We start from the raw sequence: 144,179 nt of genomic DNA on the forward strand, positions 1-144,179 counted from the left end.
CTTTCTACAAGTATGTATATTTCAATTAAAAAGTTATTTTTATCAATCAAGATTCAAAGAAAATGTTAATCAACTGCAATGTATACACATTTGGGTCTTGATTCAAACAATAAAGAGACAGCTGGAGAAATAGGAAAACTCGCTGCATATCTGCTAATATTTAATGATTATTTTCAGTTTTACAAATGTGATAATATAAAGTTGTGGTCATATGAAAATAGTCTACATTTTTTGAGGGGAAACAAACTGATACATGTATGAGAAAATGATGATATCTAGAATTTGCTCCAAAATAGCCATGAGGGGGTGATGGAGATAGGGTGAGGGTATAGATGATAAGGACGGCTGTTTGTAATCACTGGCATAGTGGAGTTCATTATAAATTCACTCTGCATTGTATAGTCTTAATTTTTCCCTTATCTTTTTTATTGTATGGGGGACTGAACCAAGGAGACTTCTGTTTCTGAACTACCTCCCCCACCCCATTTATTTATTTATTTATTTATTTATTTATTTATTTTGTGCATCGGTGGATGGAACCCAGGGGCATTGAACCTCCGACCTCCAAGCTACACGTCGTGCCCTAATTTTTATTCTTTAATTTGAAACAGGGTCTCACTAAGTGGCAGAGGGCCTAAGTAGCTAAGGCTATCCACAAACCGAAATCCTCCGGTCTCAGCCTCCCAAACGCTGGGATTACAAGCATGTGCCACCACACCTGGCTCTTATTTATTTTGAAACAGGGTCTTCCTAAATTGCTAAGGCTGATGTCGAACTATGATCTTCCTGTCTCAGCCTCCCAAGTACTGGGATTACAGGCATGTGTCACCACACCTGTCTCCTTAACTAATTTTTTTAAAAATAAAGAAATAAGCACACCATTGTATCTGATACTTAATGCGCTATTTTAAAAAAGAAATGTTTAACAATAAATATGTAGGGTTTGTAACTGTGACAGGAAGATGTGCTTTTAATTAAATTTAATGATGGGATTTATAAAACCATTTCTCTACAGTAGAAGTGGTATTCATTCCCATCCTCAGAGTCACTCAGGGCAGAGATAACTCGGGGCAAAATCTTGTAGTGATATCCCATAAGGCTCCAGTTCCTTCACTGTTAATCTGTCTATTGTTGGACTTCACTCCACTTCCCTATTAGCATATTGACAGAAGTATATCAACACAGCACAGATAAAGTTTGTAGACACATATGTGACTCATCCTTACCATTAGTTTTGCTTTCAACCCAAGCATTAATTGTCTTCCTGGTTTGTTCTGTAGAATGTTCAAAGTCAACTGTTTGCAGCCTGGCTCGGTACAGTTTCTCAGAACAGCTTAAGTATTGCTGTGAAAGAAAGTGCGGTTGAACAACAATGCAAAGACAGTGTAAAGAAAACAGGCACTTACTGCTCAAGGTAGTCTAAACTCCTCATACACAGACAAAGCAGCTCGTGTACGCAAGTTTGGAAGGAAGCAAATTTAGTCTGTATTTGATTTTTGTTTTGTTTTGTTCTTACGGTCCTGGGGATTGAACTCAGGGGCGTTCTACTTCTGAGCTATACCCCCAGCCCTATTTTTTATTCTTATATTTTGAATCAAAGTCTCACTAGGTTATGGAGGGCCTCAATAAGTAGCCGAGGCTGACCGAGTGTCGGAATCCCCCCACCCCCACCCTGGCTCAGCTTCCCAAGTACTGGGATTATTAGCGTGTGCCACCATGCCTGGCTTGTCTGTATTTGTTTTTGATAAAACAAATAAATGTAAGAAAATCTAAAATCACTTTCCGAAAAAAATATTCAGAAATGTTTAGTTGTTAACTGTTATATTGTTGCTTTTCTTAGTTCTAAAATAAAAATGCAATCCAGGGGGAACCTTCCACTCTAGCAGTCCTCTTTTCTCTTCAAAGCAAAGAAATTGTAACTAATGCTCTCATGTTATCCACAAGAAAATTTGTTAACTAGAATGGTTAGATGACATACTTATCTAATGACTAACAGAAAGCCTCCCCATGGTATATATGTGTGTGAATGTACGCAATATAGATATATCTCAATTTCTTCACAAGCCACCATATGTAGTAATAGTAATAATAATCAATAATAATGATATCTGGTGTAGGTATTTGACATTTTTAAATTTATGTAAAGTATCAACAAAAATACATTAAGGTTTTCATTATGTTATTTACCTATACAATAGTACACAAGTAAAACTGGTTTACAAACTCAGTATAAAAATCCTAAAGTTGGGCAAGGTGGCTCACACCTCTCTGAGACAGAAGAACTTCAAATTGGAGGCTGGCCTGAGCAACTTAGAAAGATCTTGTCTTAAAATTAAAATTAATTAAGCCGGGCAGGGTAGCACACACTTGTAATCCCAACATTCGGGAGGCTGAGACCGGAGGATCGCGGTTCACAGACAGGCTCAGCTACTTAGTGAGGCCCTCTGCAACTTCGTGAGATCCTGTTTCAAAAATAAAGAATAAAAATAGGGATGGGGGTATAGCTTGGAGGTCGAATGTCCCTGGGTTCCATCCCCAGAACCACACACACACAAAAAAAAATAAAATTAATTAATTAATTTAAAAAGCTGGATGTGTATGTCAATGGTAGAAAATCCTTGGTTTTAATTCCCAGTTTTACACACACACACACACACACACACACACACACACACACACACACACATCAAAGAACCTTTCTTTCTTTAACTTCCCACTCCAGAACCCCTCCTCTGAGACATTCTGGAGCCACCACTGATTCTGACCCCTGCACTTGATTCCTAGACTGGACACTTTCCACTGCCTCACTGCCAGGACAGCAGCCAAGTCTTCATGGACCCAAGTGAAATTGCTCATGATTTTGTTCTCAAGGCTCTGGGGTCATCGCCCATCACCCAGAAGGACCCCGTGCCCCATGTGAACTCAACAGGATGGTTCAAGACTTAGAACTGTGGTAGTTGTGAAAGTTGCTATATGGGGTTTGGTTTTTCATTTGCCTGAATGGGTTATTTTGTGCCTAAGTTCAGTGTTGAAGAAAAGCAAAGATATACTAGGAGCAAAAATTGGGCCTCACGATGATTCCTGTCCTGAGCTGGGTGTAACTGTAGCTGGAATATCCGTAGGTGATGCCCATGAGATGGGAGTGTTTTCCAGGCAGGGATCTGATACGGGGAGGTCTGCCTTGTGACACATTCACAGTACCTTCGTGATACTAATGAGAAGTGTGTTATGGTTTGGATCTGGAATGGTCCCCAAGGTCTTGCAGCAATATAGAGAGCTGTGGCTTTTAGGAAGTTATTAAATCAAGAATACACTGACCTTATCCACACATCCATCACTGACGGGTTCATGATTTGAATAATTTTTTTGAGAAGTAGTAGAAACTGTAAGAGGGGGTCTGAGTTGCCCATTCCTTTCCTTCCCCTCGCTCTTTCTCACTCTCATTCCCAGGTGCCATAAAGTGGGCAGCTTCCCTCTGCCACCCGCTTCCACGACGAAACCTCACCTCAGACCCAGAAACAGTGGAGCCAGCCGACCACGAACTGAAACCTCTGAACCAAAGTAAACCTCCCTCTGTTGTTTTCCTCGTGTGTTTTTATCACAGTGATGAAAAGCTAACTAACACAAGGAGCTTCTCCTTTTAGGAAGAGACACAATCATTGTCATCCCAAGTCAACTTTTACCTACTATAATTCCTGGGTCACTGTTGGAAGAGGCAGAGAGGTGGGACAGAGCATCCCAACTCAAAGGGCCATGGTTGTTAGTCCTCAACACATTCAGTACTCTCCTTAAAACATTCATATATACTTCTAGGGAAATAGAAGGCAATGCACCCAGAAATGTTTCTAGTACCAAAGTTTTCCACCCACCCCAACATGGAGACTAGTCACATCTGAAACACAGCCTAGGCTAACAGGCTAGGGAAGAACAAGAGAAATCCAGAGCTTTGTTCCTCTTTACCTCGCTGGTATTTAAGTAATACTGGTCAAACAAAACCTACTTCACTAATGCATTGCATCCCAATCACAGCAAGATTGTGTAGCAATTAAAAATAGATTGATTTGAGCTGGGCATCATGGTGCACACTTGTAATCCCAGCCTTCAGGAGGCTGAGACAGAAAAATGGTGGTTTGTGGCCAGTCTCACCTCTTAGTAAGGTCCTTTGCAATTCAGTGAGACCTCGTTTCAAAATAAAAAATAAAAGTAGGGCTGAGGGTGTAGCTTGGAGGTAGAATGCCCCTGGGTTCCATCCCCAATATGGCAAAATATACATAATATTGATTTGGGTAGGGGTCAAATCCAGGTCTTGCCATTTACTTCATCATTTGTCAGAACTGCTTCATAGCCTGTAGACTAGTGCCATTTTTGTACCTCTATTAGATGGTAAAGATTGTATGAAATAATATCTACAATATATTAAGTAGACTGATCATCATATAGCAAAACACTCAATAATGCTATGTATTTCACTGCTATCGGCAAAGAGCACACATGGCACTCTACTTTTAGCACTAGAAAAAAGTTAGTCTAATCTTCTCATTTTAGTGATAAGGGAAGTGATTTGTCCAAAGTCATATGTATGACTTTGAACTCTTGTCTTTTGGCTCCTAGCTCAATGTACTTTCAACTACCTCTTTCTCCTCTAAGGGCCTTTGGAGATGCAATGAGAAATGTATTTAGTTTTGCTTCTGTTCCATAAAACATAATTCTTACCTACTTTGTTTGTGCTTCATCTCTCACCTTGATTCTTGGATGACTTTCAAGATTTTGCAGTAGTAAAAAAATTTTATGTGATATTTCACAACTGTAAATGGAAGTTTCTCATAAAATCTAAGTCATCCTCAATTCAGTCTCTTAAAGATGAATGCTATGTGACTTTTCTCGCCCTTTATCGATTTTATAGTGTGAATTCAGAGGGCGCCAAGTGTGCTCACCTGGTGGAATTCCATTTTCTTTGTCCCGTAGAGTCTGTTGGCGATGCTCAGGGTATAGTTGGAGCCTGATTGGTTGATTTGGGAGAGCAGGGTTGCAAACTCTGAATGCATCCTTCCAGCTTGGCTGCACTGTCACCAGTAAACAGAGACTGACAGGTTAAATTGATTGACTTCTTATCACTGGAGAGTCATAAATAAGGCATTAACCATCTGGAGAGCAAGATGTGCACACAAGGTCATGCAAACCAGAAGTAAAAGAGTGCAAAGTGTCTTTCCACTCTGGAATTTCTTTAGTACAGTAATCTCACCACCCTGTGACTTCGGCTACAGATGTCCATGCACAATTATATGCACTTTCCAGCCCTCACAGCTGAATTCCAAAGATGATGTTGTGAATAAGGAGATCCTAGCGGGGTATCCAGGGCAATGATCCAAGCTTTATGGTTTTTTTTGAGGCTCATAGATCATTTTTCCTCTCTGTCACACTCTTATCAACATCTTGGGTTTCCACGTGTTATATAATTAAACTCTTCTCTGACCAGGTCTCATGCAGTCACTTGTCCCTTGGTGGTGGCAATTCTGCTAAGCTTGCAGCTTTGATGGTCTGAAAGCTGGCTAAGAATGCCCTGACACTAGAGGAGCTATGCTTATATTCCCTGAAGCAATGGTTCTCAAATTGTGAGTTTTGGTCGCCTAGTAAAAAGTTGGGTTCTCTGAAGCAAGGTTTTGGTGAATCTACACACATTTATGTATATTTACAAGAAGTATCAAGCAACCATTTTCATATGATAGTTCTGTGTAACTGATATCAAAATGAGTTCCCTCACTGGAAAGAGCCAGGGAACATTGTCCCAAAGCATGTGGGTGGGGACCTCAAGCCCAGCATGTAGTCACATGGGGAAGTGTCAACGTCCTTTCTTGGACCCCTCAGTCAACCACAAAAATCTAACACTACCTGTATAAAGGCTGGCAGACTCAACAAGAGGTGCAGAGTGGAAATGTTTGAGAAAAGATGACATTAAATAAGTTAATAAAGTCTGGGAAAATTTATTATTGTTATTATTATAATTAAGGCAAACACTAAATACTAGTGATTATCAGGAAGAGAGAGACACTGGGGGAGACAGAGGTAGCTTCTTTATGGGTTAAAGAGGGCTTTCCTACCTCTATCCCTAGACTATTCTTTCCAGATTATCTTACATTAAAAGAGCATTTGAAATCTTAGCAATATTATTACCATACCTCAGATGAACCCTGAAATTCTGGCCTTAAGAATTTTGCAATTTGATTATAGTGGAGCACCTAGAAAAGAAAAAGGAGACAAATTAGTATCAAATGTAATAAATATATATCATATCTATTACCTACTTATATATTTATAGACTATATATATAGTCTATAAACTTGAGAGTAATAAGTATTCTTTTATTTCAGATCAAGATTTCTAGTGACAGTTAATGTTTAATAATATTTTCAAGTTCTGAATTAAGTTTATACACATCTTTATTTAACCTTCCCAACAACATTATTAGTGGATATCCTCATACCCATTTTTTGTTAGAGAAATTGAAGTCAAAAGATCAAAGAGCTTGCACCAGACCACTATACGCCTGGCTCCTTGGATTGAGCTCTTAGCCCCTCAGCTCTTCTGCCCCCCTCCTGCTCTCCTTGGACCACTACCTAGGACAGTGCCCATCTAGGGCCGGGTAAAATACTACACAGTTTTCCAGAATAATCAATAGTAAGACAAGCAAGTATCTCAGAAGGCCATCAGTATTATCCTATGTAACCTGAAAAGTCAACATTTTTCTTCAAGTCTCAGGTTTTCTGTCTGTAAATGGGGATAGCACTCCATACCTTCTACACAGAGTTCTTAAGAGGCAGTGTAATCATGAATATTTTTTAAACTCAATTAACTTTCAAAAGTTTCATTCAAAGTTTAAGCTTCTAGGGGAAGTTTAAACTTTTTTTGTGGTGGTACTGGGGTTCCTGGAAGCCCTTCTACCTCTGAGCTACACTCCCAGACCTATTTTATATTTTTTTTAAATTTGGAAACAGGGTCTCTTAAGCCAGCATGGCTGGCTTCAAACCTGCACGATCCTCCTGTCTCTGCCTCCCAAGCGCGGGGATTACAAGCGTGCGCCACCATGCCCAGTGGAAGTTTAAACTTTTACTAGGAATAGTACCATACATGTGTTCTCTACCCACGTTTTTTTTTTTTTTGGTGGTGGTGGTACTGGGGTTCCTGGAAGCCCTTCTACCTCCGGGATACACTCCCAGACCTATTTTTACATTTTTATTTGGAAACAGGGTCTCCTAAACCAGCTGCAGGATCCTCCTGTCTCTGCCTACCAAGCGCGGGGATAACAAGCGTGTGCCACCACGCGCGGCTCTCTCTACCACATTTGAATCCCTGGATGTTGGACCTCTGTAAGTAAACTACAGAGATTCACTTGTGGCACAGCTGATGGTAAAGAAGAGACTATATAGTACACATATTACCTCATTTGAATTACAATGTATTTCTTTTTTTTTTGAGAACATCAAGGTTATTTTTTATTTTAGGGCATTTCATTATTTAAACCATTTTTCCTTTCTGAGAAATATGATTTGCTCAAATGTGTCTTCTTTAACACCACATCAGTTTTCTTTCTAGAGGATAGAAGTAAGATGGCAGACCAGAGGGGACATGGAAGGGGACCCGCGGAAGACTCCGGGTTCTGGGAAGTCGCTGCTGCATTGCTTACCCTTTCCATCTGCTCGGCAGTGTTCCCTCTGGCACCAAGAAGGATCATACTTAGAGCATAAAGCAGACTCAGGGGAGAAAAGAAGATGTTCTCTCCTACATTGTTGCTGTTCAGCTCTTTGAACACATCCAGACAAAATTCTACGTTTGCTGTGCTGAGGGAGTCCATTTTTATGCCAAGCACTGCCTGAGAACAGAAAGGAGGACACATTTTCAGAATAGCACTTCTCTCTGCCGGATTCTCATCGTCAGCAAACACTTCCCCTCTCTGAACTCCAGGCGACCTTTCTCTCTTGGGTCACAGCCACCTCCTTGGCGGCTCCTTCTCGGTTTCTTGTGCCAGATCATTCTCCATTTTGAAGCTCTGAACATCCCAATAGATCAGGACTCAGATCCTGAGCCCCTCCTGCAAGTCTGCTCACACCCTAGCTGATCTCAATCACTTTCTTGCCATAAATGTCAGCTCAACTCAGCTTCTCCACATGGATGTCTAATAGATGTCTCACATTAACATGTGGAGAGCGAACTCCTCTCTCTGCCCTGCCCCCCTCCAGCCATCTTTGCTATAAATAGTCACTTAAATTTCTCCACTTCTCAGGCTAAGAACCTCGGGCTCATCCTGAAATGCTTTCCCGTCTTCATTCATATGCAATCTTTGAAAATGTTTTTTTTTTTTCTGGTTTCAAAAATATTCATCATCATAATTCGCAATAGCTAAAATATGGAACCAACCAAGGTGTTCATCAACAGATGAATGGTTTGCAAAATTATGGGAAATACACACAATGGAATTCTGCTCAGTTATAAAGAAAAAGAAAATCATGCCATTCGCAAGATGGAAAGACCTGGAGAACATTCTGTCGAGTGAGATCAGCCAAGCACAGAAAGAGAAGGGACAAATGTTTTCTCTGATATGCTCAAGCTAGAGAGTATTAGAGATACCAAAGGGACTCCAGATAATGGAGAGGAAACCTCAGCAAAGCCAGAAAGGAGGGGTAAGGGAGGAAGAAGGCTGAGGTTGATTAATGGAAAAGCTACATTCAAATGTGTGCGTACACATGAGTATAACATTGTTAATCTGGACACTCTGTTTTGGGAGGGAGGAAAAGAAGAAGCGAGGGGCGCGGGGAGAGCAACAAGATTGTGTAAATATACACCATTGTCAGCATGGTCCACTTATGATATGAGGCTATAATGCACCAATAAAATAAAAATAAATAAATAAATAAATCTTGAACATAAGGAAAAATATTCATCATCTGCCCACTTCCCACCTTCTCCAGTTTTACCGCTCTGGTCAGAGAGACCATCCTACCGCTCCAAAATATTGAAATTGTCTACTCACTTGGCTGCCTGCTTCAGCCTTTACCCTTCTCCATGATATTTTCTATTTGCATTTTTTTTTTTGCATTACTGGAGATTGAACCCGGGGACATTTTACCTCCAAGCTACACTCCCAGCCCTATTTTAATCTTTATTTTGAAACAGGGTCTCACTAAGTTGCAGAAAACCTTACTAAGTAGCTAAGGCTGGCCTGCAATCCTCCTGTCTCAACCTCCCAAGTACTGGGATTACAAGTGTTACCACTATGCCTGGCTTCCTCCATGATATTTTCTAAAGAAGTTATAGTGATATATTTTTTAAAGAATAGTTAGATGTATGCTCCCCTACTCAGAAACTCCAATGCCTTCCCCACCTCTTGGAGAAGAAACCAAGATCTTTCCATGACAGATGTGGCCCAAGTTCTCTCTCAGGCCTCCTCTCCTCACACTGTCCCACAAGCTCACTCTGCTAGACCCATCGCCTCCTTCCACTCCATCCACATGACAGCTATGTTGACCTCAGGGCCTGTGTACTTTCTCCTGTAGGATACCTTTCCCAAAGATACTCAAATGGCTCACTCCAGCAGCTTCTGTTCAGGCAGCATCTCATTAATAAGACTCTCTTGACCCTTCCACTTAAAAATAAAATCAGTCTAAACTGAGTGTGGTGGCCCATGCTTAAAATCCCAGTATTTGGGAGTTGGAGAAAAGAGGATCACATGTGTTCAAGGATAGCCTCAAGAAGATAGCAAGACTCTCAGTAACCTAGGGAAACACTGTTTCAAGAAAAAAAAATTTTTTTTAAGAACTCAGGGTGTAGCTTGGATGTATAATAACCCTGGGTTCAATCTCAAGTAGAAGGAAGGAAGGAAGGAAGGAAGGAAGGAAGGAAGGAAGGAAGGAAGGAAAAAGAAAGGAAGGAAGGAAGGAAATCAGCCCTCATTCCTCCATCACATTACCTTAATTTATTTTTTTTCTAGAACAAATCTCCACCTGACCGAATGACTACACGTGCATTTAGAGTCTGATCTCCCTTCAGGGTACCAACTCCACTACAGAAAGGACTGCATTTTATTTAAGCGCTTTATTCCAGCACCTAGGCCACCCCTGGCCACAGCGCAGCCACTCAATAGACATCCATGGAATAAATGAAGAGAGGATTTTCAATCCAGTAAGTGGGATGATATACAGGAGTGCGCAGAATACCGTGGAGCATGGATGAGGAGCCAGAACCAGCCTGAGGGACAGATAGGCCTCCTCGAGGAGGAGAAGTCCCTGCCACTCCCTGAAGAACGAGACAAGAGGCATCCACCCATATACTTGTAGAAGAGTACCCCCAACAGAAAGAATAGCGTGAGACCCAAACACCTGAAAAATATTGTGTATTACAGAAATCTGAAATAGGAAGCCAAAAGTAGGCAGGGACAGGCAGGTCAGTGTCCTTGGAAGCCTCACATGCCCCATTGTGGAGAAGCCAGACCACCCCAGATAGCTCAGGACAGGCATGGGCCTCCATGCCACCTGGTCAGGATCCACCAGCTCCATGGTGTTCGTAGTCTCCCTCCTCCTCCTCCTCCTCCTCCTCCTTCTTCTTCTTTCTCTCTCTCTCTCTCTCTCTCTCTCTCTCTCTCTCTCTCTCTCTCTCTCTCTCTCTCTCTCTCTCTCTCTCTCTCTCCCTCCTAGACTATATTTTTCTGATTCATTTCTCAGTGGCCACCTCCCTCCTACTCTCAGATTGCTCTACAGGCCACTACTGGAATTCTCCCATGCTTTTTCCACTAAACCTATCTTTCCTCTTCCTAGATGCCTTCAGATTCTCCCAGACAGCATTTTTGAGGTTTTGGCTATGTTTTTCATAATGGAGTTTGGATGCAGAGGCATTCTATCTCTGGGCAACACCCTCAACGCCTTTTATTTTATTTTACTTTTGAAACAGGGTACCCCCAAGTTGCTGAACATCTCCCTAAGTTTCTGAGGCTGGCCACAAACCTGCAGTCCTCCTGTCTTGCCTCCCAAGAACTGGGATTACAGGCATGCACCACCATGCCTGGCTCAGGCAGCATATTTTTAAAAAATATTGGTTGCCCACTATTCAGCCCTTCTTCTCCATTCTCGTCTTCTATGCTTAGAGAACCTTGTTTGAATATATATATATATTGGTGGTGGTACTGGGGTTCCTGAAACCCCTTCTACCTCCAGGCTACACTCCCAGACCTACTTTTTATATATATTTTTAAATTTGGAAACAGTGTCTCCTAACTCCTAAGCCAGCAAGGCTGGCTTCGAACCTTCGCGACCCTCCTGTCTCTGCCTCCCAAGCGCAGGGATGACAAGAGTGCCCACCACGCCCAGCCTTGTTTGATGCAGATATCACGCAGTTCTGTGCTTCAAAGATAGAGCCTCCCTCTCCAGTTCCCTGGAACAAGCCTGGATTCGCACAAACCAGTTGAGATAATTCTTTATCTCAGGTCAGTGACCAGTTTAGGACTCAAAAGGTACTTAATTCTTCCCAGCTAAACAGGAAGAATGGGTGTGGTGGCACACTTCTATAATCCCAGTATTTGGGAGGCTAAGACAGGAAGATTGAAGGTTAGAAGCCGGCCTCAGCAATTTAGGGAGACCGTCAGCAACTCAGTAAGACCCGGTTTCAGAATAAAAAATGATATAGGGCTGGGGTTTGGTTGTGAGGTCAAATGCCCCTGTGTTCAATGGCCAACCCCCCCCAAACACACACACACACACAACACACATACACACACACACACACACAACACACATACACACACACACACACACACACACACACACACACACACACACATACACACACACAGCAGAAGGAAAGAATTCTAGAGGGCTTCTGGGAAACCCTTCCCTCTGACAGGAAGCCTCCCACAGGAGGAAACCGGCCTTTGTCTTCCTGGTACAGTTGTGTCATCTGCATGACACTCCTCTTACAGCAGCTGTTTTGTGACCATGAGGTAGCCAGCCAAAGAGGGTAACAGCATGCCAGAGAGCAAAGCCGGAGGGAGAGACACCTTGAGTCCGGGTGACCCAGCAGCGAGTGGGTGGACTCACAGCCCTGTCTGCCCTGCCCTGGATTTTTTGTCCTGTCAGGAGAAAGCTTTTCCTCTTATTTAAATAAGCCATTTGGGTTGAGTAATCAGTCACTTCCTACAAGCCAAAAGCATCCCAACTTGCTTTAGACATTTCTTTATATACCCGTGTCCACCAAGGCCAACCAGCCCACTGACGCTACGTGCAGACTGTCCTATTCTTTTCTCTTTTTAGTCCCCCAGGAATCTGAATAGTTTCTCCTATGACCTCCGACATTCTAGGCTACAGCCCTGCCCTATTCTAGAAACTTAGTCTAGGCCTATATTCCCTAGGACATTTTAACAAATGACCAGTATTGGTCTCCACCGCGTCCATTGCTTTTCATCATGAATTTTCTTGTTTTCAGCCCATGTATATTTGAGCTAAGCCCAGTTTTGTATTCTGCCGTGTGGCCTCATTTATCACTGATCCAAGCAGGGTATACTTCTCACCAAAACACAGTACTCTGAGCCCTGATGGTCAAACAGAACTAAGAAAGTGAGGTTCTCAGACCTGGGGAAGGAAAGAGATCCTGGGACTCATCCCCTGTCAGATAGAAAAGGACCCAAAGAAAATGTGTTTGTTTTGTACTTTCAAAATAATGAACTGAGTGTGGTGGCACATGCTTGTTATCCCAGCATTCGAGAGGCTGAGACAGGAGGATCACAGTTCAAGACTGCCTCAGCTACTTAGTGAGGCCCTTTGCAACCCACTGAGATTCTGCTTCAAAATAGAGAATAAAAAATAGGGCTGGAGGTGGAGCTCGGAGGTAGAACACCCCTGGGTTCACTCCTTGGTACTGCAAAAAATAATAATAAAAATAATCACTTTGTCCTTGATTTTGTTTGGTGACTTTAATAATGAAAGTTTATCCTATAAGAAAGCGTGTTTCAGCCAGACCCTTCCCTTATTATATTCTGTACCCTAGTGGATGGAGTTGGCTAGTGGAGCCAGATTCTGTAATATATCTCAGATTTACAAGCAAATGTAAATTTGTTTTTCTTGCTAGGTGTGGTGGGGCATGCCTGTAATTCCAATACTAGGGAGGCTGAGACAAGAAGATCACAGGTTCTTGGCCAGCCTCAGCAACTTAGGCTCTGTCTCAAAGTAAAAATTAAAATAGAGCTAGGGGTGTGACTCAGAAGTAGAACATCCTTGGACTCAATCCCCAGTACCTATATATACATATATATAGTAAATATATATATATATATATATATATGTATATATATATATATATATATATATAATTTCTTAAATGTATGACCATTTCATTACTATAAAACAGTCTGCCCACATATGATTATTAGCATAGGTGGTATGAGCCCTATAGTTACTGAGGCCCCTAAGGAAAGACTTTGAAATAAGCTAATAGAAGACTCATTATGCTCTCAGCATTTATGTAAATCTATTTGTTTGATTTTTTCTAACCACAAGTATGGAAGGCTGAAATGATCACACTCCTCTGTCTTTGGCCTAAGCCATCACTGAATAACAAAGACCTTTCTCTTCTTCCCTTATTGCCTTGGGCCTATTTCCTTGTTTTTCCTCTCCATTCCCATAGACAACACTTTGCATTGGTTTAAAAAATATTCTCTTATAGGCATATATTTTTGTCTAATATTGATTCTTTATATTCATGCAGTTTTTTTGGCGGTACTGGAGATGGAACCCAGGGGCATTCTACCTCTGAGCGACACCCCCAGCCCTATTTTTTATTCTTTTATTTTGAAACAGGGTCTCGCTGAGTTGCAAAGGGCCTCACTTAAGTAGCTGAGGCTGGCTTTGAACCTGCGCAATCCTCCTATCTCAGCCTCCCAAATTCTGGGATTACACGCATGTGCCACCACGCCCGGCTTATTCATGCACTTTTTACATATTATTAACGAGCTTCTATTAAGTGGTCTTTTGCTCACCACTCTATTTTTAAGATTCATCCATGTTACTCTGGAAACGTCACCTTTTCCTCCTCATTGATCTTTTCTCATGCCTCCACCATATTTCTGTCTCTCTGTTCCCCAGGGAAGGACACCACAGCTTCACAGCAGTGATGAGCATCCTCGTACACGCCCACTTACGCGCCTGTCAAGAATTTCTTTTTAAAGGCAATGACTGGATTAAAGGGCTTGTGCATGTGCCAGCCACTGCCCTCAGAATCTTAAGTCCTGCAAGGCCAGCCGTGTTTCTGCAGTTCTGCAGAGGAGGCTGCAAAGAATGGGTGGTCCACACGCTGTCATGAAGCACAGAAGATCTGAACATCTTCTGAAACCATCTTGTCTGAAACCTAAGTTCCTCCTACTCACTGCTGTAGTTATTCAGAGAAGCGATTATTTGAGATAAAATGATTTAGTTTGACTGTCCCCAGCTTATTAAGGGCATTGTCTTCTTAGAAAAATTAAGAGATTTTTTTGAAGACACAAAGCATTAAGAGACATAATTAACAAATATGGTATTATTGGCCTTACTTCACAGTTAGATCTTACAGCTCTTTAATAATTCATCTCACAGTACAAAAATGGGATATTATAGGTTCAACTATTATAAAATAAATTATTGAAAAGCTCTCCTTAATATGTGGAAGCTAGGAAGAAGAAGAGTCATAGGAGGAACTCCAGATGAAAAAAGGAGAAACTATAGATGAGGAAACAAGGCAACCTAACAGAGGGGGATGGGAGGGGAAGAGGGAAATTCCCTAATGTACATGATGTACATTCACAAACATGTCAAAGTCAGTCACTAAGCCAAACACGAGAAGGAGGGAAGGGGAGGGAATAGGGTGGGAATTAGGGAAGGGCTAATTGAGTAATGTATGCACCTTTACCCCATTAAGATGTAGGACTACAATGCACCAATTAAAAAAAGAAAAAAAGAAACTCATGAACTTTGGTGTTTGGCAGATTAATTGGTAAGACAGAGATTTTATTGTCATTAATATGGCAATAAAGATGTCTGCTATTTCTATTTATTTTCCACAATTCTAACTTTCTAGCTGTTAGCAGAATTCTTTCACAACAAAGTCCGAATATTAATCATCTATTCTATTAATTATTTTACCAGGGCTTAAACCCAAGAGTGTTCTACCTCTAAGCTATATCTCCAGCACTTTTTTTTACATTTTGAAGCAGAGTCTTGCTAAGTTGCTGAGGCTGGCCTCAAACCTTCAGTTCTCATGCCTCAGCCTTCCAAGTACTGGAATTATAGGTGTACACCACCAACACCCCAATATTCTGATTTTATGCAGTAGCTTTTGTTGACCATATCCTCAGCATCTAAGCAGCTATATTTATGGGTATAAAGGAATGTGTGGGTGAAGGCACAAATTTGGGTTCATTGAATATACTGGCTTTTCTCACTAGATTGAACATTTCTTGAGGGCAGGGAAAATGTGCCAGTATATTATCAGGGTCTCCATCTTCCCTCAGTAATCCACAGAAAATAGAGAAATCAACATTCTGGATATTTCACAACTTCTATACTATGTCATATTTCCCAGTCAGTTTCAGGGAAAAAGAACTCACACAAGACAGAGGTCCCAATGCACATGGAATTATCAATCTTATCAAAGATGAACAGACCCCAATAAGGTCCCAGTCTAGTGATGAGGGGAAGTTGGAAGTGCCCTGGAAGCAGAAGAGATTCAAACTGAGTCCCAATAGAGGGAATGAATTGTAGGAAACCTCTTTGGGGGTACCTTTCTGTCTGCTCTTTAGGGTAAAAAAATCTCTACCAAGAAAATGGGATGTGTTCCCTGAAGGTGTGAGGCAGGGTGGAAAAAAAAAGATGTCTCCACTGTAGTCCTTCTGGGCTACAAGGGAGATTTATGAGAGAAACAACACTCTGTGAGGAGGGGAACAGGTCTCAGCAGAAGATACTGACCCTGAACTATAGGACTATAGGGCAGGTGCATCTCCAGCAAAGACCTCAGCTTCCCACAACCTGGGATGCAGTCTTCCCAGGCAGGCTCCTGCCCATCCACAGGACCCTTCTCCCATGAAAGCTTGTCTAGTGTCTGCCTTACCTCCCCAAAATTAGAACTATTCTTTTACTTCCATCCTTTGTAAATTTTACACTTGCTCCCTTCCAGAAATGCTAGAAATTTCAGAATGCGCATCTCATCACATAAATATAAACCAGGACACATTATGGCCATGTATAAGAATACACATACTATCTAAGGAACTACTTTTACAGCCATAAGAAAATAAAGCTGAGCGCCAGTAAGATAAATTCTTTTGAACATGTAGCAATTATTAAAGCCAGTTCAGTGCAGTTAAGATCATCTAGGAAGCTAAGAAGAGCTTCATTCAACAAGAGGACACAGCCATGTATGACTAGCTCTTTTTCAAACACAGATCATCATTAAGTAGAAGACACCAAAAGCATTCCATTCCATTAAGCACAGCAGAGATTTGAAATCAAGTGAGCCTGTTGCGAAGATTTTTAAATGCCCTGTTATTAATGACATTCAAAGACGTTAATGGATTCATCAAGCGGGCAGCAAAAGCCACGTTTATTAAAATTACACACACACATACAAAAGCCACACTTTACTCCCATCTGTTCCCCTTTGACAAGCTGGGCTGAGATAAGGTACAGAAATATTCCTCTTTACCTTTGCTGCTTTCCGCTGGAGGTGAATTGGACAGCTTGGCAGGTTGGGCTGCCACTGTGTCCTTCAAAAGGAAGTGCACGCCTTCACTTTTTTCCGCCCCTCCCTTTCATTTGTGTCCTTAGTGAATCATCTGGCACCTACCAGGCAGGAAGCCCGGCTCTGAGAAGGAAATCCTAAAGGCCAGCAGAGCAGCTTTGAGGCTCTCGGGATGGCCAGTGCTCTCTGAAGAAGCACTTAGTTCTTAACCTCCCTCTGTGTCACCAATAGGGAAACATTAACAGTCCTAGTCTTTATTTAAGAAAAGCAAACTGGTTTTGTTATTGTTGTTGTGGTGGTGGTAGTGGTGGTTTTGCTTTGTTTTGGGTTTTGTTTTAGTGCTAGGAATTGAACCCAGACATTCTGCTTCCAAGCTACATCCCAGCCCCAATTTATTTATGTACTTATTCATTTTATTTGGAAACAGGGTCTTGCTAAGTGGCTGAGAGTCTGACTAAGTTGCTGAGGCTGGCTTGGAACCCACAATCCTCCTCTCGCAGCCTCCCAAGTACTGGGATTACAGGCATGCGCCATCACACCTTGCCAAACTGTCTTTCTGAAAAGAATAACATCAACGCATCCAGTTGGCGGCGCCGTATTCAAAATTCCAAGAACTGCCAGTGTTAGGGCACGTGACAGGAAACTACTCAACAGGAAAGATTCCGGTGGCGAAGGATGTTCTCTGGTTTGTGGCACCTTCAGCCAAATCTTCTGTCCACTTGTACACAGAGTGTGTGTTTTTATGTAGAACTTCAGCAAACTGCTGGCAGGTAAATCCTGTCCCATAAAACACACACACACACACACACACACACACACACACACACACACACCCCATACTCAGCCCAGTGCTATTCTGTGGTTTTTGTTTAAAGGCTTGGTAGGAGCAACGAGCCATCATTACCTATTGTAAATTCTAGGCTGAGACATAATTCAGAAATAAATGGGGAAGAAAAACTACAGAGGAGAGGTAGGAATGAGAGCTGTCGACACAAAATGCCTGAGCCAAGAAATCGCCAAAATTAGTGTTATAAAAAGCCCCATTCCCAGGGGTCAGTCTTGTCCCTGTAACACACAGCCCAACTTCTCCCAAATGGCAGCATTGCCACCTCGAGCTGTGAAGGTGGACTGCACTGTTTGTGATAGGAGAAAATCGGTGTGGCACTGATTTTGCCCATCACTTTCAGCATGCAATGTGTCAAAAATTTCCTGTCAAAAATCAAACCGTTCTACAAAATACAAGGACCAGAGGAGCCGGGCATGGTGGCACATGCCTGTACTCCCAGCACGTGGGTAGCTGAGAAGATCGCAGGTTCAAGGCCAGGCTCAGCAATGTAGCAAAACTCTCAGCAACCTAGCGAGACCCTGTTTAGAAATTTAAAAAAAATAAAGAAAGGGCTGGGGTGTAGCTTGGTGATTGAATACCCCTGGATTCAAGCTCCAGTACCAGAAAATAAATAAATAAATAAATAAATAAATAAATAAATAAATAAAATCAGAAGGCTTGGTTCTAAAATTATGGTTTCATTATCCATTGGTTCACAAGGTCCTCACAAAAATAACTGTACACAGCCAGGCATGGTGGTGCACACTTGTAATTCCAGTATTCGGCAGGAAGAGACTGGAGGATCTGGGTTCGTAGACAGCTTCAGCTACTTAGTGAGGCCCTCTGAAACTTAGTGAGAGCTTGTTTCCAAATAGAGAATAAAAAATAAGGCTTGGGTGTAGTTAGGAAGTAGACTGCCCCTGGCTTCATCCCCAGCACTACAATAATACTAATACTAATACTGATAATAATAATAATAATTGTACACAAGCAGCCACACAGAATCGATTGGATCTACAACTCTTCTATTCTGTTTTTTTTCTTTTTTTCTTTTGAAAAATGTTCATGCTGAACTTACAGTCCTCATTCAGATTCCCAAGTATTAGGATTATAGGCATGTGTCATCATGCCCACTTGTTGTTGTTGTTGTTGTTGTTGTTGTTGTTTGGTGATGGTGGTGAAATTTAATTCAGGGATATTCTACATCTGAGCTATGCCCTGAACTCTATTTTATTTTTATTTTGAAATAGGACCTCTCCAAGAGGCAAAGGCTGGCCTTGAACCTCCAATCCTTCTCTTAACCTCCTAAGTACTGGCTTACAGGTGTGAATCACACCTGGCTGGTCCTCTACTTTTTTATTATATTTTCACCTCTCTTGAAAGTCCACAAGTTGTGCTGTCTAAGTATTAGTCTCATCAAAGAAATTCTTTTTAGATCTTTAATCTAGACTGTATGTATGTTATTTTCCCTATTAGAGAGGAAATACTTTTTTTGACTGCAAAAAGATGCCTCTTAGCACAACACTCTTTGACCCTCTTTACTTTCTTATTCCTTCCTCTTCCCACCAGGTCTTAACCGGGATTCTTTGGGAGTAGAGCAGTAGACAGCCTCACCCGCATGAGGTCTGTTTGTGAACCGATCCAGGAAACAGAAATAGGGGCAAAAGAGAAGTCGAACAGGGAAGGAGGAAAAGCTATTATGAATATTGTTTTATCAGATTGGCCCCTGGTACCTGATTGTATCTCAGAGCGGCCCACCCAGAGCGAACCATAGGGGAAGCACTGAGCTATTGGCTTTCTCCCCATAGTCAAGGAGGCTCCGTGCGTGCTAGATTGGACTGGAACCACACTTTCTTAGTACGAAGTGGAAATGACATGCTAACAAATGTATTGTGCTGTGATTTGCAAAGTTCCACCTCTTAGGTCTCCCAGATCCTTGGGATGTGTTCCCCATAATGAACTTTCACTCTTCACAAAAGTTCCACCATTTTCTGACAGGACATTTTCAATAAATCAGGATTTTTTTTTCTATAAGACACTGCCATTCTTACTTTTCTAAGAAAAAAGAAATTCTTTAAAAAGAAGTTATGTCATGATTTCTTTTTAATTAATCCAGAATTTTTAAAACACCTAGATCACTTTCGATTTCTTCCCATTATCCCCTGACAAAGACATGGATATTAAAAAGGAAGATAGATGCACAAGGCACAGACCCAAGGAAAATAACAAAGCTTTATTTTATTTTCCAGGGGATAGAGAAAGAGCCCTTCAACTCTAATGAGTCCTTCTAAGGCCCTAAAGGGAAGATACTTCAAGCCCTCATGAGCCTCATTACTTTAGTCTACACACTTGGAAAATGTTTCTCAGGTAAGCCAAGAGGAATCTACCACAAGAAACACAAACCAAGAGAGAATTGGTCTTGTAAAACTACCCTGTAAAACTCACCAGTAGACAGTGTTAGAAAAGGAAATGAGCCCAAAGGGGGCAGAAGATACTCACGATGCAGACGTGAGGTGGTGTGTACACAAAGAGCAAAACTCAAAACATCAATGACGAAGAGGCAAAGACCTGCCCTTCACTGAGAAATATGTGAGTGTCCAAAGAGCACAAAGCTCTCAGCACCATGAGTCATGAAAGTAATGTGAATAACAAACACAGATACCACATCACACCCACCAGAACGAGTAAGTAAGAAAGATTGACAACAGGCACATAGAACAATCCACTCTCCCACCATGCCCACTCACTTTGGGAAAATGCTATGTTTGGGGTTTTTTTTGGGGGGGTTGTTTGGTTCTTTCTTTCTTTCTTTCTTTCTTTCTTTCTTTCTTTCTTTCTTTCTTTCTCTTGATACTAAAGGTGAACCCAGAAGTATTCTACCTCTGAAATATACTATTTTCTAGTTTTTTATTTTAAACAGGTTCTCATTAAGTTGCTGAAGGTCTCACTAAGTTACCAAGGCTGGCATCAAACCTACAATCTTCCTGTCTCAGCCTGCCAAGTACCAAGATTACAGTTTTGTGCCAACACAGCTGATAGTAAAGTGCCAAGTTCTTAAAGAGTCAAATATACATTTACCCCGTGGTCTAGAAATTCCTCAAAGAATCTACTAATGACAAGTGAAAACATGGCCACTCTCCGCTTTGTATAGAGTATTGAAAATAACTAAACCTAAGAGCCACACACTGATGTCCAGTAAGAGGAAAAACCGTGAACAAACTATTTATAGTCATGCAGTAGAACATGAACCAACATTAAAATAAGGAAAACAGTGGTCCACACAACAATGCTGATGAATCGCAGAAGCATTGTACTGAGGGGGAAAAATCAGTTACAAAAAGGTGCAAGCTTTTCACCCAAACTGACATGAAAACAAAACTCACAAGTACTTGCATTGGGTAAGGACTAAGAAACGGTAAAAGAAACTTTCTGGAATAATAGAAATGTCTCATTTCTTGATAGGAGTATGGGTTACATGTGTCCACGCTTTTCTCAAATTTGACTGAACCTACTGATTTCACTGGTCATAAATTACACATCAATAATAGTGATTTGTTCTAAATGCAACTTCCTGTTTTGAGATTGCTGTGGACTCGGTCATATGTCCTTGTGAAAAGTTATACAAAGATTTAATGTAACTTTTAGCCAGTTTCTCTCAAGGGTGAAGTATAGTGCAAGGTGTCAACCAGGATACTGGCACTAGCACAGTCAAGGTACAAGATATTGCATCACCACAAGGGTTCCTCTAGCCACCCTTTCATGCTCACACCCACTCTACCCTATTCCTATTCTCAAAGCCTGGTATCCACTAATCTGGTCCCTATTTTTTTATATTTGCCATTTTGGTAATGTCATATAAATGGAATTGTACTACAGTTTGCAACTTTTGGGGTTTGACATGCTTTGTTCACTTTTGCTCACTTTATGTTCACTTTTGTTCCATAAAGTCTCTGAGATCCACTAGGTATTTTCATGAGTCTCTTCTTTTTTATTTCTGAGTAGTCGGATATGGTATGGATAGAGACAGTATGTTTAACCATTTCCTGGATGAAGGATACCTGAGTTGTTTACCTTTGTGGATATTGCAAATAAAACTGCATCCTATAGTCATCATGTTTTTTAAAAGAAATTATCATTTTTTAAGAATAGCTCTACCACTGAGTGCGGTGGTGCACACCTGAAATTCCCGTGTTTGGGAGGCTGAGACAGGATGATTGCAGGTTCAAGATCAGTCTTAGCAACTTAAAGAGCCTCTCAGCAACCTAGCAGAAACCTTTTCAAAAAAAAAAAAAATGGGGCTGGAATGGGAGTGTAGGTTGGAGGCAGAATGTCTCTGTGTTCAATCCCCAGTAATCTCCCCCCCACAAACACATACACAAGTAGCAGCACCATTTTGTATCCCACCTGCCACTGAGTGAATAACCTAGTTTTCCACATTCTCTCTAGCTTTCAGCATCACCACAACTTTTAAGCGATGGCCATTCTGACCTGTGTGTTTTAGTTGTCGCTGTTATTGTTTATTTTTGCGTTGAGTTTTGGGCAGGATTATTTGTCTATTTATGGATTCTGCAGCCCCATTGATTGAAAAGGCTAAACTCCCCCTCAATTAGTTACTTTTGCACCTCTGTCAAAATCCACTGGGCATATATATGTGTGGGTCAATTTCTGTATTTTCCATTCTGCTTCATTGATCTTTGTGACTGCCTCAATTAATCAATACCACACAGTCTTGTCGACTACATGTATATAAAAAGTCTTGAAACTTGAATTGACTGAACTTTGCTACTTTATTCTTACTTTTCAAAAATAAATATTTAAAAATCGCTTCCCAGTGGTATCAGGCATAGTGCTAATTTTAAAATACTACCTCTTATCTTGGCCTCTTACACTGGTGGTCCTCAATGAACCTTAGTTTTCATACTTTTTGTACTCTCCCCCACTCCATGACTGGTTTAAATATTAGAATAGGTCAAAAATGATATTTTGTTAATACATCCATTTCTTGCTTTCCTATATACTAGAAATAAATAATTGTAATTTAAAAACACAGCACTGCTTTCATTAACACAAAAAAGAAACATTGACGTATAAATCTAACAAGATAATGAAAGGCTAGATAAAAAAAACTGAAAATTTTTGATGAAAGAATTCAAAGAAGATCTCAATAAATGGAGAGATAGATCTTGTTTATAGATAAGAACACTTAATTGCATTAAAGTATCCGTTATTTCCAAATTGATCTATAGATTCAACCAATTCCAAATCAAAATTCCAAAAATTACTTTGCATGTATCTGCAACATGATTATAAAACTTGTAAGGAAAGTCAAAAGACCTCGACTAACCAACACAAATTAAAGAAAAAGGGTGATCTTTTCTTGGTAAAGAATTAACACTAACCAAGTTTATAAATTACAATAAAGCTACAGTACTCAGGGAAATATTTTATTGGTGAAATAATGGGTGAGCAAATCAATAAAATATAAAAGCACCCAGTAATAGACCTACTGATCTCACTCTGAGAAATGAGCACGTTTTGGGTAAACTAAACTATACACAATAAAGGCAAAGTGATTTCTGGTGGTTCCCAGAATTCTTTCCTAATTCTCCTTTAAAGCCTTGTTTGGATGTTTTTCTAATATTTACTGAGCCCCTACTGCATGTCAGGTCCTGTTCCTCGCATGGTGCGTACAGCAGAGAATGCAACCACTACATTGACTGCAGTGGTTTCCTGGGAATTGGTGAGCTGGACTGCACCAGACTGATTTAACCATCAGCAGGCTTTGAAAATCCTCCTTTGGCATCCTTGCACATGGATCCTGATGTTATTGTTACAAAAATGAATAAATGATAAAGATAGTAATAGAAAAACCTTTATTATTCATTATTGACAGAAAATTCTCAGTCTCCATCTCTAGTGCAGATTTTTAATATAGCACCTGCTACAAGTATATTGAAGCTGAGTTTTTGCTTCCACAGCTGCTTAATGTTTCTGCTTTAGCAAAACTGTTTGACCTAAAAAAAAAAAAAAAAACACTTCTCTTGCCATCTATGAACCCTGAAGTTTCTTTTTGGGAAGTAAGATGCTTCTTTCTCATTCATCTGCCTTTTTGCCCATATCTTGCCTGGAGCAGTGAGAGACAGGGTGTACAGTGCAAGGAACACCCACGGTGCCCAAACTAGGCATCTGTGTTCTTCTATGAGCCCCTTAAGGCCCTCGGATGCCCACAGACCTGGGGTTTTAGAGCATTCTTGTTGGTTCGATTTACTAGGATGGCTCTGCCTCCTGAGTTTCTCAACCTCTCAAAAACTCACCATCCTCCAGCCTATCTTGGTGCCGCCCTCTGTTTTTGTGCTTCTTAATGACTGCATTCCACAGTGTTTGTGTTAGTGGGTTGGGAGGCAGAATTTGGCTTGTCAAATAAAGGCTTACCAGAGAAGAGCATTTGTCTTGTTTTATAGCTTGCCATCCTGTGTACTGAGTAACGCTGAGATCAGGAAATAAGGAGCACTGTGTGTTGCTGTGAGATCAGGAAATAAGGAACACTGTGTGCTGCTGTGACCTGAGATTTGTGTGTACAATAGAGTCAGGTGGAGAGGAGGAAAAGGAAGAATGGGAGGAAGGAAGGAAGGAAGGAAGGAAGGAAGGAAGGAAGGAAGGAAGGAAAAAAGATAGCTTGGGGAGGGGAAGAAAGGGAAGGAAGGATGGATAGTTTGGGAAGGAGGGAGTGAGAGAAGGGAAAGAGTAAAGGAAGGAAGGGAGTGAGGGGGAGGAAAGAAAAGGAAGGAAGGCAGGGAGGGGCAAGAAATACAGAGAAGGAAGGAAGAAGGAGAGGAGTCTGGAGTAGAAGGAAAATGGGTTTCTTCTTAAGGCGATATTCAGATCACAGTGTAAATGATACAGAGATATTCAGCAATTTAATAAATTTACTCTTTTCAGAGAGATAAATATATGTATCATATCTACCTGGAAGCTGCTAATCTTGCTTCCAAGATCCTGTTGGTTCCAAAAGCCTCTGGTTGTGGAACCAAGGGCTCTCTGATTACCTACATCTCACAGCTCGTCGTATCAGCCCAGAGCATCTGCGAAACGAGATACTATAAAATTAAAAAGATTCAAAAAAGAGTAACTTATTTAATAAGGGTAGATCACTAAAAATAGGATGAAAGGAAGAGGAGAAGGTGCTAGATTCAATGTGGAAGGGTCTTAGTGGGAAGATAAAGAGGGGTATGTGTCCTGGGGGCAAGCACAGAGGGAGAGACGGTTGGAGAGCTAAGGAGAAAGAGAAAAGGAGCCGACAACAGGCCCCAGCAGGGACACGGGGGTTGAGACCACGTCCCTTAGTTTGCTGATGGAAGTCAGCCTACTAGACTGGGCAATCTTGGGTAAACCCTCCCAGTCTCATTTTCCTCAGTGGCAAATCATGGTAGGTAGATGCAATCATTTTCTGTAGTCCCTTCTCTGTCCAGGTTTCTTCCTGCAGCTGGCCCCTCGTGAGGCCACAACTGGGCAGACCTACTAAAAAACTTAATGCTGCTTGCTAGTATTTTGTTGAATTATTAATTAGATTGTAGGTTTTTGCCCTTTCTGTATATGATGTCACTAAATTTATGCTTGCCGCTAATCTTGCTTCCAAGATCCTGTTGGTTCCAAAAGCCTCTGGTTGTGGAACCAAGGGCTCTCTGATTACCTCCATCTCACAGCTCGTCGTATCAGCCCAGAGCATCTGCGAAATGAGATACTATCCTATCAAGAGTTTACAAAGTGTTGAATCCCCGGATGCTGTAATTGTCCCAGTCACAGATGTCAGAAGACTGGCCTGTTGCCTAAGTGGTTGCTTCGCAGGGAAAAGACAAAGTAGGATTTCTTCTTCCAATTACCTGGCACAATGAATAGAGACAAGATGTCAGCACTTGTGGCTCATGTTTACACAGTTTATTAAAGAACAAAAGCTTTCAGAATAACTGGAGCATGATCACCTAGAGGCTAAATACTGCAAAGAGTATTTAGGCTTTGGGACTCATTGTGTTTCAACAATGGTCCCCAGATCTCCTGGGCCACTTCACAGAGAATCAAAACCAATATCTTGCACATTGAGCCTAAAGACATTCAATGCCCTGGGCTCTCAAGTTACTTGGTCACATTATTTAATGTGTATGTGTTGGCAAATATTACCTAACTTGTGGTGGCTGAGAAGCATGAGGGAGGAATCTGTGTTATTTTCCTTTTCTTCTTTTATGGAACACAATATTGGCTCCGAATAAGTATACAAACCATAACTGATTAATTAGTGATAATGAATAGACAAATTATTACTGAACAAGTGATCAAGTCGTAGTTCTATGCAAGCAGATATAACAGAACTGCTCACTCTGTCCTGTCTAGCCCAATCCTAGTTGCTTCAACCACTGGGAAAAAAAAATGTTTCTCACTTTGCTAAATGTAAAATATAAAAGAGTGGGTTGCATCCTTACTGAAGGAACCCAAAGGGAACCAGAGCTCATTTAGGCCAAACATCTCATAGAAAGAAGAAATGAGAGCTTGGAGTTGACTGAGCCAGCATGTTGTTTAGGGGTTGCACAAGGACAGAAACCAGTTAGCACTCAGTTCCCCATGCTAACCTGATCTCTTTACCTTGATATCTGAATTCTTCTTTCTTTCAACAGCTGACTATATCCAAGCAAACAAGCCTTGTATAAAATTCTAGGGGTATCCTTTCTCATCTGAAAAAAAAGAATGCCTTGTATGTTGTTGTATATTTAATATTTAAATAAGAGAGAGACTTCCAGTCCAGACAAGATGGGATGGACTCATTTGTCCCTGGTCCTGACACTAAGTACAAATAGATGCCCCAGAAATCACATAAGAGACAGCCAAGGGCATCCTCTGAAGGGTGCTGAGCACACATGTAAGCTGAATTGTGACCCCAGACCCCAAGAAGCAACATGGCAGCTCAGCATATCATATCTGCTCACCCAACAGAAGGTGAGAACCATGTGCTACCTTTCCTGTATTAGAGAGCAGTCAGGTATGCTCTTTTCCCTTCCTCCTCTCCTGATGGAGCAGGAGTCTCTTTGTCAACACCAGGAAACCTGTGGATATCTGGAGCAAATGAGTGCTCTGCAAATAAAAATATATCAGAGGATGTGTTCTTCTTCTCCTGAGACTCACCTCTCTCTTGGAGAGGTACTAGATGGCCAGATAATTTGAGGGAAACAAGAAGGCTTATAGAAACTTTGAGGTCAATGAACAAGGGAATTGACTCAAGATAATAAAGAGATTTGGAAGCATGATTGGGAGAAGAGCTGAGCATGACTTCAATAGTTATAGATTAAGACCATATGCTTCTCCACAATCCGATGAGCTGGCATGATCCATCCCTATTCAGTCCATTGTTGATGTGGCTCTCTCTCCTGGGATCCTCCCCTCATAAGATTCCCATGGTGTTTCTCCACTAGGGGTGTGGAGGAAAATGGTCATCCTAGCTCTTACTGTGAAGAGGAAAAGCCATAAAGTTATTTTGTCCCAGGAAGTCTGTTCTATTGGGTTTCCATCACAGCCCGAGCCACCTCACAGTACCAGTCACGTGGCCAGATGGGCTTCCATGGAAAGCTCACAACACTGTAACCAAATTTTTTCTCCACTGGATCTTTTCCTCTTTGGTCCCAGCTGGGTCACCAAAATGATATGGGCTGTCCTCTTATTGGGTTCTTGTCCAGTGGATATTAATGAATAAAGCCCAAGGACTAACAAAAAAGAATAGAAATATGAAGGTTTATTTTAAGCCAAGGAAATACTGAAGACAAAAACAGCTTCCCACACACACAGGGGGAAGGAGTTCCCTAAAGAGAATAACCGCTGACGTTGCTGGGAGGTGAATTTTTAAACGTTATTGAGGTTTCTCAACTGAGCATTTATGATTAGTCAGAGTTGGATCTTGGGGGATCAATGTCTTTTGATCCTTACTTTAAATTGGTATCCTGCGCGCTGATGGGTTCTAATCTCCTGGCACCATTTTTCTGCTCACCTTCCCACTCACCTCTTCTCATCGATTTTTATACAGGTTGTCCCCAGAATGCAGCTCACAGAGGCGACACAGATGGCCTCTTTTAACGTTTCCTGCTCCCAGTTCCTTTGCCCTGCCTCAGCACCGTCAAGACAGGGATCTGCCCCCTGGGGCACTTCTGTCCCCAGCCTTCTGTAACTACCACTCTACTCTCAACTTCTATGAAATCAACATTTTTTAGATTCCACCTATGAGTGAGATTTGGAAGTACTTCTTTTTCTGCACCTGACCTATTTCACTTAACATAAGGCTTTCCAATTCCATTCATGCTGTGGCAAATGATAAGATTTTATTATTTTTAATGCTGTATAGCATTTTACTGGAGATATATATATATATATATATATATATATATGCATATACATTTTCTTTCTCCAAACATGTGTTGATGGACAGCAAGGTTGATTCCATATCCTGGCTATTGGTTATGGTGCTGCAATAAACATATCAGTGTGGATATCTCTTCATCATACTGATTTCACTTCCTTCTGATAATATATTCAGTAAGATTTCTGGATCAGATAGTAGTTCTATATTTAATTTTTGTTTATTTTTTGTAGTTTAGTTTTCAACCCACAGTTTATTTTTCAACTGGACATTGGGCATAGAGGCATTCTACCTCCAAGGTACACCTCCAGCCCTATTTTTTTAATCCTTTATTTTGAAACAGGGTCTCACTAAATTGCAGAGGACCTCACTAAATAGCTGAGTGTGCCCACAAATCATGATCCTCCTGTCTCAGCCTCCCAAATGTTGAGATTACAAGGGTGTGCCACCCCACCCAGCATTATACTTAATTTTTGAAGGTACCAACATACTGTTTTCCATAATGGCTATACTAATTTACATTCCCACCAACAGAACATGAGAGTTTCTCTTCCTAATCATCCTTGCCAGAATTTGCTTTTGTTTTTTGTAATTTTGATAATACTCATTCTAACTGTGGTGAGATGATGTCTCATGGTTCTGATTTGCATATCCCTGATAATCAACAATTAAAGAAGAGGGCGACCTTTATAGAAAAAAGGAGAGTCTATATTGATACTCATTGGCAATAAAATAAGAATGCCAAAGGAAATCAGACAGGGAGCTTTGAGATCAGTAAGGGGATATGGTTAGATTTGATTGAAAACAGAGTAAGATGTTAAGTCTTGTGTTGTATTGGATGGGAAGGTGGTGATATAATGTCTGCATGGAGATAGTGTCATTTTGTCTGTATCCCATGATTCACTCACATATGAGACTAATTTTCCAACTTCTTTTTAACTTTTTGTTTTTCCTCTGTGAAAACTAAAAAGGAAATCTAATTGATAGTTTTTTGAAGTTATTTGATACATACATATCTATATATCTGTAGAGAGATTCTAAGAGAATACAGTAATGATACATATACTATTATTTGATGCTTCAAGATTTTTCTCTACTACTCATTTCTCTATAGATAGGCCCAAGCAAAATCTTGGCAAAAATAAAGTAATAAAAATATTGTCTCTGCAAGAGAAGGAGAGAAGAAGAGAGGAAAGGGGAGGGAATTGGGGAAGGGAAAATTGCATGATGTGTGCATGTATGTCTCTACCATCTTAGACACACCTTACTTTAAGAAGTAAAGCTTGGGAAAATGTAGATGTTTCTTGACCAATTTATAAAGGCATTATTAATAGTAGGATATACCTAAAATTGCAATTTCCTATGGGATTTTATTTTTATTCCTAGAGTTCTTGAACCAATTAAATTGGTGTGGTTTCCTAAGTATTGACAGATATAAGTTGAAATGTATTTACATGCAAAATTTTCTAAGGACAGTCGAGTCTTTGGGGGTAGTATACATCAGAATGTCACATCCTGACCATTATGTGCCAGGAGCACTTTGCAGGAACTAAAATATTTCAGTTGTTTTGCAACTTGTCTTTTGTAGTTTTTGTTTGTTTGTTTGTTTGTTTGTTTGTTTGTAGTACTAGAGGCTTATTCAGAGGTATTCTACCTCCAAGCAACTCTACCCCCAGCCCTTTTTATTTTTTGGTTGAAACAGGGTCTCACTCTGTTGCTGAGAATCTTGCTAAGTTGCTGAGACTGGCCTCGAGCCTGTGATCCGCCTGTCTCATACTCCCAAGTACTGCAATTACAGGCATGTGCTACCATGCCCAGAATCTTCTGGTTTTGAAAATATAACTACTTTTCTGCTTACCATGCCCTGCATCCAACCTGTGTGAGGATAACAAATATGCCTACTTCACTGAATTGCAAGATGTAAGCAAGAATATATTGTGCTTCATTATTAGTCTACCTACAAGAACTCCATGCATATTAACAGAATAAGTCTCCAGAGAAAAGAATGTCATTTCAAGAATGCCTCTACCTCCTCTCATTACTTTTACAGGCTTCTGACCCTGACATCCAACTCCTAAGTCCAACATTGATTTATTAAGTGCAGTGACAGAGAAGTCTGTGATAGACAGTTGCAACAACTTTGTTTCTGTTTCATCTTACATGCAATTTACAAGGCTGCCAGGCAAAATGACTCGTGTGTTTCAATTGCTCTTGAGCAAGGCAGAGTGCCGGGGGTGGGGGGAAAGGAACAAGAGTCCCTTTTCCAGAGTTTGCTGGGACACCTCCTCAGTGTGTCCTTGGACTAGAAAAATTGTTTTCCTGGCTGTGCAGAGTATTTACTAGAGAATTTGGTAGGACGAACAAAACCTTTCAGAACTGAAAATAAGAAAATACAAATAAGCTTTTTAGTTGTTCGGTGCCCAAAGTGTGTCTTGAAAACTGTTCAACATTAAAAAAAAAACAAAAAACAAAAAAAGGCAAAACAAAAGATAGGGTGTTTGGGGATATCAGGAACAACAAACACTTAATTTTTCATCCCACCCTGTTATAAATAAAATGAAAGTTAATAAGGAAAAATTACAGTGGAGATTGAAATTAAGTTTTCTGTTGACAAAATGCTACATAAGCAAGATTTTGCATAGACATGGGGTACAAGAGTCGGTGAATTTGTGAATCATTACAAACTGAAATGAATTCCTGGAGATTAGTGCTGTTTTGTAAATAAATTTGTCACCGTATAGTTTTGGGACCTCTTTTTCACAACTACACAAATCAGATGAGAAATTTAAACACTCATTTTTATGAACATCTTGATTCATATCAACGCTTGCTATTTACCAATAAAGATTGATGTTCAAATAATATGACACTTCTTTATTGCACAACTTCCTACTAAAGAGGATAGACAGCTTTCTTAAAGTTGGAGGAGTGCACAGATAGATGGATCTGAGGGGAATGAGGAAGCTGGAATTTTAAATTTATTGACACTGGTATTGGAAAAGCACCTTCAGTTGCATTCAAAGTGAGTCAGCCATTTCGAATGATTAAAGATTTATCATTTTCTCTATATGAAAAGGAAATACAGAGGTAGAAGAGTAAGTCTGTCTCTTATAATTGTCATGCTAATAACAGCAAAAGCTGGCCTGATTGAGAAATCTAAAGCTGATTTACTTGAAATACAACTGAAATGACGAGGCAGAGCTTGCAAGAGGAGTGGTATATAGCCAAGAACTCGCCATACAGAGCATAGAAGCTTACAGGCTCTAGCCGCTTCTGCTTCTTCCAGGAACACAGGTAAGCACTCCCATACACTAGCCGAACAACACAGACTGCTTTTAAGAATCATCACAACAATGCAACCTATATTATGCATATGTTTCATTTTGTCTGATTGTATTTTTTGTGTGGATCATATTGAAAATGGCATACATTCAGACTCCCCTACCTTTCTTCCCCTCCTCCCAACAATGAGTGCCCAGGTTGACCATGCTATATTCATACTTTTACACATATTCGGATGTAGCTTCTCCATCAATCAGCCTCAGCCTTCTTCCTCTCCTATCCTTCCATTTCAGCTTTCTGAGGTTTCCCCTTCATTATCTGGAGTTCCTCTGGTATTCCTAATACTCTCTAGTTTGGAAATATTAGAGAAAACATATGTCCCTTCTCTTTCTGTGCTTGGCTGCTCTCAACATAATGTTATCTAGGTCTTTCTATCTTCTTGTGAATGGCATGATTTTGTTTTTCTTTATAGCTGAATAGAATTCCATTGTGTGTATTTCCCATGGTTTTGCAATCCATTCATCTGTTGATGGAGACCTAGGCTGGTTCCATATTTTGGCTATTACAAATTGTGCTGCTATGAACATGGGTTTGCATATACTACTGTAGATCTCTGATTTCAATCCCTTTGGAAAAAATACCCAGCAGTGGTATAGCCAGATCATTTTTTGGATCCATTCCAAGTTTTCTAAGGAATCTCCACACTGATCTTCAAAACAGCTGAACTAGTTTGCACTCACACCAACAGTGTAAAAGAGTTCCTCTTTCCCCACATCCTTGCCAGCATTTGTTGTTATTTGATTTCTTTATGCTTGCCACTCTGATTGGGGTTAGATGGAATCTCAGCATAGTTTTGATTTGCATCTCCCTAATGGCCAGTGATGAAGAGCATCTTTTCATGTATCTATTGGCCATTTGTATCTCTTCTTTTGTGAAGTATCTATTCAGTTCAGTTGCCCATTTCTTGATTGTGTTATTTGTTTTGCTAGTATAGAGTCTTTTGAGCTCTTTGTATATTCTGGATATTAGCCCCCTATCAGAGTGGTGGCTGGTAAAGATCTTATCCCATTCTGTACACTTTTTTCTTTAGGTTCTTGATGGTTTCCTTTGATGAGAAGAAACTTTTTAGTTTGATGCCATCCCACTTGTTAATTCTTGCTTTAATTTCCTGTGCTTTGGAGGTCTTGTTGAGAAAGTTACTGCCTGTGCCTATATGTTGGAGTGTTGAGCCTATGCCCTCCTCTAATAACTTCACTGTCTCTGGTCTACTTTCTAAGTCTTTGATCCATCTCAAGTTGATTCCTATGTATGGTGAGAGGTAAGGATTTAGTTCCATCTTTCTACAAATGGATAGCCAGTTCTCCCAGCACCATGTGTTGCAAAGGCTGTGTTTTACTTATTCTGCTAGGGAATGATTAAAATACCTTCTTCGTCTAATTTGACTTCTATCTAGACAATTCTCCCAAGTAAACAGTGCACCTTTAAAAACATATAGGGAGAATGCTTGGTAGTCACAGAGCCTTGGAGGAAAATTGGAAGAGGTGTCTCTTGACAGTTGGATGGATGTATCCACAGAAAACTAAGTCTTGGAATTCATTATAAAGCCTTTGTACCCAAACCTGGCACTGTCAATGATGAAGAAAAGATTCAGAAGTTTTGTGCAGTATTGGAAATCTATATCTTGATTGGGGTATTGACTTCATAATATATATACATATATTTCAAAGTCATCAAAATTCACACTTTAAATGTATGCATTTTGTCATGTGTCAATTATGCCCTAATGCAGTACTAACAAATGGATGGTATTTACCAAATGGTAAAAAGTTCTGTTACCCGTTTATAAGTCTTAAATGGCATTTTCATGAATCTTCTAATTAGAAATTTAACACATGTACATTGTAGAAGGATTGGAAAGAAAAAAAAAGATAAGAACTTTAATTGCCAGAATTCTGCAATGCAGATAAGTCTTTTCCTTTAAGACGATTTCATTACAGAGTGACGCTCCAGGCAGTAAAATCATCCTACAATGAATCTGATGCTTTTACAGGGGTTCCAGATCACACCAAGGTCACCATGAGTTCCCTCAGTGAAGCAAACTCCAAGTTCACACTGGATTTGTACCAACAGTTGAGGAAGTCAAAGGACAACATCTTCTTTTCCCCTGAAAGCATCATGTCAGCATTAGCAATGCTCTACTTGGGGGCCAGAGAAAACACTGCACAAGAAATTGAGAAGGTAGGCTGAGGCTTTCTTACGTCGTCCTGTTGACTAACGTGCAAATAGATGGTCACAGAGCAGGCAGCCTGTCAGGTAGCACAGGATGCTGAGCAAGCAGGCATGTCCATGACTGTGTGATCACAGAGCTTACGAGAGACACACCCTCCCCAAAGGCTCACCCAGGCGCTTCCTTGTGCCTGGGTTACTTTGGGAGCTGGGATGACATCTTACAACTGCTCAACAACCAGAGATGAGCCTGGAATGTGAAGTCTATGGGTATCAGGGATGCACTGATTTAATTCTGAGGGTTACAAGTGTTTCCTCAGCGAGAAATGAATGAGCATTGTGGCCAGTGATAAACATGCTCTGCTGTGTGTTTTCAGAGAGTTAACTCATACTCTGAATTTTGGAGTAGGAAATGCTTCTATTTCTTGACTGTGCTTGCTTTTGTTTTCATCTGTGTTTTGGGGAGGAGGAGTAAAGGGGTTTCTCTGTTTTTTTTTTCTTCTGACTTGGGTCTCTAGAGTGAAGTTTCCTTGACCCATTTTTGTCTCTTCCAGGTCCTTCACTTTAATGAAATTGAAGACGACTCAACAAAAGGAGAGAAAAAAACTCAGGTGAGTCTCAGAGAAATTCAGTCCTGGGAGAGCCTCAGATACCTGAGAGAGTCATAGTTGGAAATGAGAATTTCACATAAACTGAAAACAGGCAATTTTTAGGGAATATCCGGGAAAAGATTAGGACACACAAGATGGTTTCATATTTTATTTTCATATTTATTATTTTCATGTTGCTCTCTTACTCAGAAAAGGTCAGCATTGTACTTAGGAATATAGGGTCTGGAGCCAGAGAGGGTAGGTTCAGATTCCTGCTCTGCTGTTCCCATATGGTGAACATGAGCAAGGCACTGTGCCCTGAGTCACAGCGGCCTCTCCCAGGAAACTAAAAAGAACCAGAGGCAATGCATGCAACATTTATGATAGTGCCAGCCTGTTCTAAATAAGAAGCCATAAGAAATGATAGTTATTATAAAACAACAGTAATTATCACAAACTTGTTACTAAAATCGCCTGTCATTAACTCAGTAACAGGATTAAGAGGAAAAAGCCTAAGTTCAAGCATGTTTTAGGAAATGATTGCTAGCAGATTGAAGCAGTAAATCGGCTTCAAGGCATAAGAACACAAATATAAATTTTCAGATGCAGATAAGCTTAGGCTTACAACGTGGTTCTGCTGATTTACATTTTTTGGAGAGGTTACTTAACTGTCTGAGCTCTCTTGTTTTCATCTGAGTTGGACTCAAACTTACATTGCTTATACACCCTTAGCTGAGAAACAGGCACATGCTGTTCTTACGTACAGAGAATGACCATCACCAGGGAAAGCCACAGATCTCCATCCACCTCTCTCAAAAGATGAAGCCACCAAAGGAATAGCCAGCCTCACGCCATAACACATTTAAAATAGCCAGACTTCAACATAGCCATATCCTTGATGGTGGCTAGAAATTAGAGTCAGGCATGGTGACAGCTGCCTGTAATCCCAGTGTTTGGGACGCTGGGACAGGATGATCACAGGTTCAAGGCCAATCTCAGCAACTAAGCAAGATTCTCAGAAACTTAAACTCTGTTTCAAAAACTAAATAAGCCGGGCGTGGTGTCGCATGCTTGTAATCCCCGCACTTGGGAGGCAGAGACAGGAGGATCGCTCAGTTTCGAAGCCAGCCTCGCTGGCTTAAGAGACTGTGTTTCCAAATAAAAATATAAAATAGGCCTGAGAGTGGAGCCCTGAGGTAGAAGGGTTTCCAGGAACCCCAGTACCACCAAAACAAAAAACAAACAAAAACTAAATAAATAAATAAATAATGGGCTGGGATGTCGCTTAGAGGTAGAATGCCCAGTATCAAAAAAGAAGAAAAAGAGAGAAAGAGAGAGAAAAGGAAGAAAGGAAGGAAGGAAGGGAAGAAAGAAAGAAAAGAGGAAGGGAGGAAGGAAGGGAGGGAAGGAAAGGAAGAGAAGAAATAAGGGAGACTTAGTCTTTCTAAGAAAGCTTATCTGGAAAAGTAAACCTAATATTTAAACTAACAAGAAGACAACCTAATAGCACTGCATCTTTAGTTCAAAGAAGAATAGGCTGTAGTATCTTAGAGCAGAAAGAAATAATTTTCTGGAAGAGGTTAAATGTAAGGTGGATTTTAAGAGTATTTGATGTAAATATGTCAATATCAGGAAATAAGCCAAAGATCATCTTTGAGATTACCAACCTTTAGGTATCAATCTAGTATTTACATTGACAGAGTAATTCCTTAAGCACCTTTTCTGATATTGAAGGTTGAAAAATCAGGAAATGTGCACCAACTATTTCAAAAGCTTCTGACCGAATTAAACAAACCCTCGGATGCATATCAGCTGAAGATTGCCAATGGGGTCTATGCAGAAAAGAGTTTTCAGTTTCTCCAGGTAAGTTTTACCTGGCCCTCCTTGCCTTAAATCTGAATCCTGGGTCCTATGAGGAGAAGCCAGGCCAAGGAGCCTGGCTGATTCAGACAGGCAGCATTCACCCAGGGCCATCAGCTCCATCTGAATCTAACCCACCAGAGTGTCCCAGGCCCTGACAATGCATGGGTAAAGTATAGATTAGGAGGATAGAGAAGAGAAGTCATGAGATGCCATCAATGAGCTGGCATGGACTCAGTCCCTGTGAGTAGGTTGTGGTGGGAAATATATGAATAATGGGATATTTCTGGAATGGACAAGCTTGGATGTGTATCTAGGGAGAATAGGAGAAGTGCCAGGGAATACTGACTTCCCAGGATGGACAATATAAACAAAGATGAGAAATGTATGGGAGTGAATCTACTAGCAGTAAGTCTCAAAAGCAATTTATCTCCTCCAGAGCAACTCGCTTTGAAATTTGCGAACAAAAACCTCTTATTTCCTTGCTTTTTGATGGATAGTATTGACTTTCAGTGACCCCCTTCTTGTGCCAGCCTGCACTACCTTCTCCTACTACCTGCATAATGCCTGTGTAAAAATATATGCAGGTGCAGCTGCATATTTACAGGTGCAGCTGAGTGCAGTGGTACACACCAGTGCTTGGGAGGCTAAGATAGAAAGATCATGGGTTCCAGGCCTGCCTCAACAACTTAACAAGACCCTTAGCAACTTAGTGAGATCCTATTTCAAAATTAAGAAATGAAGAAATTTTATTTTTTAATTTTTTTATTGGTGCATTGTAGTCATACATCTTAATGGGATAAAAGATGGTGGAGACATACATGCACAAAACACCCAATTAGCTCTTAGCCAATTCCCACCCCATTCCCTCCCCATCCCTCCTTTTCAAGCTTGGCTTAGTGATTGACTTTGATATGTTTAAGTACATCACGTGCTTTAGAGAGTTTCCCTCTTCCCCTCTTCCATCCCCTCAGTTAGGTCGCTTTATTTGCTCCTCTATAGAATCTCCTTCTTCATCTAGACTCCCTCGTTACCCATTTCTCCCTAGCTTTCGCGTATTAGAGAAAGCATTTGACTTGGAAAGAAATTTTAGAAAGGGGTGCAAGTATTTCTAAGAGGTAGAATGCCCCTGAGTCAAAATAAAAATGTAGTGCAGAAGATAGTAGTTTTCATCAAGGTCTGGATTCAGCTCACTATAATTATAAGTAATTAAATGTGGCAATGCATAAATTACTTTTAATTCTTCCCTTTCTTCCTTCACATCTCAAAGGAATACATGAATGATGTTAAGAAATTTTACCTAGCTGATGTGGAATCTCTTGATTTTTTAAACGCTACAGAAGGAAGCCGAGAGAAGATCAATTGCTGGGTGGAAAGACATACAAACGGTTAGTATGTAGGGGACAGGAGAGAGGCACTTTGAAGAACCTGGTGAGCGATCCTTGTGCTTGGCATGGCACAGAGCTGTGGGTTGAGATGAGGAGCTGGGTTTGCAGAAAGGATGAACAAGACAGTGCAGGTGGTGGATGATCCAAATAATGTGGGAAGAACCAACCAAAACCAGGAAGGGGATTGCAGGAAACCTGTTAGGTGGAACTGTGGCTGGAGAAATATTTGCACAGAGCCCTGAGTGACAATATCCTTGTGGATCTTATTCCCCACTCAGACCCACTTTGAGATCATGCCCCTTTCTTTAAATCAGAGCCAGTTTTTGACTATGAATCTTTTTAAATCTTTTATTGGAGCATTGGAGTCATATATCTTAATGGAGTACAAGATAGTAGAGGCAAACACGCACACATCACCCAATTAGCCCTTACCCAATTGCCATCCCATTCCCTCCTCCCTCCCTCCTTCTCATGTTTCACTTTCTGATTGACTTTGATATGTTTGTGAATATACATCATGTACATTAGGATATTTAACAGAATATATTATAAAGGGCTCCTTCCTTTTTGACTAATTTGGAAATCAGCAGACCTCCTGCAAGCCACACTTCTTGACACCTGAGATGAACCACATCTCTACAGAGATTATCACAACTGACTTCTCCATCCCTGAGAAGAAGCACCTCTCCTTATAGCAAAGCCTACAGCAAATAAACATTAGAAAGAATAGGAAGACCTTCCCCTCAGTAGTAGTTTCCTACAGCACCTGACATGTGTGTCAGATTACAGAGCTCTTACCAATTTTCCCAAGGTGCTATTTCTTCTGAGCAGTGAATCTAAAATTGAAAAAATAGAGAGATGGAGAGTGTCTCAGCCAACATTTTGACAGCTATACTATAATATAACTTACCACACAATTTAAAGAAAGGAAGATTTATTTGCTCACAGTTTATTGTTGTTGTTATTTTTTAGATTCTAGAGTTCAGTCTATATCAGCCTTGGTCTGCAGAGTTCAGGGCATGGTGGCAAAAGTTGATAGAGGGAGAGAGCAAGACTCTTCTCTTACATCATGGAGGCTGGAAGCAAGAGAGAGAGAGAGAGTATGCAAGCAAAGGGATTCAAAAACAAAAGTATAGTCCTTCAAGTCGTACCCTCAGGGACCCACCTCTGCAGATACACACCACCTGCCTATGTTACCACCCAGTAAACCCATTATAATGGATTTCTCCACCGATGAGAAAGATCACTAACCTCATGACTTAATTACATCAACTCTGAACACTAATACATGAGCTCTTTAGTAGACACTCTATTCATAACAAATAGAAAGGAAAGAAAGACTTAAGTTGAAAGTGAAGATAAAATTAGTTTTTCAAAGCCACACATGGTGGCCCATGCCTGTAGTCCCATTACTTGGGAGACTGAGACAGGAGTATCACAAAATTACTTCAAGGTCAGTTTCAAGAATTTTGTTAGATCTTGTTTTAAAATAAAAATAAAATAGGGCTGGGGGTGTGGCTCAGTGGTAGGATACCGATGAGTTTAGTCCTCAGTCTCACACACACATACACACACACACAAATACTTTTTCAGTATTCAATATGAACTGACTGTAATCACCCATAAAGAGGTAGCCTAAAGTCCTTTCCCATTCCAGAAGATGGTCCCTCCATCACAGGTGACCTCTCAGGATAGCACTGGGTAGAAGACTACACCTACTGAACAGGTCAATGAATCCCTAAAGCCATGACCTTAGTGAATAGTTAATAATCAGTTATGAACTTTTGCAAAGCTTCTTCTAGATTCACCACTTGTACTTTGCATGACTGACCTTTTTTAATTCTTTGATCTTCAGAAAAAATCAAGAACCTATTTCCTAATGGGTCTCTTGACAGAGACACTGTCCTGGTTCTGGTGAATGCAGTGTATTTCAAGGGGCAATGGAATCTGGAATTTAATAAAGAATTTACCAGAGAAGAAAAATTTTGGCTGAACAAGGTAATGTTCACATTTCATTCACCAATGTAAATTATATAGAGAAAGTTCAATTTAACCCCATCTGATAAGATGTTTTACAGAAAGTACAAAACAGAATGGGTCATGGCTGTTGTTTTGTTGTTTTATTCTTATCACATTATTTTGTAGAAATACCTAAAGAAAAGTCTGTCTTTACTTCACACAGTTTCTAAGTTCCCTCTCTTCAGAGGAGAGAAATATATTTGGTATCTCAATAGTATTTTCTTTTTGCCTTATCTCTTACTTGGAACTTGTTTGTCTCCTTCATTCACCGCAGAATGAGAGCCAATCTGTGCAGATGATGTATCAAGACAACTTTTTTAATTTCGGCATGCTGGAGGATGTGCAGGCTAAGATCCTAGAAATACCATACAGAGGCCAAGATCTGAGCATGATCGTGCTGCTGCCAAATGAAGTGGATGGCCTGCAGGAGGTAAGACGTTCATTTCAAGTTCTCTCTCCAACTACCTATTTTCCCCCTATAATACCTGCCTTTTTAAGCCTAAACAAGACAAAAGCTTTAAAACAAAGATACGTCAAAAGAGTGAAAATTTCAAAACAAGGGAGAATGTTTCATCTTTGTGTCACACATATTTTAGCTTAGAGCCTGATTTACAGTGAAGGTTTAGTTAATTTTTAATTACATAGTGTTATACACATTAAATGTTATGTTGGTAGTACAACATAACAAAGCAACAACTTAAATTTGGTTGAAAGAAATATATACCAATGTGAGTAATATTTAAAAATATGTCAAGCAAAAAATGGTTAAAGATAGAGTGTGCACTATAACACTCTAAGTATATAAAAAAGTTCCCAAAATGGCACATGTAGTAAGATGGTAGCTTAAGGGTTATAAACATATGATTCATTTTGTATAAAATAATGTAATTATTCTACTTTTACACATACACACATATATGTATTATATATACTTAGATATATATGTACTATATATATACTTACACATTCAGTACTGCTATTTTAGCCTATTATAATAAACATTAATCCATTGTCTATTGCATTGATTGCTAAAGTAAAAATTTTTCATATATTTGATTCATTGTTATGGTATTTTGAATGCCTGGAGTTAATCATGTCAGTTTCTTTTTTTCCATCTTTATAGCTTGAAGATAAACTCACTGCTGAAAAATTAAAGGAGTGGATGAGCCCACATTGTATGAACAAGACTATGGTGCATGTATATTTTCCTCGGTTTAAAGTGGAGAAGACCTATGACCTTAGAACCACCTTGGAAGACATGGGGATAAGGAGAGTCTTCAGTCCACAGGGTGCCAATCTCTCAGGCATGAGTGGGAGCCAGAATCTTGCGGTGTCTAAAGTTGTGCACAAGTCCTTTGTGGAGGTGACCGAAGAGGGCACAGAGGCTGCAGCTGCCACTGGCGTAGGAGTTTCAACCACATCTTTACCAATGGTAGAAAATTTCCATTGTGATCACCCTTTCCTATTCTTTATCAAGCAAAAGAAGACCGAAAGCATCCTCTTCTTTGGCAGAGTTTCTTCCCCCTGAATGCCACTAATTGGGGCAAACATTCAGTTATTCTAGTGAATTGATGGCTGGAACAAACAGGTTTTCTTGATTTTGTTTTTCTTTCCAATCTTATAATCATCTCTAAAAATTCAGTGTCTAAAAGAATATTTCTATAAATACACACAGACACACACACACACACACACACACACACACACACATATATGCCTACTTTTTTCTGAAAAATCTCCTTGGGAAAAAAATGTTCAATGTTAAGATAAACACATATTTCAATACTGTATCTTCAACACTGTATTTCAATACTGTACTATATTTGATATATGATTCTATTTGTGGCTTTTAAAAATGAACTAAGCCAAATCATACTTTCCAAACTGATTAATCTGAAAACCTATACTTCCTTCAATTTAGGTGATATTGGAGACTCTTTATATTTCTAAATTTTGTTGCCTTATCCTTTTTCTTTTCAATAAAGTGCAAGCAGCCAGTCACACATAGAGAAGATAGGTGAGAACTATAGTAGTCATACAAAAAGAAAAATAAAACCAAATTTAGCCATGGCAAATTTGGAGTGGTGGGCAAATACACTTCTGCATGCATGCATTTTATATATTTTTAAACCAAGGGAAAAAATGTTTTGCTGTGCTGAGGATCAAATCCAGGACCTTGTGCATGCCAGGCAATACTTAACCACTGAGCTAATCTCCCAGCCCAAGGAAAACCCAGAGTACTACAATATGACAAAATAGTCATACTCCAGATATTTGCACTTAAAAACATACTAATTATAATTGACCATATTAGAAAATTCCAGAAATAAACCACTAGAGACTTGCACTGCCTAATACAGTAATCACTAGCTATATGAGACTGTTTAAAATTAACATTAAAGTTAAAATTCCTTTGTCTCACTAGCTACATATCATGCACTCAGCACCCATACATGGCCGGCAGATCTCATACTGGACCACACAATTACTTCACATCATCATAATTCCATCACCACAGCATACAGTAAACAGCAGTACTACAGAATCTGGAAAATTATGTGATGACATTTAGTATGAAGGCTCCTAAGAAAATAAAAAAGAAAGAAATGTACTCTTTAACATGTTAAAACACAGATGCCTAGATTTATTTTCAAGTCAAAAAGAAAGCCCTAGAAGCATTACCTTTGAAGGGCAAAAAATAAATTCAGTATTATTGCTATCTTAAACCATATTCAACAATGAATTAGTGAAAACATAAAAGAGTATATCAATTTACAGAATATGATAACCATTTGTAATTTTAATAATAAAAGCACACATGTATATGTGTGTAGACATATAGCCTATCTCTGAAGAAGTATATAAAGAATTAAACTATGTGTTCCAGGGAGGGAACTGAGTGTCTTGGTGACAACAATAGCAAAAAGATTCTGTATTGCAAACTGTTTTTCTCTTTTATATCTTGAATCACAAAATGATATTTTCTATTCTCAAAGTATGAATAAAGTCTATTTTTCTGGGATAAACCCAACTTGGTCATGAGTGTATAATTTTCTTGATGTGGTTTTGAATGTGTGTTGCTAGTATTTTGTTTAACGGTTTTGAGTCTAAGTTCATCAATGATATGAGCCTGTAGTTTTTTCATCCCACAAAAGAGTCGATTCAAATAGATAAAGACGTGGAAATTAGACCAGAGACCTTGCAGCTACTTGACGAGGGCATATGTCCAACACTTCAACACAGGCACAGGCAAAAACTTTCTCAACAAGACCCCAAGGGCACGAGAAATTAAAAGGAGGATCAATATATGGGAGCGCATTAAACTGAAGACCTTTAGTACAGCAAAAAGAAACCATCATGAACATCAACAGAGAGCTGACAGAATGGGAGAAAATTATTAGAAGACTAATATCTATAATATACAGAAAACTCAAAGAAACTCACTGCTAAGAAAACAACCCAATAAAAAATGGGCAAGTTAATTAAATAAACCCACTCTCTAAGTGTTTGGGCTCCTCTCTTACCTCTGACAGCTTTGCTTTTAGGTGTCAGGGCATCGGGAGTTACTGTTAATGAGTTTTGTGCAAGTCCCAGGTTCTGTGTATTTCCAGCCTATAGTCCGTGCCTCTGCACTCTCCAACTGGGGCTCAGGCCTGAGCTTCTCTACCCACAGGGGTGGAGGGCATCCAATGTATTCTTGGATTGACTGCCCATCACCCTGTGCAGGTATCATGCCTTGAGCACCTTTCCTGTGTCTCTGGAGATTCTAACTGGTCTAGCCCACCAGGTCCTGTGGGACACACTGGGTACACACAGTTAACACCGTTTCCCATGGCACACACTGTGTGCACACCAGGTCCCGTGGCTCATCTGGGTACACACGGTTACCTGGCTGCCCTGGTCTGGGGCTCTGGAGAGCTCACTGCAACACTGGTTCCTGCAGCTTCTCTGGGCACACTCCCCTTCTGAGTCTCTGGAGGTCTCACTGTGCCACCTCTGGTGAGCAAACAGTGCCGCTCAGGTGCTCAGGTGCAGCTCGCTGCTTAAGATGTTGGAGCTCTATGGCCACTTTCAAACTCTTGGGTTTGTCTTGTTTTGTTTTTTTTCTGAATTTCTTGGGCCTGCTGCACCGCACAGGGACTTGCAGTTTGGGCCCACACAGCCCATGATGGCGCCAGCGGCCAGCCATGTCAGCAGCAAGTCCATCATGCATTTGGACTTTTTTGCAGTGGATCTCACAGTTCAGAGTTACTGGATTCCTTCCACCGTGATTCCTGGATCTGTTTTGGATTGTGAACTATATTTATTTTATTATGATGTTTCCTTCTCAGTAGTTGAACTTTATTTGTTTCAGCTAGATGTGCTACATCCTGAAGTCGCCATTTTGAATCTCTCAAAATGTAGTATTAAAATAATCAGGAGCCAGGCATGGTGGCACAATCCCAGTACTTGGAACGCTAAGACAGAGGGATCGCAGATTCAAAGACAGACTCAGAAACTTAGTGAGATTGTGTTTCCAAATAAAAGAACAAAATAAGGCTGGGGTTATAGCACAGAGGTAGGATGCCCCTGGATTTCATCAACAGTACCACACACACAAAAAAAAAATTAAATTACAATAAAATAATTAGCCAGAAGTCAAGAAATGAAGTAAGAGGGAATGAAGAATATTGGAACAAGCAAGAGGAAATAGCAACTTGGTAGATGTAAACCAACCAAAATTATAATTACAGGAAATATTGATGGGCTAAACACTAGCTAAAAAACGTAAACCATCAGACTGCATTACAAGCAATAAAGACTGACCGTTTGGATGTTTGAATGCTGAGAACATCAAACTCCACCATCTTTTTTCTCTGATCTGCATCTCACTGGTAAGATAGACCTGGAGCTCCCTCCCTTGGCACTCATGAGAAGCTCCAACCAAGCAGGCTCAGACGTCACGGAAACCTGCACCCTAGTCCCAAGCCCTAACCACAGCAAAAGCCCACACCAGCTGACTCTTTCTGATTTCTCTCAAGCCTGCTTGAAGCTCTGCCCTACTCTTCTCAGAAAGTTCCATTCTTAGATATCTTTTGGGTGGGTGTAGCATCATCATTTACAACATCTGACTGACTGGGGATAGATGGTATCCCTCCAACCTCCATAGAGTAACCACAACATCCAACTATATGTGTATTTAAATTTTTATTTTGAAGCCTGGAGTGGTAGTACACAACTGCAATCCCAGTATTCAGGAGGCTGAGACAGGAAAGTCATAGTTTTGAGGCCAACCTCAGCAACTTAGTGAGAACCTCAACAATTTAGTGAGAGCCTATTTCAAAATAATTTCAGTACTTTGGAGGCTCACAGGAGGATCACAGGTTTGAGGCCAGCCTCAACAACTGAGGCCTTCAGCAAATTGGTGAGACCCTGTTTCATAAAGAAAAATAGGGTAGGGTGTGCGTGTATAGCTTGAAGATAGAATACCCCTTGGTTCAATCTCCAGTACCACATTAATTAAATTTTTTATTGATTAATTAAATTTTTATCTTACTATAATGACACATTTAACTTAACTATAATGACACATTCAAGTTAAAATAAAATAAAAATATGAAAAATAAACACCATGCCAACATTAACAAATGAAAACTAAGTGGTTACATCAATGTAAGACAAATTTAACTTCAGCACAAGGACTATTACCAGGGATAAAGTAGAATTGAAATAGCAATACAGATCAATAGAAAAAATACAGAAATAGCCCCACGTATTCATGTTGCAAAGTGTCCAAGATTATTATTTCATTAGGATAAAGAGATGTTTCAACTAATGATGCGGAAACAACTGGATGACCACATGAAAAACAGTCTATTCCAACCAAAACTTCACAAAATGAATACAAAATAGATGGCACATATCTTTAATCCCAGTCATACCCTGTTTCAATATAAAAAATAAGTAAAATAAGAAGGGCTGGGAGTGTAGCTCAAAGGTAGTGTATCCCTGGATTCAATTCCCAGTACAAAGCAAAATAAATCATAGGGATAAAATCAAAAGCTGAAACCATAAAACCTCTAGAAAAATATATGTCACAGTCATAACACAATTGAGATTGGCAAATATTTCTTAGATAAGACAGAAAAGTTGAAATCATAACATAAAAAGTAAATAAATTGGACTTCATCAAAATTTAAAATTACTCTTCAAAGAACCATCAGAAACGCAATCCATGCTCTCACATAGAACTTAGAATGTTTTTATTGGTGCATATTAATTATACAGAATGGTAGGTTTCATTGTGGCATGTTTTTTAAAAAAATAAAATCATAATTTGAGCCAGGCGTAGTGGCACACACTTGTAATCCCCACACTTGGGAGACTGAGACAGGAGGATCACACCGGTTCGAAGCCAGCCTCAGATACTTAGGCTCTCAGCAACTTTGTGAGACCCTATTTCCAAATAAAATATAAAATAGGTCTGGGAGTATAACCTGGAGTTAGAAAGCCTCTGGGTTCTACCCCCAGTATCACCAAAAATAATGACAATAAGAATTTGATCAATACCTCCCCTCTTCTTTTTCTTCCCTCTGACCTCTTTCCCCTAACCTAATGGCCTCCCTTCTATTTTTTTTTTTTTTTTTTTGGTGATACTGGGATTCCTGGAAGCCCTCCTTCCTCCGGGCTACACTCCCAGACCTATTTTATATTTTTGAAACAGGGTCTCTTACACCAGCGCGGCTGGCTTCGAACCTGTGCGATCCTCCTGTCTCCGCCTCCCAAGCGCGGGGATTACAAGCGTGCGCCACCACGCCAGGCTCTATTTTTTATAAAATCCTTTTTTTTTTCTTTTTCTCCCTCCTCCCACTGCCATCTTATAAAAGCTAAAATCAGGATATCAGGGAACTGTGATCTCTCTTAAGGCCTGAACAAAAGAATTACTTCCAAGCTCATTTGGTTTGCTTGACAAATCTGTTTTCTGCACTTGCAAGACTGAGGTGCCCACCTCCTCTCTGGCCACCAGCAGGAGTCCTCTCAGAGCTAGAGACCTACCTTAGAGTCTTGTCACAGGACACTTTCTGTCTTCAAAGTTAGCGGGAGGATTTCACCCTTGTCAGATTCCTTTCCGGCCCTACATCTCTCTAATATCTCAGCCAGCATTGAAAGGATCACAAGATTAGGTCAGCTCCACTCTGATAATTTCCTTATCTTACTGTCACTTGGTTGGAGATCTTAATTATTTTCACAGAATCCCTTCCCAACAACAACTAGGTTAGCAATTTATTAAATAACCAAGAGAATAGATGCGCACAAGCAGGGGCCCTGGCATCTTAAAAGCCACCATAGAATCATGCCTGCCACAGTGTCAGTTTCTTAGATTTGAAAAATATCCCTGTATTAGTCAGCTCTCTCTGAGCAAGAGAGAGAGAGAGAAAGAGAGAGAGGAGGAAGAGAGAGAGCGATAGAGGGAGAGAGAAGGGGGAGAGAGAGAGAGAGAGAGAGAGAGAGAGAGAGAGAGAGAGAGAGAGAGAGATATCCAAGGACTGATATAGTTCTTAAAGCCATCCCTCCACTCACCTCCTCCAGCCATGACCCATTGCCAATAGTTACACCCAGTAAATCCATTCAAATTATTAACCCATCAAATGGATGTGCCCACTGATAAGGTAAAAACTCATGATTCAATTATTTTACTTCTGAACATTAGTGCATTGCTGCATCCCATACGGGATACTCTGTATCCAAACCGTCATAGTACCTTAGTAATTGGGGAAAACAGAAGCTAGGAGAGTAATGTAAGAAAAGCCAATACACCCCCAGCACAGTGGTGCATACCTGTAATCCAAGTACTTGGAAGGCTGATACAGGAGGATTGCAGGTTTGAGGCCAGCCTCAGCAATTTAGCAAGACTCTCGACAACTTGGTAAAACTTCTTTGAAATAAAAAATAAAAAGGGCTGTAACTTAGGGAGTGTAGCTCAGAGGCAGAATTCCCTTGGATCAGTTCTTGAGGAGAGAAGAGGAGAGGAGAGGATAGGAGAGGAGAGGAGAGGAGAGGAGAGAGAAAAAGCCACTATACTATTCTTGTTACAATGTTTTTGTCAATCTAAAATAATTTCAAATAAAAGGCTAATGTAAAAAAAAATTATCTTTGAAAATCCTAGTTATATATGTTTTCTCTTTCCTTCTGGAATACAAACTGACAGAATTACTAAATGTAATTACTTTGAATAATAATAGTGGAAGAATAATAAAGATGATTTCAGGAGGCAGAGAAGAAAAGATACAGAGCGTCTGTTAATATTAAGAGCTGGACATTTTCTGAAGCATAAACAATCGTATTTAATCTCTAAAGCAGCCGGGCGTGGTGGTGCACGCTTGTAATCACCGCGCTTGGGAGGCTGAGACAGGAAGATCGCACGGGTTCGAAGCCAGCCTCAGCAACTTAGCGAGACCCTGTTTCCAAATAAAATATTTAAAAACAGGTTTAGGAGGGTAGCCCGGGGGTAGAAAGCCTCTGGGGGAAAAAAAAAAATCCTCCAAAGCAGCTTTGTAAATTATTATTCTATGGGGTAAGCTCTGTATTTTACAGCTATAGGAATTGTGGGAGAGAAAGTTGCGCGCTTGCTCGGAGTCCCATGGTTATTACGTGGTGGCACTGGGATTCGGGCTCAGGTGATCTGATTCCAGAGTCCTCATTCAGACGCATTTCCCCATCAGATCCCTCCTCCGCATCCACCTCCCTACAACAGCGACTCACTGCTTCAGCCGCTCTGCCTTCTCTCAGAAGCAGACAGCTCCCAAGGAATGCCACAGAGGCAGTAGTTCACATCTGACCCAAAGTCTTCCGGAAATGTGATTCATCACCACAGAAGTCAGAACTCATCACCCTAAGTGACTTTCAAAAAATGTGCCGGGCGCGGTGGCGCACGCTTGTAATCCCCGTGCTTGGGAGGTGGAGACAGGAGGATCGCACAGGTTTGAAGGCAGCCTCGCTGGTTTAAGAGACCCTGTTTCCAAATAAAAATATAAAATAGGTCTGGGAGTTTAGCCCGGAGGTAGAAGGGTTCCATCCCCAGTACCACCAAATATATATATATATATATATATATATATATATATATATATATATATATATATATTATTCTCAGGCACTTGGGGTATTTCCCCTTCTATACCTGGAGCTCAGATCACCTTCAAATAAGTTTATGTTCTTTTATAAACACATTCTTATCTATTGAGTGTGATCAATTGCACTGATTTTTTTTTTTTTTTTTTTTTGCAGTACTTGGGCTGGAACCCAGGGGCATTCTACCTTTGAGCTACACCTCCTAGCCCTATATTTTACTCTATATTTTGAAATAGGGTCTCACTAAGTAGCTGAGGTTGTCCTAAAACCACGATCCTCCAGTCTCAGCCTCCCAAATGTTGGAATTACAAGCATGAGCCACCACGCCTGACTTGCACTGAATTCTTAACAAGACTATTTTAAGACAGAAACAAGAGCGAAGCATTCATTTGAGAACCATAACTTAAGTTGAAAATTTTGTAAGGTGTACATCTGAGGGTTTATTTTACTGTGATTCCTCTGTAGTAAATAGGGCTTTCTATCTAAAAAAAAAAAAAGAATATAATATTCCCTTTATCAGAAACAAATAAAAAGAAAGAAAATGCTAGCACCGGGCATGGTGGCACATGCCTATAATCCCAGTATTTGGGAGACTGAGACAGGAGAATTACAGGTTTGTGGCCAGCTTTAGCAACTTAGTGGGAACGACAGCAACTTATTGAGACCCTATTTCAAAATAAAATATAAATTTACTGGGAGCATAGCTCGGAGGTAGAATACCCCTGGATTCCATCCCCAATACAAAGAGATAAAAAGAAGAAAGAAAACTCTTAGTTGTGCCACTGGTACCACTAATACCTAAAACAAGTGAAAAAATATTTTTAGTTAATTCCTTTTTTAAAACTAGGACTTCAGCCATCTCCCAGAAACATTAGTTATAACTTGCTTTTTTTTTTATCAAGTTTTCATCTAAAGATAAGTCCAGTTTAAATTAGGCTAATTCACTAGAAGAAATCACCAGCTGGGAAACAGATCTCTCTCTCTCTCTCTCTCTCTCTCTCTCTTTCTCTCTCTCTCTCTCTCTCTCTCTCTCTCTCTCTCTCTCTCTTTATTTTCTCTCTCTTTCTCTCTCTCTCTCTCATCTCTCTCTCCCTCTTACACACACACACACACACACACACACACACACACACACACACTTGGCACTGTATAAAGAAAAGTTTTTTGCATCATGAGAAAAAATGTAAATGACTTTAGCAAATACCTAGATTACTTTGTTCTAGCTAGTAACCCCCAAAGAAAGAGAATTTCTCTCCCATCACTTTTGTATGAAATCACAGGACTGATTCCTACCCCATGATTGGCCAGCATGAGCCACATGACCAACAGAGGGCCTTTGATATTATAGTTGGCAATGTACCAAATTGGCACAAATTGTCATCCAGATAAGGCCTAATCAGAAGCTTCTCTGCTCTTGCCAAATAGAATGTTGCCCAACTACATCTCCTGGCTTTTCCCCAGGATCATCACTTTACCATTCGCAGAGATGCCTGGACCCATTAAGGACACTTGGAAACCCAAAGAAAGATATCTTGAGCATGCTGGTGAAGAGGGTCTGGACTGAAGAGACCGCCATAACTGCAGCTAGTGGAGAGGACCTCATCAAGGCTCTGGACTGCAGCTGGGGTCAGCAACACCCATGGTATGTCTATTGATGTGCTGGCCCATCCCTCTTCAGTCACTGCACTTCTTAAAGCCTTCTTGCTAATAGCTCAGATGAATCACCTCCTCCCTTCCCTCCCTGCCTTTTATAATAGACTGGGGAGGGATGCTCATCTGATGTTGCAAAGGACATGGGAGTGTGGATGTCTTTATGAGCTGGAGATTTCATTTCCCTCGAGTATGTATCCTAAAAAGGAATTTCTGGGTCACACAGTAGTACTATTTTCAACCTATTTAGCAGCCCCTGTACTCTGTTCACAATGGTTTCAGGTATGTAATTCATAGGAAATGTAGCACACAATCTTTAAAGATGCAACTACTTTCAACTTATCATAGGTACTTGGCCAGAATTACAGAAGACAAAATTGTCACAGCTCGATCTTGATAACACTGTACCCTTTCAGAATCACCTTTACTTTTTTACAATAATTGCAGATCACAGCCCCCTTCTGATTGTTCCTGCCTAATACATGAAAGAGCTGCCTCCCCAAAAGGCTTCTTTCCTTTTAGTGATTGTGCTGCCTACAACTAAATCTGAGTGCTGGGGATCGTAGACATGCCACTGTGGCTGTACAGAGCAGTGGTAACGGACCCAGACAAAGCTTGGAGGAATCATCTGGACAGTGAGTCCCAATCCTTCAGCCCACAAATAACTAGAAGCTTAATAATAAAAATGATCACCAAAGGGCTTGAATCAACCATAATATACAATTCTTTCTTCAGTTAGCTTTGTACAGAAATAGAAGATGCCATTTTTGATGGCCAAAGCAAAATGTCTATGCATAAGCTTTAAAAGGAGCATCCAAACACCTATTTCCTATAGTTTTAGGAAAAATTATAAAACACACCTGATAAACACCAAAGTAAATTCAGAAATTAAAAAATGCGTTATTCTATCGTGTAGAAAGATACTTGTTCTTCCTAAGATGACTTACAAATGTAGTATGATCTATACTCATACACAACGAGAATTCTTTATTTTTTTTCTTTCTTTATCTTGTTTTTGATAGGGGGATTGAATCCAGGGGCATTCTACCATGAAGCTAAACTCCCAGCCCTTTGACTTTTTTATTTTGAAGTAAAGTCTTGCTAAATTGCAGAGGGCATCACTGCAGAGTCTGGCCTTAGTTTTGGTGGTACTGGGGTGAAACCCAAAGGCTTTCTACTTCCAGGCTATACTCCCAGACATACATATATATATATTTAAAAAAAAAAAAAAAAAACAGGGTCTCACTAAGTTGCTGAGCGCCTCACTAAGTAGCTGAGGCTGGCTTCGAACCTGTGTGATCCTCCTGTCTCAGCCTCCCAAGTGCGGGGATTACAAGCGTGCGCCACCACGCCCGGCTGAGGCTGGCCTTAGCTTTGTGATCCTTCTGTCTCAGCCTCCCACATACTAGAATTATGGATGTGTTCCACCATGCCCAGCTGAGAGTTGCTTATAAAGTTTACTTTGAAAATTAAACATGAACACCCATGAAAATCCCACAAAAGAACAACATAGGGAGTTTAGTGGGTTGAGGAGTGTTTTTCCAAAATGCCTCTTCATTGATAACCACAAAATTTTTCTTGAAAAGAGGGGTCTTTGCAGGTGTAATTATGTCAAGATGAAGTAATAGCAAAAGAGGCTAGGTCCCAAACCCAATGACTGGTGTCTTTATAAAAGAGAAGGACACCCATAGACTCTTAAAGGAGAGGGTCTCATGAAGGTGGAAACAAAGAAGATGGGATGGTTTATCAGTCCAAGGGATCATCAAAAATTGGGAGAAGATGGAACAGAGTCTCTCTCAAAGCTACCAGAGGAACCAGCTATCAGCCCCTTGATTTTGGACGCCTGCCCCTCAGAACTGTGAGGTAATGCATTGCTCTATCTTAGGCCACCAAGTTTGTGGTAATTCGTTTATGAAACAATTAGGTAATTGTGGTAATTAGTTATGAAATAATTAGGAAGCTGGTAGAATAAGGTAGATGTTTCAAACATTGAAACATAAAATTTCTGTAATCGAGATGGTTTGAGATCTCTCTCTCTCTCTCTCTCTCTCTATATATATATATATATATATATATATATATATATATATTCTATTTTGGCAAGAGCAGAGAAGCTTCTGATTAGGCCTTATCTGTATGACAATTCGTGCCAATTGATATAATATATATATAGATATATTGATATATATATCAATATATATATATTCATCGAGATGGTTTGAGATATATATCGAGATGGTTATATATATATATATATATATATATATATATATATATGAAGAGAGAGAGAGAGAAACAGACTTCTTATAGAACTAAATAAAATAGCTATAAAGATACTCATTAAAATATGCACAAAGGTAATACCCAGAACAGATTGGAGACTATTGAATAGGTTCACACCCACAAATTTATGATAACATTAAGTAAACAGCTGCATTGGGATTAATGTACACGATGTTCATTCACAAACAAGTCAAAGTCAATCACTAAGCCAAACATGAGAAGGAGGGAGAGAGGAAGGAATGGAGTGGGAATCGGGGAAGGGCTAGATGAGTGATGTGAGCATGTATGCCTCTACCATCTTGTATCCCATCAAGATGTATAACTACAATGCACCAACTTTAAAAAATTGCAGAGGTATTATAAAATGATGCGACTTCTTTGCAAAAAAAGTTCCTCAAATTGAAAAGCATAAATATATCCGATGACTCAACAATCCCCTTCCTAGGAATATACCCAAGAAAAATGAAAACAGATGTCAGTGCAAAAATGTACAAATGAAGTACTCTTAGCAGTATTCTTTAGAGTAGTCAAAACTCCAAACACAAATGTTTCTCAACTGATTAATGGAGACACAAAACCTGACCAATCAACACAGTGAAATATCAGCCAAAATAAAGAATGATGTATTAGCCAGGCATGGTGGCACACACCTGTAATCCCAGTATTTGAGAGGCTGAGACAGGAGTGCCGGTTCAGGAGTGAGGCGCTCTGCAAATTAGTGAGACCCTATTTCGAAAATAAAAAATAAAATAGGGCTGTGAGTGTAGCTCAAAGGTAGAATGCCCCTGTGTTCAATCTTCAGTACCACAAAAAAAGTTTGTTGTATTTATTGATGCTACAGCTTAAATAGACTTTGAAAAGCCGAGCATGGTGGCACACGCTTGTAATCCCCGCGCTTGGGAGGCAGAGACAGGAGGATCGCGCAGGTTCGAAGCCAGCCGCGCGCACTGGCTTAGGAGAGCCTGTTTCCAAATTTAAAAAAAAATGTAAAAATAGGTCTGGGAGTGTAGCCCGGAGGAAGAAGGGCTTCCAGGAACCCCAGTACCACAAAAATTTTAAAAAATAGACTTTGAAAGTGTGACAGTAAATGAACGAATGATGGAGTTTGTATCACATGTCCAGAACAGGCAGATCCAGAGAAACAGATAATGTGGTGATGCTTCCTGTGAGCTGTACAGAAATACAACTGAGTGTTGGGATTAGTGAGTATGGGAATTTTTTTTTCTTTGGAGTGTTAGAGAAATGTTTTAAAATTAGATAGTGAATGTATCTTCAAAACTCTGTGAATATACTACAACTACTGAATTATACACATTAAATGTGGAGATTTATGGCATTAAATTATATCTCTAAAACTGTTATATTTTTAAAAAACAGTGGTAAGAAACCACAAACTATGAGGAACTATTCATAAATCATATATTGATAAAGGAATTAAAACCAGAGTATGTAAAGAAGCCTTTTGATACAATTCAAAACAATAAGACTAATCAACTTTAAAATGAGCAAGTAATTTGAATATATACTTTATTAAAGAAGTCATACAACTGGCCAATAAGCATGTAAAATTATCAACCTAATTCACATTAAAGAAATATACAATGAGACACCATCACCACCCACTAGAATGACTACAATACTAAACCACAATACTGATTTGGTAAGGATGTGGAGAGACTAGAAAATTTTCTACATGACTAGTAGGAATATAAAATGATACTGATGTATTGGGAAAGATTTTGCAGTTACTTATAAAACTAAACAACTTTTATGGACCTGCAAGTCCACTTTTAGAAATCCCTACCCAAACGAAAGGAAAGCCTACTTCCACACAAAACCCTTTATCCAAGTATTCATAACAGCATCAATTATGACAGCAAAAACTGAAAATAGACCAAGCATTCATCAGCTGGTGAATAAACAAAATATATCTTTCCATGAAAAAGAATACTGTTCAGCAATAAAAAATTAATTGAGAATCAGTACATGCCACAATGAAATGCATGATTCTGAAATTAAAATGTACAGATAATATTTAAAAAGAGTCGATACATGGTTGTAAAAGCAAGAACCTCAGAAGCAGCATGCTAAATTTAAAGAAGCCAGACACAAAATACTATGCATTGTGTGGTCCATTTATATGAAATATAGGAAAGAAAAATTAAGGCAAAAAAAAGTAGTGATTGCCTGGAGCTGGAGGTAGGAACAACTTGAAGAAAATGTGGGGTGTGGGAAATGTTCTAAAACCAAATTGTGATGATAAATGCCCAGCTCTAAAAATTTACCCAAAAAGTCAATGAATTATAGTTTATAATGTATGAACTTTATGGTACGTAACGTATAGCTGAACCAGACCGTTGACAAATATGTCAATAATTTGATCTTATTAAAAACCTGGCGGGGGTGGTTAAAACCATTCACAATAATGAGCATCTGGAATACTTTCAAAGCTTTTCAAACAGCATCATTAAGAAAAATAACATTTGTCAATATCCTTACCTTATTCAAAAATTAACAGAAATATGCAAATAGGGACAAATAAACATTTTGTTCCTCTAAATGTTACTCCAGATACCCACTCACCAGAGCCCAAAAGAGTAACAGGAGTGCTGATCACCTGAAGCGCTGATCTGCTCAATACACACGGATTTCAAATAGCAAGATGTTTATGCAACCGGCAGTGGGGATACAGAATAGAAGATGAGATGAGAAAATCCTCTCTGCCTGCCAGAGTGTTTTATGTGGTACTAGCATTTTAACATATGTTTGTTCATGTGTTCCTAAATTATTTCCTATGTGTAAGTAACTTGCCACATTATCTTTTGAGAAGGAAGAAAAATAGCACATTGAGTAAAATACTGTTTTATTTTACTTGTGTAATATTATAATATGCCAAAATAGTCGAACTGGAAGGATTCCTAAAAATCCCCAGGAGTCCATACTCTATCCAAGAGGCCACCTCTCAGCCGGGCCTGGTGGCGCACGCTTGTAATCCCAGTACTCGGGAGACTGAGACAGGAGGATTGTGCAGGTTCAAAGCCAGCCTCAGCTACTTAGTGAAGCTCTCAGCAACTTAGTGAGACCTCATTTCCAAATAAAATATAAAATAGATCTGAGAGTGTAGCCCAGAGGTAGAAGGCCTCTGGGTTCCATCCCCAGAACCACAAAAAACAAAAAAAGATGCCACCTCTCCCTACTGGGGCATGAAACCCTACAAGACACAGATTTACTTTCAAGGAAACCAAGGGAGCATCGATGAGTCTCCACCTGTCTTGCTTTTTGTGTGGCGCTAACAAAAAGGAAACTTCCAGGGAAAGTTGTGAACGCTCGCCATCGCACTGGTTAAAAAGTCCATGTAAAGGCAAGATTGGAGGGTCAGCAAAATCAAAATGCAAACGCCTGGATGGTTTCTATACTCGTACGAAGACTCCAACAATGCTGCTTGTGGTATTTTCTGGGAGCAGCAGGGTCCTGGCCATGACTATCTCAGGGAGAAGAAAATCTGCCAAAGAAGAGGATGCTGTTGGAATCGTTGTGCCTGATGAGAAACAGGAAAGGGTGATTACAATGCACTTGTTCCCATCCGAGGGACAAAGAGACGATAAAGCCCACGCCAGTGGCCGCGGTGGCCTCTGTGCCTTCTTCAGTGACCTCCACGAAGGACCTGTGCAGGAACTTCTGGGCCTGCAAATCGGAGCTTGCGGACATTCCCGAGTGGTCCGTGTCGAGCCTGCTGAAGGCATCCCTCAACCCCATGGCTTCCAGGACTGGATCCAGCTCATAACTCTCCTCCACGAGCATCCTCGGCAGGCGCAGGTCCACGTTCCGGTCCTTCATGTGCCCGGGGCTAGTCCACTCTATCAAGTTCTCGGGAGATACTTCTTCTATAATCTATTTTTTTAGTAAAAAATGGAGGACAAATTGACATGACTATCGATAAAAAATTAAAACAGTGCGACATGTTTGTATCAGAACCTATTCATTTTAGTAATAAACAAAAGTAAACATTTTGCCCGGCGTGGTGGTGCACACTTGTAATCCCAGTACTTGGGAGACGGAAACAGGAGGATCGCAGGTTCATGGCCAGCCTCAGCTACTTAGTGAGGATCTCTGCAACTCAATGAGTCTCTCTATTTCAAAATAAAGAATAAAAAATGGGGCTGGAGGTGTATTTTGCACACTGTAGTAGAATGCCCCTGGGTTTCATCCCCAGTACCACGAAAAAGTAAAAATTTTACTAAATGGCTGTGTTATACTTCTTTATTAAAATGACCTGGCTATATGTGAAAACTCAGTATCACTAAATTGATTTTTAAGGGTTAAAAATAAGTCATTTCCTAGTCTAGCAATCTTATATGACTTTAACTTTTACGACTCCTCTCTAGTTTTTGAATGCACATATATTTACCTATTTGCAATCAGAGTAAATGCCATTTATATAATTTAACTTTTTCATCCTACTTTGTATCTCTCCTAAGTTCCTCCAATATTAGATAATATTCTCCTTGAGTTGAAAATTTTTAGCCTACACTCATCTATTCATTCACTTTAAAAGCAGCTAGTATGGCCCGGCATGGAATCGCAAGCCTGTAATCCCAGTACTTGAGAGGCTGAGATGGGAGGACTGCAGGTTCCAGGCCAACCTCAGCAACTTAGGGAGGCCCTCAGCAACTTAGCAAGGCCCTGTTTCAAAATAAAAAACTGCTGGGAGTATAGCTCAAAGGTATAACCCCTGGATTCAATCCTGAGTACCAAAAATGAAAAGTCTAGTATGTGGTGGCCATGATGATTGATGCTGATAACTACCAACAAATATAAAAAGTATTACAAATTTCACACTAGATGTCCTAGTATATTCAATGCTGAAATTATTTTTTTCACTAGGAAAAGCAATTTTTGTCTTCTGGATTATTTTCTTAGGGTAATTCCCACACGTGTTTTTGAATCACAGTTTAAATACTCTTAAAGGTCATCTATCGAGCCGGGCGTGGTGGCACACACTTGTAATCCCCATGCTTGGGAGGCTGAGACAGGAGGATCGCGCAGGTTCGAAGCCATCCTCAGCAACTTAGTGAGACCCTTTTTCCAAATAAAATATAAAATGGGTGTGGGAGTTTAGCCCGGAGGTATAAAGCCTCTGGGTTCCACCCCCAGTACCACCAAAAATGAATAAATAAATAAATAAATAAATATCTATCCATCCATCTATCCATCTATCCATCATCTATATCTATCTATGTGTATGTGTTCATATATAAGCTTTATAATATGTCCAACTTATATTGTAACTTTCAAAGTTTCATAACAAAGATTGAACCTAAAATTGTAATCATATAACAGCTATCATTTGGGGGGTGTTTTCTATGTCCTCCACCCATTCAAGGCTAAATTTTCCTCATTAAATAGTAATAACACTACACATTTAGCACCGTGAAGCCCAATTTGTGACTGGGAAAGCATTGAGATTTAAGGGCGTTCAGAAGCTTCAGTGGTCAGAGAGCTCCTGCCGGAACAGGGGTTTGGAACACAGCCCTCTGATGTTCAGAATACACACCAGCCACATTCACGTTTTCACTGTGCAGTGGGTGGGTCTAAATCAGTGAGTCCGAGACTAAGGGTCAAGGGAAGGAAGCCAAAAGTGATAAAGGCCTGCTGAGTCGTATGCAGATGTCTACATATGTGCACAGGCAATTGTTTTCCTAGGAAAGAGGTCCAAAGGTCTCGACCATGCTCAGAATGGCAAGGAATCTTTAGAATGCTCATATAATCTTTTTATATACTTTAATTGGTACAGCATACTTATACATCATTTAAACTGACCCAAACATACATGCACCCATCACCTGACGTATTTCCCTCTGTATATCCCCCCTTCCCTTCCTCCCTCCCCATACTTGTTAGTAAGATTGGTAGTGAACTCTTGTATAAACATAACCTTATTTGAACTGTCCCCTTCCTCAAGCGTCCTTTCCGCCTTCCCAAACCCTCCCCAAATTCTCTCCCTCTACTCTACTGGTTTCCCTTCTCATTTATCTTAAATTCCTCTTGCTGTCCATTTGCATTCTTGCTTTCACATATGAGAAAAAAGCAAACAACCCTTGATTTCTGGGGACTGGCTGATCCCACATATTATTCTCACATAATCTTCAATGTTCATTTTAACTCATCTTAAAATATGTGCGGGCCGGTTCTCAGTAAGCCCGATTCCATGTGAGTGAGAGGTACTTCCTCTTTGACACTGCCAGGCAGCAGCTTCTATTCAGACCCTGTTTCCAGGCTCACCCAGTTCAAGGGTTGGGAGTGAAGCCTTAGAAAATGAAAGCAAGAACAGAGAGACCAAGGGGTTTACCTTATCCAGACCATCGATGTCATTGGGCAGAAGCACAAACATGCTTAAGTCGTTGTTTTTATATGGAATCCCCACAATTTTGGCCTGCAGGTCCTCCAGGGAAAGAAAGCTAAAGGAATGGCGCTGAGCCATCATCTGTACGGTTTTACTTGTGCTCTGTAAAACATGAACAGCACACAGTGCCAAAAGGCATGAGGCTATTATTGGTGCAATACAGTCTTACATCATAATGTAAATCATGTTGATAATGTCATACATGCACATGCTTTTGGTGCCCAATAAAAGCACGAAAAATAAAAAATAAAGGATAATATAAGCTACCTCAATAATTGCAAAAATAGGGCTGGCTAATCCTTGTCATTTGCTTAGTATCAATAATAGGAAAATAAAGGCATGCTTTATAAATTTTTTTCAAGGCGTGAGGCTAATGGCATTAGGCAGCCACGTTAGCTCACTGAAAGAATCAGTTTAACTTAAAATAATGCTAAAGATGAGAGTCACAGAATAACCATTGGCTATCTTTTGGCGTACATTTGCTCAAACATGACTTTGGATGTTATACTCTATGTGTAATCACATCACATAAATAAAGGGCCATACCTTATCCAACCAAAATTCCTCCTCCTTGGTGTTTTCTTTCTTAAATTCCCTGTCCCACTGCCCTTTAAAATACACTGCATCTATAAGCACCAGCTTGGTGGAGCTGCTAAGAGATCCCTCTGGAAACAGGTTCTTGATTTTTTCTGCAAACAAAAAGAGAGAGGAGATTGGGCCACCTTCCAAGTTACCAATGATAATGTGTGACATAAATGATGCACATGGACTTGGCTGATTGTGGAAAACTCAGCCAGGTCAGCACCTGAGGGCCTCGCTGGCAGGGCCTTCACTGGCGGAATCGATGGGGAGGTTCTCACTGAGCCCATCGCCAATTTATCCCACTGGATAAATTGAGGTTGATGGTCAAGTGTCCAGGCTCTGGAGTCAGAGTGCCTCTGTGAGCATCCAGTTTTGCCTCTTATCAGCTGAGGAATCTTGGGCAAGTTATTTAAGTTCTTTGTGCCTCAGGTTCCACATCTGTAAAATAGGAATGAAACCTGCCTCATAGGGTTGTTGGAAGGAGGAAGGGATTTCTTCATTGTAAAGCCTCAGACCACCATCTGGCACATATCATAATCACTCAGGGTGAGCTATTCTCATCTATTTAATAGAGCTTCCACCTGAGATTGGGAGATTACTTACTCTACCAGAGAGAGTTGATATTTTTAGCTCTGGGTTCAGCCCATCCGCCACCACATTCTGAAAAACACTTGTTCAACCCATCTTTTGAGAGATCCCTATTTTCTGATTCTTTTAATTTCCTTCCCTTAGAAAAAGCATGAAGAAAAACGCATTCTTTAATAAAAAAATATCTCCCTGACAACTGCAAAAAAAAAAAATGTAAAATATCATCTATGGCTATTGCTTCCCAAAGTATTATTTCCAAGTCAATATTTCTTTCTGGTAGTTCTTGTGTGTTTGACTCACACTGGGAAATGAGGAGACAGTGGGGTGAGGAATTCATCAAGTTTTGTGCTGTAGATGGGGCCAACATTTGCAACACCCTTGCATGCTGTTCAAGTGGAAATGGGCCCAGGGAAACAGAGTTATGGGTAGGAAAAGATAAGTCTTGATGAAAGAGCTACATGTTTCTCACTTAATAATCAGAAAGGCAAGCCTCTATGACATTTGCACGGAGGGACTCAGACTCAAAAACAAAGGCTCTAGCCAGGCATGGTGGCATTCGCCAGTAATCCGAGAACCTGGAAAGCTGAAACAGGAGGATCACAGGTTTGAGCCAGTCTCAGCTACTTAGCAAGACTCAGCAACCTAGCAAGACTCTGTTAAAAAAAAAAATAGAAAAGGGTCAGGGATATAGTTCAGGGGTAGAATGCCCCTGGGTTCAAGCCCCAGTAATAAATCAATAAATTAATTAATTAATGGCTCTGATATACAGAAAAGAGTATACACAGTCATAATCCCTGTTTCGGGAACCACAAAGATATTGTGATACGTGGCCATGTGCGAACAATTCTCCACTAAGTGTCTCCATGCAGCTGGCTTCCTGTTGTCTCTTCTCTGGCTCCTCTCTAATCTCTCCACATCTGCTGGGACCATTCCACCAATTGCATTACCCTCCCCACCCCACAGCCCATCCCCCCTAGTCCATCCCCGCCTTTTCAACCCTCAGCTCAAGCCCCTCCCAGATCTTGCTCATCTGCCGCCTGCGGTATCAAGCCCAGGGGTTCTCGCACAGCAAGGAGTCAAGAAGTCTTTGTACAGAGTGAGCCCCCATACTGTACCATTTGTTTGGCTTTCAACCCAGGAATTAATCTTCTTTCGACTTTCCTCTGCTGCATTTAGAAAATCAACAGGTTCCAGAGATGCATGGTAATATTTCTTAACATAATCTAAGTATTTCTTTAGAAAAAACAGGAAAAAATAGAGATTTAAAAGTCAACTTATCAATTGCCAACATCTCTAGATAAATTTATCTGTCCATTAGGAAAACTAATATGAAAAGAAAAGTTTTTAGGCTCTGGGTAAAACACCTCGAGTACTTTTATTAACAATTTTATAAAGGTGCGATGGGATTAATTAAAACAAAAATCAGTTTAAATTGTTAGGACTAAGAAGAAGCTAGAGAACAGGCCAGAAAGACCTCCATTAATGTGGGTAAGGCCAGGCAGCCAGTTAAGGCAGCATGTCTCCAAGACCCAGAGTCCTGAGCGGAGCATTTGGCCATTCATGATGACCACTGACAGATATGGTAGGCAAAGTGAAACTTACTTGAAGGAAGAGGTATGTTTTTTCTCCAAACAGCCTGTTGGCTATTTTTAGCTCATAATCATTAGTGGGTTTGCTTATTTCAGTCAAAAGCTTTTGTAATTGGTAATGAATCTCTTCTCTCTTCTCAATCTTCAAAATTAAAGAAAAAAGAACTGAATGGGTTTTCTTAACAAAAGCAAGCCTAGATTCTCCTCTGAGAAGACATGGTTACTGAGTCTTTCCCTCAGTGGAGCACCCTTGAGGGTGGTCGACGGTTCGGTACAAACCCTGGATGTCAGTTGGCTTTTACACAAATCATACCATAGTGTAGGTCACAACAAATCTCAGATCCACAGAGAAGCAGTCCCATCAGCCCTACACCACAAACTGTCCTTTCCTGACCCAGGTTGCACTTGGGTCTCAAATGTAACTGCCCACTAGATGTGTCATACATCTGCTTTTATCTACCCACAAGAATACTATCACCTAAGGAAAGTATATGATTTCCCAGGGTGTGTGTGTGTGTGTGTGTGTGTGTGTGTGTGTGTATGTGTGTGTGTGTGTGTGTGACTGAGGATTGAACTCAGGGGCATTCTACCTCGAGGCTATATCCAGCACTATTTTATTTATTTATTTATGTATTTATTTATTTAGGTAGTTCTGGGGATGAAACCCAGAGGTCTGCTACCTCCGGGCTACACTTCCAGACCTATTTTATATTTTATTTGGAAACAGGGTCTCGCTAAGTTGCTGAGAGCCTCACTAAGTAGCTGAGGCTGGCTTTGAACCTGTGCGATCCTCCTGTCTCAGCCTCCCAAGTGCGGGGATTACAAGCGTGCGCCACCACATCCGGTTTATTTTTTATTTTTAAATAGGGTCTTTCTAAGTTGCTGAGACTGGCATTGAACCTGCAGCCCCTCATTCTCAGCCTCCTAAGTACTAGGATTACAGGTGTGTACCACCATACCTAGCTCCCAAATCATTCTTACCCACCAAAGTTTACAAATTTCTGTTCTAGATAGTATATAAGAGAAATGACTCTGGAGGGAATAGATAGCCATTTTTCCGAAATACAGATAGGCCTGAGGTGAGACTTATTGCTCCTCTGGCTCCTCTGGGGGGAGGAATCAAACTTTTCTATAGAATTCATCAATTTCCTGATTGAGGGCTGAGATGTGTCCCATGGTAGAGCTAGCTGACTTAAAAGACTTCTCTGAAACAAACAAACAAAAAAAAACCTTGTCTGTCTCATTGCCTACTTAATGGTGTTGGGCTATTTTAATTAATTGGATACAGGGAGAGGCATTTTAGTTTTAAAGTGGATAGCCCATTCCTGGGTGGCGCACACTTATAATCCCAGTATTTGGGAGGCTGAGACAGGAGGATTGTGGTTTAGCTACTTATGCCATTTGGAACCAAGTGGGACCTTGCTTCAAAATAAAGAATAAAAAAATAGATCTGGGGGTATAGCTTGGAGGTAAAATGCCCCTGAGCTCCATCCCCAGTACCGCAAAAAAATAATAATAATAGGAGAGAAAGAAAGAAAGAAAGAAAGAAAGAAAGAAAGAAAGAAAGAAAGAAAGAAAGGAAGGGAGGGAGAAAGAAAGGTCACCTTCCTCTAGAATGAGTCCCATAGATTTCTTTGTTTTGTTCCCTTACTTTGCTCTTTTTTTTCTTTCTTAGTTCCCCAATACCCAGAGTATAATTAACATTTGAAGACACCCAAACTGAAAATGTGAAAGTGTGCTACTCTAACAAAATCTGTTAGGCAAAATTTGTCCAAACAACTTGTTAGATATGACTAAGTTAGTAAACTAAAAATTAAGATGGTAATTGTCTCAGAATGTAGCATAAAGATAGAAAGTGATGAAAATATGTAGGTGTTAAAAAATCTAGGCAAGAGAATAAAAATGCTGGCATTCTTTCAAAAGGCAAAAATATACAGGATAAAGGGAGCATTATTTAAAAAATTAAATAGCTGAGAATTTTTCAAAATTAAAGAAGAGTATTAATTTTTTTTTTTTTTTTGGTGGTGGTACTGGGGTTCCTGGAAGCCCTTCTACACTCCCAGACCTTTTTTCTTAAAAAAAAAAAAAATATATATATATATATACACTATTTATTTGGAAATAGGGTCTCTTAAGCCAGCACAGCTGGCTTCGAACCTAAGCGATCCTCCTGTCTCCGCCTCCCAAGCACGGGGATTACAAGCGTGCACCACCACGCCCGGCTAAGAAGAGTATTAAGAGTATTAATTTTAATATTCAGAAATCGCAGAAAGTCAATGTCACGGTAAATCTGAGAAATCCACACCTAGACACACTGTAATAAAGTTCAAGGACAACAAAAAAAGAGCAAAACTTACATGCAGACCGAGATTGATCACCTACCAATAACATCAATTAAACTAACCTACCAATGTCAGCATTAGAAGAACAAGTAAGATGGTAATTCAAATGATCGAGAAAAATATCCACCTAGAATTCAACATAGAGCTAAACAAACATTCAAAAACAAGCAGAGACAAACACAACCTGATAGCTTCTGCAGTGTATAAATCTTTACTAAGGAAATTTCCAAAGAATGGTATCAGCACTATGGCAGGATAAGAAGCTCCAAGTCCTTCCCCACAGAGATACAGAATTAAGAAAAGATAAAAATCAAAAGTGCCTCTTTGAGAAACCTGGACACCAGTTAAGAGGTTCCTGCAGCCCTGCTGAGTGTGAGGCCAACTGCACTGGTGCCCAGTAGGAAAAATCCTGATACGCATTCACCAAAGTTTCTCCCCACCAGATAGTAATGTGGACAGAGAAGAGTTCAAACTCCCGATCCTTCCCGGAGGACAAAAAGAGAAGCACGAAACATTACAACTAATATTCTAAGGGACTTGTCTTGCCTGAATTTAACTTCTCCCAGGAACAAAGTACCATGCTGGGGTCTACTGACAATAAGTAATCAATGTGCACAGAGTGTGCAATATCACAGAAAGACAACAGGGAGAACTCCCAATTAGAAACAAACAAACAAAAAAAAAACCTTTTCAGCAATAGATGACATGCACAAACCCAGAGAATACACCTCCCAGAAAAGGCTTGAGAGGTCTGCAGAATTCCTTGCTAGCTGGGCTATTTAGAGAAAGCTCTCCTGCTGGGCGTGGTGGCGCACGCTTGTAATCCCCACGCTTGGGAGGCAGAGACAGGAGGACCGCGCAGGTTCAAAGCCAGCCGCGCTGGCTTAGGAGACCCTGTTTCCAAATAAAAATGTAAAAATAGGTAATAGGTCTGGGAGTGTAGCCCAAAGGTAGAAGGGCTTCCAGGAACCCCAGTACCACCAAAAAAAAAAAAAAAAAAAAAAGAAAGAAAGAGAAAGCTCTCCATATACTAAAACAGACCACAACAAAGGTGGCCATTTTTTGCAAATGACAAAGACCAAAGGTAATAGTAAGAACACAAAGAAACAGGAGAGAACATAGCCCACTTACAGGAACAAACTGAATATCCAGAAACTAACCCTAAAGAAATAGAGATATATAAATCACCAAATAAAATATTCAGACTATTATAAAGACACTCAGTAAAATCAAAGAGAGTTTAGATAGGCAACTAAATTTGAAACAAAGCGTGAATCAAACAATGAAGAAAAATCAAATTAATTCTAAAACTGAAGACTACAATATCTGAATTGACTTTAATAACTTTGCTTGTGAAACTCTACAGGAGACTTGACCAGGTAGAAGAAAGAATCTGTGAATAAGAAAGCAAAATCATGCCATTCATGACAACATGAAAGAACCTGGAGAATATTATGGAACTTGAAATAAGGCAGACACAGAAAGTCAAATATTGAATGATCGCACGCATATGTAGAATCTAAAAATGCTGACCTCATAGAAGTAGAGAGTAGATGGTGTTTGCCAGCATCTGGGGTGCTTAGGGAGAAGGAACGAAAGGGAAGATGTTAGTCAATGGATATGCAATTATGGTGAGATAGGAAAACTATTTAAACAAATGACCAATGTAGACAAATACATAAAGTAGGTAAGTCCTCAGGGCTGAGGCATAAAGGAGAAATTATACACAAGGGTGGAGGTAGAGGGGTAAATGGAGAATGACTATGAATATGAGTATCTTTTTGAGATGATGAAAATGTTATAAACCTGACTATAGTGAGGGTTGTATAATTCTGTGAGCATACTAAAAAACCATTAAACTATATACTTTAAACATTAATTATATGATATGTGAATAATATTTAATAAAACTGTTTTAAAATAAATAAAATAAACAGAAACAAATGAAATTAATTTAATAGTATATTTCATTTAACCTACCTAGAATATCATTTCAACATATAACTACAAAATATTAATTATATATTATATGTGATAATTCTATATAGCATTTCAAGAAAATATGGGTATATAAATATATACACACTATCACATGGTTTTTTTCATGCTTTTCTCTTGAAATCCAATGTGTATTTTATACCTACATGTACATCTCAATTCAAACTAAATGTGCTTCAAGCCACTTGAATAATTACCATATTGGATAGTTCAAGACCAGAGAAACTCTTATCTAGGAAAACCAGGAAGCTTGTATAAAAAGAGTCATTGCAGTCTGTAATAACAAGGAAGAAAAGAAGGAGAAGGAGGGAGAGAGGGAGACTCCGTCAATAGAACAAATGAATAAACAGCTGTGAAAATAGTCCCTTCAGCAACAGGTATCAACCTAACAAAGATGACTATAGTAAACATAATGCTGAAGTTTACCAGACAAGTTGCAAAGGATAATGACCGAAAGGAGGCTTGATGGATGGATGTAATGAAATGACTAGTGTGTGGTAACAATACACTTCTAGTTCTGAGCAGTGTACTTAGAGAAGGTACTTAAAGGGCAACAGGGAATTTCATAATGGTTTGTTTCTTGCTCGGGGAGGAGGAATTAAAGGGTATTCCTTACATTATTCCTTTTATTTTGTGTACATATGGCCCAAGATTTTATGACAAGTTTTTAAAAGCAAGGCTCAGAATTCTCTGAATCCATGGTTTTCTTCTCCTAAGGTTTTATAGACTGGAGAACACAAAAGAATTTTTAGTTTCTCTCATTCCCTTCTATGCATCCAGGCAGATGGCACTCAGCTCTCTAGGAGAGCCATGAATTCTCCTGAAGCTTTTTAATGGAAACGACTGTAATCGTTTATGCAGTCTCTTCCAATAACCAATTGGAATCACATAACAAAGCCCATGTTTCTTATTTCACCTAAATTTTCCTCTACCTCACAATGGGGAAGCCTTTAATAGGGATGCTAGCTCTTAAAAGACCTGTTAGAAATTAATACTTAATGAATTATGTACACATGGCATGATGCTATACACACAAACTAAGATGTTAGGTGCTACAGGACAGGAAAGATAGGCACAGATGCTGGCAAAGGACCAATAACCACTTATTTTCAGGTTTGCTACAAAAGGCAAATTGCTATACAAAAAACGACTAAACCATTAAACAACCAACTTTGCTCCAGTCTGACAAAGGAGAAAATTGAGCTGGACTATGAAAATAAATACAGAGCAATATAGGTCACACACATATATATTCACATAAATGTATACATAGACAGTGAGAGACGTGTGTACACAACAGGGAAAAGGCCACATACTCCCAGTGGTGATCTGGAGTTGATCAAATTGTTTCTTTACATATTGCCACATTAGTGAAATATTCAAAGTTGAGTGGTTATTACTTTTATAATTAGAAAAATTATTTTAAAACTTTACATATGAATCTTGAAATGTTTTGCAAAACAGGCAAAATAACATTCTGCGTGTATATAAATGTATGGCCATGAATCTCTCTATTACTGACAGAGAGGGAGGAGGGAAGGGAAGAGGAGGTTCAGGAAAGGAAACAGACCAAACATTGTAATGTGTATAGAAGGATGTATGTAACTCTCATTACCATGTGCAATTACAATGCACCAATAAAAATTACTTTTAAATGTTAAAAAGAATTCTCTGGATTCATATGATAATCAAATGGCACACCTCAAGCCTGCATCTAGCTAGATAAATCACTTTGCTCGTGTGTTTCTTCATCTGTTAATGAGATTAAAGTAGATGACCTCTAAGATGTGCTGGTCCTAATAATCTTTGAGTCAGAAATTCCACTCTTCTTTTATATCCCTGTGGCTCCCCCATCAAAAATAAATAAATAAATCCTGGAGGAGGAACAGATTTGCCTCAGAGAGTCATGCAGGTTGTGCCAGCACAAAGCTGGGATTCAGCCCGCACCCAGTCGCCAAGCCCTTCACCTTGGGCATCTACCCAAGGGAAAGTGGATCTATCTAGTGCACACAAATCTCTGCATGGACTATCATAATGGGGAGGGGAAGTGCTCTGGAAACAACTACATTCCTCACTTGAGTGCACATCAGACCAAGTACATGACCCAGATCTGTTGAACATACTCCAGGAGGAGGCCTGGCTCTCCAGATGCAATGCAGCCACCCAGACAACTTGGCATTTGGGGATTATGAAATTAACAGGTCATATAGCTGGTTGATGTGAGCCATGAATTTATGAGGGCATAGAACTGGAGTATGGCTACTGTCAAAGCAATGCCCTTTCTGAGAGCCCTAACTGTCCCCTGATGCTAGCTCTGACCCAATAGACTTAATCCCTGTTTTTTAACAGTAAATAAGGCATAATAGAACACTAGAGTTAGAAGATCAATGGCCCTGTGCTAATATTTTATTTTTTAAATAAAATACTAGGGAGTAAAATATTAATGAAATTTTATATCACCTACTACTACCACCACCACTGGGTGAGTTATTAGTGTTCCAGATGCTTCTATTGGACACTTTACAGAAGCCCAAACAAGGTAAATAATTGACCCAAAGTAGAATAGGACTTAAGTGACTGAGGCAAGATTTGAACCCAAACTTTTAAAACTCAACATTCATCCACTCTACTGGAAAGTCTCTTCAACCTATAAGCCCTCACCATGGTAGTTACCCATTAATGTTAATTCGAAGGGCTTATTATTTTTATTGAACAATCTTAGTGCCATGGTTTGGAAGTGGTGTATACCATAGGCTTTCAAGTGTGGGAGGCTCAGTCCCCAGTACAGTGATGTGAAGAGGTGGTGGAATATTTAAGAGACCTACTGGGAGATGTTGAGGTCACTAGAGGACTGCCCTCTGAATAGATGAACCACCAAATGATCCAGCTATACCACTCCTGGGTGTCGTTCCAAAGGAATTTAAGCAGAATATCACAGCGATACATGCATATCTATGTTTATAATAACACAATTATGGAACCAGCCTAGGTATCCATCAACAGATGAATGGGCTGTGAAATTATAGGATACATATGCAATGGATTTCTCTTCGACCAAAAAAATAAATAAATAAAATTATGTCCCCTTCAAGAAAATGGATAACACTAGAGAATATTATGCTGTTATATTATTCAGTCACAGAAAACGAAGCGTCATATGTTTTTTCCTATTGTGGAGGCTACAGAGAAATCAGGATACAAGAGGAACTTCAGATAAAGGAGGGGAACCCTAGTGGAGCGATGGAGGGTTCAGAGTGGAAGAGACTTCGTGAAGAAAACACTTGAACTTATGCTAAGTACATGTGCAAAAATATCCATACCAATCTCAATAGCACATATGAGGAAGGGGGGGGAGTAGAGTAGAATCCAGAGAGGAGGAGGAGATTATCAAGTGCCATGTCCACTATCGTCTGAATTGTATTAGGCTGTATGATTATAATGCATAAATAAAAGAATTTAAAAATAAAAAAAAGATGCTGGGCGTGGTGGCGCATGCTTGTAATCCCCGCGCTTGGGAGGCTGAGACAGGAAGATCATGCAGGTGCGAAGCCAGCCTCAGCTACTTAGTGAGGCTCTCAGCAACTTAGTGAGACCCTGTTTCCAAATAAAATATAAAAAAGGTCTGGGAGAATAGCCCGGAGGTAGAAAGCCTCTGGGTTCCATCCCCAGTACCACAAAAAAAAATATAAAAATAATAAATAAATAAATAAATAAATAAAAGATGAATGTGGCAGTTTCTCTTTCCTCTTATCCAACACACTGTAACTCATCCAAGGGGTGACTGTCACTAGAAACCAAACATATGAGACCATCCAATCTTGAACATTTTGCCTCCAAAACTATGATCTAAATAAAGGTGCTTTTTTATTATAAAGTAACTAGCTTCAGGTATTTTGCAATAGCAACATAAAATTGACTAATACATCTACCAACATTAGTTAGCTATAGGGATCATTGCTGCTTAATTATAAGTGTGAAATTTTCATGCCTTTCCCAGTCCTTTTCCCCAGTGATCCCACACCTAAAAATACAACCATACTGATGGGTGTAAAACATGTGTCCTACCTCCTGTTCTTCAGTCTTTATTCTGGATAATTCTGTGTCTTTTTCAGAGTGAAACACCTGATAGGGAGGAAATAATACAGTGGTCAGAGCAGAGAAGACTTCACAGAGGAAACATCACAGTCTGTGGGAAGTAGATGCTTGTTAAAGAGGCCTCAGTGGATACAGGTAACATTTAACTCCTTGCAAAATCATTAGAAGGTCTGGCTTGCCCACTGATCTCTTCAGAGGAGCCTATTTATTCATTCATTATATATTCATCTTTGATGTGTCATTTATCCCAAGTGGAGATTATATCATTTCTCCCATGAGTTTTTACTTCTCGTGCTCCATCTTTAATTATGATAGTAATGGCTTTGGACAAGGCCACTCAATCAGTCTCCACCCAAAAGAATTTCAAGCATCAAAGAACAGATGGCATGATGATATCTGGAGGGAAGATAGACCTGAAATTCCTTTATGTCTTCACAGTCTTTGTTTCCTGCCCCATAGGTCAAGATGAGCATATTTTCAAAGTAATGCTAGAGGACTGGTCCCCAGAATTAAGTCTGTCCATGGAAAGCCAAGGAAGCTCCTACCTTCTGCAGCTGGGAAGCTGTGGTTCCTTGTTTCACCAGGAAGAGCATGCCGATGGCAGTGGAGATGCCCAAGGGGGAAAAGAAGATGTTGCCATCCTTTGTTTTCTTCAGCTCTTTGAAAAGATCAAACCCAAACTGAGCGTTTGCTGCGACCAGTGACTCCATGATGACTTTCCCGAAGTCTAGAACAAGCAACAGCTGGAGTCAACACCGGACATCTGGACTGGACTCCTTCATGTCATGGGAAGGCTCCTTGAACTGATCCAGAAAATAGGAGTCTTTCACATTCAAGGAAAGATCAACTCCGTCTGCTCCTCACCCTTCTCTTGTCCTCCTCTCAACAGCAGACATGAGTCAGCCGGAGCTTGGCATCAGCCAGTATTTCTCAGTTCTGGTTTCCCCGGGTAGCAGGGTTGGCGCCTGAATGGCTGTCTTCTCTCCTGTTCTCTGTCAGAACCTGCCTGCCTCTGCCTCCCACCACCTCCTCTTACACTAAGCTACTCCAGAGAGACCCAGCCCTTGTCCTGCCCATACTCAGCTGGTCCAGCTGCCCTAGCAACAGCTTGTCTGGCTGACGACGCAGGGTTCAGAAGTCACAGGAATCCCACTAGCCTCAGGACCGAGCAGTGTAGTCCAGCCTTAACATGCAGCCTTAAAGGCGCTAATGCATTTTTGCTTCTCAGTGAATCCAGGGGGAAAAGTGGCAAGATAGTTTTTTTCTTTTTAAACCCCAATCCCTAAGTCCATGAAAACTTGACTCTGGGATGAATTTTCCTTGAAAGAGCAATAAAATATCTCTCTAGTCATAGATTATTAGGTAGGGTAGAAAAAAATTTTTCCTTTGCTTTTTCTGTATTGTTTCAGGCTTATTCAGGAAGCCATTACTACTTTTTTCCAAACAAGGGATTGAACACAAGTTGCTCTAAACCACATAAGCTAAACCTTCAATCCTCTTTTATTCTGAGACAGGATTTTGCTAAGTTTCCCAGACTGACCTTGAACTTGTGATCCTCCCACCTCAGCCTCCTGAGTAGCTGGGATTACTGGTGTGCACCTAGCACACGCGCACACACACACACACACACACACACACACACACACTAATGGTTTTTAAGTAGTGAATATTTGCCAAAATAAACAAGTGGAACATGTTTTATGTCTTTCACCAGCAGCTACTTTATAAATACTTAATAAAGACTATAAGAAGAATCCTAAAACAAGAACGAAATTAATGCAGAATAAAGTTGCAAAAGCCCAAATACACTGGGGGCTTTGGGAGCTCAGCCCTGCTAATGCTCCCTACCTCTGCCATCATGGCTTCAGTTTCAATCTTGGGGTTTTTTTTGTTTTGTTTTGTTTTGTTTTGTTTTGTTTTGTTTTTGGTGGTACTGGGGTTCCTGGAAGCTCTTCTACCTCCGGGCTACACTCCCAGACCTATTTTATATTTTTTTTATTTGGAAACAGGGTCTCTTAAGCCAGCGAGGCTGGCTCTGAACCAGCGCGATCGTCCTGTCTCCGCCTCCCAAGCGCGGGGATTACAAGCATGCGCCACCACGCCCAGCTCAATATTGGGTTTCTTTACAGAGATTATCACAGGTTATACTCAGAAATAAAATGAATTAACTTGCTGTCAAACAAGATGAAGATACATTTTCGTGATCTCTTAGGCACTAAATTAAATAAAACCACCTTAAGAAAAGTTTATGCACAAGAAAAATACTTCTCTCAAAGCAACACACATATATATTCTCAAAACATAGGAGTATTAATTAAGGAAGAGCTTACCTGGCTGTTAGGGAGATAGAGGTGGCCACACAAGAAAGTAGGAAGTGTCTGTGGAGTGAGTGGCTGGGATCCTTAATTTATAGCTCTCCCTCTGCCTCTCCCTAGTCATTACCGTTTGCATTTCCAGTGAAACAGCCTTTGGTTTCTCAATGATAATTTCCCTAATAAAAAGAGCATACAAATTTTATGACAAAAACTGAGGATTTCAAACCTTACATTTTTAGTCATGGTCATGAAATCATGCACTTAACGTTGTTGGCAATCTTATTTTTTTTTTATTGGTGCATTGCACTCATACCTCTTAATATCTTAATGGGGTACAGGATGGTGGAGACATACATGCACACATCACTCATTTAGCCCTTCCCCAATTCCCACCCCATTCCCTCTCCACTTCCTCCTTTTCATGTTTGGCTTAATGGTTGACTTTGATATGTTTATGAATGTACATTACGTACCTTAGGTAATTTCCCTCCTACCCTCTCATCCCTCTCAATTAGATTGCCTTATTTGCTCATCTATGGTTTCACCTTCTTCGTCTAGAGTTCCTCCTATGACCCATCTTATTTTAACAGTAACTCAAATAGTCATGTGCTTTCGACAGAGAGGAAATAAATTTAAATTCTTTTTTAGAGTTGGAGCATAATGAGACTCAAATAAACCAGAGAACAAAAACAAGACTAAAATCGGGAGCTCCCTAGAGAGGAGCATTAGAATGTCCAGGTCAAGTGAGGGATGAACTATTCGGGCGTGGGGGAGCACGCTTGTAATCTCCACACTTGGGAGGTGGATGCAGGAGAATCACGCAGGTTCGAAGCCAGCCGTGCTGGCTTAAGAGACCCTATTTCCAAAAATAAAAAAGTATAAATAGATCTGGGAGTGTAGCCCGGAGGTAGAAGGGCTTCCAACACCCCAATACCACCAAAAACAAATGAAGGATGACCTAAGAGGGTACCCTAAGAGGGTTTTCATTTCTAATGATACTGGGGAACCTCTGTTGAGATCAGTCATTTTACACCTGGGAAGACCATGAAAATTTTCTGGAGAACTTTAAAAAAATATCATGCCCAAACCTCATCCCAGACTGAGTCAGCATCTCAGAAGAAGAAACCAGGCCTCAGTATTTTTGTAATCACCCCCAGGTGATTACGATGTGCACCCAAGGTCAGAAACCACTGGTTAATACAGCCTGCTGATGATATGAATTGAATGCATGCCTTACTCACCGCAGATGATCAAAGTTACACCCTGACAGGCCATCCTCTGCCACAGAGGTAGATTAGTGGTGGCATTATTTGGGGGTGCCAAGTGCAACGGAGAAAAATGAAAGAAAAAGTCTTGCTAAACGAGAACCAGAAAAAGGAGTGAGAAGATTTTAGACCGGCAGCTACACACATTTTGCACACGTGAATAGACACACATATACACACACTACTCCCGTTCTTGAGTATTCTGTCTATTCATTAGTAAATATCTCACTTCAGTTCATTCAATAAGTATTTATTGAGTCTACCGTGTACCCGACATTATGCTAAATACCAATAATTTGTAAAAAAAAAAAAAAACGCCCAACAACATCACTCCTCACTGATAATCAGAAAAACAACTACCAAAAAAGAAATAAATAAACTTAATAAAAAGCACACCCCCAAATTCCAGTTTTTCCTGCCAACCCTGGAGCATTCCTACTGGCTCTACTAGTTCATTAAAAGAAACAGCACTTGGATTAGTCTCAGCTTTAGTCTCCAATGAAGGGTGTGAAGATTTGTCACTGTTGCTAAGCAACGACTCTTGAAAGGGCAGCATCCTATCCTCTCTGCTTAAAGAAGGATGGCCTTGGAGATGCAGCCTCAAAGGGTGTGGCTCCTAAAGGTACCCATCTCAATACTTGTCTAAAAACTATGTTTTTGTCAGACATGGTAGTACATACCTCTAATCCCAGTACTATTTAATTAGTGTATTGGAGTTATAAATCTTAATGGGGTACAAATGGTAGAGGTAATCTCAGTTCTTGAGAAAGGAAGATCACAGGTTTGAGGCCAGCAATTAAGTGATACTGTTTCAAAACTAAATTTTTAAAATAAGACTGGAGTGTATCTTGGAGATAGAATGCTCCTGAGTTCAATCCCCAATACCAAAAAATAAATATACATACATTATACATGTGTGCGTATTTATTACAACTCTTCAAGCAAATTTAAATATAATTACCTTTTTTTATTGTAACTCAGAAATATAAAAATTGAATAAAGTCAAAAGAATTGCATTTACTTTTATAGTCACCTGGATGTCAATGAAATAGAAATGTTAGGGGTTTTTTTAATTGCATAAAGTCCTTGAGTTAGAAATAATGCTCCATATTTTAATATTCATATCAGCTTATGTCTTCTGTGTCCCTTCTCCCTGGCCCTAGACCATCTGCCCCATTGCACAGCTCTTTCCAGATGTTACCTAGCATTTCCTGAAGCCTTCCTCTACTGCCCTGCCTTTCTAAGGACCACTCTATTCCACAAAGCCTTCTCTGAAAACAACCACTTATATATCCTGGGATCAGGAAGCAAGTTTCCCATTCCTAGTTTCCCTCCTGCTCTCACTTACTCCAAGCATTTCTTTCAGCAGTTGCCTCCAATATCCCCCTTTGGAGACTCACTCCATCTGCGGTACTGCCCTATCCCAAACCACAGCACTAGCTGTCGCCCTGCACACAGCCTCCCTGTTCATCCTAGCTGCCCACAGGGCTCTGTTCATCTCCACTATCCACATCAATGCCGTCTCTCACCTTTCCTGACCTTCACCTTCCCTCTGCTATTGCTGGCACCTCACAGGTGATTGGCTATTGTCATCTGAAGAACAGCCAAATACCTTTATCTGATTACAGATTCCCATCTTTATTCTCTCTAAGTCAAATGTTTTAATTTTCACATTATAGTCATACATCTTAATGGAGTACAAGATGGTAGAGGCATACATGCGCACATCACTCACTTATCCCTTCCCCAATTCCCACTCCACTCCCTCCCCCTAGTGTTTGGCTCAGTGATCGACTTTGATGTGTGTCTGAATGTACATCTTGTACATTAGGGAATTTCCCTCTTCCCCCCTTCTATCCCCCTTAGTTAGGTGGCCTTAATTGCCCATCTATGATTTCTGCCTCTAAGCCTAATTTTCAGTGTCTTCTCAATCCCTTATCTTTGGGCTCCTCCTCAGTGCTTCTATTTTATCAGTCTTTCTTTCTGGTTGCAAAACTGTCCTGGTGGAAGAAGATACGTTGATGAGTAAGAACCTTAAGAATTGTCCCTATGCTTAGGAATGAGGAGAGATAAGAGGGATGCCCTGAAGTAGAGTACTGACGGTTCCCTACCCTGTCTCAAAATTCAGTCCCGGCACAACCTCTGCATGTCTGTTACTGACAGTGACTCATAACACTTTTCTTCTAAAGCCTGTAATACCGCCAACCTGTACTGGTATCACCCAGTTACTTTGGGGGCTGATAAGTCATAGCTGAACTCATCTGGGGCCAGCGATTCTCCACCAAATGGGAACCCCTGCCAGAAAGCTTTAAACCACTTCACCACGGCCAGGGTGTAAAGAGATGGCCCTCTGTCATCAGGAAGGCTTAACTTTGTAGGACGATTTCTGCTCTCCAGCATCTCCACAGCATCAGTCAGAAGCCAGTCTTCAGGTGAAGCCACAAGACTATTTAAGTTGCTTTGCTTGCCCTGTCCTCCAACTTCTCTTAAAGAAGTATCCCCTCCCTCACAAAAAAAGTATTTACATGATCCAAAATTGTTATCCTTGCCTTCATTTCTTGGGTATCTGTGCTAAGACAAAAGTGTTTTAGTATCTAGCCCAAGCTTCTCATTGCTTTTTGCTTTTCAAAATTCCTGGGTAATTTTGCAAATACTGTCCTTTAGATAAATTTCTACTAGTTTATCATGATCTATGAAAATCTTCATATTTAAATTGATGCCTCTTAGAATTATAATTACGTAGAAAAAATTTGTAATTTTTACTTATTGAACAAGGAGCATCTTATCTTACATATCCTTCAATAGAGCTTATAGACAAAAAGAAATGAAAAGAGAATTTTATTTTGCTCTTTGTGCGCAGAAACATAAAAAATTAAAATGAAATATGACTTAAGATTTCTAGATTATAAGTTTGTATGTACATAACTTAATCCTGATCAAGATAAAATCTTGATTACAGTAACATTTTACTTCAAATAACTTAGGGTCAATAAATTGAATGCAAAACAATGAGCTGTAATTCTGGTATACTGGTTGGTCAATAAATATTATTTATACACATACAAAAATAATTAAGCTCACTATCAGTGCTTTCATTCAAAACTGAACCAAGAAAGCCTAGCAAGTGCAAGAGTACAGTAAAACAATTGAAAACTCAGCTGGTTATATGAAAGCTAATTATTAAGAAGATTTCAAAGGAAAAATAAAAGTATTCACAAAGGGATTGAAACCTGCATGATGAGAATCAAAAAGCAAGTTTAGCAAGGTTGCTTAAGGTGAGGCCAGTACAAATATGTTAATTAGCTAAATTTAGTCACTACATCAAAACATCATGCTGTACTAAGTACAATTTTATCTTTCAATTTTTTGACATTACTAGAAATTGTACTAAGGTTTTATATAATCTAGGCAATTGTTTTTACCAGTGAGCTATCCCCAGCTCTTGTCTGTCAATTTAAAATATAAAAAATAAAATATTAAAAAGCATCACATACCTAGTAAGTATGAAAGCTGTATATTTTCTCATATAAAAAGATTAAACATAATTTAGAGAGATTAAGAAGACTAAATGGAAAATGCATTTCATCTATAGTTTGGACAGCTCAATATTGTAAAGATGTCAGTTCTCTCAAAATCGATTAATATGCTCTCAATCAAAATTCCAGGCTATATTTTTCAAAAACAATGCTCATGTGATTCCAAGTTTATAGGAAATATCAAAGGGTCACAAGTAGCCAAAATGCTTCTAAATGAGGAGGAGGGAGTTAGACCTGTTCTGTCAGACAGCAAAACTTATTATTAAGTAATTAAGTCAGTCTAGTTTGGACAAAGGATGGGCCCCAGCAAAGACCAATGAGCATGTACACATTGATTTTAAAGGGAAAAAAATGTTGCTACAGAGCAATAGAGGAAGAGTGACCTCTGCAATAAATGACATCAAGTCCATTGGCTATCAATAGGGGGGAAGAAAAATCTTGGCTACCACCTCACATCATATACAAACTTCCATTCTAAATAAATTACTGAAATACATGGAATACACAAAAGCACTACAATAATAGTAAATACTGTAATGCTAAAAATCAACACATTGTACTACATAAAATTTGAATGTTTTCATTCATCAAAAGACACTATCAAGCCAGCCGGGCATGGTGGTGCACGCTTTTAATTTCAGCTTTCAGGAGGCTGAGACCAAAGGATCGTGGTTTGCAAACAGCCTCAGCTACTTAGCAAGGCCCTTTGCAACTCAGTGAGACCCTGTTTCAAAAAGTAAAAATACGAAAAATTAGGGCTTGGGGTGTAGCTCAGAGGTACAAAACCCCTGGGTTCCATCTCCAGTACCGCAGGGGGGGAAAAAAAAAAAAGACACTATCAAGCCAACCATGGTGGCACATGCTTGTAATCCCAGCATTTGGGAGGCTGACACAGGTGGATCTGGGTTCTCGAACAGCCTCAGGTACTTAATGAGACCCTTTGCAACTCAGGGAGATCCTGTTTAAAAAAAAATAAAGAAGCCAAGCGTGGTGGTGCATGCTTGTAATCCCAGCACTCGGGAGGCTGAGATCAGAGGATCCTGGTTTGCAGACAGCCTCAGCTACTTAGTGAGGCCCTCTGCAACTTCATGAGACCCTGTTTCAAAATAAAGAATAAAAAATAGGGCAGGGGGTATATCTCAGAGGTCAAATGCCCCTGGGTTCCATCCCAAGACCTGCAAAAATAAAATAAAATAAAATAAAATGAAGAAGTAGCAACTATGATATCAGACAACTTAGACTTCAAGCCCAAACTTATTAGAAAAGACAAAGCAGTTCTTTTTTTTAATGGTAAAAGGAACAATCCAGCAAGGGGAAATAATGATAGTCAACATTTATGCCCCAAAATAGGTGCGGCTACTTTCATAAAACAAACTCGTTGTGACATCAAATCACACATAAATCCCAATACAATAATACTGAGAGATTTTGATATCCCTCTCACACCATTAGACAAATCTTCTAAACAAAAGGTCAGGAAAGATGTCTCAGACCTAAAGAACACCATCAACCAAATGAACCTATTAGACACGTACAGAATATTCCACCCAACTACAGCACAGTTCACATTTTTCTCAGCTGCTCATGGAATCTTCTCCAAAATACATCACATCCTAGACTACAAAGTGAGCACTAGCAAATTCAAAAAATGTGATATACTTCCCTGTGTCTTTTCAGACCATAATGGAGTGAAACTAGAAGTCAATCATAAGAAAACCTAATGAAACCAGAATACCCATTAAATCACCAAAGTCATTCCTAACAGAAATAGAAAAATCATAACTTAAATTCATTTAGAACAGCAAAAATCTCAGTATAGCCAAAGTAATTTTCAACAACAAAAAACATGCAGGAGAAATCACAATACCTGACTTTAAACTATACTACAAAGCCATAGGACTAAAACCAACATGGTACTTGCACAGAAACAGACACATAGACCAATGGAGTAGAATAGAAGACACAGAAAAAAATCTGCACACTTACAGCCAATTAATTTTTTGACAAAGGGGCCAAAAAATACACTGGAAAAAAGACAGCCTCTTCAACAAATGGTGTTGGCAAAATTGGTTATCCATAACAAGAAAAATAGAAATAAATCCCACTTTCAATTTAAAATAGATTTGGAAATCAGGCCAGAGATATTGTAGCTCCTTGAAGTGGGAATAGGTACAACAGTGCAACACATAGGCACAGGTAAAACCTTTCTCAACAAGACCTCAAAGGCACAAGGAACTAAAAGATGAATCAATACGTGAGATTACATTAAACTGAAGAGCTTCTGTACAGCAAAGGAAACTATCAAGAACCTCTACCAAGAGCCAACAGAATGGGAGAGAATTTTTCATCTACTCCTCCAATAGAGGACTAATATCTAGACTATACAGAGAACTCAAGAAACTCAGCACTAAGAAAACAAATAACCCAATAAAAAATGGGCAAATGAACTAAACAGACACTTCACAAAAGAAGAAATTCAAATGGTCAATAAATGCATGAAAAATGCTCAACATCATTAGCAATCAGAGAGATGCAAATCAAAACTACCCTGAGATTTCAACTAACTCCAACTAGAATGGCAATCATTCAAAACACAAACAACAACAGATGCTGGTGAGGATGTGGAAAAGTAGGAACTTAATACATTGTTGGTGGTATTGCAAATTAGTGCAACCACTTTGGAAAACAGAATGGAGGATCCTCAGAAGGATGGGAATGAACTTACCATATGATCCAGCAATACCACTTCTGGGTATCTACCCAAAATAATGGAAGCCAAACAACCAAACTAATGCATGTGTATCTGTGTTCATAGCTGCACAATTAACCATTGCCAAACTATGGAACCAGCCAAGATGTCCATCAACAGATGAATGGATTACAAAACTATGGGATATGTATACAATGGAATGTTACTCAGCCATAAAGAAAAACACAATTACATCATTTACAGGGAAATAGATGGAACTGGAGGAAATTATGCTAAGACTGATTAGTCAGGCACAAAAATTAAGAAGTCGGATGCTCTCCCTAAAATGCGGAAGCTAGTAAGAAAATGGGTCATAGGAGGAACTCTAGACAAAGAAGAAGATACTGTAAATGAGCAAATAAGGTGACCTGAGAGGATGGGAGGGGGGAAGAGGGAAATCCTCTAATGCACATGATGTACTTTAACAAACATATCAATGTCAATCACTAAGCCAAACATGAGAAGGAGAGAGGAGAAGGGAATGGGTGGGAATTGGGTAAGGTTTAATTGGGTGATGTGTGTATGTATGCCTCCACCATCTTCTACCCCATTAAGGTGTATGACTACAGTGCACCGATAAAAAAAATTAAGAATAAAAAATAGGGCTGGGGGCGTAGCTTGGAGGTAGAATGTCTCTGGGTTCCATCCCCAGTACTCCCCCCCCAAAAAAAAGATTCTATCAAAATTGAACACATGACCTAACAATTCCACCTCAGGTAACCAAGATAAATGACATAACCAACAAAATGACATAAAACAGTTAACCCAACATAAATGTGCTGATCAGCACCCAAAGACATGAGCAAGAAGGTATGCAGCACCATCATTCCAACAGCCAAGTACTAGAAGCCCAGATGTGCATTAACAGTAACCAAATTAACCAACATAACCAAATTAGGTTGTGTTCACCTATGTTGGTATGCAACCATTATAACCAAATTGTGGTATGTTCACTTAATTAAACACTAGGCAATAATGATAATGGATGAACAACAAAACAATAGACAACAAAACAGATGAATTTCACAAAAAGTTTACAAATAGAAGCCAAATGTAAAAGAATACAGGCAGTATGATTCTATTTACATAAAATTCAAAAGCAGGGAAAAGAAAACTATAATACTGCAAGTCTGTGTACTGGTTATATTCAAAAAGAAGGAAAAAAGTAGTAATTGAAATAAAACACAGGGGAGGTGTTTTGAAGAAATGGGAATGTTCTGTTCTTTGTGTTTCATTTCTAACCAGTAGTTGCATGGGTATTCAGTGTTTGATAGTCCATTTAGCTCTATGTTTATATTTCAACATTTCTATATTAGTGTATTCCTCAAAGAACCATAATGGATATAATTATAGACATTTTATAGTTTTGATATTCTTATAAATAGAGTTTGGGTTTTTTCCATTTATTCATTCATTTATTCAACAAATATTTTTAAGCATCTATACTATATCAGATTCTGAGTTAAGTATGCAAAAAAGTAGTGAAGATGATGTAAAAGGTCCTTTTTCTCATAAAATTCACATTCTATTGAGGAGATAAAATACAATAAAAATAATTAGTAAGATCATCTGTAATAGAATTAAATGCTATGAATCAAAGGATTGCATTTGTAAGTCATTTATTGATAAATAACTTTGAGGGCATCTAGCTAACCACCTTAAAATATGTTCTTTCAATAAGTTTTCAACTTATTAGTTTGAATTTTCTAAAGATAACGCAAAGATCTCTGAATGATGTGTTTTTATCTCTTTACCAATATTTATTCATCTGATAGAATTTTTTCTCAATGTAATAGAAGTCCCTTAATCGCAAATCTCTGTAAACACTCTCAATTCAATTGGCACAGCAGTAGGACTTCTTTTATTTTTAAAACTGTGCTTAACTATACCAACAGAAGAGGGCGATCTTGAAACAAGAAAACAAAATGTAGCTCCAAATCAGCTTAAAGTTGCTGGTCATTTTTAGTCTGGAAATCTTACACCTGAAAAAACAAAACCACAAAAAAGATTGCCTAGAAATATGCAAAACTACTATAAGAAGAAAAATCAACCAAGAGGAAGAGGAGACCAAAGCTGCGCTAAAACAGCATTCGATGAATTAAATACCATTTGAAAAGCAATTGTGAACATGAAGAAAACTACAAATCATAATTCCAAAATAAACATAGACAACAAAAATAGTTACTCAAATGTGTGTGATGATATCTGTCTGAAGTCAGGGAATGAATTATAGAAGTGACAAAATAATTACAAAAATGAGACTACAGAGCAAGTTGTCTGTAGGATAAAGTGTAATAATATAATAGGTACAGAGAAGAGAAATAAAAACAAGCTAGAGAATAGAAACATAAGGAGGTAAAAATCGAATAGGATAGAAACAGTATAGCAAAGAAATATAAATTATCACTTTACACTAAAATATATTACATTTAAATATAATTAAAATATATTATAATTATAATTAAAATATAAGTAAAATATATTACATTTTAGTGTCTGAAATGTAAAGGTAAAAAGGTGGAGTAAAAATAATATTTAAAGCTATAATCCAAGAAAGTTTTTCTAAAAGGAAATAAATTCTGAATCTATATGTCCAAATGGCATAGGGAAATGTAGCTGGGAAAATGAGGCTGAATGATGCTAAGTCTTTACCATCTTCAGAAAAAGGAGAGAGAAAATAAATCTAGTCATTCATAAAGTGCAGAAAACTAACTGGACATCAGAATTCTTAAGAGCAATATAAAAATCAGTAGACCCATATTCAAGAAACTAAAGGACAAACCAGACCAAAAATATCATATCCCATATTCAGTTTTATGAATCGAATCCATAAAGAAACACTCTTAAACGATCAAGAATTAAGACAATATTATCAGGTCATAGGGTGGTTCCATTTCTAGTCTTTTGAGAAACTTCCACATTGATTTCCATAGTGGGCCTACTACTTTGCTATCCCACCCAACAGTGTATAACGGTTCCTATTTTTCAACCTCCTCACCAGTATTTATTATTTTTTGTATTCTTGATAATTGCCATTCTAAGTGGAGTTATATGGAATCTCAATGTAGATTTGATTAGCATTGTCCTGCTTGCTAGTGAAGCTGGACATTTTTTTTTTTTTTTGAGGGTCTGGGGATGAAACCCAGGGGCATTCGACCTCTGAGCTATACCCCCTGCCCTATTTTTTATTCTTTATTTTGAAACTGGGTATCCCTGAGTTGCAGAGGGCCTCACTAAGTAGCTGAGGCTGTTCCTGAACCACAACCCTCCGCTCTCAGCCCCCCGAATGCTGGGATTACAAGCTTGAGCCACCACGCCCGGCAAAGCTGAACATTTTTTAAACGTTTGTTGGCCATTTTTGTTTCTTCTTTTAAGAAAGGTCCAATTTGTTCAATTGCCATCCTCTTCAATACCTTCCCATAAGAATTAAAGTCAGAACATTCTCACGATGCACTTAAACTCATGTTTATTGCAGCACAAGCCACACTAGCCAAATGATAGATCCAACCAAGGTGTTCATCAACAAATGAATGGACAAAGAAGTGGTATATATGCACAAGGGAATTTTTTTCAGCCATAAAAAGAACAAAGTTCTATCATTTCTAAGAAAATGGATGGCACTAGAGAATGCTAAACTAAGTGAGATCAGCTGGTCTCAGGAAGTCAATGATCTTATGTTCTTTTCTTATGTGAAAGCTAGACAGAAAACAGGAAATAAAGCGACTTCAGGAAAATGACGGAGAGACCAACAGAACAGCAAAAGGGAATTGAGGGAGAGAGGTGGGAGGGGGAAAGGAGGACCGAGGAAGGTAAAAGTTCAAATAATGAATGGCAATATATGAAGGGATCACTGCCACTCCAACATGTACAAGGACGGCGGGGACGGATTGTGTTAGTAAACACACCAAGTACTGTGAGCACACACGTTTGTATCCCTGTGAACCTCAAGATGATTTAGAATTACAGTTCACTAATAAATCTTTAAAAGTAAAAATTATAAAATTTAATTTAATTGTTATAAGAGAATTTAGAAAAGCCAGGCATGGTAGCACACACTTATAACCCAGTATTTGGAAGACTGAGATAGGAAGATCACAGCTTGACAGCCAGCCTCAGCTATTTAGTGAGGCCCTGTTTCAAAATAAAGAATAAAAGATAGGGATGGGGCGTATAGCTCCGAAGTAGACTGTCCCTGGGTTCAATTCCCAGTACTGCAAAAATAAAAAAAATAAAAAATTAGAGAATATTGTATTTGTTAAGATTTTCTTGAAGAATCTACCAGAAAGTAAACTTAAAAAAAAAAAAAAGATTGAGGAAACCTCAGAAAAAAAGACTGACAGAACACGAATAGCTTGAAAACTAAATCAAACATGGGGATAAGGAGAAAAGTACTATGTAAATTTTATACATTTTATATGTTCTGCTAAAGCAAAAGGGAAAAAATATGGGAGAAGATGCTAGAAAGAAATGAGAAGGTAAAATATAAAATATGTCCATTATTATTGTACTGGAAACAAACGGGTTTCAAAGTATGTTGTCATTTGTGTGTGTGTGTGTGTGTGTGTGTGTGTGTGTGTGTGTGTGTGTGGTACTGGGGTTCCTGGAAGCCCTTCTACCTCCGGGCTACACTCCCAGATCTATTTTTATATTTTTATTTGGAAACAGGGTCTCTTAAGCCAGTGCGGCTGGCTTCAAACCAGCGCTATCCTCCTGTCTCCTCCTCCCAAGCATGGGGATTACAAGTGTGCATCACTGCCCGGCTCTGTTATCATTTAAAAATGTTTAAAAACACCCGGCATGGTGGCACACACTTGTAATCCCGAGCTTGGGAGGCAGAGAAGGAGGGTCGTGCTGGTTCGAAGCCAGCTTAAGAGACCTCGTCTCCAAATAAAAATATAAAATATGTCTGGGAGTGTAGCCCGGAGGTAGAAGGGCTTCCAGGAACCCCAGTACCACCAAAAAAAAAAAAAAAAGTTAAAAAACTAAGAAAAAAGTAACATAAAGTCTTTATATTATTTATATTATATTAAAATAGTATAAAGTCATTATATTAATGATACAGTACAAAATTAATGCTTAAATGAAAAGTTCAAACTTTCCTAAATATCCCAGGAAATATTAGGAGAAAAAATAGTGAAATGCCAAAATGAAAATATTTTAAAACTTCATATGGTAAAATTAACAAGCAAGAATAAATAGGAAAATACTGCAAAGGAAAAGCAATAAATCTTCTATCATTAAAACATTGATTTTGGCACATGAATAGACAGACCAGTGAAAGAAGATAAAATATCCAAAAATAGAGCAAAGCACATTATGGACAGTTAGTAATGATAAATGTGGTGTCTCTGATCCCTGAGGGAAAGATAGATGTTTTACTAAGCGATACTCAAACAGCTGAATAGCCATTTGCAAAAAGATAAAAATTGAATCCATATGTCACCTCATGTGTCATCAGTGTAATCCCATTTGTGTCTAAATGCAAAGCATACAGATGATGGGAACAAATGAGTAAATTCCCTGGCAACCTAGAGGTAGGGAAATCATGATTTCAAGTCTAGAAACAATTAAAATGAATTAGCTCAACTTAGGAACATAACTGTTAAAATAAGTGCAATGATCAAAGACAAAAAGAAATGACCCACTGAGGGAAGACGCTTGCCGAATTTTTGTAGTACAAAGAAAGGTTAATTCTCCTAAAACAGAAAGAGCTCTTAGAAACCAAGGGGAAAAGCACAGAAATATGGTCAAAAGTAAAACATTACACAGAAAGGAATACACGAAATGATCAGTATGACATCCTCAAATTTCCTCAAAACAAGAGAATTCAAATGAAATCTATACTGAGATATCAGTTCTTCTGTAACGTTTTGGAAAAAAAATCCAAAGACTACAACATTCTGTTGTTGTTTGGGGATGAAAACAAGCACCTAAATTGCTAATGAGAAGGCTCTATTTGACTTTTAAAATAAGAATTTAGCATTTGCTAACAAAATTACAAATGCAACTTCACTGTGACCAAGCCATTGCACCATAGGAATTTGCCCTAAAGTTATACTTCTACAAATCCAAGATTGTATGTGTCCTTTTCCTTCCTGTTTCTAGATTGTAAATATTTATTTATTTATTTATTTATTTATTTATTTATTTATTTATGGTCATATCTCCAATAGTTTTAAAAAGCTTTGTTTCCCACTTTCTTAACTTTCTGCTTTTATCTTTTTTATATTCATCTTTATTTGGGATTGTGAAGTATATTGATCTCTTTTCAAACATTCTGGGGGGGAAAACATTTAAGTTGTGTGTTTTACTTATTTGATGTTTTATAATAAATGAATTAAAAGCTTTTAATTTTTCTCTGAGTAGTTTTATTTGAGTTATTGGCATCTGGAAAAGGTATTCTAAGGGTTTTAACCACTTTTATAGAGTTTTCAACCTGTTTTTATTCATACATCCTTGTATTTTCAAGTTATGTTATTTTTATTTTTGACAGATGGTACCTTTTCTCAAAGTGAAGTATTTGCCTTTGTTCCTATGATTGTTTTGATTAGATTTTTTCTAATGTTATTGTTATTCTTGCTTCCTTCTGTTAATATTTATCTAGTATCTCTCGGCCATTACGTGTGTGTGTGTGTGTGTGTGTGTGTGTGTGTGTGTGTGTGTGTGTGTATTTCTGGCTGCAAAAGACCAGGAGATTCAAGCTGTCTCCTCCCCAGCTATTACTGGGGATTGAACCCAGGAGAATTGTACCTCCCAGCTATACCCCCAGCCCTATTTTATTTCGAAACAGAATTTCACTAGATTACTGAGACTCTACTGTCTCTGCAATCCTTCGGTCTTTGCTTCTCAAATACTGGGATTACAGGCTGAGTGTGGTGGTACACGTTTGTAATGCCCGCGCTTGGGAGGTGGGGACAGAAGGATCTCGCAGGTTCGAAGCCAGCCGCTCATGCTGGCTTAAGAGACCTGTTTCCAAATAAAAAAGTATAAAAAAAAATAGGTCTGGGAGTATAGCCCAGAGGTAGAAGGGTTTCCAGGAATCCCAGTACCACCAAAAATAAATAAATAAAATACTGGGATTACAAGTATGTACTAACATGCCCTTATTTTAATTTTCCTATTGTTTTAGAATTGTATGATGGTTTAGCTTCCCATGTCAATTTAACTGGGCCCAGAGATGCCAAGAGAGCTAGTGAAACGCAATTTCTAGATGCAGCTGTGTGAGCGTTTCATGAAGAGATTTTCATTTGACTCAGTAGACTAAGTTAAGAAGATTCCTTCATCAACACTGGTGGGCACCATCCAATCCCGTCAGAGGCCACACAGGACAAAAAGGCAAAAATTTAAAAAAAAATAAATAAAGGAAATCTGCTATGTCTGCTTGAGATGGGACTCCATCTCCTCCTGCCCTTAATCACTGGACATTTGTGCTTCCGATTCTCTGGCCTGTGGACTTGGTCCGGGACTCGCACAATTGGCTCCCAGTCTGGGAGACTTCGGACGGAGGATTACATCATTACACACACCCACACTCACTCTGGATCTCCAGCCTTCAGAATCAGACAGCCTTACACCACCCTTCCCTGATTTTTTAGCTCGCAGATGGCAGACCCTGGCACTGCTGAGCTCCACAACCACGTGAGGCCATTCCTCCCGACGAATCTTTCAGCCTTAGAGCAGACACTGCTTGTTCCATGGTTCTGCCGCGGCTTGTACCAACACTGCTTGTTTCATAGTCCTGCCACAGAAAGCTGCTGTTCTGGGCTGACAAGAAGTGTCTCCCATGAAAATGATTGTAGTGACGTCAGGTAGGATAATACAGAGAAAATTACATTCATAATTTGGGCAGCTGCAGAGAAGACATTTTGAATCTTCTGGCCTTTGGCAGCCAGCACTTTACTTTTATAGAGGGTGTGTGTGCATGTGTGCGTGTGTGTGTGTGTGTGTGTGTGTGTGTGTGTTGCGGGTCTGGGGATGAAACCCAGAGGCATTTGACCTCCAAGCTACACCCCCTGCCCTATTTTTTATTCTTTATTTTGAAACAGGATCTCGATAAGTTCCAGAGAGCCTAAGTAGCTGAGGCTGACCCTGAACCATGATCCTCCAGTCTCAGCCTCCCAAATGCTGGGATTACAAGCATGCACCACCACGCCCGGCTTATAGAGGGTTTAAACAAAGCGTTTCTAAAATTGAATAAAGGCAGGGCAGTCACAAGTTTAGGGTTACGGACCAGGTTTAAGGAGAAGCAATCACAGGGACACTGAGAGAAAGGAAGTGTTAAACATTACTGGAAGGAGAAGACATCGAAGACCACACTTTTATCAATTGCATCAGATCCCCTGGAATTTGTCTGTCTGTAGACAATCCCACCCAGCCAGTACCATGCACTCAGCTTGAGCCGGTCCAAGATGTTAATCTCAGTTCTAAGATGGCTCCCAACACTAACTATCCAGATATGGCTCAGCATCCTGTTGGCTGGGTGTCTTCTGGAGAATGCTGGCTAATACACGCTGTCTCCTGTGAAGAGCTTATAACTGGATCTTTGTAATTTTAATGCAACTGTCTTTTAACTGATTGATTTAACTCATCATATGTCTTGGACCTAGTCATATTTGGATTGACTTACCATTTTATGTTTTATATTCACCATTCTCATTTATTTTTCACATTTTTTTACTTTTTGACACGTATTGCTTTGTTTTCTTCATTTATGATTTTGATTTTGGAAATTATACATCCTATCATCTCAGTTCTTCAACTGGTAAACCAGAAGTTTTGGGGGGTTTTTGTTGTTGTTGTTGTTTTGTTGTGGTTTCTTTTGGTGGTACTGGGGTTCCTGGAGACCCTTCTACCTCCAGGCTACACTCCCAGACCTATTTTATATTTTTATTTGGAAACAGGGTCTCTTAAGCTGGCAAGGCTGGCTTCGAAGCAGCGTGATCCTCCTGTCTCTGCCTCCCAAGCGCGGGGATTACAAGTGTGCACCACCACGCCCGGCTATCCAGAAATTTAATACAAATGCTGGACATCATTTTCTATTAGTGTTGAGGGTTGAACTATTTTTCCCAACCTTCCCTGACATAGAAGAAGAACCCCAGAGGTTTTACTTCCTCCCACCCTCTCTTCCTAATTCCTTTGTAACCTCAACTTCTTATCTCATGTTGAAATCACGTGAATTTCATTTTGTTCTATTTTGGTACTGGGGATTGAATGTAGGCACATACTACCTATGAGCTACACTCCCGGCCACTTTTGCTTTTCACTTTGAAACAAGGTCTTGCTAAGTTGCTGAAGGTCTCCCTAGGTTGCTGGAAGTCTTCCTAAGTTGCTGAGATTGGCTTTGAATCTGAAATCCTCCTGTCTTGGCCTCCCAAGGACTGGGATTACAGGTGTAATCCCTACCTGGCTGAATCTCATTTTTAGTTATTCATTATAACTTAAGTAACATCATGTTTTACTCTTTTTTATCATTGCTACTCATATAACATATTTTCTTGGCCAATTCATGATTCGTTGTTTTGGAGTAGAACTTCTAAATATTCTTTTAGGTTCAATTGGCAGATGGGAAAACTAAAAACCCTTGTGCACACCTCGTGCCCTCACACTGAATACTGACTGTGTGGGCAAAACATTTTATTTTCAGATGTTGTTTTGTCTTGAAACTTCAAAATAATATTCTTCTGTCTTCATGTGGGACCAAGGAGAGACCTCAGTTCTTTCTGTTCTTATTCCTAAAATGCCTATTAGTAAACATTGAAACTTCTTATAATACAGTGCATGGCTCTTAACATTTTAAATACTTTTGATTTATTTACCTTTTTATGCTGCCTTTTGCTAAATTGCACAGCTCAGTCTTCCAGCTAACCCTTCAGCCACGTTCACCCTGCTCTTCAGTTCATTTACTGATCGTTTGTAGTGATTAAGTGTATTCCCAGGGACTGTGAATGAATCTCTTTATCCCTTGACCTTATTTGATAGGTGTTGTTAAACATAACATAACACTTAATAGCCAAGCGTGTTGGTGCATGCTGGTAACCCCAGGATTTGGGAGGCTAAGACAGGAGGAACCAAGTTCGCGGCCAGCCTCACCTACTTAGCAACGCCCTCTGCTACATAATGAGACCCTATTAAAAATAGGGCTGGGGTGTAGGTCAGAGGTAAAATGTCCCTGGGATCAATCCCCACTACTGTATGTATGTATGTGTATATATATATATATATATATATATATATATATATATATATATATATATAATTTTCATATATATATTGCAAATTATGTATATGTATATATATACATAATTTGTATTTTAAGATCTCTTGTTTGACTATTAGCTCAGGATGAGTTCCTCGTGTGATTCTTTTCTTCATGGGGTGCATTTGATTTTCTTAGGCTGTCAGTGAATGCTGTTTTCGGGTTTCCCACAGCCAGCCTTGGCAATTTCGGAGTGGGAGGGACAGCTTGTAAACTTTGTGTAGAAACTTCTCCTCCTCCCTAATATTGCTACCTTTCTGGCATTGCTATTTCTCAGTGCTCAGGTGGGTACCGTGCTGGCCTGGGGGCAAAAGCCTGTGCACTACTTGGCAAATGTCAGGGACAAGAAGGCGCAGACCTACCTGGATAATCCTGTGGCGGTCCTCAAACCAGCCGCTACAATGGCTGCCTCCCTCATACCTTGCAGATTCCAGGTCCTTCTGTCTCCAAACTTGAAGAACTCTGTCATTCTCAACTGTAGACTCTACTCCACCACCTAAAACCTTACCTTGAAAAAGTTCTTGGGGGCCCTCAAAGTTCATATACGTAAAATAAAGAAGTTGAAATAAATAACCCCGTGTATTCTTTATTTCTACTTGAAAAGATACACGAATTAATGACTATTTATCGGCTGTGACAGCATCTAACCAGACAACCTGACTTAAATACAGGTTCAACCATTTGTTTCCTGGGTGACCTAAAGAAAATTACTTAATCTCTCTCTGCCTTAATTTATCATCTGTTCAATGTGAATAATAATAATAATAATAATAATAATAATTAATAATAATAACCTACCTCTTGGGAGTATTGCATGGGTTAGTGCATATGAAGGTCTCTGATCAAAGCAGGTACTCAAAACACACAGTGGTATTAGGTGTTGTTACTATTCTGAGTCAAAGATTTCATGGCTGCAAATTTATTCTGCTTATTTAAACTTATTCCATGTCAGGATCCAGCATTTTTTTTTAAAAAAAATCAATGCTACCAGGCATGGTGGCACATAATCCCTATACTTGGGAGGCTGAGACAGAAGGATCAGAGGTTCAAGACCAGCCTCAGCAACTTAGTGAGGCCTTAAGCAACTTAATAAGACCCTGTTTTAAGGAAAAATATAAAAATACAGCTGGGTGTATAGTTCAGAGGTAGAACACCCTTGTATTCAATACCGAGTGCCATAAAAAAAAATCATTGCTAACAGGAGAGTCACAGCTGCCAACAATTTTTAGACATAAAAATTCTAAATAAGGAATTTTTCTTCTTCTGTTGATTATAAATTGAGGACATATTTTTACTTAAGGAATTCCTTTACTGGATCTTTTAGTCTTTGACTGTGACAGATCCCATTCAAAGTGAAGTACACTTATTTTTCATCTCTGTAATGTCTACAGCATGGTGACAGGTGTAGGATATTAAAATAACCCACATTCACAGAAATATATCTAAGAATAATTTTTGGTTGTGTTTCTTAAAAGCCAACTTGATTCTGTAAAACTCTTTAGTCACATGTTTCCCCTTCAAATGTTTAGACTAGGTTCCATTATCTTCAGAAAAATTTAGCATAAATGTTTAAGGGCCTATCCAATTTTTATCCCTTAAAATAACTATTTTTCATCTTCTCAGATGCTGATAGAAGTATTTTTGCAAGCTTTTGTTTTTGAAGTTTCTTGGCATGTCTATTTTTTTTTTTCTTGGAAACCAATCAGTGTAATCAGGCTGCCATCCAAGTTAAAACTATTTTCTTCCATTATGTCTTTAATTATTGATTCCATGCCAATTAATCTGCTTTCTTCCTCAGAAACACCAGAATTCTTGGATTTACTTTCTAGTCTCTCTTCATGTCTTCCAACTTTTCCTTTTATCATTTCCTGTGCTTTCTAAGAGAAACACTCAAATACGCCCTACTCACCATTAAATTTTCCAGTGTGTCAGATTTGCTTCTTGATTTCCTTTAAAATATATTTAAATTCTTCTATTGCATCTTATTTCCCTAATAGTCTTCTTATATTTCAAGAGCCTTTAACTTCATGGATTCCATAGATGTCGTGTCTACTCAAATCCTCTTGAGCATGCCAAAAAGTTCTCTAAAGTTTTCTTCCACCTCTTACTAAAAATAATTTTTATAAAGTTTCTTTTTGTGTCTACAGAAGAATGTACCCTTCCTTATTTAGCATTATCTTTTTAATTCTGTAGTTTTCCATATATTTCATCTTGGATATGAGATAGTTATTCAGAATCTATGTGTGTCAACAAAAGCTGTGGAGATTTGTGTCAGTGCCTCCGATATGCATTTCATTGCTTTTCAAATCTGTTTCACCCTTCTGCAGATAAAACTTAGTTCGTGGAAATGATAGATAACATCATTTAAAAGAGAAACTCACTGTATTGAAATATGAGAACTTATAAGTTAAATACAAATTCTATGGACTTAATATCTCAATAAGAGATACACATATTTGAAAATATATTTTGCCATTTTTATTGAGTAAAAAGAAAAGAATTTGGATTATTCTGATTATGTAAAAAGAAAAGGATAAGAAATTTGAGTTAGGGAAATAATACAACATGAGTGATGGGATGCAGAGTACATTTGGATTTGACATTCAGCTCGGAGCAGAGATATCCAGAGACAAATGCACATCTTCCTCGTCCTGTAATCCCAATTGGATCTCTGTTTCACATTAATGATATTGTGATTTTTAAAATGATATGCATGCAAAAGAAGCAGAGAGCAATTAGGGATGAAGCAGTCTGTTGTGTCTAGATAGCCCCAGCTCAAAGGGAAAAGTGAGGAGGAGTCCAGGAAGGAAAGATGAATTAAACGTGTGACATCAAAGGAGGAGTTGGATCAAAATAAGAGAGACCAGAGTCAGTTAACTATTGAGCGCAGTAGAGGACCGTTGGGTCCTTTATATCCATGCCTCCCTTACCAGAGTACTTAAAATCAGCATTAAAAAGCAATTGTTTTTGAATCCACGTTACCTCATTTGTTCTACCTTTCAACACTGTTAGATGGAGGAAGTTTCAAATTGCAAAATGGAAGAGCTCATTCTCCTAATAGTTTTCATGATCTGGCTGGGTTTCTGGCAATTACAGCAACCCGCTGAGCTGGGTTTTGTTTCTGCCTCTGGCTGCCATATTGGAAGGTCATTCTTACTAGTACACAAAAAGTGAATCATCAGAAGTGCCTCTCTGCCTGACACTGCCTCAGTCACTACTGACAAAGCCATTTGCTCCACGAGTGAGCTTCTGCAATGAGACGGCTGTATGGAGAATGTGGAGTTTTGCCCTCACGGCACAAAGTGACCAGGAAGTGTGGGGGAAGAAACTAGCAGGGGGTCAGGTAAAGTTAACCTACCCACTCTTGAAAAATCACTACAAGCACTCTTAACCAGTGCAGTAGCAGCTGGGAGGAGGACTGTCACAGGCAGAAAACAGGACCACGCAGGAGATCAAATTCCCTGAGTAAGACATGTCAGTGGGTGTTTTGGAACATTTCGCTAAGGGAGATCATGAACTCAGATTGTTCTGTCAGAGACTAGAGCTGGAAGGCCAGGAGTTTGAACACTCAGGCATCAGACATTCAGTAGCCTAGAGCTTGATATGAAGCCAAGAGCCTTCCTGCAAAGGGTTCCATGTGCATTGTGACCAAATGCAGGACAACTCCCACTAGAATCGTAGGCCTGAAGACTCTGGGAGGACAAATAGGTTCGTGTTACCAGGAAGCAGACGGAGCAGAGTGGGGATTCCAGCTGTCCACAATAGTGGCACCTCATCATGCTGGGCATTCAGCAGTAAGGAGCTATAGATGGGAATTGCCTGAGGAGGCAGATGAAGGAAAGAGAAGTGCTCTATCATGAGGGCTTCCATGATTCACTAAGGAATACTGAGACCAAACTCTTTCAAATCCAACCGCCACTTTTATGGAACAACAGCAAATTCAGGATACAAATATTAACCTGCTTTATGTGAAAGCAATGCCAGTTGGAGGATTCATATGTCTTTAGCGATCATTTAAATATAGCCCCAAATCCCTTTTCAATACAGCCCCAAGCTGAGTAAAAAGAGCTCATAGGATGTTCTGTACAGTAGAGGAAGAGTTAAGAAGCAGAGCCTCTTACCCACTGATGGCCATGATTATATCCACCCTGGAAACAGAGCTGAGTTTCTCAAACATATTCTGGTCAAATGTTTTCTCTTGCTACATGTTAAAATGGCTTCTGAGTTTGCCATCTCTCCAAAGTAGCTTAATGGTGAACTTTCAGGATTCTGTCATAAGAAGACAGGTAACACCGGACATGGTGGCAAACTCTTGTAATCCTAGCACTTGGGAGGCTGAGACAGGATAATGGCACAGGTTCGAAGCCAGCCTCAGCAACTTAGTGAGACCCTGTTTCCAAATAAAGTATAAAATAGGTCTGAGAGGATAGCCTGGAGGTAGAAAAGCCCCTGGGTTCCACTCCTAGTACAAGAAGAAGAAGAAGAAGAAGAAGAAGAAGAAGAAGAAGAAGAAGAAGGAGGAGGAGGAGGAGGAGGAGGAGGAGGAGGAGGTGGAGGAGGAGGAGGAGGAAAGAGTAACTAAGATAAAATCAATGTCATTCAGAATTGTGTTAACCTTTGGGCCACCGAGGGTGAATTTGTATTATAATTACTCTACCAATATTTGAAAGTTTAGGGAAGTAAGAATGAGGATGCATCAAGGTTCCTTCAATACTAAGATGAGTATCAGCTTCAGAATGAGAGAAAGATTAGGACAAAGACTGATGGCCACAGGAAGGTAGCCCACAGCTTCAACTGAATGCAGACAGCTTTAGATATTAGCAAAAATCACAAGTGTTCATGTACAAGAGGAAGAATATATTTGTTTTTCTCTTGCACCTAAGTACTAGACAGTGTGCCCCTTTCAAGGACAATAGACTCTGCCATAAAAAAGCATGGTTTGGGTTTTGTTGTGTCTAATGAAAAACAGAAAAGGATGGTTGGCATTAAATTCTTTCCAAGATGGCTCTGACTTTTCACTGCCAACAGCTCCACTGGCTGCAGCTGCCTGACTCCCGTTTTCATCCACCTCCACAAAAGCCTTGTGGACAACCTTGGACAAATAAAGATTTGGACTTGTAGAGATTCCAGTGAGATCAGCCTTTGTCTCATCAAAGATATCTGTAATGCCCATGTCTTGTAGAATAGAATTGAGATCGTAGCTGTCTTCCAAGGTGAACTGGGGGAAGGAGACAGCTACTCTTTCTTCTGACATGTTTTCTGAGCTAGTCCAGGCTGTTATTTTTTCATAGCTTAATTTCTTTTCAAGCTACAAGAGGAAGAAAATAATATTTAGGTTCAGATGATAAGCCTGTAAAGAAAGCCCAAATTACTTCAAAGTGAGTCTATTTCAACACTCAGTTATATACGACCTCCAAGGTCTTTCTCAAAGCCTCAGAATAGACTGATTTCATTTTAACTCCTCCAAGTAAATATCTTTCCTCTCCTGAAGATACGGAATTTCAGTTCTAGATACATGGGTGCTTAACAAACTCATGTTCAATGATCAGCAAAACTCAGGTGAATTTGGGCAAGACCTAACATTCTGAGGTTGGAGTTCTTTTTCTATAGAACTGCAATTTGGCTCTTGTAAGGATTTGAACAACAACAACTCTCTCTCTCTCTCTCTCTCTCTCTATATATATATATATATATATATATATATATCATAATGCTGGCATGTAGTGACATTGAATAATGTTTATTACTGTTATTTTAGTTACTCTACCAATATTTCTCACTTTTCTCTCAATTTACCCCCTAAGACAACTTGTACTTAAGTTTCCCCAGCCTTAATTAATTCCTGCCTTCAGTATCAAAATCTCTACTTCTGTCAAAATATGTGCACCTCAAAAATATAATACAGATAAATAGTCCTTAGACTATAGCAAAATACTCTGAGCAAGAGGCCAGAAATCAGCATATTCAGGGAAAAGGGAAAGCTATTTCACTTGTAGCAATTTCTAAGTTGCTCAGCACTCAGATTCCATAATCTTGGAAAAGGATTTCAGAGAGTTATAAAAAAAAAAAGAGATGAGACTCCCATTTCCAAATTTTTGGCATGTGTTCTTTGGTTTAAACCAAAAAGAAAAAAATATCAATCTAATTCAGATTCTTTTTTTTATACTATGGATTGAGCCCTGGCCATTCTACCACTGAGCTAGATTCCCCGCCCTATTTTCTAGTGATGATGATGATGAAACATACTCTTGCAAAATTTCTGAGGGTCTTGCTAAATTGCTGAAGCTGACTTTGAACCTGTGATCCTCCTGTCTCAGCCTCCAATGTACAGGGATCATAGGCATACATTACCATGCCCAGCTAATTCATATTCTTAGTCACTCAGTTGGGTGAATTTGGGCAAGACCTAACATTCTGAGGTTGAAGTTCTTTTTCTATAAAACTGAGAAAAGGATTGCAGAGGGCTCTGAATAAGAGGCTTCGCTTTCTGAAATAATTGGGTTATCATCTTTTCTCGGTATAGTGGGTGATAGATGGTGTTGTTCTCCAAAGAGCTACAACTCTACTTTGGCTCACCTCTCGAAGGCCCTTTGCGTTGTCCTCAGAGCGCTGTGGAAGCAGAACGAGCATGCTGAGCTTCCCTGAGGCATACTTCATTTCAAGGATCTGTGCCTGCAGCTCCTCTATGAAGCCGATTCGAAACAGATCCTTCTGCCTCATCATCTTCACAGTCTTCTCTTCATTCTGTGGTGAACAAGGCAGGGAGTCACACACGGCCAGGTGAGTTCACAAAGTCTCACAGCCCCAATTTCCCTGGGGACAGGGGTTCTTTAATATGACATGGGTCTGTACCACAAGTCCTGAATCACACCATGTAGCCCACCTAAGGGCAGCCCCTGCCCACTGATCCTTTACCCTTACTTTGCAAACAGTATCTCCCATGTTTCTAAATAGATCTTCAGCTCTCAGGACCACTCATTGGTGGAGTTGCTATCCAAGCATCTCCCACAGCCTATTTAGCCAAAGCAAGCCTCACAAGCTGTCCATCTCCAATACCTGCTCCATCCCAGCCTCTTGGCCTCATCCCTCTAACCTGGAGGACCCTGAGCGGCACCTAGGGAGCTATGCTGAAATGGCAAGCATCTACGTATAGCAGCATCTGCTCCACAGACTTCCTTCAAAACGACACCAACCTGGACACCTTAAACCTAGACATAACCTCAACAGGGGCGGTCGACCATCTAGAGATAAGGCCATTCAACACTGGAGGGAACTTGTCCCTGGTAACAAAGTTGAACAGCTGACCAGTGGTGGCTGGAATCTGATCCCGGAACTCTCCTCCCCTCCTAAGCCTAGTGACTTAGAACATGGTTTGGTAGAACAAAGACAGATGTGACTTCTAATGCCCCCGCCAGATGCTGACTCCCACTAACCACAAAATATCCTTGTCATCAACATAAGCTGGGACCCAGACACCCAAGCGTGAGACTTAAGTCAACGTCCTGCAGATCATATTGGGGGAAATTAAGAGTGGAAATTCATGAAACCTATGGGCTCTAATACAGTACCTCATTCAGAGAGAAAGGTGCGTCAACTGTATTTTCACAGTCAAAATATTTTTCCCATTTGGCCTTGAAGTAAACCGCATTCACCAGCACTAGCACTGTTGCATCACTGAGAGTGTCCTTGGTGAACAGTTCCTTGATTTTACCTAGAGGAAGCACACCAGAGAACACCCTAAGTATGAATTATATCAAAAATATTCATTCAGACAGGTTTTCAATGCATTTTACTTAACATCCCCAGAGTTAGAAGATGTCTCATTTAAGAACTAACCCCATAATATTACGTGGATCAATAAATACTTCAGTATGGAATCAATGTTATGTACAATTACAATGCCCCAATTAAAAAAAGAATTTCAGTGCCAGGCACAGTGGCATGCATCTATAATCCCAGTACTCGAGATGCTAACACAGGAGGATTACAAGTTCAAAATCAGCATCACCAGCAACTAAATGAGACCCTGTTTCAAAATTCAAAAAATATATATATTTTTTTTTGTTGGCACTGGGGTTCCTGGAAGCCCTTCTACCTCCGGGCTACACTCCCAGACCTATTTTTACATTTTTATTTGGAAACAGGGTCTCCTAAGCCAGCACACGTGGCTGGCTTCGAACCTGCACGATGCCCCTGTCTCTGCCTCCCAAGAACAGGGATTACAAGTGTGCACTACCATGTCCGGCTCAAAATTCAAAAATTTAATGTGTGCATGTATGCCTGCCTCTACCATCTTGTATCCCATTAAGATGTATGACTACAATTCACCAATAAAAATTTTTTAAAGAAATAAAAATTAGGGATGAACATTTATGAACCCTATACAAATCCTATTAAAAAGGGGAAGCTGAAGCCGGGCGTGGTGGTGCACGCTTGTAATCTCCGCACTTGGGAGGCTGAGACAGGAGGATCACGCAGGTTCAAAGCCAACCTCAGCTACTTAGTGAGGCTCTCAGCAACTTAGTGAGACCCTGTTTCCAAATAAAATATAAAAAGATCTGGGAGTATAGCCCGGAGGTAGAAAGCCTCTGGGTTCCACCCCCAGTACCACAAAAAAAATAAAAATAAAAAATAAAAATAAAAGGGGGGAGCTGGGTTGAAAATGGTGGCGCACACTTGTAATCCCCACACTTGGGAGGTGGAGACAGGAGGATCGCGCAGGTTCGAAGCCAGCCTCGATGGATTAAGAGACCCTGTTTCCAAATAAAAATATAAGAAATGGGTCTGGGAGTGTAGCCCGGAGGTAGAAGGGTTTCCAGGAACCCCAGTACCACCAAAAAAGGGGGTGCTGGGGGAACAGCTCAGAAGTTCAGTGAGCCTGGTTGCAAGCCCGAGTACCCCAAAAAATATTTTAAGTAAAAAAATAGAACTAACCAAAGAAAATGACATGACTCCCTTGCTGGTGCAGAGGCAGGGAAGGCACTTACTGCACCCTGAAGGGCGATCCACGTCAGCACTGCGGGATCTCCTGAGACCCCTATACCGCCTTTGATTAGAACTTGTCATCAGACATCTAATACCATGATGTGTCATTCAAACTATGCATCCAACCACCTGACTGCTTTATAATGTCCTGGAGAGAATAATTATGATGTAAACTTCCTATCTGAAGCACATACCATAGTACAGTATACATGGTTACACATAAACAAACATACCTATAAAACCTATCTTGCAGGGCCTTTCCCATGCCATCTTGCAATTCACCCCAAGTAAGCCATGAGATGTAGGTATAGTTTTCTCTTATTCATTAAATAATATACTGCAGCCAATGACCAGTGAAGTCAGACAGCCAAGGAGCAGCAAGGCTGGCCAGGGTCATCCCTGGAGCCCTCCATCTCCTGGTCCAGTTCTGCAGCCTCTCCACAATAACACAGCACCAAAAGGAGATCTGGAAAAGCCCTATGATATCAGGCAACAGTCCCTTTCAGGGTCCATCCTCTTCCACCCCGAAGTATCAAATACCAGTTACTTGAATGCAAACTTGAGGTCCTAAGAAAAGAAGGTCTATATACCTCAATACCTAAATCCCAAAACAGTACATCATGTTGACATTAGTTTTATTGGCGGGGGCCAGGGAGTGTTTGAGATTAAACCCAGAGTTTTAACCTTCTAGCTATACTCCTAGCCCTATTTCATTTTTTTTTTTTTTGAAACAGGGTCTCATTAAGTTGCTGAGGAACCTCACTAAGTTACTGAGGCTGGCCTGGAACCTGCAATCCATCTGTCTCAGCCTCCCAAGTACTGGGATTATAGACATGTACCACCACACATGGTTGACAGCATCTATTTTTAAAATACTTCAGGAGTGATAACTCACTAAGGAGAAATGTCTATCCATACTTTATTATGGATTTCTTTAGTGAACTTCTTTGCTCTTGACCACTGAATTGAGCCTTGAAGGAATGGGAATTCTGGTATGTAGAAAAAGGAAGGACAAAGCATTTGGGTATTTGAAAACCTCCCACAAAGAAAGAGCAGAGCTAAGCTGGCCCTGCATCCATATGAGGAGGACAGGAGACAGCAAAGGCCGGGCTCCTAACAGGAGAAAGGACAGAAAGCATTGCACCAGGTAACAAAGACAAGACGAAATAAGTCAACCAATGACCTCAGACTGTCAGTTACTACGAATGTGTGCAAATGCCCTGAGTCATAGTATTCTGAGAATGCATTACTTTTCGTGGCACATGAATATTTTTGACAACACCATGCCGAAAAAGCATCTCCCTTTATTTACATCCAAGCAAAAAAAAAAAAAAAAAGCAATGAAAAGTAACAAAATTATCCAAGCACATTAACTGTTTGATGCTTTTTCCAAACAAGCTTTGGACATCTTGTCCCAAAAGATTAGCAATCTGGAAAGTTGAGCTGACCGCTTTTCTTTTCTTTGAAATGGAAAAGAATACCAAGTAGGATGTTTTGGTCTTTCTTACCTTGACATTGAGATTCAACCCAGAAGTTAATATTTTGCCTGGACTTTTCAGTGTCTTTCCGGAAATCAACACTTTCTATCGTAGTGTGGTAAAATTGAATCACACCCTCTGAATATTCCTGTTCAAATGGAAAATTGAGCAACAACATCATACAGAGATGCTACTAGTTTTAATTAGCCAGAGACATTTCAGTTATTATAGCGGCAATGTAGGGTATAGAAGGTTCATTCATGAAGCAGTCTATAGTCATAATGGCACGAGCCTTTCCTACCATAAAATCTTTTTGTTTGAACAATTCACTTGTGGAGACATCACAAGATAAATATCAAGTAACTTAGACTTAGCTGCAAACTGCTTACATGTTTAAGCATTAAAACTGTTTAATGCTTACAGAGTTTCTGTTCAATGTAATGAAAAAGTTAAATGGGTTGATGTTTATAGATTATTGTGAGTATAATTAATGCACTAAATTATATACGTATGATGATTAAAATGTAAAATGTAGTGTTCTATGCATTTGAACATAATTTTTAAATAAATAATATACCCAAACCACTGATTTGTGTACTTTCAATAGGTAAGTTACATAATATATGAATTTATATCTCAAAAATTTGTGAGGGTTTTTGTGTGTGTGGTACTGGGGTTCCTGGAAGCCCTTCTACCTCCGGGCTACACTCCCACACTCCCAGACCTATATTTTATTAATTTGGAAACAGGGTCTCTTAAGCCAGCGAGGCTGGCTTCAAACCAGCACTATCCTCCTGTCTCCACCTCCCAAGCATGGGGATTACAAGTGTGGGCCACCACGTCCAGAAATTTGTGAGATTTTTTTATAATCTTAATATCAAGTCTCATTCTCTTTGCAAGAAAACACACTCACTCAAAAAGTAAGCTTCTCCCTCCCTCAACTGGTCCAGCTCTAACCAGCTGCATCACATCTTTGTCTCTGGTCACATCCCTCATGTTTATTTCTAGAGACTAGAGAGGTAACCAGAGTTCCAGGTACGAGCTGCTTAGCCAAGGAGACAAGACCTGTAGCTTTGAGCTCCCAATACCAACTCCTGCCACAGCACAACCTTTCTGAAAAACACAGTGAGCACACCCCCCTGGAGCTACCTAATCATGGCACAAGACAGGATTTTAGGGAAGTGTTGCAATGGATTGAATTTCCAATGTCCACCAAGACCTCATGAGGAATAGGCAGCCATGTTGGAGGGGGGATTGTTTGAGGAGGGGTCCCTGTGAGTGTGGCCTTGAGAATTATATATGGTCTCTTTTCGCCTTGCTCTGTCTCTTGATACTGGCCTTGGTGATATGAGAGCAAAGCTTCTCTGTCTCCAGCCGCAACACCCTGAGCTCCACAGAACCAGCCTTACATGGACTAAACCTCTGAAATCTCCAAAACTGTGAGCAAATAAATCTTCCTTCCTCTAAGTTTGTGTGGTCAGACTTATTGGGTCAAAACAATAAGAATGCTGGCTGAGACAAGTGCCTTCCCTGAGTGCAGCCCACAGGCAGAGGAGCTACAGAAAGCACCTACCAGGTACCTTCATTGGGAAAGACAGTCATGAGAATGTCATTAGCAAACCCACTCATACTCCAAAGGCTGTTCACCCAGTGACCCTTCCTCCACCCACTCTATGCACTTACAACAGACCTCATAAACTCAAGTTGAAAGCTGGGTGGAAGGAAACACAAGTGTGGGGCAGAAGGCAGTGAATCCTGGGCATCCCACCAGCCTGCAGCATTATCCTGTCAAAGAGGCAGGTGAGCCAGGGGATGAGTGAGCCATCCAGCCGCCCACTTCTTTCAAGTGGTGTGCTCTGTGGCAGCTTTCCTAACCAGCCCCATGCAACTCACCTGGCAGATTGGGAATTCCTGCTCTCCGTATAGCCTGTTGGCCATACTCAAAATATAGTCGGTTTTGGCCCTATCTAATTTGGAGAGAAGCTTCCCGAAGTAGCAGCTGAGCAGATCATTCTCATTATTTGATGACTTGACCTAATGAAAGAAGAAACATGTGACCTTAGACATGACCTTCAAAAGAGCATTTTTACAGAAGCAAGCCACTCAGTGAGGTGTCATTCCCCTGTGTTACCAGGTGGGGGAGCAGCTGAGAAGAAGAGAGGAACCAAGGGCGAGAAGTGGCCCCCTGGGAGATCCTGGCTCCCACCTCCGGTGGAGATCATCCAGGGAAAGTATGTAGGGGCTTCTCAGTATGCACAGAATATTTTAGTTTGGAACCAATCTGGTTTTCTCTGTATTCCAAAAGATACAAGGAACCCAGTCATCCACCCTCCTCATAAACTTTCTAAAATGGGGTAACCTAGAGAATATCTTTTTTCCCTCCTTGTTGTTGGAGACAGGCATAAATGTTTTGTGTATGAATGGAGCTTTCAGCACAAAATAGAAGAAGTAAAGATGGAGGGAGAGTCGGAATTCCACAGCAACCCCAAGCCCTTATCTTGCGTCTCTGGCCACACTTCACCCTGGGGACCTGTGGCCTGTGGAGGCAGGTGAGTGATGTGGCTATGAGCTAAGCTTTCTTTTACAATGAGCAGAAGGTGCCAGATTCTACTCATCAGGAAACTAACTCACAGCCCAGCACCTATAAAAAGCCTCATGAGAAGAAAGGCATGATAGGTCATATGAGGTGATTGACAGGCAGTGTGTAGTGCTTGGGGGTAAGCAGCCATTGCCAGATACAATAGAGCCTGAATGAGCTGCTAGTAAAGAAGAGGGGTAGGAGCTTACTGTGGCCGCCCACCTGCAGATCCTGAGTTTCTGTTGCCTCTTGCTGCCCTTCCAGAGAGCTGTCAGCCAGAACCTCTCTGCTGCTTTTCACACAGGGGTCAAGGTCTTTGCTTTCATTCTGGGAAAGTTCATTGAAGTGTAGCACCTGTGTGATAGTGGAATAGGGTCATTCAGACAACACATAGTAGGAAGCCTGAATAGCTTCAGAACGGTTTTTACAATGTGACAGAGAGACTATGATTACATAGGCAAGCAAAATCACCATCATTCATTGAAAGAAATGGATACTTCTTTAGATTGTGAGGCAGAAGGGAGAGGAAGTAGTTGAACACTATCCTCCCCCTGGAACTGCATTTAAGAATGAATATAGGGAGGGAGGGCACCAAGTACCGTGTGAATAGCTGCCACTGTCAACATGATTCACATTATGATGCGGAACTATAGTGCACCAATAAAAGAAAAGAATGACTAACCAAGTGAAAAGAACACAGGTATCCACAAGCAACAGGTCACTATTAGAGCACTTTAGAAGTGACCTGTCACACTGAAGACAGTAGGAAAAACATAGAAGATAACCCAGGGACATTCTACCTCCGAGCTACACCTCCAGCCCTATTTTTTATTCTTTTTTTTTTTTGTTTGTTTGTTTTGTTTTTGAAACAAGGTCTCACTGAGTTGCAAAGGGCCTCACTAAATAGCCGAGGCTATCCATGAACCCCGATTCTCCTGTCTCAGCCTCTCAAGTATTGGGATTATAAGCGTGCGCCACCACACCCAGCCTCATTGAAATTTTTATACTGACTACATGTTGATATAATATTTAGAAATTTTGGACTAAATAAAATTTGTTATTGAAGTGATTTTTACCGATTTCTTCCTTTCTTTTTTCTTTCTTCTTTCCTTCTTTCTTTCTTCCTTTCCTTTATTGGTTCTGAAGATTGAACCCAAGGGTCTTCGGCCTCTGAGCAATACCCCCCAGCCATTTTATTTTTTATTTTGAAAAAGAGTTTCACTAGGTTGCTGAGGGTCTTGATAAGTTGATGAGGCTGATCTTGGACCTGTGATCCTCCAGTCTCAGCCTCTCAAGTACTAGGATTATAGGCCCGTACCACCATACCCAGAGATTTTGCTTTTTTTTTTTTTTTTTTTTTTTTGGTACTGGGTATTGAACCCAGCAGCATCCCTGAGCTGCATCCCAAGCTCCTTTTTTTTATTTTGAAACGGGGTTGCACTAGGTTAGTGAGGGTCTTGCTAAGTTGCTAAGGCTGTCTCAGCCCCCCAAGTACTGGAATTCAGGCATACACCATCATACTAAGCTTATTTTTTTACCTTTTTAATGTGACTATTCAAAATGTTATAATTACATATGAGGCACATATTATATTTGTGTTGGAAAGAATCAAACTAGAGTATAATAAATTGAAAAGGCTGAAATAGAAAAAGACAAGCTGTCTAGAGCTTCACAGAAAGGCGGGGGACAAGGCTGCACACCTGTACCACTCATACTCAGGTTGTTGGCTAGGGGGCCCCCAAGTGTCTAGAGAAGGAACATCAGCCACACCTGGAGAAGGCAAACCGCGTTCTACAGGAAAGTTTTGCTAACAGAACAAGAAATAAATGATACGGCAAGTCTAAGTAGATAAATGAAGTACATTCTGTTTTAATACACAAGTACAACTCCTGCACGTTCATAGACAGCAGACTTCTTCACACCTAACCCTGCGCTATGTGCTGGGCTTAAGGAGTATGAGATCAGACTCCTCGGGAACTCATGGGGATTGTTCTTGTCTCATTCATTCTACAACTACCTATTGGGTTCCCACTTTTAACCAGGCACGAATCCTTCCCCCTAGCAGATTATATTCTATTTTAAGAGGCATAAAAAGAGCAAAGCACTTAGAAGTTGACTACCATATGCAGGAGGTCAGATGGCAGGAGATCTATGCGGGGTAAATTGGCGAGGACTATTTATGGAACACGGACATGGACTGAGCATGAGTGGTACAGGTGTGCAGCCTTGTCCCCCGCCTTTCTGTGAAGCTCTAGACAGCTTGTCTTTTTCTGACCGGAAGGTTAGAGTAGGATCAATAGAAAAAATGACCCAGATCACGTCTCAAAGGAGAAGGAAAACTAAGATATTGGTTATCTGAGGGCAGTGCCATAAGGCAAAGGGACTCAGCCTTAAGGCAGATGTGGGCATGGCTATCTCTAGGGACCTGTGTGACCGACAAGAGAGAGGAGGTGGAGAGGGAGAAATCAGGTCACAGGGATGAAGATGGATTCAGACTTTCAAATCTTAATGGAACATTTTAAGGACTCAGTTCTATCATGAACCAAAAGAGAGATCTGGAGGTTTTGAGCAGCTGGGAAGGAGGATCTGCCTCTGGTGTTACACGCTCAAATTATTGTGTTGAGAACAGACGGTCTATGGGAGCCACATGAGAAGGCGGCCTCAGTGGCCAGCTCAGAGACAGTGGGGTTCAGACCTCAGGGAGATGGCCAGAAGTGTATGGACCCCGGATAGATTTGGAAAGAAAAGCCACCACAGTCCTCTGACAAACGTGGTATGAAGTGAGAGGGAAGAGTCGGGGGTCACCAAGGTCTCCAGCCACCAGATAAGTAGCTGGTTCTTAGTGAGTGTTTGTTAATGGAATGAGAGAGAGGAACACAATCACATATTAAAAATTACCAGCAATATCGGTATCAATAAATACAGAGACAAAGAATGACAGACTTACAGAGATAGATACAAAGGTGAATGAGGAAACAAAACAGAGGCTGCTGGGGAAGCTCCATCAAAGAGTTGGAAGTTTAAACCTTGAGAGTGGTAAGATAGAAAAAGGCTTGAGGAGGACTCCAGCAAGCCCTGGGTGCAGGGGGCAACTCTGCTCACTGGAGTGGGGTTAATTTCTGACTTTGGATGTTAAGCCAGCGCTCGGGGCCCCATGCAGCACCTTTTTGGATACATACCTCATCAATCTGGCGTGCACTGTTGTTTCTAGCTCCTAGGCGAACCATGCCCAGGGCAGCTGAAAGGCTCAGAGGACAGAAAAAGATATTTCTATGACAATCATCTTTGCTTATCTCTTGGAAGAGATCAAAGCAGAATTTGATATTTGCTGCAACAAGGGAGTCCATTGTAAAACTGGTAACTGTCTAAAACCAAAGAGACGGAGAGAGAGAGAGGGAATAGCGATTAGAGAAAATAGGTGGACAATTCTTATTTTGAATATGCAACATTTATAATCATACACAATTATTCAGTGTGTTGTTAAAAAACTAAAAAACCAAGGCCATTGTCCTTGTATACAAACATTGAGGTCAACGTCATGTTGACACAGATAGAGATCTATTTTGTTGTTGTTTGATGGTGTGGATTCATTTCCTAGAGCTGCCAACAGTTGACTTAAGCAGCAGGAACTTGGTCTCCTATAGCTCTGGCTGGAGAAAGACATAATTAAGTCTCCATAAAATTGGTTCACTCTGGAGTAAAGGCTATATCTTGCCTCCTCTCCAGCATCTGCTGGTGTTGCCAATAATCCCTGATGTTTCTTGGTACCAGTCTCTGCCTCCATCTTCACAGCACACAGTTGTGCCTATATTGCCTCTCTGTGTGTATTCAAATCCTCTTCCTTTTATAGACACCAGTCATTGAATATAAGCCCTAATGACTTCATTAAACTTGGTCTACAATGGCCCTGTTTCTAAATAAGGTCATTTTCACAGGATCAGAGGTCAGGACTTAGACACATCTTTTGAGGGGATAAAGATGCTACTCACTCCCGGTGGAACTTCCTACATGCAGATGAAATAAAGTGAGGTTTCCCATTCCCTATGGTCAAGTGAACAGCCAAGGAAATGTCGTTCTTCCTTGTCCTTGTCCACGGGCTGTGCTGGTCCTGTTTTGTCTGTCCTGCCTCTCCCCACAGTGTCCCATGGCTGCAGAAATACCCGGAAAACTTATGGATCATGTGCCTTGTCAACACTGTCACCTCCTCTTTTTTTTTTTTTTTCTTTTTTGGTACTAGGATTTGAACCAGAGGCATTCTATTTCTGAGCTATACCCCCAGCCCTATTTTACTTTTTTATTTTGAAACAGGGTCTCACTAAATTGCTAAAAGCCTCACCACATTGCTGAATTGCTGAGGCTGATCTCAAATCTACAATCTTCTTGTCTCAGCCTCCCAAGTTCTGGGATTACAGGCGTCCACCACCACACCCACCTCTCACCTCCTTTTGACTCATCCCATGCGCAGCCTATAAAACTCAAGGCACTTTAGCCAGTCATGAGTATTGTTCAAGAGGTTATTACCTTGAAAGAGTCTATTATCTTGAAAGATGTTGGGGGTGTCGAAGTCACTGCCTCCAGCCTGCTCCTTGATAGATTCCTGGTCCCCACCCCCAATCTACTATAGATAGAAATATCAACAAAAGCTCATGCAGAGCTCGCATTGGGCCTGTGCCTCTCTCAAATGAGATATCCTTCATTTTGTCTCTTTGCTTCTGGGTATTGTTAATTTCCAAAAGGAAAATGTAAACCCTCTTATTTGTGTTTTTATATGTGGCACACGGTAAGCGTAAAATAATAATTATTGCATTTAATCAAATGGTGTACATTGGCTTTGACCTTTTCCTAGTTTAACGCAGGACCTTGTAGCCTCTAAAACCTAATTCAAAAATACAACATCAGGCAACTTTTAAAAACTGCCCCTGACATATGCTGAATATTTTACATATATAATAGCTTTCATTACAATTTTATGCATGGATATTATTACTCTTCTTTGACAGCTAAGACATCAAATCATACATACACTTATCCCCAAAATAAGTGATCTTCATCCTAGTATCTTGGATTTCTACCATGTCTTCCCTCAGCTTGTTAACCTGATGCCTGGCCTATGGTGGTTTGTGCTCCTCTTCAACTTACCTTACTTTTACTCTTAAATTTTTCTGCCTCATTGCACCTGTTTGTGTTTTCCATTTTGTGCCCTTGAAGCCAGGTTTGAGATATACTTTATATTTCAAAATAACTTTTTAAGAGAAATCTGCTCTGCGAGGCAAGCAAGCGGAGCAGAGAAGTGTATCTCTCTGCCATGATCACACACAGAAACAAAAATCAGAGTCTCACCTGCTTCTTAGAAAGGGCATGACTGCTCACGTAGACCAACTCCCTTATTCTGAAGATTAAAAGAAGAAAAAAAACTAGGGCCAGATGCACTGAGGTGATGGGCACATCATGCAACGGGCCGAGAGATAAGCAGGGCCAAGACCTCTGGGCGCTTTGTGCGCTTGTTTCTAATTCTGACACTCTGTGGGCTGCAGCACACCCCCAAACTGCGTATGTTTCAGCACAAAATTTATACAAAGTTAAGTTACTTTGTCTCCTGGACTGGCTGTAGCAGCTGATGTCCTTTTTTGAATGTCAGCTAGTTATACTCCACAGACTGGTCCCAAGGTCCCATTACAGTTCTGTTCTGCTTTAGTGCTGCCTCATCTGCCAGAGAGGGCAGAACGGTAGTAATAGAAAACAAACCCAAAAGAAAGAACAGCCTGAGCCAGTCATGGTGGCACATACCTGAAAGCCCAGTACTTGGGAGGCTGAGATAGACGTATTATATGTTCAAGGCCAGCTTCAGTAATCTAGTGAGGCTCTCCACAATTTAGCAAGATTCTGTTTCAAAATAAATTAAAAAAGTAAAATACAGCTGGGGGTATAGCTCAGAGGCAGAAAGCCCCTGGGTTTGATCCCCAGTACCACAATGAAAAAGGAAAAGAAAAGAATGGACTTGGTGTTGCTGTCAATAGCAGATGGCTAGATGTAAGCACCTATACTAGGAAGATCTTTCTTGGCTTTATACATAGTATTAAAGTATTGGAATATAGTATTAAAGTATTGGAAAAATACTTATAGTATTAAAGTATTGGAAAAAAGAGCCACGTGTGGTGGTGCACACCTGTAATACCAGGACTTGGGAGACCGAGACAGGAGGATCACAGATTCGAGGCCAACCTCAGCAAGTCAGTGAGACCCTCAACAACTTAGACCCTTTTTCAAAGTAAAAAGGGCTAGGGGTGTAGCTCAGAGGTAGAACCTCCCTGGGTTCAGTAACAATTTTTTTTAATATAGCAACAAAATGAACATTTAATAATGTGGTTCAGACACCATCTTATAACTGTCTTCTGGTTAAGAGAAGGAACTTTGCTTCTACTGTGGAAAATATTCACCACACAAAGAAGTTACTGTTTGACTAAGTCCAAATGTGATTGCTCATACATCAATCTTAGTAAGAGTGCCTCTTAATAGGATACAACTTGAAAAACTTGTATGTAATTCACTTCAGTCATCATTATTTTCAAAGAGACTTGAAATAACCTTTCAAAATAGTAAGGTCACCCAGAATCCATTCAGCTCAAGGAAAGAGGACTACTCTCACCCACCATGGATGTAGAACAATACCTAACATTTCATTTGAGCCTGTGATGGACCTGGTATTTTAAAAATAGTATCTCAAATTCAAGAAATCTCATAAGTTAGGATTTTACATCCAGCCAATAAATGACAGCACTGATAGGCAAATCAGTCATCTGAGTCTGATTTCAATGCCACCGTCTTTCCCCTAAACCATGCTGCCCTCTGACACAGGCCACACTCACGCGCTACCCCAAATGATGGATGTTTTGTTTTTCTGTTTGTTTTTTACAGTGATGGGGACTGAACCCAGGGTCTCCAGCATGCAAAGAATACACTCTTCCACTGAGCCACATCTCCTTTCTACATTGATTTTTTTTTTTTTTTTTCAGTACTGGGGATGGAATCCCGGGACATTGTACCTCCGAGCTACACCCCAGCTCCATTTTTTAGTCTTTTTCATTTTTTGAAACAGGGTCTCACCGAATTGCGAAGGGCCTCGCTAAGCAGCGCAGGCTGTCTGAAAAGCGTGATCCTCAAGTCTCTGCCTCCCAAATGCTGGGATTAGCATAAAAACACAACTTATTTTCTTTCTTTCTTGTTTTCTTTCTCTCTAACTTTACTTACTCCGGTAAAACCCTCTTTGAATTTCCTCCACTCTCTCCTCCCGTAGAGCTAATTAGCCACCACTGTATACAATAACCGCATTGCAGTTATGTTTCTCTTATTTTCCTTATTACACTCTAAGGAATTCGTTCTTTATATTTCTCTACTTCCAGAACATGACTCTTCTGAATTTAGGTTCAGTGTTTTATTTTTTTTTTCATCTTTATATCTCAGCAACAACACAATGTATATGGAAGCATCTGATAAGCATTTGTGGATTAATTTGCTAACATCTGTCCCTCTCTCGTTGTAGAAAAATATAGTGCCTGAAATATTGGGTGACAGTGTTCAGACATTATGCATCCTCAGGCAGCTGAGGCCAACAGAGATGCCACACACAGTAGAATCAGATTTTTACTAATATTCTACTCAATTAGAAACAGTTCCATTTTTAAAGTATGGTTTTTTTATACAGTGAGAATTAAAAATTTAAACTACACAGATATTCTGACAACCCAAATATTCTGAGTGAGACCTTGCTTTCCTATATACAACAGGCAAAAACTCTTCATATACTCTAAAAATAATTTCAAATATTATAATTTTTATTTCCACAAAGCTACTGATAGCCCAAAAATGAAATTCTAACTTTACACAGGGAGATGTTATTCTTCTGGAATTATTCAAACCAGAGAATAACAAACTAATAATAAACAACATCTAAAAACAAAGAAATATTCACAAAAGATGCATAAATGTTTTCCAACTTACAGAGCAAAAGAGATATCCAAATATACCTTAATTAAAATATAGATGTTCTATCATTCTATATTATGCTTTATAACTAATTCTATAAAGGTGAAATATAATCATTCAGATGTGTGAAAAAATTATTCAAACATTTGCATTTTAAAAAAAAAAATATTCATGCCGGGCGTGGTGGCGCACGCTTGTAATCCCCGCGCTTGGGAGGCAGAGACAGGAGGATCGCGCAGGTTCGAAGCCAGCCACGCGCGCTGGTTTAGGAGACCCTGTTTCCAAATAAAAATGTAAAAATAGGTCTGGGAGTGTAGCCCGGAGGTAGAAGGGCTTCCAGGAACCCCAGTACCACCAAAAAATATATATATATTCATCAGATACATCAGACATTTGGCAAAATGACTGAGGTATGAAAGGTAACAGACACTTTTTATATCTTCTAGTGAGTATCGCCATACCTGCACAAAAGCTAAACCACCACAAAACAAATTGCTCTTTTTCTAAAGACAGTTAACCTAATAAAGATAGCATGTCTTTCAGTTCAATCACATCTCCTTTGGTTTTTAATATTAAAAACAATGTTCCAATGCAGTTCTTATTGTTTAAAAATTATACTAGGTAATGTGAACATTTACCTTCTTGCCTTCAGAGTTGCTGCTGACAGCTGGCCAGGTAAGTTTCAATCCACACCCTGTTAGGAATGGAAATATATCAACTTCGCCCCTCCCAGAATGGCGCTTTTCCAAGTGCCATTTTGGAATCTAGGGTAAAATTGTCATTGATTGATTAGAGGGAGAAGGTAAGTGTGTCAAGTCATTCTTAAAATCAAATTCACATGCTCTATGCTTTCAACTAAATTACATATCCCACTTAATACACTTATATTTCCCCCAATCTTCCTAACTGGCTCTTTTAAAAGAGTGTTCAACATCATATTTGACCCACAACTCTTCAACCCACATCTTGAGTCTAGATTAAAAAGAAAAAACTGGAGATCTATTTTACTACACATACTCATTGCCTTTCGTGGTATCTTATACTTGAATTTATGTCATTCTAAGTTTATTACATAGGACTTGAAATTACATTTTTTCCCTTGCAGTAGAGCTGTGGTGAGGGAAAAAATCATTATTTGATTATCTACTAAATATCTGAATACCAATAAGAAAATAGAAATTATCAAGATGTGCTGACAGCAAGAACAAATAGAGGAAAAATTTTCTAAGATAAAATTCATTTATTAGGAACCAAGAAACTAAACAACTACATACCAGTATCTCTAGAAAAGCTGTCTAAATTAGCCTCCTAAGATCTGTGGCCTATTCATATATCTACCCTATACTCCTCAAGGAGTATTAAGGCTCCAGACACTCCTGTTTTTTGTTCACTTGTTCGTTTTTATTATGAGACTTCTGGAAAAGTTTTCATCGCATGTATCCAACAACTGGGAAAAATAAAAGTTTGACCCTGACATGTTTAATACCTGAGGACTTGGGCTCAGTTACAAAGGCTGTAACAACCAGGAGAGATCTGGGGAGAATCAAAACTCTTGAGAACTGACTTGATTCCCTTTGAATGCTACATCTTTCCTAAGTTCTTACCAGACAATAATATTGTCTGAATTGCAATGTAACCAATATGAAGATATTAGATGTAAGGAAATTCAAAATAAACCATTCTTTTTTTGTGTATGTATTACTGGGGGTAAAACCCAGGGACATTCTACCTCCGAGCTATACTCCCAGCCCTATTTTGTATTCTTTATTCTGAAACAGGGTCTCACTGAGTTGTAAAGGGCCTCACTAAGTAGCTGAGGCTCCGCAAACTGCGATCCTCCTGTCTCAGCCTCCCGAATGCTGGGATGACAAGTGTAAAGGAAACCATTCTTAAAAGCGATGTTGACTTTGTGGACAATATAAACTACTTGTGCAGCTGATGCACAAGTGAAACAAGTAAACAAGTAAAAAATATTTTTAGAAGACAAGATAAAGCCTGTAATCCTAATACTTAAGAGACTGAGACTGGAAGTCCATGACTACCCTCAGCAACTTAGAGAGGCTCTGTATAACCTAGTGAGACCCAGTTTCAAAATAAAATAAAAATAGTCAGAGTGTAGGTCAGAGGTAGAATGATTCAATCCCCAATACAAAAAAAAAAAAGATTTAGACCAATGGAAATCAGTGGCTAACCATCAAGAGGTTTTCTCAGTTCTCCGTAGTAAGCAAAGAAAACAAATATGCTGTTAGCTTTCTTCACTCCAGGATTGCTTGAAAAATGCTGGCGTGATTTTTCTTTAAATGCTTTCACAAAATTCTGAAAGCCAATCTAGTCATCGGTCATGATTTGCAAGAAGAGATTGGAAAATTTTAGCAGGCGAATCAATTAATACCTCATGCCAGTTGGTTGCTAACTACATGGCCCTTTTTAAAGGGTATAATTTACAACTAGCCCAGCATCATTTCCTGCTGGCCACCTGAGCTGGTGATTGTCATGTTTGTTATTGTTGGTTATTGTTCTACACATTGTACTGGGCTTCTGGGTACCTGAGCTGATTCAAAGAATGTTTGCTCATCTTTAACCGAGGATTGCATCTGTTTATCCCCTCAGATAATCCAACAAAGATCTGACTCCCGATGACTGTGCCTTACAATCCTAAAGCTTTGGTGTGGTGTGATTGCCCAATGAATAATGGTGAAATCTGCCACTAAGTGTAGCTACATGTTAAGAAAACTTGGTAAATGAGAATGTATTGAGTTGGCATTTAGCATCCGGTAACTTTAGACTTTGCACATACAATATTGTCAGTCTTTCTAATGTCACTGCTTCAAGTATCAGAGAATTACACTGGAGTTTGAGGGAACTGAGGAGGTCAACTAGCCTGACAGTGCTAGCTGAGACAAGCTAAAAGCATTTTTCTGTGTCAATAAAGCATAAAAAAATAGTGTCTGTTTCATCAAGTGTAGACTTAAATGATTGCTCTTAGATATTACAACTCATCATGAGTCATGAGTCAATCAATTAACCTTTTAAAAATAACTAGTCCAGAGATGCCAGGATGATTCACCAAAGTCTTTGCCAGCTTCAGATGCAAAATGATATGATGAAAAGTCTACTTTTGGAAAAAGCAGCATTTTTTAAATAACATGAATAAAATTATTTGCATCTAATTTTACAATCCCAATACTGAAGAAACAAATTGTGGTTATAAGAACATTAGCCAAAGCCAGGCGTGGTGGTGCACATTTGTAATCCCAGTAGTCGGGAAGCTGAGATAGGAAGACTGAAGGCTCAACATCAGTCTCGGCAATGTAGGGAGACTCTCGGCAACCAACACGACATTGTTTCAAAACAAAAAAATAAATAGAAAGTGGGCTGGAGATGTAGCTCAGAAGTAGAATGCCCCTAGGTTCAATCTAATAAATAAAGAGAGAGGGGGGGGAGAGATAGAGATAGAGATAGAGAGAGAGAGAGAGAGAAGAAAAAGTAGAGAAGGAAGGAAGAAAGGAAGGAAGGAAGGAAGGAAGGAAGGAAGGAAGGAAGGAAGGAAGGAAGGAAGGAAGGAAATCAGTGCACACCTATAATCCCAGTTTTATGGAAGGCTAAAATAGGAGGATCACAGGTTATAGGACAACCTCAGCAACCTGGCAAGACCCCATTTTAAAATAAAAAGATCTGAAGGTGTAGCTTATAGGTAGAATGTCCATGGATTCAATCCCCAGTACAAAAAAAAGAAAGAAAAAAATCAACATATCAGCACAGTCATTTTCCGTCTAATTAAAAAATATGTCTGTTTTATCTGAAGTCGATGGCTTGATTGGCATTCATCATTTTGGGCTCCAGACTTCAAATTTTGATGACATATAAAATCTGAAAACAGAGAAAAATCCACTAAAATAAGAAATACACTCAATGACAAAGACTAAAACACAAGAAATTGCTTTAGAATTTGCTCTCGCCCTGATGATATCAATTAACCTTTCTGAACATAAAAGCATGCAGTTCTTTCAGATCCAAACTAAAGTTGGCTAATATGCCAACTGCCCGCTCACAAATGACCAAGGCTGGGAGATGAGAGACGCAAACGATGAGATAGCAGAGAGCCCATTCTGGGAAGAGCAGAACACGCACAGAGGATCCAGCTCCCATCTGAATTTTATGAGCCTGAGACCCTGAGCAAAGACCTCTTGTACTTCAACTTTCCCACCAGTCATAAAATACATAGTAGTATAATTCCCCATGCTCTGTATTAGGCAGCTATTTGTGTTATTAATATAATTATATATAATTAGTGCTGCATAAACTTAAAGTTCCTACACAAATCTTTATGACATACATTACTTTCTTTCAAAAATTGTAAATTAGCTGGGTGTGGTGGTGCATGCTTATAACCCCAGTACTTGGGAGGCTGAGATGGGATTGCAAGTTCAAGGCCAGCCTCAGCAAGTAGTAGGACTCTCATCAAGCTAGCAGGACCCTGTTTCAAAATAAAAATATAATAGAGCCGGGCGTGGTGGTGCATGCTTGTAATCCCCGTGCTGGGGAGGCAGAGACAGGAGGAATGCGCAGGTTCAAAACCAGCCTCGCTGGCTTAAGAGACTGTTTCCAAATTTTAAAAAATATAAAAAATAGGTGTCTGGAAGTGTAGTCCCAAGGTAGAAGGGTTTCCAGGAACCCCAGTACCACCAAAAAAATTAAATAAAATAAAATAGGATGGAGGGTATAGCTCAGAGGTAGAATGCCCTTGAGTTCAATCCCTAATGACACACACACACAAGAATTATAAATTATCATTATCTTTCAAAACAGAGTTCACAAACTATAATTCTTGGGCCAAAAGTAGCCCATTGCCTGTGTCCTTAATCTTATTTATTTATTTGCTTGTTTATTTATTTATTTTACTTTGATACTAGGGATTGAACTCAGGAGTGTTCTACCTCTGAGCAAAATCCTCAGATCTATTTTGTCTTTCATTTTAAAACAGGATCCCCAGGCATGGTGGCTCACGCCAGCATTTGGGAGGCTGAGACGGGAGGATCGCGGTTCGTGGGCAGCCTCAGCAATGTGGTGAGGCCCTTTGCAACTCAGTGAGACCCTGTTTCAAAATAAAGAATAAAAAAAATAGGGCTGGGGGTGTGGCTCGGAAGTCGAAAATCCCTGGGTTCCATCCCCGTTGCTGAAAAAAAAAAAATATTGGTATGTGCTACCACACCCAGAATCTGTTTTCTTAAATTTTGTTGGAAAGCAGCACAGCTATCACTCACTGCTGTCTGTGGCTGCCTTTGCTCTACAATGGAGTGGAGGAACTGTGAGACCACGTAGCCCACTTACTGAAAGTCGGCTAATTCCTGCTTTAAATGGTGAAGCAGCTTGACTTCTAAGGTTAATGGAATCGTTATATTCTTAAATACACAGCCATTCTTTACACACAACTTGTGTGTGACACGCTGATAAGAAATAGTTTCTTTAAAAAGCTAGTTTCTTATACACAATTGAAAAATAAAATTATTTTCTTTAGGTTAAAAAAAGCTAGTTTCTCTTTTTTGCATGTTTTTTTGCTTTTTTTTATTATAATGATTTTTTTTCATTTATGCACATGTCCTTGGTGCTCCCCTCCCCATTTTTTTCCTCCCAATACAGAGCACCCAGACTGACACGAGTATTTATTTACATGTGTACACATCGTCTATGGTAGTATTTCTACTAATGAACCTAAGTCTTCTTCCACTCCTATCCTTAGATCTCCTCCCTGGCTCCACTAAGGTTCCTCATCATCATCTGGAGTCTCCTGTATCCCAATTACTCCCTCTTCTGCACATATTAAAGAAAACATATGACCCTACACTCTCCGTGATTGGCTTATCTCACTTAACATAATATTTTCCAGGTCCTTCCATTTTCTTGCAAATGATGTAATTTTATTTTTCTTTATTACTGTGTAGAATTCCATTGTGTCTATTCCCATCATTTTGTAATCCATCCATCTGTTGATGGACAACTAGGTTGGTTCCATAGTTTGGCTATTGTGAATTGTGCTGCTATGACCATGTACCATAGAGATAGGTTATTATCTTTAATATCACCGCTTCAAGCGGCTATAAATCGAGCTCCAAAAAACGGAGAAGATACTAGAGGGTTCAGAGTTTTTCAGTCACTGAAGACCCTGATGGTCAAGGAGGTGTTATTAATTTATTGAATGCTGACAAAACTGGTCACACAGCAGCAGATAGATATTGGCATCCATCCCCCAAAAATAATTTTGCCTTAGTAAAATGGAAAGATCCTTGCACAGGAATTTGGAAAGGTCCTGACCCTGTACTAATATGGGGAAGAGGGCATGTTTGTGTTTTCTCACAGGATGAAGATAATGCACGGTGGATACCTGAGCCGCTGGTGCGACATATGGATCAAACACAATTGGAAAACTTCCGGATTAATGCTGATGATGCTTCCAGCTTCAATGATGAATGAAACATGGATTTAGATTCCAGATCATCCCATGCTTCATCCAGCTATTTGAGAACAACAGGAGATCCTTGTCTTCAGTAACAACTCACGATTGTTGGGACTTCTTGCTTTGAATTTTACACCCATTGCAGAAACTTTTAAATTATTCTGGACAAAGAATTGTACACCCTTATGTTTTTCTAAAAATGTCAAGAAGATGGGATGTCTGCAGTTGACGCCCATGGTATTGCAGACAAGTACAAAGACTGATAGTAACTGTGCTGTTAAAGATGTGGTCTTGTGGGGCCCTATTTACAGAGGGAAAGAAGATAAAAATGTTAGCCCACCAATAACTTGTTTACCCTGTTAAATTGATTTAACATGTAGAAATCCTAGTGTTAATTAGAGGAAATGTCTTACTGAAATACCTATTTTTCATGATATTCCCAATAACTCTTTTATTAGAGAATTGGGACAAAGTGTGTCCTTGGACAAAGTGAGAACATTTTTATTCAGCAGAAGTGCACAATCTACATCTAAAAAGTACCCCCATTTAAGAGGCTGGTAGTCAATGACGGGTAAGATTTCCTTAGGACAAGGAAACCTAAGACAGCTCTGTATTGTCCAAAGACGGGTAATCCTTGATACCTGAAGGAAACAACCTAAGACAGGCACAGCCTTCTTTTGAATATAATAAGAAAGGGGGAATTGTGGGGAGCCATTAAGGTTTTCCCCTAAAAGAATACTTCTGACTGTCCTTTGCCCAGAGTCAATAAGGTTTTGGGTCATGGAAAGTTCAAAATAAAAGGTCTGAGAGAAGCTCAGGTGGTGATGGCACAAGGGATTGATTGACCTGGAACTGTATAAATAGAACAAGAGCGATAAACCGAGGATCTGCCAGTAGTGATATCGACCTGGAAGTGGACTGGCAACCCTTCCATGCGTGAATTAAAATTATTTGAATTAAATGCATAGAATTGAATTCTTTCATCCTCACTCCTCTCTTTGGAACCCGTACTTTTGCCGGTAGGCTCCGGCAAATAGGTCAATTTGGTTTGATGGTGTTCTTTAGATCTGAAGCATTTTTACTGACCTCTTGTCTAGAAGATCAGTCTAATGATGTGAGAGGGGTGTTGAAGTCTCCCAGTGTTATTGTATTGGGATTTATGTGTAATTTAACGTCACAAATAGTTTGTTTTGTGAAAGTAGCTGCACCTATGTTTGGGGCATAAGTGTTGACTATCATTATTTCCTCTTACTGGGTTGTTCCTTTTACCAATAAAAAATGACCTGCTTCATCTGGGCTTGAAGTCTTACTTGTCTGATATTATAGTTGCTACTCCTGCTTGTCTTTGAGTTCCATTGGTATGGATTATCTTGCTCCAGCCCTTTACCTTAAGTTTTTTACTGTATTTACTTATAAGGTGTATTTCTTACAGGCAGCAGATAGATAAATTATGATTTTTAATCCATTTTTCTACTTTATGTCTTTTATTGGGGAGTTGAGGTCATTTACTTTCAGTGTGATTATTGAAAGATTATTTTTAATTCCTAGCATATTGAGATTTAACTTCTGTTTGAGGTAGTGTTTGCTCTTCTTTGCTTAGTTATTTGCTGGGTGGAAATTCTTGTTTCTCTGGTTCTGGCATGTATTACTTATTTCTTCTTTGCAATTAATCTCTCTGAGAATTTTCTCTAGGGCTGGTTTGAAAGACAGATATTCATTCTTAGTTTTCTAAGGACTCTTCACACTGATCTGCGTAGTGGCTGGACTAGTTTGCAATCCCACCAACAATGTAAAAGAGTACCTATTTCCCCATAGCCTTGCTAACATTTATTGTTATTTAACTTCTTTATGACTGGGGTTGGATGGAATTTCAGTGTAGTTTTTATTTGCAAGAAACCATATTTGAAAGACAGAAATGCAGTTTCTTCAGGTAAATATGTGTGTTTGGTTTGCTCTTTTCCCTAGGTAAAACTCTAAGCACCTTCTGTATTACAACAAAATAATAGCTTAGAATGACTTGTTGAACAACTCTTTACCAAAGCCCTCCTCTGTGTCAGGCATCAGTTATACAATGAACAAGAGTGTACCTGACATCAAGTACAGTAGTTTGTAACCCAGAATGTACTGCCGACCTGGAGATATAATAAATACTAACTGGAAACCTACTATGTGGCAGGCTCTTCCACAGCCATTATTTTATTCAGTCCTTCCAATATGTCAGAGAGGGAGACATTGTTGTCCCAATATGAGCAGTGAGGAAACCACAACTAAGAGAAATCAAAACTGACATAGTCATGATTCCAGAAAATAGCAGAAAAATCAATAATGTGATCCCCTTTCTGTCTCTCTGATCCCAAGAATAAAGATCTGCAACACACAGGACTTCCATACCAGGACAACTAGCCCCAAAAGGCATTGTCACCAACATGACTTATCCCCCTCTCAGCACCTGCCTGGAAGCCAGTGAGTACAGTCCCCAGCCAAGGTCCAATGGTGCCGAGTCAGTATCACACAGAGGAGAGACCAGCAAGTCTTGCAGCCTGTGCAACCTGGTGAGGAGAGGTGTTGAGCAAGCAGTATGGGGACTTTAAATAAGACTGAATCAGGATCTTTGCAAGCTGGCATGCCGCCTACTTATTGTCAGAAAACCACACATTAGGAGCTAGAGCCTCTGGGAGAATAGCTTCTGAAAAGGCCTGAGCTCTGTACCTTTGTTCTTCTTTCTCCCTAAACAACTTGTAGAGCTCTTTGAGCACTGTGCTATACCACAAGTTCATAATTTGTAAAAATGAATACATAAAATCCAAGAGGAATATTTTTCATAGCTTTTCCCAGTACACCACCTCCAAATGAATTGAATAGGGCCAGAACTCTGGGGTTCTGAGCCACGTGTGAAGCTGTACTTTCCCGGTATTGTCAATGGTTTATTCTGTGCTTCTGTGATCTACTCAGTTTTACCACAACTGCACAGCTGTCCAGGACAATTCCCTAAGCATCCTCACCAGTTACTATTTTTTTCTCCAGGCATTTCAGACAAAACCTAAGAAACAAACAATATCTCTCCCTTCTTCCTTTCTCTCCTTTGTTCTTTCTCTTCTGTTTTCCTCCTTTCCTACACGTGCACGATCCATTTCAATCCAACTTATTTCCTGTTCTGTGTAGCACACTGATAAGACATACTTTACTTTCTCCCCCTCCTTTTCTCCTCTCCTTCTCTTGGTAAGGCTATTTCAGATAAGTTATTTCACTTCCACAATGTACCAGATATTATTATCACCATGAAACATTGGCTCTTCTTCAGTACAAATGGCCAATAAATACATCAAAAAATTTCAACATCATTAGCAATCAGGGAGATACAAATCAAAACTATACTGAGATTCTATCTAACCTCAGTCAGAATAGCAATCATCAAGAAGTCAAACAACAATAAATGCTGGTGAGGAAGTGGGGAAATAGGAACTCTTCTACACTGTTGATGGGATTGCAAATTCATACAGCTGCTATGAAGATCAGTGTGAAGATTCCTCAGCAAACTGAGAATGAATACACCATAAGATCCAGCTCTACCACTCCTGAGTATCTTTCGAAAGGTACTGAAATCAGAATTTGACAGTAATACATGCATATCCGTGTTTATAGCAACAAAATCCACAATAGCTAAATTATGAAAACAACCTAGATGTCTATAAACAGACGAATGATGACAAAATTATAAGATACACATACAGTGGAATTCTACTCAGCAATAAAGAGCAAAATTAAGTCATTTGCAAAAAAATGAAAGGACTTGGAAAACATTATGTTAAATGAGATTAACCAGTCACAGAAAGTGAAGGGTCACACGTTTTCTCTAAAATGCAGACGCTAAAGAGTAGTTGGGATACCAGAGAGACTTCAGATAAAGGAGGAAATCTCCAGTGGAGCAAAACAGGTGGTCTACAGGGAGGGGGAGAGGGAGGCTCAATGAAGAAATCACTCCATTGACAACATGTACATATGTAAGAATACCAGTGCCAGTCTCAGTGCCCTGTATGGGGAAGGGGGTAGTGGAGCAAGACAGGTGGTCTACAGGGAGGGGGAGAGGGAGGCTCAATGAAGAAATCACTCCATTGACAACATGCACATATGTAAGAATACCAGTGCCAGTCTCAGTGCCCTGTATGGGGAAGGGGGTGGTGGGGCAGAAGCCAGAGGAAAGCTCACCGAGTGCTGTGTGCATGTATGTCACTATTATTATAACCTGAATTGTGGTATGAGACTATAATGTACCAATAAAAGCATGAAAAACATAGTTCATGTTTTGTTAAGGAAAATAACACATCCTTGAGGAGTTTCCAAGATATTTAAGAGGCCATTCAATTCAATTCATAGTTTTGGAACAAAGCTATACCGCTGGGTTTCCACGGAAAGGCCCTCAGCATTCTCCAGTGTTATAAATACCCATCCCCAGCCTGGATGAGGGAGGAGCATCGTGAGGATCACATACTGATTGCAATTATATTTTAAAAAAATATAGACTGAGCTGGGCATGGTGTTGCACACCTGCAAGCCCAGTACTGGGGAGGCTGAGGCAAGAGGATCGCAGGTCCAAGGCCAGCCCCAGGAACTTAGTGAGGTCTCTTCCACTTAGTAAGATTCTACAACTTACACTCTGTTTCAAAATAAAAAAAGAAAGAATGACTAGAAGGTATAGCTCAGAGGCAGAATGTCCTTGGGTTCAATCCCCAGTACCAAAAGTAAATAAACATAAAATACCCACTGTATCCCATGAGGAAACCCCATGGATCTGTGGAGCTAAGGTCTTGAATGATTAACCTATAAATCTGACACGAAAGAATCCAAAAGAACTTAAAATAACATATGACTTGCAAATAAACTGAGTTCCCATGAGCCAGATTTAACATAGGATCATAGTTTAACTGAGAACATAAGAGCATAAGGATTTTGAATGAGGTAGATGGTAGAACACTTAGGGATAATAGAGTACAAATCAATTTTAAATAACATGTTGTTTGAGAACATTTTAAATATTAAAAAATATAAAGAAAAAGATAATTTATGAACCCATCAAAATCCACAATTTCATTTATTTCTATATGCTCTTTGTATACAGCTAAGCTCATGCTACATTTATACTTTCATGCCCTTCTTTTTTATTTAATACTTTGACCTAAATATTTCTCCATGTTTCAAAATTTTATTAATAGGAATTATTTTCAATGACTATGCGGATGTGCCAAAAATCACTTATCTGCTCTCTCATTGAACATATAGGTGGTTTCCAATTTATAGAAATAATGTTGTTAAACCTCTTTGTCTTTAACCTTTTTAGCTAAATCTCAAATGCTCTCCATAGCAAAGCTATCCAGGAGCTGAATTACTGGATGAAAGGCATAAACAATCTCAAGCCTGAATTTATCACACCAAATCATACTCCAGAGAAATCCCACCAACAGTGCACGGAAGGGTCTGTCTTTCCATGTTATTTTTTTAGGCAGTTTTATATTGCCATGGTTCTCTATGCTGTTATCCTGTTTTGTTTTTTGTTTTGTTTTGTTTTGACACTGCAGATGGAACTTCAGGGACATTCCACCTCCCCTCCAAGCTACACTCCCAGCCCTATTTTATTTTATTTTTTATTTTGATACAAGGTCTTACCAAGTTTCAAGGTTGAACCTGCAATACTTTTGTCTCAGCCTTCAAGTATTGAGATTCATAGATATGCACCACCATGCCGCACTACTGTTATTTTTGTGCGGGTGGGTGGTCCTGGGGGTGGAACCCAAGGGCTTTCTATCTCCAAGCTAAACTCCCAGACCTGTTTTATACTTTATTTAGAAACAGGGTTTCACTAAGTTGCTGAGAGCCTCATTCAGTAGCTGAGGCTGGCTTTGAACCTGTGCGATCCTCCTGTCTCAGCCTCCCAAGCGCTGGGATTATAAACCTGCACCACCATGCCCAGCTACTCTGTTATTTTTTAAACCGGTTCTTTGCTCCTAAAACCTGGTACCCAACCTTTTCTCTGCTCAGGGAAGTCCGAGCAATAAAGTAGAAAGGAATGAACACAATCTGCAGCCTCTAGATTCTTCTTGCATAAAGGACTGCCCTGCAGAGGCAGAGAGTATGCAGATGTTCTGTGACTCTTTCCAGTCAGATTTTGAGCACCCTCCCAACTGGCCCATCACCATGGGGTGGGGACAGGGTGTAACCACCTAATTTCTAGCTATTCTTAAGAGAATACTGAAGACAGACCAGAACCTCCCTTGACTCTTCTGCCTGATTGCAGTGCTCAGCATCGACATGTTGAGCTGCCTCTCCAGAGGCACCAGCAGCAATTTCTGTCAGGCGTGCAGCTTACCCCTCAGGGGAAGTGATTTATCTCATTCTCTCAATGTACAAAAGGGAAGCTAAAAAGAAATGGTGTCCACAGAGACAATCACATGGCATGGTACCCTGGCCAATTCCCTTCTGATTCGCCCTTCCACCCCAAAGTTTTCTGGGAAACCAGTCATCCGCAAGCACCTGTCTCCCAGGATGCCTGGGAAATACCACTCATTAAAAAAAAAAAAAAAAAAAAACCCTCTATGAGACATAGGCTTGAGTACCCAAGCAGGACAGGATTTTCTGGGCTTTTTATTTGATAGTGGAGGGAAAAGCTGAGAAGACAGATATTATTTCCTTGATACAAGGCCTGGAAAGAAAGCATACCCCTTCCTGCTGTTCTAAGTTCTCCTACCTTCTAGAAACTCCCTCTTTCTACTGCTGGAAATAAGTGATAAAATTATTGTGGCAGCCAGGCATAATGGCGCACAGTTGTAATCCCAGTACTTGGGAGGCTGAGACAAGAAGATCGCAGGTTCCCAGCCAGCCTCAGCCACTTAGTGAGGCTCTCCATAACTTAGTGAGATCCTGTTTCAAATTAAAAAATAAAAAAATAGAGCTAGGGGTGCAGCTTTGAGGTGGAAGCCCCTGGATTCCATTCCCAGTACTGCAAAAGAAAAAAAAGTCATTGTGACAGGCCCTGCCTCTTAGTGCTTGCTCGGCTTTGTGGAGAAGTCTGAAATTTTCATATATACTTTTCTCCTCTTTCATTGTTTTTCTTTGTGTGTGTGTGTGTGTGTGTGTGTGTGTGTGTGTAAATGAGGAATGAACCTAGAGACATTCTATTTCAAGCTACACTCCCAGCCTTGTTTCATGTTTTTGTTTTGAAACAGTTTTTGCTAGGTTTCTGAAAATCTCTCTAAGTTGCTGAGGCTGGCCTTCAACCTGTGATCCTCCTGCCTCAGCTTCACAAGTACTGAGATTACAGGTGTGCACCTCCATTCCCAGGCTGGATGTTATTTTTTTAAGAGCATTGTTAGGGTTACTGAAGAGTCGCACAGCGATCCAGACAGCACGCTTTCTTTCTGGACACCTCTTACCTGCTTTAAGGCTCAGCCATGGCTGCTGGCGGATGACTGGAGCCCTGGGTAGAGTCTTAGGCGAAAGGAGGAAAAGATGCTTCCAGTGAGGAAGTATCCCTGGCCAGTATGGACCTCAGTTCCCTTCTTCTTACAGAGGGAGCCCAGGTGGATGTCCACACTTTAAACGTTGGCCAGAAACAGGAGAGAAATTTTAAAAGATCACCTATTTCTACTAAATGTAATCCAGTTACCTTTTTTGAAGGAAGAGTAAGTAACTGGGTCCCATCAGGGGATTTGACTCATTTATCTAAAGTGACCTTTCTCAAGTCGGATGATGTGAAGCCCAGTACATCTAAGGCCTCAGGGTTATGAATAAAGCCTCAAGAACAGAGAAAGAATATCCATGTGTGTACTTAAGAGAAGCAATAGAATGCTTGCAGGAAAAATTCTGACAGATTAAAAATTGTGTGAGAGTAACCGAGTCACAAAGCCTATAGCAGCCTCTTCAAATCTTATCAGCCCTTCCAACTTCTTCAAGCCAGACAAGAAAGTGAAGGTACAAAGAGACCACTTACAACATAGGACTTTCAAATTTAGGTGCCATCAATAGAAACTAACAATAAAATTTCAAGAGGTAGAAGAGAAGGTCATGAGCCACATTATTTGCAAAGGCCAGGTTCATACAGGTGCACACCTGCAATCCCCATACTTGGGAGGCTGAGAGAAAAGGATCAAGAGTTTGAGGCCTGCCTCACCAATTTAGCACAGCCTTCAGCAACTTAGGGAGATTTTGTTTGAAAATTAAAAATAAAATAGGGGTAGAGTTGTAGCCCAGAGGTATGCCCCTGAGTTCAATCCCCAGTACCCACCACCACCACCATCAACAATGACAACAACAAATCGCTGGCAAAGGGCTCAAGCCTCTCTGTGATATGATATAATGAGACCTCTGGGCCATTACCTTGCCAGAGCCACAACATATTTTGTCTTCTGCTTAGTAATTCTAGAGATCCAATCGCAAAAAGAAATTTGATTCATTTGACCTGCTTGTTCTTGGTAAGTTTTTGGTGATGCAAGAACTCACCACTTCCTTTTCTTTTTTTTTTTTTATTTTTTGTGGTACTGGGGTTCCTGGAAGCCCTTCTAACTTAGGGCTACACTCCCAGACCTATTTTTATATTATTTTTTATTTGGAAACAGGGTCTCTTAAGCCAGAGTGGCTGGCTTCGAACCTGCTCAATCCTCCTGTCTCCGCCTTCCAAGCGTGGGGATTACAAGCGTGGGCCACCACGCCCGGCTTCACCACTTCCTTTTCTAAAGGCACACAACCTGACCATCTTTCTGTACTTGTGCTAGGGATGCACGTCGGCACATCAGCCTCACTCCTCTGCCATTTACTCAAGCTCTATTTCATTCTCGTGGTAGCCATCCTGCAATATTCTGTATAGGTTTGTGCGTCACTTATCTTTGGTTATAGAAGCTGCCTTCTGTCCGTTTTGCTTGGTGCTTTAAAACTTGAGCTGAGCTGGGCGTGGTGATGCACACCTGTAATCCCAGTACGTGGGAAGCTGAGACAAGAGGATCAAATGTTTGAGACCAGCCTCAGTAACTTAGCGAGACTTACAGCAACCCAGCGGGTCCCTGTTTCAAAACAATAAATAAAAGGGCTGGGAGTGTACCTCGGAGGTAGAATGCGCCTGGATTCAATCCTCCATACGGAAGGAAGGAAGGAAGGAAGGAAGGAAGGAAGGAAGGAAGGAAGGAAGGAAGGAAGGAAGGAAGGAAGAAGAAAATTTGAAAAAGAAATCTGAGGTGATCAGCGAACTCTTGTGTAGCATACATGTTTCTTTAAATACTCTTTAAATACTATGTTCTGGCCGGGTGTGGTGGCGCACGCTTATAATCCCCACGCTTGGGAGGCGGAGACAGGAGGATCGCGCAGGTTCGAAGCCAGCCGCGTTGGCTTAAGAGACCCTGTTTCCAAATAAAAAATATATAAAAAAAATAGGTCTGGAAGTGTAGCCCGGAGGTAGAAGGGTTTCCAGGAACCCCCGTACCACAAATACATACATACATACATACATACATACATACATACATACATACTATGTTCTTTTTCCTTTCTCCATTTTCCTGTACTAAGAACTGAGAATTTTATTTCTCGTCCTCTTGATCCATAATCCCTGTTAGTGTCTCACAGCAAAGAATGATACATTTTTTAAGGTTTTCTTAAATGTGCGTTAGAAGGAGCACTACCCATCAGTCAACCTCATATCTTGCAGCTTTTGTCTTTACATTCCTAGGGCTTCTCCCTGCTGATTCATCTTACCCAGTTAGTCAAAGTCAAATCCAAAGTGTCCATTGTCCTTCCTTCCTTCCATTATTTGTTTGCTAGACTATCATTAAGTTATTGCTAGATTGTCACTGAGTTACCCCAGCAATGATAAAGTTATGATTTATCCCTTTAAGAGTCATCCTTCTAAAAGGTTTATTAGTTTATCCTCAAAGCCAATAAAGGAATGTATCAACTGACCCAGAGCCTTTTTTGTTGAAAATCTATTCTCTCCCCATGAAACTGTCGTGGCACCCTTATTAAAAATCAATCCCCATGAATGTAAAGGTTTACTTCTGAATCCTCAATTCTATTCCATCAATTTATATGTCTATCCTGATGCCAGCACCTTGCTATCTTGACTACACATACAGAAGAATAAAGCTAGATCCTAAATAGAACCATGCACAAAATTAATCCAAAATTAATCAAAAATCTGAATGTCAAAGATAAAACTAAAAAACATTATTTGAGCCGGGCGTGGTGGCACACGCTTGTAATCCCAGCATTTGGGAGGCTGAGACTGGAGGATCACGGTTCGCAGACAGCTTCAGCTACTTAGAGAGGCCATTTGCAACTCAGTGAGACCCAGGTTCAAAATAAAGAGTAAAAAATAGGGCAGGAGGTGCAGCTCAGAGGTCGAATGCCCCTGAGTTCCATCACCAGACCCACGAAAGAAAGAAAGAAAGAAAGAAAGAAAGAAAGAAAGAAAGAAAGAAAGAAAGAAAGAAAGAAAAAAAATTTTGATCCAACTATACTACTCCTGGGCATCTTTTCAAAGGAACTGAAAACAAAATTACAATAATATATCTATATCCATGCAGAACAATTCACAATGGCCAAATTATGGAACCAACCTAGGTGTCCATCAACAGAAAAATGAATTACAAAATTTTGGGATATATAGGTAATGGGATTCTACTCAGCAATCAAGAAGAACAAAATTATGTCATTTGTAGGAAAATGGATAGACTTAGAGAACATTATATTAAGTGACATTAGCCAGCCACAGAAAGTGAAGGGTCATATATTTTCTCTAAAATGCAGAAGTTGGAAAGTAATATTTGAGGCCATGAGTTAGGCAACGAATTCTATATATACCAAAAATATATCATAAAAAACTAGATAAACTGAAATTCATCAGAATTACAAAATTTGTTCTGCCAAACACTCTACCAAATAGTTAAAAAGGACCGCCCATGAAAGGGAGAAGATATTTGCAAACTATATTGTTGATAAAAAATTATATCTAGACTACATAAATAACTCTTATTCAAAGATAAAAAGAAAAATTACCTAATTAGAAAATAGACAAATGGTTATCAATAAAAATCTCTCCAAGGGAAATATTCAAATGATCAATACTATATTTAAAAAGGTCTGCCATCATACATTGCAAATCAAAAGCACAATGAGATATTATTTCACACATACTGAGATGATAAAAACAACATTGACCAGAGTGAGACCAGAGTGAGAGCGATAGTAATGTTGGAACCACAATGCATAGCTGTTGGGAACATGAAATGACGCAGGTATCTCTCACTCTCAAGAGTGTACTCCCCCTTTAATGTGTGACCTCACTTGATCCCAAAGGCCTTATTCTCATTCCCAGATGGCCTGAATTTTTCTTTGAATGTTTTCCTTTAAAAAGAAAAACCTTTGTCTATATCTCTGAAAAACAAAAAAGAAAGAAAGAAGGAAAGAGAAAGAAAGAAAAGAAAGAAAGAGAGAGAGAGAGAAAGAAAAGAGAGCAGCTTCTTATAATGTTAATCACTGTATGACCCAGCAATTCCACTCCCAGGTATATAACCAAGAGAAATGAAAACATACATCTACATAAAAACTTGTATGTAAACATACCCAGCACTATTATTCACAATAACCTAAAAGTAAAAATAATTCAAATCGCCATCAAAGGACAAACAAAAGGAGTAGTATAGTTGGATCAAAATTTTACCTTTCTTTCTTTCTTTCTTTCTTTCTTTCTTTCTTTCTTTCGTGGGTCTGGTGATGGAACTCAGGGGCATTCGACCTCTGAGCTGCACCTCCTGCCCTATTTTTTACTCTTTATTTTGAACCTGGGTCTCACTGAGTTGCAAATGGCCTCTCTAAGTAGCTGAAGCTGTCTGCGAACCGTGATCCTCCAGTCTCAGCCTCCCAAATGCTGGGTATAGCTAAACTGTGGTATAGCTATAGAATAAAATGTTATTCTTCCTTTAAAAATGACATGCATTTGCCAGTTGAAAGATGCAATTCACAAAAGGCTATACACTTTATCATCCATTTATATAAATATCCAGAATAGGCAAACCCACAGAGACAGAAAGTAGCTTAGTGGTTGTTCGGACGATAGGCAAGTACGGATGGGGACTATTAACGTGTGCTCAGTTTTTCTAAGGGATGATGAAAATGTCCTAAAATTGAATGTGGTTATGATTGCACAACTCTAGATATGCTAAAAACCACTGCATTATACAGTTTAAAAGGGCAATTTTTATTATGTGAGAATTATGTCTCAGCAAAGCAGTTTCTTAAAAATAAAATATTGGGGTTCCTGGAAACCCTTCTGCCTCCAGGCTACACTCCCAGACCCATTTTTATATTTTTATTTGGAAACAGGGTCTCTTAAGGCAGCGAGGCTGGCTTCAAACCTGCGTGATCCTTCTTGTCTCTGCCTCCCAAGCGCGGGGATTACAAGTGTGCGCCACCAGTACCGTACAAAAAAAAAAGAATAAAAAAATAGGGCTGGGAGTGTAGGTCGGAAGTAGAATGGCCCTGAGTTCCACCCCCTGTACCGCAAAAATAATAATAATAATAATAATAATAATAATAATAATAATAATGTACAGTAAATAGATGTATATTTTACTTACAATGAATCTGTAAGAAAGACTTAATAAAGACTGCTGCTTACCAAAAGAAAAAGAAAATATTGGACACATTGCGTTCCATACATCAAGACTCCCTACAGAAGTCCAGGTGCTTGAAGTCCATCAGTACTTTCATCTCTTGTTCCCATGTGACTTTTATTTTCATTTACAATTCAATAAAGAGTCATTGGGCATCTATTATACAGTAAGGTGGATGCTTCTAGAAACAATAAGACAGATACAAAGTTAGCATCAGTAGAACTTTCAGTATATTTTAGAAAACCTGCCACCAGCACTCCCAAATTCCCACAGATTCACAGTCATCCTCATTTTCTTTCCCCTTACCCAAATGTGTTCCCACATGCTCTAAACCTCATCTCTGAGTGCAAACACTTCGTAACTTTTCTTTTTTTGTACTGGGCTTTGAAACCATGGATGTTCTACCTCTGAGCTATATATAAGCCCAGCCTTCCCTCCTTTTTTGTGATTTTTATTGGTGCGTTATAGCCTCACATCACAATGTAAATCATGTTGACAATGACACACATGCACACAGCACTTGGTGCTGCCCCCGCCTCTTCATTTCCCCCTCCCAATACAGAGTGCCCAGATTGATGTTGGTATATATTCACATGTATACACATAATCTATAGTAGTATTTCCATTAATGAACCTACGTCTTCCTCCTCCCTTACCCTGAAGTTTCTCCTCATAATCTGGAGTCTCTTTTTTATCCCAATTACTCCCTATCCTTCACATATTTAAAAAAAAATCATATGACCCTTCACTCTGTGATTGGCTAATCTCACTTAACATAATGTTCTTCAGGTCCTTTCATTTTCTTGCAAATTATGTAATTTTATTTTTGTTCACTGCTGAGTAGAATTCCATTGTGTGCATTTCCCATAGCTTTCTAAACCATTCATCTGTTGATGACACCTAGTTGGTTCAACAAATTGGTATTGTGAGTTGTGCTACTATAAACATGAAAATGCATGTTATTGCAGTTCTCTGGGTTTCAACCCCTTTAGAAAGACCCCCAGTAGTGGTATGGCTGGATCATATGGTGGATCCATTTCCAGTTTTCTAAGGAATCTCCACACTGATCTCCGTACTTGCTAGTTTGAACTAGTTTGCAATCCTACCAACAGTGTAGAAGAGTTCTTTGAAAAGATTAACAAGATTGACAAGGCCCTAGCCCACCTAACCAAAAAGAGAGAGAGAGAGATACAGAGAGACAGAGATAGAATCAACCCATAATATAAAAATCAGAAATGAAAAAGGAGGCATAACCACAGACCCTGAGGAAATTCAGAGGATCATTCAAAACTATTTTGACAATTTATATTCCAATAAACTGGAAAACATGGAAGAAATGTCTAAACACATACAACCTACCTAAGAGGATATAGAAAACCTAAACCAACCAGTATCAAGCAAAGAAATAGAAATAGTAGTAAAAAATTCTGCCATCAAAGAAAAGCGTGGGTCCAGACGGGTTTCTAGCTGAATTCTAAAACACTTTTAGAGAGGAACTAAACCTAGTACTTCACAAGTTATTCCATGAAATTAAAAGAGATAAATTTTTTCCAAATTTTTCATATGAGGCTTGTATCACATTAATACCAAAACCACATAGAGATGGCTTAAGAAAATTACAGAGTAATATCATTGATGAATGTAGATGCAAAAATTCTAAACAAAATATTAGCCATGTACATTTAAAATGACAGCAAGAAAATTGTACACCACAACCAAGTTGGTTTCATCCTAGGAAAGCAAGATGGGTTCAACTTATGGAAATCAATATATGTTGTTCACCACATAAACAGAACTAAGAACAAAAGCTACATGATCATATCAATAGATGCCAAAAAAGCATTTGACAAGATCTAAAACCCATTATGTTAAAAAACATTGCATAAAATTAGAAAAGAAAGAATGTATCTTAACATCACAAAACCAATATACAATAAACCCAAAGCCAACATACTATTGAAAGGGGGGAAATTGCAGAAATTTCCTCTAAAATCAGGAACAAGACAAGGATGCTCACTATCACCACCCTTTTCAATACAGTCAATACAGACTCTTGTCAGAGCAATAAGACAAGAGAAGAATATCAAAGGAATTCAAATAGGAAAAGAAGAATTAAAATTACCTTTGTTTGCAGATGGCATGATCCCTTATATAAAAGACCCCAAAAAGCTCAATCAAAAGACTACTAGAGCTTATTAACCAATTCAGCAAATTTGTGGGATACAAAATCAACTTAAAGAAATTAGTAGCTTTTCTATCTGCCATCCATGAATTCATGGAGAAAGAAATACAGAAAACAATCCCATTCACAATTACCTCAAAATCAATCAAATACCTAGTAATAAACCTAACCAAGAGGTAAAAGGCCTCTTGAAATTAAATTTGAAAATATTAAATGAAAATTATAAAATACTAAAGAAAGAAATTGAAGAAGACCTTGCAAGATGAAAAGATCTCCGTTGCTCTTGGATAGGCAGAATAAATATCATCAAAATGGCCATTCTACCAAAAGTGATCAACAGAATCAATGCAATCGCTATCAAACTACCGACTTCATTCTTCATAGACATGGAAAAATCAGTCATAAACTTCATATGGAAAAACAAAAGACCCAGAATAGCCAAAGCAATTCTCAGTAACAAGAACCATGCAGGAGGCATCACAATTCTTGACTTCAAATTATACTACAGAGCTATAGTAATTACAACACCATGGTATTGGCACAAAAACAGGCAAGAATAGAAGATGCAGAAACTAATCCACACACTTACAGTCAATTGATCTTTGATAAAGGGGCCAAATACATATACTGGAGAAATAACAGCCTTTGCAACAAATGGTGCTGGAAAAACTGGCTATCCATTTGTAGAAAAATGGAACTAAATCATTATCTCTCACCCTACCCAGGAACCCCCCCCCCTTTTTTGAAATAGGCTCTTATCCGGTTACTAAGGGTCTTGCTAAGTTCCTGGGGTTGGCCTCAAATTCGTAATCCTCCTGTTTCAGCCTACCAAGTACTGAGATTACAGGTGTCCACCACCACACTCAGCTTCTAACAATTTTTAAGTAATAGCAGTAGAACATTTATACATACTATTAAATATAAGTCAATAAATGTGACCTATCTCAATAATTTTTTCAACCATGCACAATGAGGATTTTATATAAGAATGTTTGGTTTAGCCGGGCGTGGTGGCGCACGCTTGTAATCCTCGCGCTTGGGAGGCGGAGACAGGAGGATCGCGCAGGTTCGAAGCCAGCCGCGCGCGCTGGCTTAGGAGACCCTGTTTCCAAATAAAAAATGTAAAAAGAGGTCTGGGAGTGTAACCCGGAGGTAGAAGGGCTTCCAGGAACCCCAGTACCACCAAAAAAAAAAAAAAAAGAATGTTTGGTTTAAGTAAGGTTATACCTTGTTTGTAGTTGCCTTTCTAGAAAATCAGAGTTCTGCTGATTTTTGTTTCCTACACTCTCAATGGCAATTTATTGGTCATAAAAGAACATGATTCATCCACATTCCAAAGGATCTTAGAAACATGGGTGTAGATGTCAGTCAAATTATCTTTCAGGCATTAAACTGTTCCAGCTCTATCATTCCCCATGTCATGTCATCGGCCTATAGTCTTGCCTATTGTTCTATTAGTACCTGTGGTCACGCCCGAATGCCAGTCTTTCCTGTAGAAAAGCAGAGAACATGAGGTGTATTCAGTATGATATAGGACACCAGGAACACACAGGCAAGAACACTGTCCTTCCCTGGAGGAACATGAAGTCTATGGGGAGAGGTGGAGAGTGCAGTGTGTCAACCTGAAAATCTCTCCACAACTGTTCTCTGACAGGGCTCTCACTGACACCAGAAAAAAAGTCACTGGTGATCAGTGCATGATGGGGACATGTGCTCACTGATTATGATAAATATATCTTTATGTAATAAATGTTATTATTTTTCTTGAAAATATTAGGTCATTTTTCTTTTTCAGTTCCTTCTAGGTTTTTTTTAAACTGTGTGTGTGTGTGTGTGTGTGTGCGCGCGCGCGCATACACATGCATTACTGAGGATTGAACCTAGGAGTGGTCTACCTCTATGCTCTACCCTTAGGCCCAGCTTACATTTTATTTTGAAACATCACCTTACTAAGTTGCTGAGGGTCTTGTTAAGTTACTGAAACTGGCCTTGAACCTGTGGTCCTCCTGGCTCAGACTCCCAACTACTAGGATTATAGGTGTGAGCCATTATGACTGCTTAACTTTTTCTTTTTAGCTCTCCAAAAATTTATTTTGGTCTATGATGTGAGGTAGGGATATAAGGTGTGTTTTTTTTCCTACTATATACTTGATTAATGTTCTCAGTATATGTGCTGAATTACCAACTTATTCTACTTTGATTTGAATTGCTTCTCCTACTATCAAACTAATTTTTGTAAATGATACAGCTAAAATATGGGCAAAATACAATAATAATAACAATTTAATTGGATTGTTATAAGTATTGTTATTGTATGGCTATGATGTACCCCCTTGAATGCTTAGCAGACAAAAGTCTGCAGGTTTGAGGACAGTCTCAGCAATGTGACCAGACTCACAGCAATATAGTCAGATTCTGTTTCAAAGCAAAAATAAAAACAAAAGAGATGAGTTTGAAGGTAGGATTCCCCTGGGTTCAATTCCCAGTATAAATAAATAAATAAATAAATAAATAAATAAATAAATAAATAAATAAAAACTTTGAAATTATATAAATATCCTTCTATGCTGGGTGTGGTGGCGCACGCTTGTAATCCCCGCGCTTGGGTGGCGGAAATAGGAGGATCACACAGGTTCGAAGCCAGCCGCGCTGGCTTAAGAGACCCTGTTTCCAAATAAAAATATAAAATAGGTCTGGGAGTGTAGCCCAGAGGTAGAAGGGCTTCCAGGAACCCCAGTACCAATAATAATAATAATAATAATAATAATAATAATAATAATAATAACAACAACAACAACAACAACAATAATAATGATAATAATAAAATATCCTCTCCATCAAATTTTTTCAACTTTTAGCACCTATTAACCATTTCTGTTTAAATCCGTTATTACCATAACTATTATAAAATATCAATACTAATCTATATTTCTTAGTTGGTGATCTGAAAATCCACTCCATTTTTTTTTTTACAGTACTAGGGATGGAACCCAGGGACATTCTACCTCCAAGCTACACCCCCAGCCCTATTTTTTATTCCTTACTTTGAAACAGGGTCTCACTCAATTGCAAAGAGCCTCACTAAGTAGCCGAGGCTGTCTGCAAACGCAATCCTCCTGTCTTAGCCTCCCAAATGCTGGGATTACAAGCGTGTGCCATGATGCCCGGCTTAAGAAATCCACTCTTCGTATCAGTAAACCATTAGCAAAAACCTGGCTGAGTATAGTGTGTTTATATTTTGCTTCTAAATACTCATCAGAAATGTTTTAAGAAAAAGTATTCTCTTTTTCTGAAACATTGGCTCTGCTCCTGGAAAATCCTAGCATGTCCCATATGAATCTGACTCTAATCTGCACTAATTTGTTGGTCATAAAGTGCTATGAATGAGTCTGTATTTGCAGTTTCAATTTCCAAATAAGTTGGCTCCCAGGCACACACCTTCACCAGCCACCCTGTCATTATGCCAGGAGAAGCCAAGACAAAGGTGCAGTTGCAAATGCTAGGAGGACTGAAAAAGCAACTCGAAAGACAAGTCCTGATGTCTAAAGGACAAAGACACCATATTAGAATACAGATGAGGACCAATCACTGGGGATTCCGCACCGTGGGCTTGCTGGGAATTCTGCATAGTAGTTTTCTCCCTAGACATTGACTCTTCTGGGAGAAAGAGAATAAAACCTCTTGTGAATTTAAGCCTCCATTAGATTGAAACCTCAGGATTCAGGTTACAATCAAAATCAGTAAATGTCTAGCATTTCTGTGCTGGCCACTGAATTCATGCTTGTTCATGAAAAACTCATAAAACAATTTTGTGAGTAGAAGTAATTTGGAAAATCCAGTCCTTTGGTGTGATAGATTATATAATAAGGCAACAAGACCAAAGAATGACAAGGTTAGAGCCTCTGACATGTCCCTACAACCATTCTCAGATAGCTTTGAGGGTATTTTTATGAGTTCTCACCTTCAAAATAGATTACCAGTTATTATTGAATTCACAGTTGTTTTTGAGAATGCAGTTGGGCCACTATATAGGATTTTGTTCTTCATTTAGATTCTGAGACTGTTGGTGAAGACACATTAATTTTAAAATATTGGGCGAGAAGTTTCTGAACAAGTTGAGTGTGTCTAGGGATTGGGACCAACCTTTACAACAATGCAGCAAAGCAAAGGGGAAATCAAGCCTGGGACAAGCAAAACCGGAAGGAGTAACATCATCAACATGATCTGAATTCTGAATTTGGCAGTTCCTCTCTGCATCCTGAAATCACCTCACCTCACACATGTTTTATTTGGAAATAATAAACATTATGCTAAGTAAAATTAGTCCCAAGAAGTAAGAAATTGAATGCTCTCCCTAATATGAAGAAGCTAGGGAGAAAAGGGTCATAGGAGGAACTCTAGATGAAGAAGCAGAAAGCATAGAGGAGCAAAGAAGGTGACCTAACTATTGGGGGATGGGAGGAGGAGAGGGAAATTCTTTAATGCACATGATACAGATGCATAAACATATCAAAGTCAATCACTAAGCCAAACATGAGAAGGGAGGGGAGAGGGAAAGAGGTGGGAATTGAGGAAGGGCTAAATGAGTGATGTGTGCATGTATGTCTCTACCATCTTGTACCACATGAGGACGTGTGATTACAGTGCCCCAATATAAAGAAAGAGTCAAAAATAAATAACTGCAATGCACTAATAAAAATAAATAAACAAACAAACAAACATTACTTAAGAATTTAACTCATTCTCACCCAACTAGTATTATTTTCAGTTAAGCCTATAGCACTCTCACCCATCACCAATATCAAACAGCCATAAGGGTCTAGATCCAGAGCAGGAAGATAAAAGCCACCATCCTTAATCCAGATGTACGTATTTCCCGCATGCCTGTGCAGATTTCTCTAATTCTACCCTTGTCGTATATTCTTGCAAACATGAGCATTGGGTTGGAGTATGTGCTGAGAGGGAGGCAGAAAGGTGCCCAAGTTACAAATATGCCATTACAGAGGGCGTTATGCAAACCAATCTCCACAACTCCAGCTCTAGATCAGCAATGACAAGGATCGGCATGGATTCATTACAGCCATGAGGGAACTGGATTAACATGTTTTTAAAAGGATTAAATCTATTCCTTTGTTCCATTACCTGCAAAATTAAGGGGTTGGATGCAGGGAACTCTTATTCCTCCCAGCTCTGAAAGTTTGTCCTTTCAGACTCAGCATCAAGTGTAATAAAGGATCATGTTTGTTCTGCTGTGAGCTGAATGGTAGGACAATGACTGGATTAACTCATAATCCATCAGGACCTCAAGGTTGAGAGACCTCATTAAATGCCACATTTGTGATTCAAACTTCTTATAACCCCCAACATTAGAGCTTTTGACTCATTCATTAATAAACATGTGCTGAGTGCTTGCTGTATATCATAGATGTGTGTAACAAGAAGCTTCTGTTCCACTCAAGGTCTTTCAGACTAAAAGGGTTTAGGGACCCCTGACTTCAATTCCTTTGAAAACATACCCAGAAGTGTTATATATGGGTCATAAGGTAGTTCCATCCTTAGTCTTCTGAAAAACCTCCACACTGATCTCCAGTGGATGACTGCTCTAATTTGCAATCCCACTAACAGTATATAAGGGTTCATATTTCCTCAGATTCTACCAAGGTTTATTACTGTTCATATTTTTGATGATTGACATTTTCACTGAAGTTAGATGGAATATCAGTGTTGTTTTGATTTGAAAATTCTTGGTTGCTAATGATGTTGATCATTTTTTATGTATTGTCCATTAAAAACACATTATGGTCTTCAAAATGCAAGAATGTTGATGATGTTTGCTGTTCTTTCTGCTACTATTACTACTACTACTACTACTACTACTACTACTACTACTACTGTCATGGTCATTTTTCCTTTTTAATCATTTCAATTTTGGCTTCACCTGGCTTGTAGATACACCCTAAGGATAGCAGCTTTTTAGCAAACTCTTTCCTACTGAACTTCAAGAATCATTTGCATTTACTATGGAGACAACCTCTCTTGATCTTCAACAAAGCTACTCTTGAAGATGAATGCAGAACAGGATAAAAGAACTCTTGAGTAGGTAAAATGTGCCTCACCTCCAACATCTGCACCTCTCCTATGGATACCAAGCCCAGGACTACCATCATGTGCGGCCCATGCCTCTAATGAGTGTTCTCTTGCTGTATCCCAAACCCCAATATTCAGACACCAATCAGAAATTGACTTTTCCATCATTACTGTTGAGGTGGAAGATGTTCAGTAGCTGATGAGTAAATTAGAACTTTCCTATAGAGTTCCGGCGAGAGCGCGGTGCGAAGCGAGTGGCGGCCTGCTCCCCGGAGCCCTCCGCGCCCTCCGGCCCCAGGCCGGCGGGGAAGCCGGGGGCCCGGGGAGGGCGCGGCCTCCCCTGCAGACCCCGAGCCCTGGCCCGAGCCGTGCCCGCGCTGCCCACGGGCGGGCGGCCAGCGGAGCCCGCGACCCCCGCCCAGCCCCGAGGCCGATGGCCGCCGCGGCGTCGGAAGCCGGCCCGCCCCAGCCCTGCGGCCCCGAGGCCTCCCGGCCGCCGGGACCGGGCGCCCTTGGGTGGCGGCGGGCGTGGCGAGCGAGGAGAATGGCGGCCGCCGACGGCGAGGCCTGAGGCCCGGAGAGCCCGAGGACGGGCCGCGCGGCCGCGGCGCGGAGTGGAGCCTGTGCCTGGAGCCGCCGGCCAGCGACGCGGAACCGGCCTCAGCGCCCGAAGGCGAGCGGCCGCCGCGAGACGGCGAGGACGGCGGCGTTCTACCGGAGGGACCGGCCGGCGAGGCAACGACCGCCCCGAACCCCGGCCCTCGGCGCCGGCCCGTGTATATAATATGAAAAAGCTGCTCTCAACTTCCCCCAGCCTTCAGAAGAAGACTTCCACCACCTCCGGACAGTCTAGATGTAAAAAGGTTGCCGACGGATGAGAAAAATAGTTAGAAAATGACGTCTTGTAAATGCCCCCCCCACCTTTTTTTTTTTTTAGGAATCGGAAATGTTTTCTGGAAGTGACTTTTTTTTAATGGAGTTGTTGGACCGCTTCCAGGAGCGACGCTCGTCCACGTTTGTCCTGTGGGTCAGAGGCCACGGAGCAGAAGGCCAGGCGGAGGAAGAGGAGGTCCTGCCCAAGGCTGTTGAAGTGCAAAGAACGTTTATCGCAGTGTAACCATCGTTCAGTATGCGCGTTTTCTTCTTCAGTACTGTATACACAGACATGCTAAATACTTTTTTTAATTATGCAGTTTTTCTAGATGTTCTGAAGTGCCTGATGTTAAAGTAGTAGTAAAATACAACTCATTTTGTAAATTTTTTTGTTAAAATTCATATGAAATGTTATATTTCCTCCTCAGTAGGCCAGACTGTGTGTGCAGTGTTCTCCAGAGAAGAAAAATGCAGAGTGCTGTGCCAGTGTGCTTGGAATGAAGCAAGAATAACCGTCATTTCTTATGTCTCTTGCACTGTTTTACTTTGGCATGTACATAGTGTATATAAGACAAATGAGTCCTAATCTACATCTAGTCTTTCTAGATGTTAAAAGAGGTTGCCAGTGTATGACAAAAGTAGAGTTAGTAAACTAATAAATTTTGTACCTTTTGTGCTAAAAATCTTAGGAAAATTGTCTTCTGCAAATTTGAGCATTATAGCCACTGGGTTGGTGAGGGTCCAGAATGCTCATATTTCAAAGACACTTTCAGATTGCAACTATTGTTATATATATATATATATGTATGTATATATATATATATATGCAGTTTATTCAAGACTGTTGTGTACATAGCGGACAAATTTGAGTCCTTTCTTGAAACATCTAGTCTATCTAGATGTTTAGAAGTGCCCAATGTATGTTAAATGTAGAGGTAGTAAAATACCACTTTGTAAATATTTTATTCATAAAATTCATATGAAATACTGTCTTTGGGGAATGGGATTGTTAAACCACCTCTGAGCAGGGTGGTACTGTTTACTTGTTCTCAGTGATTTGGAAGAGGTGGGAGAGAAGCAGTTGCAAAAGGTAGTGTGCTCGTGTGTGTATATTTGGACACTTTCAGACACCATTTTTTGTAAGTTTGACATGTTTTGTTTTGCTGTGTATATAGTGTATATAATGGACAAAGGAGTCCCAATTTTGCAACATCTAGTCTCTAGGTGTTAAAAGAGGTTGCCAGTGTATGACAAAGTAGTTAAATTAGCACTTTTTTATACTTTGTGTTGAGATTCATGGGAAAGCTTGTCCTCTAAATTACTTTGGTTATGAATTTGTTCAGCTATCTCCAAGCATTGCATATGCGTGTTGTCCGTTGGACTGAAAGCAGAGAAGGAAAGGAGGAGGGAATGGTCATATTAGAAGATACCTCAGAGTAGAACCATTGCTATGTGTGCAATTTTACTTACTAAGGCTGTGTGCATGGTGGGAAGTTCTTAGGAAAAATTAATTCCTAGATATTAAGAAGCTTGACATACTTTAGAAGTAGTAGAATAAAACTTTTTGTAAATAGCTTTTTAAAACTGATGGGAAATACTGTGTTTGGAAATGGAATTGTACACCACCTCTGGACAGTATATTGTCTGTACCTGTTCATTGGGTCAGGGGAGGTGGGCGGGAAGAAATTGCAAAAGGTGTTATAGTGTGTGCTAGAAAATTTCAGCTTGCTCATTGCCCTGTATGTTATATGCATTTAACTTTGCTATACTGTATATATTATGTATATATTGGACATATGAGTCCTAATTTTATAATATCTAGTTTCTAGATATTAAAGAGGTTGCCAATGTATGACAAAAGTAGAGTTAGTAAACTAACACATTTTGTACACTCTGTGTTAAAAATCATAGAAAGACTGTCTTCTGAAAAGGACTTTGGAAGCGAAATTATAACATGACATCTAAGTGACATGTGCCTATATCAAATGTGATACAGGAGAGAAGGAACCAGAAGAAATGAAGGATTTTAGGCCAGAATGCTCCTGCTCAGAAGACACTTTCAGATATAACCATTGTTGACATGTGTGTAGTTTATCCAACACTACTATGTATATAGTGGACAAACTTAAGTCCTTATTTGAAACATCTAGTCTTTCTAGATGTTTAGAAGTGCACAAAGTATGTTAAAAGTAGAGGTAGTAGATAACGTTTTGTAGATATTCTTTTGTTAAAATTCATAATGAAATAATTGTCTTTGGGAATGGAAGGAACAAACCACTTCTCTGAGCAGGACACTTTGTGTTTGTGCTGGCTCGGGGAAGGAGGGAAGGAATGCAGAGGGCTTCATACCAGTGTTTTTGGTGAAGCAAGATTGTGTGTTGTTGTTCCTTATGTCTGTTTTGTTTTACTTTGCTGTGTATATAGTCTATATTCAAAGGAAAAATGAGTCCTAATTTATAACATCTAGTCTTTCTAGATGGTAAAGAGGTTGCCAGTGTATGATAAAAGTAGTAAACTAATACATTGAGTACACTTTGTGTTAAAATCCATAGGAAAGGCTAAACTTAAATCCCCTTAGGAAGTGAAATTACTAAAATCCTAAGCATTGCAGTTGCATATATCTGACCCTTGGGTTGATAAGGTGAGAGGGGAAGGGTTCTATGTGTGTGTGCTGTATTCATTGCTACAGTATGGATAGTGGGAAATAATACTTGTTGGAAACATCTAGGCTTTCTGGATGTTTTTAAAGTGCATGCATGGCACATGGTAAAGTAGAGGCTAAAGTTATGCTCTTTTAGTATTGTTACTTCATAGTATGGTTGCATTTGGGGAATGGAATTATTAAACTTGATGTCTTGGAGAGGATGCTGTTTGACTCTGGGTAATGTGTGGTGGGGAGCACACAGAAGCTTTCTGTGCCCCATAGTTCATATTGTCTAGCCAGTTACATATGTACATTTTAGTTACAATTGCTGAGTATTAAAGGGTAAATTCTAATGCCCAAAATATGTTATAAGTAGGAAAATACTCCCTATATAATTGTCCATTTGTTAGTTTTTAGGAAGCGCTCTCTTCTGGGATGACCTTTGTTAATCTGTGTCTTGGAGCTGGGGGAGGTCTTGTACTTACATGTTACTGGAAGGGGAAGAGGGAGACGAAGATGGGGTGGGGAAGAGCTCACTGTTAGTATCTCTGTACCCGGAAGACAGTTTTAGATTCTTACCATAAGTTTCTGTGTGTGTTTTTGGTACGTACTTGTGTTCATTGTGCACAAAGTTCCTATTTATGTCTTAACACCTTAACTTCATAGATGTCCCAAAGTGACAGTGTATGGTAATAAGTAGAGCTTGATAAATTAGCCAACTTGAAAATACCTTTTTGTTCTAATTGTTAAGAAGGTGCACCATGGGCATGGAACCGTCACACCTCTGGGCAGTGTGTCAGGGCTTGTTCATCCCGCTGGCAGCAGAGGGGCGGAAGGAAGTGCACAGAGGTGGAGCAAGTGTTCCTCAGATGGACATTTTGATTTTGTTGTGAGCCATTGGTGTGTGTGCGTCCTCTGTGCTGTTACACAGTACCACCTTAACTCACTGGGAACATTACTTTAAAGTTAATATTTTAGTAGTAATCTGATGACTCTTAGAAACATGCTGGTATACTCTTGCTTATATCTACTTTTAAATCGAGCATTAAGGGAATGCAATATTTCACTCAACTCTGCCAGTATGTGTCTCCAGTGGCCTGCTGCTCTACAGAAATGTTTTCGTCCCAAGAAAGGCAGGATTACAGTTACTTTTCTACCAGGTTGAGTTGGTGTACTATATCCTTGGTTATTGAAAATACTCTTGTAACTTTGAGATTTTTGAGTTGAATATTGATGTGTGGAAAAGCACGATACATACTACGATCTTGATCACACACATGGCATGTCGTGTACGTGTACAAAGGAGTGGAAGGCCACAGCAACCCAGCTGCTTGTGACTGGATGATTTTGTTCTTGTGTTTTTGTTTCCTGTAGTGCATATATAAACTTTACAAAATAAAGGTTATTTTATGAAAAAAAAAAAAAAAAAAAAGAACTTTCCTATAATAGATGTGGCCTTCTTTAGATACCTCTGGCCTCGATGGACAACCATTACCATATGGGAAGTGTTTTCAGCTTTGTGAAAGAGGACACTGAGGTCTTGGTAAACTTGTAAATAGAAGGCTAGAGGCAAACAACTCCCAAGTCTTTTTAACTCAAACGTGTGACTGTGTTCTCTAGGGTTATCTGCCACCAAAAGGATGTCTTCAGTCTTATCTACTAGAATATAAGGAATAAGGAGATGAAAGTATGTGCTAGAATTTCAATGATCTTGGGAACCATATGATGGCTTCATGTTAATTACAATTATATATATATATATATATATATATATATATATATATATATATATATATATGGGTTATTATAAGAAATAGCCCATAAACCAGTGGGAATGACTGTATGGTTACTGCAAGTTAAGAAAGAACAGCCATCCCTTGGTCACATGACTGGATGCTATCAAGCTATGTCCCCACAATGTCCCATGTGCCATAATTTGGACAAAACTGTTCTCGACTATGAATAAATAACATTCCCCAATTCAAAGACATAAAATTCTAATAGATATAATTATTTTATTTATGATTATTTCAATCAATTAATCTCTTAAACCATTGGTATTAATTGCAAGTTGTCTATATTAGGAAAAAGTATAAGATGGCACAAACTATTTCATTTAAATAATCTCTTAAGCCTTTGGTATTTTTTGCAAGTTATCTATTTCGAGCATAAGA

General features: G+C 39.7%; 4 protein-coding genes across 6 annotated transcripts in view; 1 reads left to right on the plus strand and 3 right to left on the minus strand.

Annotated features, from left to right (window-relative positions):
- Positions 1–7,849, minus strand: part of SERPINB11 (serpin family B member 11) — a gene marked incomplete at both ends in the record, with an annotated part of 22,848 nt that extends 14,999 nt beyond the window's left edge. The window contains 4 exons of the mRNA XM_080714568.1: positions 1,227–1,344; positions 4,935–5,063; positions 6,177–6,236; positions 7,682–7,849. Coding sequence (XP_080570694.1) covers positions 1,227–1,344; positions 4,935–5,063; positions 6,177–6,236; positions 7,682–7,849 — 475 coding nt within the window. The remainder of the gene's footprint in view (positions 1–1,226; positions 1,345–4,934; positions 5,064–6,176; positions 6,237–7,681) is intronic.
- Positions 7,850–17,722: 9,873 nt separating this feature from the next.
- On the plus strand, positions 17,723–40,858 carry LOC308276065 (serpin B4-like; the record flags this gene model as incomplete). The annotated part of the gene is made up of 9 exons (XM_080714671.1): positions 17,723–17,902; positions 31,252–31,259; positions 33,245–33,485; positions 34,028–34,084; positions 35,798–35,926; positions 37,194–37,311; positions 39,167–39,309; positions 39,605–39,760; positions 40,454–40,858. 9 exons carry the CDS (start codon positions 17,723–17,725, stop codon positions 40,856–40,858), a joined length of 1,437 nt encoding a protein of 478 aa, XP_080570797.1.
- A 15,002-nt stretch (positions 40,859–55,860) lies between these two features.
- On the minus strand, positions 55,861–70,681 carry SERPINB13 (serpin family B member 13; the record flags this gene model as incomplete). Of its 2 annotated transcripts, XM_080714569.1 has the most annotated exons (7): positions 55,861–56,265; positions 58,724–58,879; positions 59,324–59,466; positions 61,063–61,180; positions 61,550–61,678; positions 69,942–69,998; positions 70,517–70,681. In XM_080714569.1, the coding sequence occupies 7 exons, from the start codon at positions 70,679–70,681 to the stop codon at positions 55,861–55,863; spliced, it is 1,173 nt and encodes a 390-aa protein (XP_080570695.1). The 2 variants fall into 2 exon arrangements, with proteins under 2 accessions (XP_080570695.1, XP_080570696.1); XM_080714570.1 differs by lacking the exons at positions 61,063–61,180; positions 61,550–61,678; positions 69,942–69,998; positions 70,517–70,681 and adding an exon at positions 59,583–59,646.
- A 24,313-nt stretch (positions 70,682–94,994) lies between these two features.
- Positions 94,995–111,804, minus strand: SERPINB12 (serpin family B member 12; the record flags this gene model as incomplete). Of its 2 annotated transcripts, XM_080714565.1 has the most annotated exons (8): positions 94,995–95,399; positions 96,668–96,835; positions 97,660–97,802; positions 100,585–100,702; positions 102,448–102,588; positions 103,355–103,486; positions 106,312–106,497; positions 111,754–111,804. In XM_080714565.1, 7 exons carry the CDS (start codon positions 106,477–106,479, stop codon positions 94,995–94,997), a joined length of 1,275 nt encoding a protein of 424 aa, XP_080570691.1. The 2 variants fall into 2 exon arrangements, with proteins under 2 accessions (XP_080570691.1, XP_080570690.1); XM_080714564.1 differs by lacking the exon at positions 111,754–111,804 and having other exon boundaries at positions 103,415–103,486; positions 106,312–106,479.
- Between the last annotated feature and the right edge of the window lie 32,375 nt (positions 111,805–144,179).

This window comes from Muscardinus avellanarius (genome assembly GCF_963383645.1).
Source record: "Muscardinus avellanarius genome assembly, chromosome: 17".
Classification (NCBI taxonomy): domain Eukaryota; kingdom Metazoa; phylum Chordata; class Mammalia; order Rodentia; family Gliridae; genus Muscardinus; species Muscardinus avellanarius.